Source organism: Peromyscus leucopus, chromosome 4 (genome assembly GCF_004664715.2).
Source record: "Peromyscus leucopus breed LL Stock chromosome 4, UCI_PerLeu_2.1, whole genome shotgun sequence".
In the NCBI taxonomy this organism is placed as follows: Eukaryota; Metazoa; Chordata; class Mammalia; order Rodentia; family Cricetidae; genus Peromyscus; species Peromyscus leucopus.
Window position 1 is genome coordinate 104,681,099 of NC_051066.1, and position 144,179 is coordinate 104,825,277.

Genomic DNA, 144,179 nt, shown 5'->3' on the forward strand with positions numbered 1-144,179 from the left:
CACCTGCAGTGACATCTCAGTTGGCACATGGTCCCTAAAAAGCCACATTCTCATTCCAAAGGTCCTTCGTCTATGTGCCAATAGTCTTCTCTATCAATGTTCCTTCCTCTGGCCATGTGCCAATGGTCCATCTGCCATGTGCCAATGGTCCTTCCTCCATGTGCCAATGGTCCATCTGCCATGTGCAATGGTCCATCCACCATGTGCCAATAGTCCTCAGTGTTCACAACCACTCATCCCTGTGTAATGAATGAGGCCTCTGTGCGACACACCCCACACACACACACACACATACACACAAACAATGAATCTGGATGTGACTATGCTTTCCCTTTTCCATCCACTTACTTGTAACTCAGTCTGCAAAGTTTGTATAACCTTATAAAGAATGAACACTTGGATCTGGCTTTTCTTTCCAGTCTGGAGACCCTTGCCTGAATTTATATCGTAATGCTTACTGCCTACTGGGAGTAGTTAGTACCCTACCCGTGCCTCTTGCAATGCTGAGGTTGAACACCTCTGATTGGTTTCTATTCTAGGGCAGCATATCAGATTCACCATCAGGCTAACCTGCAAGACTCCAGAGCCCACACACTACAGGGATGTGTGAGGCTATTGGAGTCTCGCTGCCTCTTACTTCTTCTCCATACCAGGCAGCCAGCACCATTCTAGAAGAGTTGTGGGGCACAAGCTAGGATTTAGCATTTGGTCTAGGCCAGGCTGTAGCTTCTGGAGATCCAGGTCCTGTCCGGTGGTGGCCAGACAGTTGTTCACCTCAGAAACAGGACTAGGACAAAGGGGTAAGAGCAAAGAGAGCTTTGCCAATAATTACGCTGGAGCAAGAGCAATTCTACAGTGCAAACCTAAATCAACTCACACATCTCTCACGTCTTCACAAACCACTGACAGTACACTAACTTGTACTGGGATGTGGACTTAGTGGTAGTCTTCAAAACTTTTGAAAACACACATATACCTCCACCGAACTAAATACATTTCATGAAAATGAACAACTTTGGCTCTGTGAAAGACCTTATCTGGAATACACAGACGCTCTGGGCCAAGGGAAAGGCTGACAAATCAGACATCTAAGGAAGGAGTGTGCCTAGGTCGTAGAAACTGTGCAAAGGGGGCTGGAGATGACTCTGTGGATAGGGTACGTGCTGCATGAGCACAAAGTCGAGAGTCTGGCTCTCCAGCACTCATGTAAAAAGTCGGCTTGGTGGCCAGCTCAAAGAGGGGAGACAGGCAGATCCCAGGGGCTCCCGGGCTTACCTGCCCAGCCAACACAGAGAGCTCCAGGATCATTGAGAGGGCCTGTCCCCCCAAAATAAGGTGAAGATGCAATTATGGAAGATGATGATATCTACCTCTAGCCTACACACACACACACACACACACACACACACACACACGCATGCACGCATGCACACACACACACATGCAGTCATAAAACTCTACATTAAAAAGGAAACAACTAAAAAAAAAATTAAAAAAATTAAAAAAAGCCGGGCTTTGGTGGCGCACGCCTTTAATCCCAGCACTCGGGAGGCAGAGCCAGGCTGATCTCTGTGATTTGGAGGCCAGCCTGGGCTACCAAGTGAGCTCCAGGAAAGGCACAAAGCTACACAGAGAAACCCTGTCTTGAAAAACAAACAAACAAAAAAAAAAAAAAAAAAAAAAAAGGAAACAACTAAATTAGAAAAAAAATGGTCAGATATTTTCTCCCAAAAGGACACAAGTAAGTATATGGTAAGTATATGAAAAAATATCATTTACTATTAGAAAATGTCAATTAAAATAACAACGTAATACATGTAAAGTATAAAGTAATAGTACCATGAGGCCCTGCCCATGCAGTGAACCACATTGCTCATCCACTTCTGATGTGAGAGCAAAATGGCAGCTGTCTAGAGCAGAGAACAGTGAGGTTTGCAAAAGAAATCTGCACTGCTGTGGCCTGAACTAGGATCCCAGAATACCACGTAGTAGAGCCTTTCTCCAGCACTCTGGGTGTGGTGGGACATTGAAGAACTGAGGGCTACTTGAAGGTATTAGGTCTCTGAAGTAGCTGATTCTGGGGAATCTTTGAAGGGGGCTGTGGGTTCTTCTTCTCTTACTTTCCAGCTATTATGAGGCAAGCATCGTGGTTTACCTCACAGTCCCTGCGGTGATGGATTGCATCACCATGACAACACAGCCAATCAACCATGGACTGAAGTCTCCAAAACTGATAGGAAATTCACTTTTTGCATTTTTTCATTTTGCAGTGTAGGGGATTGAACTCAAGGCTTCCTGTATGCTAGGCAAGCACTCTACCACTAAGCTACACCTTCAGAGGCGTGTGCGTGTGCGTGTGTGTGTGTGTGTTTGTGTGTGCTTGCCTGCATGTGTGTGATGTAACATGGAGGTCCAAGATGGAGGACCATCTTGGAGATGCTGGTTCCCTGCTTCCACCGAGTGGTTTTCAAGGACTTAACTAAGTCATCAAGCTTGTTGACAAGGGAAAAGTCATCGGGGTGCTTGGCAGCAAGCACCTTTGCCAGCTGAGCCATTCTGCCGACCACCTACCCTCTTTTTCACCAGACTGCCTCAAAGATTTTGTTTCATTGCCAGAAGGGTGACTAACCCCTGCGTGTACCCATATGACCTTGGTGTACTAAAGAGGAATTAACTATTGATTCTTCCAATTACTTAGATGGATCATGAATGTTGCTGAGGAAAAATGCCATTCCTGGACTATAAATTCCTCCAGTTACATAATATTCTGATGAGGAAGGGGACACAAAATTTAGAGTTTCAGACTGTCAGGTCCAAAAGAAACTCAGGACAAATGACTACCTGAGGCACCTGTTAGCACACCAAAGCCCACGCTGGCCTCCAGGTGCACTCAGTACCTGTGGCTCTTCTCACCCCACCCCTACCCTAAACTCCTCCAGCTCATGGACTTCCCATCCCCGCTTCCTACATAACCTTGTCATTTCAGCCATTCACTCTCTTGGTCCTCTTTAGTCTTTCTCCTCTCCTCTCCTCTCCTCTCCTCTCCTCTCCTCTCTCTCTCTCCTCTCCTCTCCTCTTCTCCCCTCCCCTCCCCTCTTCTCCTCTCCTCCCCCTTTCCCCTCCCTTCTTCTCACCTTCTACCCTCCCCCCAACCCCATCCCCTCCCCTCCTCTCCTCCCCTCCCCTCCTCTCCTCCTATCCCCTCCTCTCCCCTTCCTCTTCTCCTCTCCTCCCCATTTCTCCTCCCTTCTTCTCCTCTTTTACCCTTCCCTGTCCTCTCCTCTCTTCCCCTCTCCTTTCCTCCCTCTCCCCTCCCCTCCCCTCCCCTCTTCTTCCCTCCTCTCCTCTCCTCTCTATTGCTCTCCTCTCTCTCTCTCACTCCCTACCTCTCCCTCTACTCTCACAGCCTGGTCCAATCTGCTGGCCACGTTTAGTCTACTTCTTTCTCTCCCTGCTCTGAACTCTTCCAGATGCCTCTGGCTGTACACTCCTTCATATCTACAATAAATACCTTCCCCTCAACCATACACTGGAGCAGTCATGTCCTCACTTTACACACAGATGAAATTAATGGTTGCCAGGGTTATCAGGGAAATAGAATCCTTTAAGAGAGAACCATGATGGCTCCTTGTCATAGATGTGTACATCATGATAGAGATCACAAATGCACATATGGTACATATAAATTCACAGAACTAGATAAAGACACATAAGTACATGCATGTGAATATGGAAAAGCCATGGAAGGTTGGGGACCAATCTCCATCTCCCTGATATTGAACTGATCCTGAAAGTCATTAATATGAGGGAGAATTTGGAGAGGGCATGGACAATCTCTAGGTATGAGTTCTGACGGCTGCATACCAATCTTGGTATCAACATAAAATTGTAAAGATGATTTGATTGTAGCATGATAGTAGTTAAAGACAAGTAAGACAACAAAATGCACAGGATGACTAGCTTTGTACTACAGATGAGGGGTCAATGCTTAACCGTGTGTCTTCTGAATTGACTGTCAGGAACATACTTTCTGTTGCAATCTTGAAGGACTTGGTCAGGCACAAGGTGAAGTTTAAATGGATCAAGAGAACATCACTTGGGTCAAGAGAACATCACTTGGGTATGCAGGAGACAACAGCCCCTTTCCCGGATGCACATGGCCTGTTCCTTGGCTGTGTTTCTTTAATAGACCAGAGAGTAAGTTCTGGTGGAATGGTGTGATGTCATCAGTGCCTTCAGAATGTTGGCGTTCACTTAGCTACCGCCAGTGCTCTCCTCAGAGCTGTGAGGCTGAGTCCTGGGTAAGCTCGGAGAAAGCCTTGAGGGCCTAGATCTTGGAAGAGTGGAGCAGCTGCTCACACGGGTGAGTGTCACCCAATGCCATGCTAGACTGAATGTCAGGGCTCGACTACGTTCCTTCAGAGAGTCTTGGAGGTCTCCGAGATTCCCTGGGAGTCCCCAGAAGGACAGTTGGTGATATGATGGGGATGGAAACAGGTTTTCGAGAAGGGAAACAGAGCCCAGGAAGTAGTGGGAATGAAGGGAAGAAAAGTGAAGACAGGGAGGCTGTTGTAGAGGACTCTTGTCACCCAACGACTGTCCTCGAGAGGGAGCCATGAGGAAGACGATGTGGGCCACATGGCTGCGTGTTTAGGGGGAGTTAACCACCTGTGAATTTACAGAGGTTCATAGAGATACGGAAAGAGGTGACGACAGAGAACATAGGTGTGTGAAGTCATCCAGCTGACCCTACGGGAAGCATGACTGATGCCCAGGAGGAGCTAGTCTTCCCAGTGGCACACCCACGGTAGCCTACCCACAGCCAAAGGACACACCCTAGGCAAGTCCAGAAATCACCTTCTCAAGTGTAAAGCAGATGAATTATAGTCCTCACTCGCAGATTACAAGACTACGTGGAGTCTCCTTTATGCACTGATTAAATTCTAATTTCATAACAAATCAAGAATGACAGGGTATAGCTCCATGGTAGAGCACTTCCCCAGAATGCCTGAAGCCCCAAGTTTAGTCCCATCACCACAAAAGAAAAATCTTCCAGCTACCATTAACTATGGAAGCACTGTTGCAACTTTTATGACTATTTTGTTTTAGGAAAAGAAGGTTACAGGGCAACAGCCTGGGACTGGAATCAGTCTGAGTCCTTCCTTGGTTTGCAAACCAAGAAGACGACAGGATTCCTTAATGTCTGCACCGGTTCCCTCAGACACAAGACCAAGGCTTCAGAACCCAACGAAAGGTCAAAAGAAAAAAGTACTGGTGACAGCCAAGGCAGGTGTGTATGACCCTTGGTGCTTTCCCCTTGGTCCCCAGACAAGTGAAGGGTGACAGCAAGGCCACTGCCCCAGTCCCACCTTGCCCAACCACTCTGAGCCAACTTCTACAGGGGCATGGCAGGGGTGTCCTGGTGAGTCACACCTCTTTATATTTATACCCACCACAGAAAGAAGACCAGAGATGTCAACTGTCTCCCCAAAGGTGCTCTGCAAGCAGAATGATTCAGGGAACAAAGTGCCAGATGATAGTGTTTGCTTGGCAAAAAAAGGTACATGGGAGGTCAATTCTAAGCCACCTTTGTGGATACGTGCATGTGGGGATTAGGGGCATTCCTTGGATATCTTCAGACGTTACATGCAGACCCCTCAATATGTGTGAGAAGGGAAGAGCCAGCACTGGCCAAGCATGTCCCTCTTGTGCTCATGTCGGGGTCTCTCCTCCTGCAGCAACACAGGCCAGCAGTGTTTGGGCTCCAGTGATGCTTCTGCAGGGGATGTCCCTGAGCAGAGATCCAAGAGGAAGAGGCCACTGAGAAAAAGGAAACCGGAGAATGTCATCACTGGTATGTGTGTGTGCACACCCCTTGACATTCATGTCCCAGTGTGAGCAAAACAGCATGGCCACTATGCCTAGTCCCTCCCTCTTCCCAAACTGTCCTAAACCAGCATCTACAGGACCATGGAAAGGGGTGTTCTGGTGAGCCAGGAAATCCCTTCCTTGTTCACTTTTGTAGCTCTATCAGATAGAAGATCTACAAGTTCATTTGTCTCCATGCTGGTGTCCTGTAGGCAGAATGATCAAGGGTAAAGGCACCAGAGATGAGCTGGTGCTTGGCCAAGAACAGTACAGAGTACCTCAGTTTCTAGTCTCCTTTGTGGATGAGTGAAGCTCATTCCTCCCAGATGTCTTCAGATGTCACACAGAATCATCAGAAGGGAAGAACACAGCCATGTCCAGGTTGTCCCTGTGAGGTGGTCATGTAGGGTCTTCTCTTCCTGCAGATCCAGGGGCCTGCACCATTCTTGCCTCCAGCAATGCCTCTGCTGGGGATGTCCCCGAGCAGCCAGCCAAAAGGAAGAGAGGCCAGAAGACAAAGACACTGGCAGATGTCAAAGCAGGTATGGGTCCCATCATCCCTGGACATTGTCGTCTCTGTATGAAGAGCCAATTGCACCCAAGTGACTACTTGTTCCTCTGTCTACATGAAGTGATAAATTCCTGAGTAATGGTCAGGAAGTTGCCAGAGTCCCCTTGTGGCCACATCCATGATGACTGAGAAGCTTTTGTTCCCACAGCTACCCAGGAGAGCAGCCTGCGGGCCTCAGGCCCAGCCACCTCTGAAGCTACCCCTGAAGCTGCCCCAGAGCTGAAGATCTCCAGGAGGAGGACGAAGAGGAGCATATGGACTGTGGACCGGATCGAGGGGACAAAACTCATAATAAACAAGAAGAGAAGACTCAGTTACCGAACCGAGGACCTTGAAGCCTTCTACCGACTTCTGGGTGGGTTCTCTGAACTGAGGACTGGACGCTTAGGGCCAATTTTCAAAATGGAGAATTAGGTACAGGGAGCAGTGGTTCCAATTTCCCCACAGTGATCCTGGCCACCTGGTTATGTGGAAGTGTCTCCTCTCTTGACAAGTCCTTGGAGAGAAGGAATCAGGCTCACACATGTATATGGTGCTTCTCTACTCACAGACCGACCCCACCACTAAGATGGTAGATAGAGGAGGGGGATCGGCAAATGCCACTGGCCCCTGCTTTGGGGATGCACTAGCAGGAAGACCCAAAAACAAAAAGAACCAAACATTTACAAAATGGAGATGCTATCAGCTCTCCATAGCTTCACAGGAGAGGTTCAGAAGGCCATGGCACCTAGGGGTAGGACAGGAAGAGACAGTAGAGCTCTATGAAACCAGTGAGGCACCAAAGGTCTCTCTGAGGTGATATCGGGCCATAGATCTGGGACCAAATGCGGCAGGTTGGGAACAACACCCAGGCAAACCACCCAATACAACATGCACCAGTCACAGACAATGATTTACTCTGTTTTCAATGAATTAAACAGACCATATACATTCAGTTCCTCGGTCTCCTCAGCCCTGATTCCAGCGTTCAGTGGATGACAGGAACAAACTATGTCCTTCTTCATCTCAGCTCAGGGGGAGAAGTCTGGAGGCCACACACTGCTTACAAAGCTTCACCCACAATCACACACTTGACCCACCAGATGGGAACTCCAAGTTCATCTCATGCTTGCTCTCTTTGCAGAGGATCCTGTGATCCAGAACTTCTTGGCAGCTGACATTTTCTTCAGGGTGACCGACAAGGTACCTATAACCTAAATAGTCTACAGTCACAGCCCTCGGGGGATGGCAGAAAAAAGATGGTCTGGGAGCCCAGGATAGCCCAGGGCTGCTCTCAAGAACAGAAGCAGGAGAGATGTGCTGCCCATCCCTAGTATATCCCCCAAATTCCTTTCAGGTTTTATAATCAGCTCACATCCACCAGAGCAAATGTATTCCAGCCCCCATTCTGTGTATCATTGGAGTATAATGATCCGATGCAGAAGGTCCAGGCCCCACTGAGATTGCTTGCCCTCTTGTCTACTGCCTGCCTTCCCTCACCAGCCCTCTGTCCACACAGTACCTGCTGTCCATGGTGGTGGAGTACTTTGGCCGACTTGGGCTGCCTGGACATCTCTACAACAGGATCCACTTCTTCCTGGCCCTGTGAGCATCTCCTGGGGACCAGTCTGTCCAAATCCCATTCCTAAAGCTTCCATCACTCCATTGGGACTGAGTGGTGACCCTCAGCCACAGAATAGTTAACACTTTCAAAGGACCAGGAGGGGAGAGAAGAGGGTCCTGACATCATGACAGTAGTTAAGAAGAAAGGGAAGTTTCCTTTTCCTGGGAAGTGAATGGGTCCTGCGGGCTTTGTATCAAGGACGCCCTGGGGATGATCTAGACCAAGGTCACCCTACACAGCCTGCTTCCCCACTTTATCTCTAGAGCTACATGCTCCCACCTGCATCTGGCTGTCACAGTTAGGGACGTGCACTTCTCCCTCCCTATGGCAGGTACATTGCCTGTGACATGGAAGAGGATGACCCCATATCCAAGAGGAGCATCTTTCAATTCTTGCTGGGCAGAGACACATGGCAAGACTTGTACAAGGACTTCCAAAGGCTACAGAAGGAGTTCCTCCAAGTCATAGATTATCATGCCTGGGTCACACGACAGGAGTGTGAAGAGGTCAGCCAGGGTTCAGCCAGGGGAGTGGGTGGACAGGGTTCAAGCAGGGGAGTGGGGAGATGGGGTTCAGGCAGGAGAGTGGGTGGACAAGGTTCAGGCAGGGGGGTGGGGAGACGGGGTTCAGGCAGGGGGGTGGGGAGACGGGGTTTAGGCAGGGGAGTGGATAGACGGGGTTCAGCCAGGGGAGTGGGTGGACAGGGTCCTACCCAGAGAAGAACAAGGGTGGGACCATTTCCTGGACTCACCTCTCCTCTCCCTTCCAGATCCAGAACCAGAACCCACACCACTGGGTCTGGAGCCGGGTGCGCCACAGCGCCCCTTAGCTCCCCAGGCCATGGAGCATGGGGCTGGCTGCACATGAGCCAGGTGAGTGGAGGGCCTGGTCAGGGGCTCCACATGCATGGGCTAGCTCTGTCCTCTGAGTCCCTGAAGCTGTATTCTGGGCTGTGCAGACATGGAAGGGAGCTCTGCTGTCTCCTATCTTGGAGTTTCCTCTTAGATGGGAGCATGTGGGCATATGAGCACTGTTGAGGCACAGTAAGTGTTTAAATTCCAATTCTCCAACTGGATTGCATCACAGGACCATACAATCCATGACACAAGGTTTCAATTTGCATGTCCTTTTTGTTGGGTTTGTTTTGTAAACTCTCAAAAAAAAATTTAAACTCACATTGTCTAGGCAACAACTCCTGTGTGAGCTCAGGTGGCATTTTAAAATCTACCTAGATGAAAAAAAACACTGGAGTAGTCTACTCTGACGAAGAGACTCTCCCTGTGTGGTTCTTGGGAGAGAAGAGACATTCCATTCTCTGCTCCTAGGTCTTATGTTTAGCTCCCACATGAAGTGAGGTTCACTGAGCTGGGCCAGTAAAGGACATCATCAGGTCACATTTCCACAGACAACAGAAGTCATGGAGTCACTAGTCTCTGAAAACTGTGAGATTTCTGGGAATCTGGGATTTTCTGGGAAAGAAAAAGGAACCAGTGGGCAAGGACTTCTGTGAGGAAGTCACAATCATGAATGACATAGCCCAGAAACAACCCTGTCTAGTATCATACCCCGAGGGGCACTTTGTTTGGTTAAAATTTCCTTTTCTATTTGGATTTACTCTAAGTGAGGAGAGAACTCTAGTGAAATGCTTAAGTGTCTCTTCTTCCTGGCATACGGTTGTGCTAAAATGACCTACTAAATACCCTGCCACACTGCAGGGTGGGACAGAGCCCCATCTGTTCCATCGGGTAAAGAGTTAAGGGAGAATGATGAAGTCAGGATCCTGGGTTATAAGATAAACCCAGTTTGGCAGAAAGTTTACATCATCCCATGGACATTTCTAGAATAGCAAAACTCACCACATGCATACACACAAGGGATCTTGAGATTCCAAAAGCAGCAGCAGTCATCACAGCTACTTCGGATTTGTCACTTGGAGCAGTGAGACGTGACCATGACCTTCCATCGTTTTTTCCACTATGAACTTTGTGTGTGATGGGCAGGAGTTTGTCTTTTGTCCTAACAACACTTTCTTTCCCTCCTTGTAACAGCTCCTGCCCACCCCTGCCGTCTCCTCGCCTCACCCAGAGACCAGAGCTTTTCCCCATTATACCAGCACCCGCAGAATCCAACATCCAGTCCTGGCCTCTCCATATAGATTCAGGATGAAGGATCCAGGTTGAGCAAGTGCCTCAGCAATGTGAACCCAGAAGCCACTGTAGCCAGTGAACCTCGGGCTTCAGGGATGGCAGCCTCCAAAGGTCGACAAACCTTCATTGGATCCCGCAGCAGCTTGGAGGGGTCCAAGCAAACCATCATCTCCAGCAACTGAGGGCAGATAGCTGCAATGTCACACAAAGTTCAGGAGTCCTGGACCAGAGGAGGAAGAAGAAGCCAGTGCAGACTCTGGAGTGTAGCAGCAGAGAGGAAGAGTAACTCGAGTCAGAGGATGAGGTCAGCCCTGCCTACTGGGCAACCAATGTCTTCGGACTCTGTTGTCAGAGACACTCTCAAATAGTCTACTGGCTTCTCCAGCGATGTCTCATTCCAGATGATGGAGAAATCTCCCCAGGGGCTGATGGGAAGCTCTGAGACACTGAGTATAATAGTGTGGACACCTGAGGCCATTATCAAAGTTGGATAGGAGAAAATGGGTCCCATGAAATGCAGGCTGTTACCACAGGGAAACAACCCAGCTTGCAAAGGAGAGAGCCAAGGAGCAGAAATGGGTGGGGAAGAGGAGGTGAGGGGATGACGGTCTATGGGTAACCCCAACACTGGGAACAACATGGTGAAAGCTGAGGACCAGGAAAGATGGACGCACAGAGGACAAATAGGGCAGGTCCCAGGGGTCACAGTGATGCTTACAGACTTGACAACTGCAAGGCAGACAGGATTTAAACCAAGAGAGAGGAAGAGCATATAAATTCAGCACACAGCTGACAATATTCATATTATTTTGTTATATTGTTTTGTTACACTGTTTCCACTCTGATTTTTGTTATAATTGGATATAACATTTTTATTATATTTTGTTATAATATTTTGGCTATATTTGTTTCATTACAAAATTTTGGTTAAATTTGGTTATATTGTTTTGGTTTTATTTGGTGTTATATTATGGTAACATTATTTTGATTCATCAGCTTGCTTGTATTTCTAGTACATTCATTCCTATGAAGTTGTTATTGCTACATTATTTGAGTCATAATATTTTGTTATATTATTTTTATTATAGTATTTAGGATACGTTATTTTGTTAATATTATTTTTATGCCTTTTGGTTGTAATAATTGCTTGTATTATTTTGCTAATTATTTTGTTTGTATTACTTGATTGTAATGGTTTGGTTATATTATTTTGTTAGGTTATTTTGATTGTAAGATTTTGGTTATATTATTTAAATTACATTATTTCATGACACATTAAATTACATTGCATACTGAAGTTATACTATTTTCTTTATAAAATTTTATTATCACATTTCAGCAATACTGTCTTGGTTATATTATTTTGGTTGAATCATTTGGTTCTAACATTATATGGCTCATATTACCTGTGTGATACATTATTTGTATTAATAAAAATGAATTATTTGTTAGCACTCTGTCTCATAAAGCAAAATTCAGCTCATTGCTATTTGAGATACTAAAGTGATTCTGAAATGTTAAAGGCAAGGTTTGAGGAAGAGGGGCTGGCAGGTGGGCACCCCAAGATGAGTAGAATGCACATCTGGATTGCAAAGGAAAGAAGGCCAGGTCAGAGCTCCCCCAGAGACGGTAAGGACACACTGACAGAAGAGTCTCTGCTCTGAGCTCCTGCGAACCAGGAGGCTAGGCATTAAAACACATTCATCCACACAAATTCATCTAAAACTCATCTTATTGAAAATAAGGATGTGAGAGGTGATTACTATGCCTGATTTCAACACGCAGGGCCATGAAATAGATGGCCCAGGTGTAAGTCCACACTGACGTTTTTCTGTCAGCTTAGTGGCTGCACATGAGTCTACTGATATTTTAATTATCATCTGCGGCCACACAGCCCTGCATTCAATGCCCAGCCAGCTACTCAACCTCAGCCTGACAGGTGTACTGGTCCGACAGCCTGACTCTGCCGAGGACACAATATATAGGTTTAAATTAAATGTCTATCATTCTGTTTACCAACAAAGACTCAGAAGTCAGATGTAGGGGTGAAAACCTGCTAGTTCAGAGAAGCCAAGAAACAACCAGATGACCTTTTTTTTGGCCAAGACTCTGCAAGAGCTGTGTCTCTTTCTTCATTTCAGAACCAAAAGGAAGCTCAAACCATAGGTTTCTCTCCCCGCCCCCCTTTCCTTCCTGTGTGTCTTCTCTACCAAATTGTTGGCTTCTCTGTGACTAATTCTGGTTGGCTGGTCACTGGCTCTGTCTCCTGATTCAAGGTAAACTTTATTGACAGTCTGGAATGACACAGTGAGATCAAAATATTTCCCCTTTTTGTCTAAATAAAAAAGAAAGGTTTTAACTCTAACCTAGTAAAACTATATTCAATAATTACAATTATTGGGGAAGAATTATATTTACAATATCCAGTCCCTCAGTATTTGGCAAATTTGGAGAAATTATTCCATTATCTATCTTTTGAGTCCAAATTTTCACCTATTTTCTATCATAACTTGTATTACCATCCAAAAGCTAACTTTTTAGACCTAAAAACATCTTCTTAGATAAATAACTTAAGTTTCTATGTTCCTCAACCTTATAAACGTTATGTCCCTTATGTAAGTTTCTTTTCTGAATTTGGTAACAAGGAAAACTATAACCATCTAGTCTTCAACCCCATCAGAAACATGATATACTATTACCTGAGTAGACAGGAAGTACAGAGCAAACAACTTCCAAAACTATAGAAATGAAAAGCTGGTTAACTACAGTCACCCAAGGTTCCTCTGCAATACTGGGGCATCCATCTTCAGCCTACAGTCCTAGAATGTTTGACAGACTTTTCTATAAAGCAGGAATTTTGAAAGACTTTCCTACCTTGTCTTGGCCAAGTTCATCAGTTTTCTTTTGTACCCTGCTTGTCCAATTTGGACAGAATACTGTCAGCAGTCAAGGCAAAGGCAGTTTCTTTGCCCAGTAGCTAACTTTGCCACAATTTACTTAAAGTCCATATAGAGATTCTTTGATGTATCACCCTTTTGGAAGTAATTGGTTATTAAATCATCTTAAATGCTATATTCTGTAGGTCTCTGAAAGTGTTTGAATATATCTCTGTTTGACCTTGAAAACATACCTACATGACTAAGTTTGATTGTTAAAGATGACTACTAACTACTAATTTCTTAATTATCCTAAACAGCTTGTAATAATAGCCTTTAAGGCTAGAACTTTACATTACATTGTGTGATAGGAAAGTATACAGCTTATCTGTTGTCCTGTCTAGAATAGTCTGTGAGGCTAGACCATCTTAGCTAGCAGCTTTGAAGTTCTTCTGCATGTAGAATTTTGAGGAAAATGCAACAAAGGCATTCTGAGAGGTTGGATCACGTGGGCTGCCTGTCTTCATTGGTGTCTTGTCCCTCCCTTTTTATTTTGAAAACACACAAACCTTTAAAGGTTACACATACATCTGCATTAACACAAGTATGGAATGTACAGTGTGCACAAGTCAGCTAAAGATAACTCTCAGCTCTGTGTGTGAGCAGGTAAAAGACATCTGTCAATGTTGTAAGTTTGTTTGGACCACATACCCAAACAGTAATATAAATCTCTATCCATGCCGAATGGAAGGGTGGCATGTAATAATGTGTCATGAGGATTCTGTGGCTAACAAGATGTGTCATGTCTCATCTAGTCTCAGAGCTGTTCCCCTGCAGAGAGATCAGCACACATATCACCCATCTTGTAGTCTTTCCTGGCTTCCTCCCTCATGTCTGCAGCCAAAATCCTCAGGAGGTCTCTCCAATCAAACCCAATACTGATTAATTTTGAAGGAATCCATAGCTTTTTGTTTCCTGTTGGCAACAAAGGCACAACCTTCCCTTGATGCCCATGGATTCTTCCTTCGGTGTGCATCCACTCACTCATAATTTAACTAATTTTAAAACTAAAAATTTTAGAAGCCGTACTATGGTAGTTTGAATGGCCCCCATAATCTCACATGGAGTAGCACTATTAGGTGGTATGGCTTTGCTGGAATGGGCATGTCCTTGTTGGAAGAAGTGTATCACCATAGAGGCAGTCTTTGAGGTTTCCTTTGCTCAGGATACCATCCAGTGTCTCAGTTGATTTCCTGTTGTCTGCAAGATGTAGGACTCTCAGCTCCTCTTCCAGCACCATGTCTGCCTGCACGCCATCATACTCCCTGCCATAATGATAATGCACTGAACCTCTGAAATTGTAAACAAGCCACCCAAATTAGATGTTTCCCTTTATAGGAGCTGCCATGGGGTATCACCACCCCTGACTTCAAGCTCTGCTACAGAGCTATAGTAATATAAACAGCATAGTATTGGCATAAACACAGACAGGTGGATCAATGGAATCAAACTGAAGACCCTGACGCAAATCCACACATCTATGAACGATTGGTTTTTTACAAAAAAAAAAAAAAAAAAAAAAAAAAAAAATTATACAATGGAAAAAAGAAGCATTTTCAACAAATGGTGCTGACATAACTGGATGTCAGCATGTAGAAGATTGCAAATAGATCCATGTCTATCACCATGCACAAAACTCAAGTCCAAGTGGATCAAAGACCACAACATAAATCCAGTCACACTGAACCTGACAGAAAAGAAAGTGGGAAGTATCCATGAACACATTGGCACAGGGGGGATGAGGGGGTGGAGGGGGAAAGGGGGTTGGGGGTGTCAAGGTAATGACAAGGGAACCCACAGAGACAGCTGACCAGAGCTCGTGGGAACTCATGGAGTCTGGACCCCATGCTAGGGAGCCTGCATGGGATCTATCTAGGCCCTCGCCTATGTGTGGTAGTTGTGTAGAATGATCTGTTTGCAGGGCTCCTAACAGTGGCATCAGGACCTGGCCCTTGAGCTGGCTTTTGGGAGCCTATACTCCATGCTGGGTTGCTTTGCCCAGCCTTGATGCAGGGGGGAGGGACTTGGCCCTGCCTTAACTTGATGTGCCATGCTTTGCTGACGCCCTCCAGAGGCCTGCCCCTTTCTAAAGGTGGTGGTTTTTTAATCCTTTGGGGGCACTAAAGAGATCCCCAAGAGACTAGAAGCCCACTTTCCAAAGACAAGCCACAGGACTAGTGCTTCCATTAGACCTGTCTGGCTCCCTAGCACACGAGGGGCAGGATCATCCTGAATCAGGAACCCAGCAACCTTGTGCAGGTGCATCTTGAATCTCGCCCAGCTCGAGCTGAGACAGAGGAGGAGGAGGAGAAGTGGTTCTTTTTTTTGGGGGGGGGTGTATAGATTGGAGGTGGAGGAAGGAAACAGGAGAAGAGGAAGGAGAAACTATGGTCACCATGTAAAATAAATGAAAAAATAATAATAAAAAGTTGCTGTGGTCATGGTGTCTCTTCATAGCAATAGAAACCCTAAGACACACACATCAAAATTTTTGGAACCTAGGGCTACAGGTTCCTATAGACCTGTAGACACAATATCAAAAATACATTAAGAATGCAAAATTATGCTGGGTAGTGGTGGTGCACACCTTTAATCCCAGCACTCAGGAGGCAGAGGCAGGTAGATCTCTGTGTCTTTGAGGTCAGCCTGGTCTAGAGAGGGAGTTTCAGGACAGCCAGGGCAACATGGAGAAACCTTGTCTCAAAAAAAAAATGCAAAATTGTAATTATAAAGCAAATTTCCATTTCATGAAAATGTACAGCTTTGGCCTTGAGGAGGTTCTTAGGAAGGTGTAGAGATAAGCTACATATAGGCTGAGAGGAAAGACTTGCCTATCACTTCTCTGACATACCTGGAAGACAGAAAGAGCTCATAAAATTCAAGATTAAAGAATTCAATTAGAAAAAGAATCAACTGCTGATCCATGTAAAAATTTGGGTAGATCTCAAAATCATGCTGAGGGGAAATGTAATCTCAGGGTACATATGTCCTGGTTAGTATGAAAAACAAAATAGTACAGTCAGAAAAGACATTGTTCCCAGGGCTTTGAAGGGAGGACATACTAGGGAGGAGAAGCATGAGGGTTTCTTGTCATAGGGTTGAGCCTGTCTTGATGGTGAGCTTACAAATGTACACACAAGACACATCTGTGCTGGACTAAACACGGATACATAAGCACATGCAGACACAGCTGTGCAATCTTCATCTCTTTGGGGATAGTGCGCTACAGTTATAAGTTTCCAAAAGGAAAAATTCAGTGAAGGGACCAAGGAGCTTGCCAAATAACTTCTTACAAATGCATGTGAATCTTTATAGCAAAATATAAAAGGTTAGAAATTTTACATTTTAATATGATTGTAGCTGAACATAAATATGACAGCAAAATAAACTGCATTAGTAACTTTGTATTACAGATACTTAATTGTTCATTTTCTCAACTTTTTAATGCATAGATATATTTTTATTTAGATTTACTAACAGGTTTGATTACTCACAAGAATGGGATAAGAGAACATCATTTGAGTGTTCAGAGGAGACGCCAGCCCTTTATCCCGAATGCCTATGGCCTGTTCCTTGGATGTGTTTCTTTAATAGACCAGAGAGTAAGTTCTGGTGGAATGGTGTGATGTCATCAATACCTTAAGAATGTTGGGCTTCACTTAGCTACCAACAGTGCTCTCCTCACAGTTGTGAAACTGAGCTCTGGACAAGCTCTGGGAAAGCCTTGAGGGCATAGCTCTTGAGAGAGGGGAGCAGCTGCTCACACAGGGTGACTGTCATCCAGTGCTATGCTAGACAGAATGTCAGATGCAGAGTCTTGGAGGTGTGTCAGGGATCCTTGGGGGTCTCCAGATGTACAACTGGTGATACTGTGGGGACAGAAACAGGTTTGGGGTTGGGGAAAACAGAGAGCAGGATGTGAACAAGAGAGAGAATAAAGTGAAAGAGGAAAATGAAGAGAAACTTGTCTACTCATGACTGCCCTTGGGAGGGAGTCACGTGGAAGGTGGTTGTGTCATCATGGTCATACTTTGGAAGGAGACTTAATAACATGTGGATTTGCACTAGTTCATAGAGATACGTAAAAAGAGATGCTGATAAAGAGAATAAGTACATGAGGACAGGTGGCCTGACCCCATTTGGAAGCATAAGTGACACTCAGCAGCCATCCTTCTTATTGTCACTCAGCACACAGGAATTATGGCCCTAAATCTGACAGAATAATCCAGAAAAGAGGCACCAGAGAGCAGCCTATGCCTGGCAAAGAATGGTATATGGTAAGGCAACCCCTGGCCTGGCCAAAGTCAAGGGATATACCCTAGCAAGTTTTATATGATGGTGTGTAATCATTTTTCTTACCTGACAGATTATAAAGTGTAAGTGAGGCCTTCTTACTGCATAAAGTAACATCTAAAGTTTAACAAGGGATGGAGAACTGCTATGTATAGCTCAGTGGTAGAGCACTTCCCTAGCATGCATGGGTCACTCGATTAGATTCCCAACACTTCAAACAGGAAAGAAGGAAGGGAGAAGGGAAGGAGGGAAGGCGAGAGGGAGGAAAATTATGATTATTATTGCAGCTTGAATTATTTCTCCATGAAGCAGATTAAGCAGAAAGAAATAGCCTGGTTAGTGAAGAGGCCTAACATAGCATTAATGCATCTATGATAGGCTGCAGACTAACAGTACTGGGACTAGGCCTCACCATTATAATAACCAGGAAAAGCCTCAAACTATACCCAGAGGGACCAATCAGAATTGAGACAAACAAGTGCTAGATGCTCCAGAACATTAAGGACAGATTACATAATCTGTATACAAATTGCCAAGTTCCTTGTAGCAACACCAGCACCAATCTGTTTGACGAGACTTTGTTGCCTCATTCCTGCCCAATCAGGAGTTCAACCCCCATCTGAATCTGGAATTCCCCTACTCCCCATCCTTTACTCCTTAAAAACCCTGCCTCAACTGAGCTCAGTGTTCTCCCTGATCCAGCCGCTGTGTTAGAACGGACAGAGAGCCCAAGCTCAAGCTTGCAATAAAGACTCTTTGCTTTTACATATGATGATCTCTGGGGGGCTCATGACACAGGCATAACATTTGGGTGTTCATTTGGGATCCCCCAAACCCACCAGAACCTCAACCTGTGGAGCCTTTGACTGGCCAATGAATGTCTTTCTATTTGTCTCGCTTGGTTTTACTTTGTCTCTGTCTTGCATTATACTTTGACCGGGCCCATTTCTGAAGTCCTTGCAAAGGTCTAAATGGACACACAGGAGGATCACAGGCTGGGGAACCGGGAGACATCCCAGGACCCTTCTGACAGGGCAACTGGGGGACTTCCCTGAACCCTTCTGTACAAGACTGGATCCCTCTGGTTTCTCTGAATCTACCGGGTGGGTCACACCCACCAATCGACAACAAGCCATCCTCTCGGTTTCAGTTTTTCCTCCAGTGACCAGGAGGAATCTGCACTGCTTCATGTTTTGTTTGCTTTTGGACTGTTTGTTCTATGTGACACTCAAGACTGACATTATAGGACAAAAGCCAAGTACTCCCACTCCCTTGATTCTGATTCTTGACCATTTTCAGGAGTTTAAGACTAGAGCACAAAAAGACGGGTTTGAAACTAAAAAAGAAAAATTAACCATATCCTGTCCGTTAGAATGGCCTTCCTTTGATATAGGCTGGCCAGGAGAAGGAAGTTTCAACCCCTACCTGATGGTTCATGCTAAAGATGTCATCTCTGGGACTCCCAGCCTTCTGGACCAGATTCCTTACTTTGTCACATGTCAGCATCTAGTCCTATACCCCTCTTCTTCGCTAACACCCTTTATTTCCACAGGACCACCAAGAAAAACTATCTTGGCCCTCAAAGAGGAAACTGAAAAGTCACACCCCAAACCATCAGCACCAGTCCTCAAGGGGGAACTGAGGAAGAACCAGCTTTTCCTCCAGTGGCCAGGAGGAACCTGCAACCAGCCCAGGTCAGAAACTGAGCAGGTCAATGCCTCATCTGCCTCTCCAGCCAGGTTGGCAGAGCAGTGGGATGTCTGGGTCCCACTGACAGGATATTTGGTTCTCTTCCCATTTCCTCTCCCACTCTATTGGTTGTCCTTGGAGCAGCAGTCTGTCCATGTCTGTCAGTTTGTCTGTAGTTTTATTTAATTGCTTAATTGTTGCTCTATGTTTCATACTCAAAAAAGGGCGGCTCTTTCACAAAAAACTGACAAGCTGTCTCTGCTATGGGAGCGCTGCACCCGCAGCTCCACTAAACTGTATCACAGCTGCCCAGAGCCACACCCTGAAATAATTCAATAACAGCATATGGTTGCAGAATGTAGTACTTGGGCTTATGCGCAGCTTTCTCTGGTACCCAAAGAATTGGATCCAACAGATATTGAGACAATCCTCCTTGAAATTATAGCTAGAGAAAATAAAAAATTTGTCTGTTTGTTTTAATATTTGAATGCATGAATATGGCCACTGCACATCTGTGTCTGACTGGTCTTGAATGTACAAGTTTACTATGTTCTGTGTGTCTTGGTTACAGCTCAGTTGTTACTATTACAGCCAGCCTCCTGGGCTCAGAATTTCTCTCTCCAGCATTCTGGCCATTTTAACTAATATAATAAGGATTCAAATGTCAATTAGATATGAATAAAATTAAAATTATTTTATACAGTTCTACTTTATTAAGGGCTGGCTCTGAAATTTTGGTTATGGCCCACCCTTTTTCAGATCCAGACTTGCTTTTAAAAATCTCTATGTCTGAGGTCAAAAATTGGCAGACAGAAAGAACAAGAACAGAGCAGCTAAGAAATTATTGATTTATAAATTTATTGAACATAATTAAAAATCTATAATATTTATAACAAAAAGGTTAACTCAAAACTTTAACACAGGGTTAATAATCAGAAGCCTACATAGGTAACTTTAAAACAAAGATCTACTCCATCAATGTCTATAGTTCTGGGCAAATATTCAAATATGCTAACCTTGCTTTTTAACCCCTTTAGTTCTGCTTCTGACTGTTTTTGTCAACTGAAATATGTCAATCCCCAAACATGGTTTTTATGTTTAAAAGCTCACCCTGAGGAAGGCTCAATACTACACTAGAATCCCAAACACCCAGTGTAGTCACTGGCCAACTAAAGTTAGGACCACAACTGCTAGGCACCAAAACTGGGATATTTCTGTCTTATAATGCAATAAGACAGTGACCTTAAATAATCTGGCAAAGAACTTGGTGTGGGAGCCCACAAAGATTCCAACTTGTGGTTTGACTCAAGGTCAGAGCGTCAGAGTTTATGTTGCTCTCCAAGGCTGCATAATAGGGTGCAAAGGCATGGTTACCAGGTGTCTCATACTTCAAGGCCTAATCACAAGATGCTTTGCCTGGGGCGTGGTTACCAGGTGTTTTGAAGGGTCTACACTTGGTTGTACATTGTGCTTTAATCTTGAAAGGGGGAGGTCTTTTGCCTCTCCCCTTGCTAGTGTATAAAAAGCCCATTAGCAATAAACTCAAAGTGACTGGGTATTGACCCAGGGCCCTCCCAAAGCTATCCTGTGTCTCTTTTTCTTAGTCTAAATCTATATTTCTTCCTATTATTTCTCAATTCCTTACTCTTCCATTGAAGAACCCTTCGACAGGTTGGGGCTGGTTCCCTAACAACAACAGTTTTCAACCTCAAGACTCTGGGGAGGTCAAAAGACCTTTTATAGAAATAGCCTAGGGCCACCTGCATGTCAAACATTTGCATAACAATGGCCCACAAAAAGTTAAAAACCACTGGCTTAAAGAATGTCTCTCTTAAGATTTATCGAACTTTACAAAAACTGGTTTAAAGATATATATCTAACCTCTTTATTTTTGCTAACATTATTAAGCTATGGCTATTTTGGCAAACTGAATCATACAAGAAACTATTATATTTCTATAATGGTACTGAAGGAGAAAAATCAGTAGCCCTCTTGAGAGTCGGCCCCCATCTGAAGGTATCTGCTGATCTATAAATGAACCCAGAAGCTGACCTGGAAATTTAGAGCTGACCAGAGATTGAACTCATGTGAAAATAGGGTTGGAACAATAAACCTAAATGTATATATCCTGGACTCAGCAAAACAGGATATAGAGATTAAAAAATTTATGTCTCTGTAGATACCTTGCATCCTGTCAGCCATTAGTAATTTCATGCTTATAGTTCAGCCAGTAACTTCAAAGAACTACTTTACCCCCAATTCCCTCATCCAATGATATGTAACCCACTGCATGTTAACTTTTCCTATACAAACCCCTTGTAATGAGTGCTCAGGGCTTCCTCCTTCACTCACTTTAACGGGGAGTGTCAGACAAAGCCCCTACCCAGGCTTGGCTTGAATAAAGAAACCTTTTGTTTTTGCATTGGAAGTCAGCTCCTTGGTGGTTTTGTTGGGGGACTTGCGACCCACGCATAACAGTATACTATAGAATCAGGAAAATTCCAAATCTGTTTATAGACTATGTTTATAAATTAAAAGTCTTATCTTAATACTAAAAAGAGCTTCAATTCAAATATTGTTATTTTTATTATAAACTGTTAAAGATGATTAAACATTAAGATGTTCAGAACTATACTTATAAGTCATGTTAAGGACTAGTATACACAACTACAGGAAAAATATTTCTAGCCTCTTATATGTTTTCAAGATAAAGCCTAAACCAAATAACTAAAAACAAACAGGAGTTGTTTGGCTCAAGTCCTCAAACTGTCAGAGATTTGCTGAAGATGGTATTTAAGATATTTAAAGTTATATGACAGACAGAGACTCTCAGATGCTAGCAATGACTCCCAAGGTCTCCAAGAAGACAATGGGTACAGCAACGGACAACTCCACCTGGACCATGGCAATGCTAATCAACTGACCACTGGGTAAGACTGCCTCAATGCATCGCCTTCTGCCAAATTGTGGACAAGCAGGACACTGCAGAATTGATGCCCCACTTTGCCCAGACAAGAATCTCCCTGTATTCCTCCTCCCCAGGAAAGCATCTCATCCTCTGGGCCTGGCAGCCAAGACTGATATCCTGATACCTCTACCCTCATTGTCACCATAGAGTCCACAGGAGCCTCAGATAGCTGTCTAGGTAAGGACTATAAACCAGCCTCTGTCATTTTGATTAATCCTTCTCAGATCTCACTAATGGCTAAGCTAACTGTAGCTTTGTCAGCTAGACAACAGCAGGCAATCAGCTCCTTCCCTCAAGGCTGCAGCTATCTTGTTTGTTCATTAATTAATTAATTAGTCAGTTCATTAATTAATTAAAGCTACTAGGTCTCTTATTTTAAAAAGGCAAATAGGTTTGCCTTGCTCACAAGCTTCATATTAAAGAATATACATGTTTCAGATGTAACTTTTCACTAAAAGAGCATACCTTACTTACAATGGCTCTTCTCAGTAATAACTATTTCTGTCTCTGGTAAAACATATTTTCGGGCGGTGGTGGCGCACGCCTTTAATCACAGCACTCGGGAGGCAGAGCCAGGTGGATCTCTGTGAGTTCGAGCCAGCTGGGCTACAAGTGAGCTCAGGAAGGCGCAAAGCTACACAGAGAAACCCTGTCTCGAAAAACCAAAAAAAAAAAAAAAACATATTTTCTAATGGTGTTAAAAATATAATGCAAAAAAATTACAAAAACCCATAAAATTTGGCTTGGTCTAGCTACGTTGAGAGACATGTATCATAGGTTCTTCTGGTTATGTTTCTCTATTCCCTTAGTAATCAAAAAAACATAAAATCCTGACAGGACAATTGGTCTTGAACATTAATCGTATACACCCTGTATGACTTGCAAGCTTGACTAGAAATATATCATTACACTGAGATTTCAGAGGTTTAGAGTTTTAACATTAATAAAAGGAGTTCAGATAAACTGATAGAGCACTGAATACTCACTATTCAGTCATAAGCTCAAGATTTTAAATTTTCTTTATAGACTTAAAGATGTTTTTCATCAGGCTAACCCAAAGCCATAACTTTTGCTATGTCTCCAAGATGTAAATCTGTCTGAGCTGTTTTATAGACACTTGTTGCAAAAAGTCAAAAGGTCATAAGGCTTAAATCTACCTGTCACAGGTCAAATGGACTCCAGATAAATAAAAGTTCCAAATACAAGGTTTTTTTTTTTTTTTTAGCTCCTAAATTTTAACTTTTGTTCATAGTCTATATTTACCTCAGCAGATTTAACAAGACACCATCTTGGGAGCACCTATGGACTGCAAACTGCTGAGCTCTGGACTTGCTGAAAGCTGATGCAAATCAGTCTAGTCAATATGATTGCTCCCTGTCCCTTCTCCTGGAACAGCTAATCAGATGTACCTGATAAGTGCACCATTGCCCAGCCTTTGATGAGCCTTTCAGCCTTCCTGGACCCTGAAAACCAACACCCCAATTTCAGCTAGAAGCAGCTACAGAAGAGAGTACATAATCCCCATCCCCTTAACAGGCTGAAAATTCTAAGTCAAAGGCAAATTCCCTTTGGGGAAAATCTGTTGCTTACATGTCAATCACTCTGAGAGAGTCCAGCAAAAATAAAACCTTGACTGTGCAGAATGAAACTCATTACGCTGCCCATTCTGGATGATGGGCCTGCAACACTGGGTTGACCCCATGCATTCATGTTACGGTCCTAAGGCAGGAAAGGGGTACTGTATGATGATCCAGCTCTTCTCCAACATAAAATACTATAAAGAGACTTAAATGGAACTAGCTCTGTCCCCCTCCTCCAAATCTAAGAGGGCCATAGGGGCAGCCGTAGTTCGGTCAGACTTGAGTTAACAAGAGCAACAGGTATAAGGACCTTAACGTTGATATTACAAGACAAAAACTACAAGGGTTTACAATCAGCCATAAATTCAGACTTGGCTCACATTGAGGACTCGATTGACAAACTAGAAAGTTCTCTAAACTCCCTAGCTGAAATAGCCTTACAGAACAGATGGGGCCTGGATCTCCTTTTTATGCAGCAAGGGGGGCTCTATGCTACACTTGGGGAGAAAAATGTTGTTTTTCTGTCAGTCACTCAGGGATCATTCATGACTCAATGGCTATACTAAGAAAACAAATTAAAGACAGAGAACGGGAGATCCAGAAACAGTCTAGATGATATAAAGATATTTTCAATCAGCCCCCTTGGCTAACCACCCTACTCTCAGCACTAGCCAGAAACTTCTAATCCTTATCCTCTTACTGACCTTGGGACCCTGCTTGACTAACAGGCTGACAGCCTTTGTGCAGGGAAAGAGTCAACACAGTCCAACTCATGGTCCTCCAGTCTCAACATCATCCCCTAACCCTGGACACACAGGATCCATGATTATGTCCTCTCTAGTTACTTATTGAGGTGGGGGAGTGAAGAGGCCTAATTTAACATTAATGCATCCATGATAGGCTGCAGACTAACAATACTGGACTAGGCCTCACCATTACAATAACCAGGAAAAGCCACAAACTATACCCTGGAGGGGGCCAATCAGAATTGAGATAAGCAAGTGCTAGATGCTCCAGAACATTAAGGATAGCTTACATAATCTGTATATAAATTGCCAAGTTCCTTGCAGCAACACCAGCACCAATCCCTGCTTGACAAGACTTCTGTTGCCTCACTCCTGCCCAATCAGGAGCTCAACTCCCATCTGAATCCAGAATTCCCCTACCCCCATCCTTTACTCCTTAAAAACCCTGCCTCAGCTGAGCTTGGGGCTCTCCCTGACCCAACCACTGTGTTAGAATGGAGGGAGACCCAAGCTCAAGCTTGCAATAAAGGCTCTTTTTGCATATGAACTAAAGGTCTCTGGGGGGCTCATGACGTGCATAACAGTTAATCAGGCTGAGTCCCTTACTTGTTTTGAGACAACCAAGAGAAGACAGGATTCTTTTATGTTCACATCGGTTGCCTCAGAAATGGCCCCAAGGCATCAGAACCCAGTGAAGAAGGGTCACCAGTGAAGAAGGGTCTGAAGAAAGTGCCCGTGGAAGGTGTGTCCCTAGTCCTCTTCATCCTTGGTTTGCAGGTCCCCTCTTCCCACCATATCTGCTCTTCCTCAACTCTTCATGTCAAGTTCTAGCGAGGCACTGCAAGGGATGTCCTGATGAGCCAGGAGGGCAATCCCTGTCCACTTTTGTAACTATGACACAGAGAAACCCAACGAATTCATCTGTCTCCATAGGACATTCTGTGGGCAGAATAATACAGAGAAAGCAGCACCAGAGAGCAGCCTATGCATGGCAAAAAATGGTATACAGTAAGGCAATCCCTGGCCTCCTCTGTAGGTAAGTGCAGGTGTGTGTATGGGTGGGGGTAGGGAATGGGAGGAACCACCGACCATTCCTTTCCTATCCTCAGAAGTCACATGCAAATTCCTCAGAAAGTAGGAGCCCACATTGCCTGGTATGGTATGTCTCTCCCAAGGTCATGTGGGGTCTTCTCTCCCTGCAGCTTCTCAGCCTAGCTCTAATGATGCTTCTGTAGAGGCTGTCCCCAAGGAGAGAACCAGGAGGAAGAGGAGCCAGAGGCAAAGTAAGTTAGGGAATGTCCAAGAAAAGTATGCATACTCTATCACCCCAAACTTCCTTGTCTCTGAAGGAAGGCCCAGTTATAGCTGAGTGACTTCTTGTCACCTTGTCCTCATGAGGCGATGTCCAAATTTCAGAGTGGCAGCCAAGAAGCACTTACTTACAGTTTTGTTTCTGCAGAGTTCTAGAACAGCCCGCAGGCTCCAGCATAGCTACCTCCAAAGCTGCCATTAAGGCGGCTTCTGAGCTAAAGCTCCCCAGGAGGGAGCAGAAGAGGAGCATGTGGACTGTGGACCATATTGAGGGGACAAAACTCTGGATAAACAAGAAGACAAGACCCAGTTACCACCCTGAGGGGTCAGAGCCTTCTACTGACTTATGGGTGTGTTCTGTGAGCTGGGGAAATGCCTAGGGCCAATTCTCAAAATGGAGAAATCTTCTCCCAGGCTTCAGAATAAACCTAGGTGGCATGGATTCAGGGCTCACTAGCTCTGTAAGGTGTAAGGAGTTTCCCTTCATGTATCAATGAAGTTCTCAGAACAAAACAGGCTGACAAATTACAGACAGTTACCTCTTCACAGGCAGACCCATTTACTGCTCCCACTAGTCATGGTATTGAGGACAGCTGGTAAAGGATAAAAAGATCCCTACTTCTCATAAAATCTACTTCTTCTTCTTCACATAAAATCTGTGTCTCCAGAAAACAATTCTAAAGCAAAGAGCTTCTAGGTGGAGGAAAAGTCTCAACACTTCAGGCAATGAGAAGATACAAGAAAGCAGGGAGGAAGGATGCTGTGGGCAGTGGGCTATGACCTCTCCATCCCTGCCAGGATGTCAGTATCAGTCTTCACGGAATGCAAGGGGAGCCAGGCACAGTCACGACATGGCAAATTGACAGATTGTGGTATCTCAGACACAGAAGGACAAAAACCAGGTTCTTGAGTTGAGGAAATTTTGCTAAGCATTGAGAACCATGGAGAAACAGATCAAATCCCACTATTTATCATGTTGAAGAGTCAACAGCAACAACATTCAACAGGCTACTATACTATCCAACATGCATGTGTCAATGATATGAAAAGCAAGCAGTGTTTGGGATATCAGGGCTGAGGGCCTCCTGGAGGAAGGCAGCTGCCTCCTCCAAGAAACAGCTGATAAAGGGGTCTAGACGCACAGTGGGAATGATTATAAATTCCGAATGCTGTTAATCTTTAAATTCCAAATTCAGGGCCTCTAGAGCCTTGTCTTTCATAGACAGCTGAGTGACCACTAATATCCCCAGCTGTTTTCTTCCATGCAGGCTCTATGCAGTGTTTAGGAGTTTGTCTTGCACTTCCCCTTTGTATAGTTGGCCCTTCCCATGTCATCCCTTTCCTGGACCATCGTCTTATCCCTGGGATTCAGGTATCTGTACAATGGCAGCCACCCACCCACCTCCATCCTGCCTCAGGATGTAAGATGGAAAGCCCAGCAAGAGCAAGCAGTCTTCAGCCAAGGAATCACTGTCCTCAACCTCCAAATGAGTACCAACCTACAAAGGTCCCTGACCCCTTGGTGTCCCAGGGAAAGGTCCCTTAAAAGAGGCAATAGCCTCAGAGACCAATGATAGGAAGGTTATAATAGAAATCTTGGGAGTTTTCCTACTGAGGAAGAACATGGAGGTGGAAGTCAATTCCACCACTAAGAAATGACAAGGAGGACACTAGAGAGCTACCTGAGATGGGGAGGGGAACAGCTCAGGCTGGGAGATGGAGACTTACGTCAGGGGATGAAAAGACACTTTCTAAGTTTCCTGGGGAAGCTGTCTTCAAAGCCTTTCTGCAGTCTACCAGATTATCCAATGAAGGCTTGCTTACACCACATGGAGGCTGTGGGAAAATCTGAGATAAAGCCCTGAGGTACTGGACCTTATACTGTAGAGATGTGAGGCTGAAATCAAAGTCAACAGGAGGGGTGAGTGTATATGCAATTACATGCCCTAATGAATTAACATGCAGCCATTAGGGCCCAGGAGGAGGAAGAGGGGAAGCCCAGAAGGTAAGGGTGTGGGCACCACCAACACTAGAAACAAAAAAGTTGGAAGACAAGGAATAGGAAAGAGGGATTGGAGAAGTGGAGCCATCCTAAGCACAAAGCATCCGATAGGTTTGAAAAGAGCAAAGAAAACAGATCAAGTAAAAATTTTAAATGAGAAATTAAATACCACACAGCATTACATTATACCGGTTATATCATTTGAATTATATTGTTTTGGTTCTGTTGTTTTAGTTAGTAGTAGTTTGGTTATATTTGGTTACATTATTTGTTGTTTTTTTTTTTTTTTTTTTTTTACTAAAAAGAACTGATTGACTCACAAAGCAAATTCTAGCTCTACACTCTTTGAAAGATCATTCCAAAGCACTAAAAAACAATGGTTGGGAAAGGGAAGGGCTAGCAGTTAGCACCCCCAAGACAAGAGTGCCATCTGCATGACCGAGGAAGGAAGCCAAGGTTCAGAGCATCTAAGGCCTTGGGAACCAGGAGGAAAGCCAGGCACTAAGGGTGATTCAGTAGAGCTAGCAGATTAAAAAAAAGCACTTGCCCTGCAAGCTTGATAGGAGTTTGATCCCTCCAGCATGCCACAGAGCAGGCACTAGAGAGACCATCCCTCAGCAAGGTAGGTGAAGACACACACTCAAAAGTTTTCCTCTTGGAGTTAAAGAGATGGCTCAGCCATTACGAGCACTGCCTGTTCTTGCAAGGGACCTGGGTTCAATTCCTGACACTTACACAGAAGCTCCCAATGGTCTGTAAATCCATTCCCAGAGGATCTGATGCCCTCTTCTGGCTTCTGGGGACACTACAAGCATGTAGTGAATGGACATACATCGAAACAAGCACTCAAATCCATAAACTTAAATCTCAAAGAGTGAGTAATCCCCACCGTGGGGATTCTGTGGCACACATGCGCCTTCACACATACACAACTGCTTAATTTAAACATGATTCAAGAATTAAGTTGGTTGTCTGATGCTTGGTTTGTCTACAAGCTCACATGCAGACCATGAACTGGGTGGACAGATGACTTAAAGAACTAGTACAGCAGAATTTAGAGTGAGGTGACTGGAGAGAGAACCCATGGCCTGCTCTCGGGGTTGGAACAAATGTGTACAGGATGTGGAAAGAGGGTTTGACCTAGCTCGTGTCGTCTGGAGGGTCGGGAAGGCTGCAGCTTAGCAGGCTACTTACAATGGGTCTGTTCAGGATTCCTCAGCTTCAGATCTGTGCTCATCTGACCATAACTTTTCCTGTTTAGTGAAACCACCTGTTTAATTGCTGACAGAAAAGGTAATACTGAAAATATTTCTGTGTGGTTAGAGGATAGAACCCCGGGCCTAGTATGTGCTTACACTCTATTACTGAGTCACTGACTCAAACTCCAAACATTCTTGAGAAGTCAAATGTACACACAAACAGCCAAGTACGAACGATAGCTGAGCGGTACTAACTAGCTTTGTGTGACTTTTCCTGGGAAAGACTTTTCCCCAGCCCCCAGCCTGATCCATACATCATCAGTTAGGGAAATCAATGACAGACCAAAGAAATGACATTGCCAAAGTCCAATTTTGCAAATTAATGAGTTTATTGGGGGCCGCTTACAAGAGTAGGGGTGTTGCGTTCTAAGAGCAGGACAACTCAAAAGCAGCTGTATCACCAAAGCCCAGCTCAACATGGGCAACAACGCTTCACAACTTGCAGGTTGCTTGACTAGTCAGAACCTCCTCTCCCAGGCAGCTAAGCCTCCTTTAGGCAGCTCTGGTGGTCACAGTCAACCTGTCCCTTTCAGTCCTGTTCCCATCCTTCCCCTTCCCCCCAGCACACACACATACAGAGTTCCATTTCTACAACCTTGGGGGAGCACTTTGTGATCCTTAAGCGTCAACTTTCCAAGACATGTGATGTCTCTTTAGTCTCTTTAGTCTCCTCTACCCCTTCTTCCTGGAGGGATGTTTCAATCAGAAGGACAATTCCACCTAACACTAGCTTCCCACCTCTGTCCTTGTTTTAGGGACCCATCCTACATCCACCCATGAGGTGACTGTGACATCAGGATCCAGCATGTCTTGAGTTCTTAAAGCATACATTCTCACAAGGCAGAGACTTGAAACATCCATTAGCTATAGAGAAAAGCTACCAGTTCAGCTAAGCACTGGAGTATAAAAGAACAGAAATTAAGATCTGGCAGGTACTTATAAATCTTACTGAATTTATTATGAAGTTCCTGTTTTAAAATTCTAATATGAATGTTTCAAAGAAAAAAGTCTGAAAAGTACTTTCCAAATTATTCTAAAGGAAAAAAGTATTAAAAGTTTACCAAAGAAGCATTTTTAGCTAAAAGACAACAGCTTAAACAAGATGCTCTATGTATGACGATAGTAATAGACTAAGTCAATGAGTACAACTCAAGAAAACAGACACAAAGGCCCATGTGATTCCAAAGATGCTCGCCTGTTTTTCAACATATTTATTCATAAGCTCTGCCAACGCAAAGTCCTTTCAGTTCACATTGAGTAGCTGTTTCTGGACTAGAATCCGTGCAGGCGGCAGCAGATTGAAGTGGGACTGGACTGGGGCGCAGTGGGATGAATAGAACCCAGCATGTTGAGGGCTCTGACAAAGCAGTGCAGCTGAAGCCTGGCATCTGACCTCAATTTGCCTTTGCTCCCTCACCAGACCTTGAGGGAGGAGCAAATGTCAGCATCCCTTAGGGGAAGGATCTGAGTGCACTGTTCAACTGTGTCTGTCTGTAGCAGACAATACTTGTACTCACAGCAGCTATGCCTTGTCTCCACTCCATGTGCACAGGAGGTGAAGCAATATAACAAGTTCTGGCTAATCAGCCTTCACTTGAAGTCACAAGTGCCGCTTTGAGACTAGACACTTCACTGTCAGGTTTCTCTAGCTCTTCCCTTATTGTAGCTCCCGGGAGGCTGGCTGCTGTGGATGGTGAGACTGCTTCCTACGATTTGTTTTGGAGACTAGTAAAGATAATGATTTATCTGATGACCCTAGCATGCTGACTCAAGAGCACTAGAATTTCTTCTTGGTGCCCATCCAGCTGACCAATAGGCCCACCAATGCTGTTTCCACTGTATTCAGTCCTCTCTTTAAAGCTCACTATTCACTCTTGTTGACATCTTCATGACTATTTTCCCTCCTGAATGAGTTAATGTGTGTCCAAACACTACTTACATGCCTCTAAAATCTTCCTATGGCAACCATTAACAATTGAGAGCGAAAGTAACAATTGCCTGGACAGTGGTTTCAATCTTGATGAAACCGATGTTCATCACCTACCATTTCATAGCAATCTTTAAGTGGGAAGGAAAGCACATCTTGCCCTCAAAGTCAGCCACAAATTACCTTGATACAGGCAGGCAGACGGACATCACCAAATCCCAATGGAGCCACTTCTATTTGCTTTTTCAGAAACAAACAGGAAATCAGTAAATAGACATTTTGCAGTTCCTACCCATTCATGGTCCCACTCATCTGAAAGCAAGCTGTGAGTACAGGCTGGAGTGAAGCAGGAGCTTTTTTCCTGCCCCATGGAGCTGAAGCTTCAGGTGCCCTGAGAGGACTACCTTGCATCATGGGCTGTCCGGGAACTCAGAATACAAAAGCACTCTCCAAATCTTCACTTCAGATGGACTTTCTTAACACTCCTCTACAGGGGTAATTTTATATTTCAGGTATCTGAGGCAGCTATCGTGCACTAGCCTGCACAGGCTGCTAAAACCAAATACCACAGACAAGATGGCTGAAGCATCACAAATTTCTTATACTTCTAGATGCTGAGGTCCAAGACACTATCTGACTGCTTCCCCAGGAGGGAATCTTCTTGGCTTTTAAGAGCTGTGTTGCAAATTCTCACATGATACAGAGAGAAAAGCATCCCTCTTCTTCTTCTGGGTAGGTAATTGCTTCTATCATATTAGGACTCCTCCTTATGGTATCCTTTAATCTCAGTTACCTCCGAAGAACTGCAGGTCCACATGCAGTCACAGTGAGGTCAGGGCTCCAACATAATTTTCAGAGGCCTAGTCCAGCACTCCATGCTGGGCAATTCTTCCCTAGAAACCTTCTTGTAGTAGAGAAGACAACTGAGACACACAGACAAACAGGAACTCTCCTGCAGTGGCAGAAGTCCACTTTTGTGATGTGGCTTTTAAATCTTGCACTTCTGAGTACAGACCTTTCACCTGAACCACTGAAGTTCAAAGGCTTCAAAAATCCATCTGTCACCTGATTTCTGAAGTCCAAAGCAATCATCAATAGTTGTGAAAACAAAGCAAAAATCTTTATTTACAAAAGAGACTTTTAACTGACTTTTATACATTGGATAATGACACGTGAACAGCAACAGTGTCTCTGGACTATTTTCAACATAGACTTTAAACACAGTGAGGCGTCTGAGTTCCACTGGTCACAAAACGCTGGCTGCCTTAGCTCTGCTGCCATCATGATTCTGTGCTGCAGGCAGTTTTGAGTCGGTGTCCTACCAGATGTGGTCACATAACCATGGGCTGGGGGTTTCCAAGCAGCAAAGGAGCCAGTCTTAGCAAAGCTCGGACTGGAATCTTCAGCTGTTTAAACCTGAAGAGGAGTTCAGCAAAGCTTGTGCTCCCTGAAGAGACAGAGATGCAGAAGGTTACGTCGCTGCACAGCCTCAGTCACACAGCCCTCCCAAGGAGCTCAACACACCATGTTTGAGCCAGGCAGTCTTCCTTCTAGACAGAAGCCCCCAGTGGCAATCCCTGAATTTTTAATTTCCTGAAACACTAAGAATTAAAACTTGTACCATTCCTGGGTTGGTGGTCCTGGGTTCTATAAGTAAGCAGACTGAGCAAGCTGTGATAAACAGACTAGTAAGCAGCACTCCTCTATGGCATCAGCTCCTGCCTCCAGGTACCTGCCCTTACTGCTTTGATGATGAACTCTTTAAACCCTTTTATATGGAACTGTAAGTGAAATAAACCCTTTTATATGGAACTGTAAATGAAATAAACCCTTTTCTTCGCCCCCCCCTAAAAAAAGAATTAAAACTTACCCATTCTGTACTTTAGAAATTAACCACTGTGGGAACTTACTGGTGTATATTAAATTTAATTAGCCCCAATTACTATAAGAGATTTTGAAAAGTGATTCTAATATTTAATTTCTGATCTGTGAGTTCAATCTTTTACCAAAAACAACAAAAACCCACCACAGACTGAAGACTGAGAGTTGACCTAATGTCTACTACTCTTGGTCCCACAGATTACACATAACTCACTGGGAGTGAGGCCTGGGCATCCAAGGTTTTGAAAGCTACCCAGATGATTCTATTATACTACCAAGATCTCAACCCATCGCACCTGAGGGAAGTTTGGAGCATCACCATAGAAGTCTTTCGAGCTTCATCACACACACACACACACACACACACACACACACACACACACACACACACACACACCATAGTCCCAACAGTCCAGGTTATATACACTTTCCTGTTTCTCTGCATCTTGGGATTATTTTTTCCCCCTCATTCTGTAGTGTTTACTTTCTTATCTGAATAAGAAGAGGGTGGGGAGCAAAGGAAGAAAGCACAGGGGGAAAGGGAGGGAAGAATCTGGCACAGCCATAAGCCAGGGAAAGCCAGCATTTGACTTGTGGCAACAAAGAGGAGTGCAGAAGCGGCTTGAGGCAGCACACATCTAACCAAGCCCAAGCCTGGGGCTGCATGAGCATGGCAGCTTGTGGGCCTGTCAATGGAGCTGTTATTACTGTTGCTATTTTTCCTGAGACAGGGCCATGGCCAGCCCTGAACTCACTCTACAGCCAAGGATGACTTTGAACTCTTCCCCTCCAGGGAATTCCTGCCTTCCAAGTGCTTAGATTACAGGTATGGGCCACCATATGCTCAGTTTGGGGACTGTTTTTTACTATATCCCAAATACTGAATTTCACCCACTTGAGTGCTGTGTATTTCTGTGTTCTTGAGCTATTAAACTTTGATCTGGATACAGTTAAATTACAAAAAAACATACATGCAGTTATGATCACAGATCACAACTTGTGTTGATCCTTTGGTATTTTTGTGACCACAACTCTTATTTAGTCCAGAGGCAATTTACTTCCCATGACTAAGGCCATACCCTCCTAAATTCTATTAAGAAGCTGTGAGACAGGTGCTAGTCTTGGGCTGATATAAACGACTGGCAAGTTATCTTGTCCATTTGTAAGCTCTTCCCTTCAGGGAGCTCCTTTACATGCAACTTTTTGGCCAGTAACTCTTGTGAAAGCAGAGGCACACTCTGGCATTTTCTGAATGGCTCTCTCCTCTCTGAGAGCCACCTTGCCAACTCCAGCCCCCTTGGCCTCTGTCCTCACCCCCCTCCCACAACTCGAGGTCTTCTGGCTGTACCACCACAGCCAAGAAACTCTCAAACAGTCCAGCCAGCAAGGGGAACACCAAGCTGCTACTTTATGCATTTGTCTTTCTGCATTTGTTTCCATGAGAGAAGCCACAAAACACAAGCAGTTCCTCATGGCCATAATTAGAAGTCTGTTTATAGTACATTTTTCTGAGGTTTCCTAAATCACATAAATGAGTAATGGCATTAAACTAAAAGTGATTAAACATTAACCAAACAACCTTCCCCTTCTCAAAAATATTTTGAGCAATTTAAATGTGACATGAATAAAACAAACTCAGTGCCTGTTTCCATATTCCAAATAGCACTCACTCACTTCTTATACTTCTTCATGTAAAAATTGTAAATATATACAAAAGTAAGTACCTGCAGCTTTAACGTTTTAGGGTAACAGAAATTGCGACTACATACAACTCTTAAAAACTAGGAAACAGGCCAGGCAGTGGTGGCGCATGCCTTTAATACCAGCATTCGGGAGGCAGAGGCAGGTGGATCTCTGTGAGTTCGAGGCCAGCCTGGTCTACAGAGCGAGATCCAGGAAAGGCACAAAGCTACACAGAGAAACCCTGTCTCGAAAAAAACCAAAAACCAAAACCAAAAACAAAACCAAAAAACTAGGAAACCTTAGAAAGTTATAAGAAAAGTCAAGTAAGTTCTATAAATATAGCTCAGTGGTAGAGTGTTTGACTGCCATGCCCAAAACCCTGCGTTCAACCCATATAACTTAAATACACATACAGATGCCATTCATTATAACAGAAAAATATTCACATTTAGTTTATAGTCCTGAAAAACATCTTTTCTTTTCTTTCTTTTTTTTAATAGAAGTAAAAGTATAAGGTTTGCTCTATTTTCAGAAAGCATTCTCAACAAACACAAAGCATGAGCACAGATGAGCACTGCATTTGCGAGGGTAACTCACCAGAATTTCTCCCTAACTAGAAACTAGTGGAACAAGTACTGAAAAGAGGGCTGAGATAGGATTACCTTCCAGTCCCAGAGGCGGTAAGTGTCGTGGTGCTGGCACAGAGTGGTAGACAAGGAAGCAGGCCAACATGGTTAGCTGAGATTTCTCAACAGGCTGCCCACTGAGGTAGGCATGCACACACACATCACCTCCAGCTGTGAGAGGACACAAAAGGAGTTGAACAGACCAAGAAGAGAGAAATGGGAATGATTATTTGTATTATTTTTTCAAAAGTGCATACTTAGCCCTTGGCACAAACCAGGCAGTGTTGCACAGGTACAGATGCCAGGGTGGTCTAATATTGGCCTGTTTAGAGTGCTGACAAGGTGAGAAAATATACACAGATACATGTGATTCCGGGATAACAAACACCCACTGGCACATCTTTTCCTGCAGTGTAATATTCAGGGAGAATGCCTTCAGCCCAGGACCAGACTCTGTTTACTCTTGGCAGGAGATGATCGAATTCCAATGCCTATCACAGTGCTTCTGAAACAGTTTGACTCAGCCTGGAGTTTCTGGAGTGCAAGCACGAAAGCACATTTGTAACAAGATGCGGGCACTGCTGCTGCTCGGGGCCATGCCTTGAGAATCACTGGTTTAAGGCAACCACAGCAAGTCTGTCCTCAGGCAGTGACCACTGAGGACAAGTGACCTAAGCCATTCAGTAAAGGCATTCTCTGCAACAGGGAGGGGTGGATTGAGGAATGGGATGAGATGCAGCTTGGGTCAGCTTGGGAGATGGTCAATGCCACGTTTGCTTCTGGGACAGGAATGACCCTATTTTCATACCAAGGTTCCTAAAAGCAACTCCCTTCTCTGAGCATCATGAAAATCTGAAGGAAAGGAATTGCTGGTTGTTTAGTACAAAGAGATAATGTGACCACACACAGCATAGCAAACAGAACTTCAGGTAAAAGGTTAAGCCCCAACAATTAAAGAGTCTCTTAAAGCTGTCTTAACTGTGTGCTTCTAGTAATACAAGCTTACTGCTAGCTTCATTATTTAAACCAAATTCAGTTCAGTCTTCTGCTACAGACATAAAACATTTGAAGCAAAAAGAAAATTTGAGAAAACAAATAAGAGACATAAAGGTGTCTGGAAAACTGAATTCACCAACTGCCCTAAAGAGCAACAAGACCAACCAGGTACTAAGCTAAGAATGGGCTGTCACTGCCCAAGTTTTCCACTCTAAGACGTTTGCCATCAGAGAATTTGCCAAGACTTCATGACATACTTCCCAATAACAAAGGTCATCTACAGGTGTTGTAATAACAAACTCAATGGAAAGAAAACATTGACACCTATTATATAGCATTTTCACAAGAAAATGGTGATTAAAATGCCTGTCACAAACATTTCAGAGCTACACAGAAGCATCTGGTAAATATATGGGCAGTGCTGGCACAGCTGCTTCCTTCAGTCACTCCCCATAAGTTGCTTCACAGTCTGAGTATTTGTCAGAAACTTATTTCCCAGTGTCCAGCAGGACAGCTTAAATAAGGAAGCACAGTTATTACTAGGACTAGGGTTGGCATGTACTCAAAGCAGGTCACTGTCAGCTATTTGCTGCGAAGATTTGAGTGAAACGAAAGGAATATAAAAACCCAAGAACTGACTGCAGAAAGTCAACTTCAGGTACAAGTACATTGTCAACTGTATTCCTACAGTCATGATACTCAGGTGAGTCAACATCACTTCTGGAGTTAAGAGTAACTTGACAGTTTCCTTCTTTCTGAAGTCAGTACTTCTGGCAGAGCCATGACCACAGTATCTCACTGACTCATTCAATAAGCCCATTCCTAAAGCAGGTGTATTTTTTAAAGACATAACCAGACTTTAACTCATCAAACTAGAAACAATCAAGCCACAGATTGTGCCAGGTTTACCTTGTTTGCCAATGGGAACTGTTAGAATGGAAGAGTCTCAGCTAAGTGTATCCTAAAAGCACAAGTGCATGGTGCCACCATACCTTGCAGCCACTGGTCCAGGGTGGCATCGATAGTGCACTTCACCACAGGCAGGAACTCAGAGTTCATGAAGAGCCCTCGCTTAGGTTGGTTCTGCTGCCTTTCCTGGTGGCTTCGTGAACTGAAAAACTCTAATATCAACTTTATCTGCCAAAGATCAGATGTGTCTGACATGTCTCTCTTTTTAAGACTTCTTATAGCCTGTGTGAGGAACAGAGAGAACGGTCTGTTTACCAAACGGTAAGATGTTCCAATCATGTCATTTCCAGGGTTGCATTCTACGGCATGCTTCAAATATGGCTGACAGGATCAGCACGAGGCTATGGAGATCCGTGGGTGCTGAGATCCACTTGACCACACTAAGGAGCCCTCCCTGGTGTGGCTCACTTTCTTCATAGGAGGGCAACTTCCAAGTAAAAGGAACAAAGGTCAAGTTCATTCTTGACTCAGCGACTCTGAATAATGGAGATGCACTGGTGTATTAATCTCTGGGGAAGAGGCTGCATACAATGGCACAGCAGGGAGGAGACGGGAATCCCAGTGGGCCAGGGCTAACTACTGATCTTAAGAGTTCCCTCTAAAGGTACCAAGGCTACAGCACCCAGAGGAGACATTCCTCCGTGGAGACTGTTCCAGACGGTGGAGGGGTGAGGGTTCCCAGAGTTTTTAAAAGGAAGAGAGCATTTAACTAGCAACAAGAAGCACCGCCTAGCTACTGTGCCAAGAGAGGCAGCCAGCAGAGCACCAGCACAGTGCCAGTCATTCTCTGCAACCGACAGCAGACGGACCCCATACGGGAGCAGTGTTCTGGGCCCCAGGCTTCTGCTAGAATGTGGAACTCTACTTCACACACGGCGATTTTCATGTTAGGGAGCTCTCTCCTGCCTATATGCTTTTCAGCTATCCAGAAGATTATTTTGACTATCAAAGATTAGGTCTCTGGCATGAGACAGAGTCCCAACTGCTAACCTATAAACTCTCCATATTTACTGAGCACTTTTAAAACTACAGGTTCTGGATGCTGCCCCTCCCCCATCCCCACTCCAACTAAGCAGGTGTGGAGCAGGATTGGAAGATCTGTATTTGAAGATTCCCCACGTAAATTTTAGCAGTTTAGAAACTACTGGCTTAGCTTACCTGCAAATTAAGGTCTGAAAAACTCTGAGACTATGAGAAAGCTGTATTAACAACAACCCTGATGAGGTCAATGCTTTAGGAAATCTCTCAGGCATTATGTTCTACAGGTCCCTGTTAGGCACTTACAAAATAGCAAGAGAATCAAAATGAATACCATATACCTAAATCACCAATTTCTGGTGCTGAAACTTCCTGCAGACTTGGTCAAGGAGTGGGATTTCACATCCCAGCAATCACTGGGGCACATATGGCTCAGCTACTGCTCATTTGTGGCCTTCCTATGAAGCAGACTTCCAGAAAGGAGGCAAGAGATGACCCAAGAATGCTAGAGCAAGAGAGGGAATGATCTCTTCCTCCCCAAGCCTGAAGAAGACGGACAGGGGCATGGACTCCTAAGAGAAAGAAAGGCAGCCTTCCAGACAGCACTTCTCCTAGCACCAGGGAAACAGCATAGAGCTGTCAACTGGGAGTGGTTCCCTGATAAGATGTCTAAAAACAAACAGGAAACTAAAAACTAAACACATAGGAACGTCCCACACTGTGAAGTAGGTCATTTGAAACACAGGATCAATCGCACTAGAACACAGTCAACTTTGAACCATACCTGATCCATTGCTATGTAGGCAGGCAACATCTCTGGGGTCTCCTGAGTAACACACTCATAGAGTATTGAAGAAAAGAGGTCCAGAATCTCCTGTTTCTGTGGAAAAAACAAGCACCTTATAGCACATCAAAGCATGTTCCAAAATCAACTCTAGAAACACCTGTGTAACAGCTACAATGCCTATTCTGAAGCTCCATGGCAAAGAGTGAAAAACGGTTCATCTCCATAAAAAGCCACAGTCCATGCAGTGTTACAACTGCAATCAAAACCCAAAACAGGATGGTGAGGTAGCAGCACATGATCTGACCATGATCAATCTAGGGTTAGGGAACAAACAAAACAGGCTGCGAGAACACCAGAGACGCCTTCAGTCTGCTGGCAAGAGTGGGATACAGAAAGGCAGCACGGACCGACGAAGATGCAGGGATAACAGCACCAGGTGAGGAAAGGGTTCTCAGACCCACTTCAGCAGCGGGGGCTGGGAGAGAGGAAGGCACAGCTTTATCAGAGCTGTCTCTCCGGCCTTGAATGCGTGCACACCCTCGTCCTTCTAGCTGTGTGGACTGGGTGTGTGACGGCCGAGTGGCAGTCTCCTCATCTGTAACCCAATGGTGACACACCTGTGCCCTGGGTTAGAACTCTGAGACATGTGTGGAAAGTTCTCAGCACAGTGTGCACTGTGTAGGGAGGATGCAGCAAGTGAGAGGGAAAGTTACTGCATCTAAACATCCTACTTTAGAAGGAAGAAGCCACATCTGAGAGCGGCTGGGAGTTTCCCCTTGACCACAAACACTTTTAGACAACAGGCTTCCACCCCGAATCATCCCATTGCTTCCTACACACTCTTTCTTCCCTTTCTAAATAATTTGCTGAACAAAGGTCACTAGACGTGTGAAATTCTGAAGAGAACAGTTGTGTGACAAAGAGCAAGAAAAGTTAATATACAAAGGAGACAAAACCACTGAACGTTTACAAAACCAAGAAAGGTGCTACACACTGAGAACAAATTTTCAAGAATGGACACAAGAAACGTCACCCATCAAAGCTGGTACCTTAGCTTTGTAACCTTTTTCTCCTATTAGGGTAGAAAGCTACTAAATGTTTTTGTGACAATCTCTATTTTCCAAGCAAAAACATCTAACAATGTGAAGGATGTCATCAGTCTCAAAGGTAGATGGTAATATTGCAGGTGACTTTGGTTGTCTATTGATGGAACTAATAAAGTCTTATCCTGAGGCCCAGCAAACCATATAATACTTACTTGACCCATGTTCATAGACGGTTTGCAGAAATATTCAGCAAAGGACAGAAGAGCTGGGTCAGAAGTGAAAGATGAAATTGTTTCTGGCTAAAAAAGAAAAACAAACCACACTTGAAGTGAGATAACCAACTTTTACCTCTCTTTCTGCTCATACTGTAAGGCCTAATATCTCTAGCCCCTCTTTTCACTGTCCCAAAAGACAAAACAAGCTAGAGCTCTGTTACCCTCTTCTGTTAGGAAATTGCAAGAAGCTTTTGCATAAGTTAATATGAAGTGTTGATCTACCTGTGGGGGGCCGACCCCACCTATTCCCCCAGGGTACTCTGAGGAGTGAGGAATAAGAGATTTAGAGGGGAGAGAGACAGACAGAAAACACAGGATAGCCTCAGGAGGGCCTAAATCCTAATCCACCAGCCCCTTCTGTCTCTCCTAAAGGGCTTTTTAAAGGAATGCCAAGGGGTGGAGCAAAGGACCTCCCCCAGCACAGCCAAGTGCAGACCCTTCCAAACACCTAGTAACCTTGCATGCAATCCATCCCCTTATGCAGCCCTGCTGGGTAAAGCAAGCTCAGATCTCACTAGGAAACCTCTTTGGGCTCCCACACCTTTCTTATACGCTTTTAAAAGGCTTTCTTCCCTATGTCTAACTAAAAAGCCTGCTTATAAGTACAAGTACTTAGGGGCTCACAGAGACTGAACCAAGAACCAGGGAGCCTGCATGGGTCTGACCTAGGCCCTCTGCATAGTTACAGTTGTGTGGCTTGGTCCTCTTGTGGGACTCCTAACAGTGGGAGCAGGGGCTGTCTCTGACTTTTTTGCTGGCTTTTGGGAACTCATTCCTCATACTTGGTTGCCTTGTCCAGACTTAATATGAGGAGAGGTTTTTAGTCTTACTGCAACTTGATATGCCATATTTTGTTGATATCCATGGGAGGCCTGCCCTTTTCTGAACAGAAAAGGAAGAGTGGATTGGGGGATGAGGACAGAGGGGTGATGGGGGAAGGGACTAGGAGGAGAGGAGAGGAGGGAGGGGAAACTGTGTCTAGGATGTAAAATAAATTAATTTTTTTTAAGAAGTACAAGTACTATGGAAGAGTAAGAAAAGAGGAGTCTCAGTCAAGTAGGCCACCTCAAAAGGACAATCACTATGATCCTTCACATATGAGGTCCTTAGAGGAACTAGAATCACACAGACAAAAAGGGCTAGCCGAGGAGTTAGTGTTAATAGGGAAAGCTTAGGTCTGCAAATTGTAATTATTCTAGTGATGGCTACATGTCAACATTGTATCTATTATCGTTCAAAAGCATTTCACATCTAAAAACAGCTCAGGCACTAATTTCATGTTTTGTGTATTTTACTACAATTTAAAAAATTAGTAGGAAAAATCCTCAGTATACAATTTAATGTTCAAGACTGAAAATGGAGTATTTCCAATTTAGATTCCTATTATATTTCTAAACTCCTAGCAGGCAGGACACTGAGCTAACTTTTAATTTTTATATACTTTCAATAGTCAAAACTAAGTTATAATTTATCTATTTTTCCTATAAATTGGATTAACTTTTCATATAGGCTCTAATTTAAAAAAGAAAGAAAGAAAAGAAATAGTGCTGGGGCAAGAGGAGGGAGGACGGGGCATCTGTGGTTGGTGAGTAAAATGAACAGAAATTTCTTAATAATAAAAAAAGAAATAGTGCCAACTTAAGCTTAAGAACAAAAACAAACAGAAAACCTTCAAAATATTCCAGAGATAATCTTTTGCTTGCTGCCAAGAACAGCACACTGACATCAAAGCTGGAAATTTCAGAGCTTTACAACCTGGTAACTATGAGAAAGGCTCAAGGTCAACTGACTGATCTCAGATCAAATGTAAGCTGAATTATAATAATCTGTTAGCTCCTTCCTCGGGGATACAGAGCCAAGTTCTGTGCCTGCCCCTTGGCTGCTGAGGGGACACATCCTTGCTATGTGGGTCCCAAGTACTCTGAGGATCCTCAGCAAACATCCGCCCACAAAACTCTTAAAAACTAAGATTAGGGGTTGAGGATTTAGCTCAGTGGTACAGCGCTTGCCTAGCAAGTGCAAGGCCCTGGGTTCAGTCCTCAGCTCTGGAAAAAACAAAACAAAAAAGCTAAGATTAATTTCCCAAGTTTAATGTGAGACTACAGAACACATTTCTAATGATGGAAATGAATTCTAAAACACAGAATATATACTGACCCCTCCACAGTAATGAATTTTAACTCATACTTTTATTAACTATTTCTTCATTTTAAACACTACTGTACTAGTAGCTGACTACTATGAAATAAATTAAAAAATCAAGACTCAAACTGTATCATTTCATTTTCATCAAGATTAAAGAAACAAATGATGGTTTAAAAATGGAAATTTCCCCCAATGGAATATAGCCAAGTATGGTGGTATATGCCCATAACCTCAACACTCAGGAGACTAGGGCAAGGGAATCAAATGTGAGGTCACGGCTGCCTTACAGCTAATGGGAGAACATTTAATCGCATGTATAAAGCCCTGGTTCAGTCTCTAGATAAAGGGTAAAGGTGAGCCAGGGAAAGGAGGTGCCAGCCTGATCAACACACTGAAACACTGCCAAAAGAAAGGGGGGTAGGGTGGGTGAGAAAAAAGTGCTAACTTGCAAAATTCTTCCTCTATTTGAGGAAGTAGTAAGTAAAATAATTAAACCAAATACTGCTTGTAGTATGGAGGTTCATCATAGGTGGCATTAAATACAAGTCTTACACAGAATATTAGCAGGATGTCCCATTTTATTATGGGTGTCACAAAAGAAAGCAGTGGAAACAAACCATGGCCGATCGATTAGGTTTTTGTTTTGGTTTTTCGAGACAGGGTTTCTCTGTGTGGCTTTGCACCTTTCCTGGAACTCACTCTGTAGCCCAGGCTGGCCTCAAACTCACAGAGATCCATCTCCCTCTGCCTCCGGAGTGCTGGGATTAAAGGCATGTGCCACCATCGCCCAGCCAATTAGGTTTTACAATCTGTAGCAATAAAAGAACATGGTTACACTACCTTGAACGACCGAGCTTCTGAGTTCCTGTTAGAAACAGTCTGCGCCAACAAACTCTGCCACCCCATTGGATCTTCTTTGTAGGACAGCTGGCCTGCCCTGAGCTTTACATATAAAACTCCATCCTTAGAAAGAATGGACCTGAAAGAAAAACAAAACAAAACAAAAAACAGAAAGATGACTTTACAGGAGGTTTGACTGGTAGGTCTCTGCTGAAGTCAGTGCTTTCCAGAGCCACTTTTAGAGGAGAGGAAGTCTGCTCCACTCTCTGGTAGGATCATTTACTACACACAAAATGAACTCGTGCACATAAGTGAGGATGCACTTCCACTCTGCTGTGGTCCTGAGATTCTGGGATTGTACCTGCTCAACACTGAGCTTCTCAGGGATCTCACCTCAAACTGCTGGTTCCTACGTCCCTAGAAATATGCCTGAGACACTGCAAATACTAAAGATCTAGTAATTGGTTTGCAGTAGAAAATACTAATTAACCTAAGAGAATAAATAGAAATTAGTTACTAGAGAATAAGATGATATAACTGCAACTATGAAACTTTTTATGAATTTAAATAAATTACACACTTCCCAAGGTATAAATTAAAATGCTAAAATAATTACTTGCACATAACTTATTCTACCTGAAAGCAGTCTACCACAACCTTATGTTAGTTGTAACAAGACAACAGTAAAAGAGAGCAACAGAAGATGTCTGACAAGCGTCAGCAGTTATAAAAAGTCCCCTTTAAACCAAATCCTACTGCACCCGCAGAAAACCCTGTCACTGTCTAAAGCTAAGTCGGTTCTAGTTTCTCAATGAACACATGTGAACATTACAGTTTGACTTTCAAATTAAAACTTTTACATTTTAAAACAAATCCTGCTTCAAAGACATAGACCACACTGTTCAACATACTTTATATGTGCTTGGATGAGATCAAAGAATGGCAAACAAGTCGCAGACACTACTCCAGAATCTCCCCTCCCTGTAGACGTCTATGCACTGCTGGAAAGGCATGAGTAAGAATTCAGCATACTTACTTCAAGTGCTGCTCTCCCTTGCTTAAATCTATGAGCAGTTCCCAGTATCTTGGCCCTTTAACTTTCATCTGCAGGGAAAATGTAAACACAGTCACTCAAAGCTGGCAAACTGAACATGCTTCTTAGAGGAAATAGTGACTTGGCTCCAATGAGCCACCGATAGGATATTAAGATCCAATTGCTTGCAGGTGAATCGTGTTCTGAAAGGACATAGACTATTAGTAAAGACCACTAAGACAACACCTCTATCCTTCCTAAATATTCCTCCAGCTGTTGCTGCTTTCCTGTTTTCTTAAATGGGGAAGGGAGGGGACTTTATTGCTATGCAATTCTGTTTCAATTTACCCCCTAGATAGACCACCTAAGTCACGCCAACTTACCTGCTTTAAGAGATGAAGTTCTGGAAGAAGGGTTGGAGCCATCAGTTCTTCTTTGGTCTGTTCATACCACTGAGTGCCCTTTACAAAAGTAAAACACAGCCAGCGTGGGTCAAATGTCCCTCTGTGCCTTCCCCTTGCTCATGGTCTGCACATTACTATGGAACAGCACCACCTCTCTGGGGTGGTTTGAACGAAAATGGACTCCAGAGGGAGTGGCACCATTAGGAGGTGTGGCCTTGTTGGAGAAAGTGTGTCACTGTGGGGGTGGGCTTTGAAAGTCTCCTTTGCTCAAGCCACACTAGTGTGGTAAATAGTTCACTTCCTGTTGCCTACAGATCAAGATATAGAACTCTCAGCTCCTTCTCCAGCACCATGTCTGCCTCACTGCTGCCATGTCCTGCCATGATAATGGACTAAACCTCTGAAACTGCAAGGCATCCAATGAAATGTTTTCCTTGGTAACAACTGCGGTGGCCATGGTGTTACTTCACAGCAATAGGAACCCTAAGACTCCCTCTGATAGTCTTTTTCCTTGGCAGTGCTAAACTAAGCCCACAGTCTGGTGCACACCAAGCAAGCATTCTGGGGCTGATCTACAGCTACAGCCTTAATACTCAAATCTCAAAAGACTCAAGCCTAAATCCTATTACAGAGCATTTATCACCATCACCATCTTGGAGGACTGCCCTTCACTGGGCAGCTTCCACAGCATGGGTTTATACACATGTTGAGAAGAAGCTCCATTTCTCAGACCAAACTCTTCAGCAGGATAAGAGCACTCTATCATACCACATACCCCTTCAATTATCACACTGTTATCACTGCACCCACACCTAGCCATTCATTTCCTTCAGGAATATGACATCATCGCCTCACTTTCACATCTCCTAAATGGAGCACATTTTGACAAACAGTATTTACTGATTTGGTACTGACTACATGATTTGTAATCTATGTATGCATGTCAATGAAAGATCACTCAAATACACAATTTAGGGATTTCAAATGTTCAGCAAAACCACACTTTAAGAATCATTCTAGGGGCTGGAGAGATGGCTCAGAGGTTAAGAGCACAGACTATTCTTCCAGAGGTCCTGAGTTCAATTCCCAGCAACCACATGGTGGCTTACAACCATCTGCAATGAGATCTGGTGCCCTCTTCTGGCCTGCAGTCATACATGCTGCATACATAATAAATAAATCTAAAAAAAAAAAAAAAATCATTCTAACCCAACTGACTTTGCAGAACAATTTAACAATGTTACTGGGAACATTTCCCAGTGATCAGCTGTAAAGACAAAGGGACAGCTGGAGATGCCAAAAATGACCCCAATATAAGAGCGAGCCTGAATGGCCCGGCAGTGAGCAGCAACTTGGGAGGGAGGCTTCATTTTTATGACTGTTCAACCTAGCATCATCACCTTCTGCTACAATGCTTTGAAAATACTCTAGCCTATAAAGATGACCGGAAGAGTTACCTTGTAAGTAACTTCTATAAGGGCATAGCAGGGTGTGTTGGTATCCACATCCACAGGTACCAGGAGCCGTGGTTCTGCAGCTAACACATAGAGATGCCGAAGGGCCTGGAGATGATACCTGTGCACAGAAAACAGGGAAGTGACAAGATCAGGAGACTGACAATCACTGTTGCTGACAGGCTACAAGAAGCTGGGGCGATAAATACCTTCCTATAAAGAATCTGAAATATTCAACTAAAAGTACAGAGAAATTCTAGTTAAAAATTTTTATTACACTTAGTGTAAGTATGCACATAGGATTACATGTATGCAGAGGTCAGAGAACAACTGAGAGTCAGTTCTCTCCTCCCACCATTTGGGTACAGGCGATTGAACTCAGGCCATCGTCAGGCTTGGTGGCAAGCACCTTTACCTATTGAGCCATCTTGCAGCCCCAAAGGAGACAGAGAAATTCCAAGAAACTACTTATGTAATATTTGGTCCAAGAATTCTTTGTCTGAGTTCACAGGTAAAAAGTTTAATAAAAGAAAGTAAAACATGTCTTAACAGGAAAATATTTATTAACGATGGCCTGAACACTGATTTAAAACAACAGTTCCATTCAACCATTCTTGGCTGCTCCACACAAGACATCTCTTGTCACCTTTCTCAGGGATATGCTGCAGTTGTTTTCTTCGGGGTGGATAGGGAAGAAAGGACACCAGTCAGTTCTCCTCAGGGAGGGAGCAAAGCTCTCTATGTCTACATCCTTGCATACAAACAATCACACACACCACTGAAATACACAGCAAGACAGTGATGGGTGAGAGTAGCCATGTGTTTGTAGGTCTGCTTTTGAATCCTCACTTTAAAAATTTTAACTTTACAATTTGTATTTTAAATGTAAACACAAATGCTTAATTTTTAGAAACCATTAAAGAATAACGAAATGAGATTACAATAAAGAAAAAAGATAGACCAGGGCTGAAGAGATGACTCAGTGGGGTGGATCCCAGAACTAACATAATCCTGGTGCAGAGGCATACAGCTGTAACTTCCCGGTGCTAGGAAACTGAAGACAAGTGGATCCTGGGACTCCAGGGGCTCGGTGGCCAGCCAGTTAAGCTCTATATTCAGTAGGAACCCTATCTCAAAAAGTAAAATGGAGAGTGACAGATGAAAATAATACCCAATGTCAATCTCTAGCCCCCACATACACATATAGGACACACACAAAAACTAGAAATTAAAAAAAAAAAAAAAACAGCCTCCCCTCGTCTCACTCAAATCTATTCACTACTATAAGTGTATCAAACATAAAACTAAAAAGGAGAAAAAATCCTAGCTATTAGTTATATTTAAAAAGGGAGGGCAGTATTAGATATTGAATCCTGGGCCTTCCACATGCTAAGCAAGCACCCTGCCACTATGTTACACCCCCAGACTTACATAAAGTTTCTTGATTTTTATCATCAAATTGCCTTAAGATAGGTGTGATGGTACATGCCTATAATCCCAAAATGCAGGAAGCTGAAGTAGAAGATCACAAGTTCAAAGTCAGCCAGGGTCATATAGCTAGTTCCATGCAAACTCTGAATATACAATAAGACCTTGTCTCAAAGAAAGGGATGGAGGGAGAAAATTCAACTAATCACATGACTGGCATTCCACTGTAATCACCTAGTAACTGAATTTAACAAGTCACCAAACCATTTTAAATGACAGGATGGAGGCCACATGTCAGAGCTGTATGTAGAAAGTTAACAATGTTCTTATGCTCCACCTAGCAGTTTGGATTTCAGATCAGGCTACTTTTGCAATGCAGCCTTTTTCTGTTATTGGTTATACACAACACTGTAGATGGCAGTGACGGCTGAAGTGATTTCAAGGGCTCCTGACCCCTCACTACCAGACAAAGAATGCTGTTGACTCTTCTTTGGGCAGACAACAGAGGGTGCCATCAATTAAGTACAGTGCCAACTGCCTACAATGTCATTTATTTATTCATCCATTCAAGATCTATTCGTTTATTTAAGGTTTATTTATTTATTATGTACAGTGTTCTGCCTGCATATATGCCTGCACACCAGAACTCATCATAGATGGTTGTGAGCCACCATGTGGTTGCTAGGAACTGAATTCAGAGCCTCTGGAAGAGCTACTGGTGCTCTTAAGCTCTGAGCCATCTCTCCAGCCCTACAATATCATTTATAAGGAACTGTTTTCTTTCCCAATGCACGTTCTAGGAGAAGAATGATTAGTAATTCTTTGTGCTTTACAAGCTCTCTAAATGCTCTGTACTGCTTACTTTATGACTTCTGGGGCTACTGCTTCCTGTCACTTCTAAATTGTCTGTTTCATTTTTTTATAGGTCTCTATTTTTGTCTCTTTGATGTCACTTACACAAAACTGCTCAGCTACTGTGTTAAAGAAGGAATTCACATTGCCACTAAATCAGATTAAGTTTTTTCTTGGAATTAAATAATCTTAAATACATATATAAGTAAAGACATATATTATATATTTATGTTATATATGTATGTATGTATGTGTGTGTGTGTGTGTGTGTGTGTATATATATATATATATATATATATATTATATATTATATATATATATTTTACTTCCCTTGGCTACTAAAGTTTGTATGGGAAATTTGTACCAAGAGAAAACTCTATCTGGCCTACATACAGGTTCACAATTTCACAGATGTGAGAATGATCAGGTATCAGATGTCCAGAATTTTCTTCTAGTTTAATACTTTGAAAGAGATGCTTAAAAGATTTAGTCAAGAAGGTAAGTTCAAAAACAAAGCAACAGTCCATGAAAGCAAAGCAAACTGATTACCCTTAGAGAACTCAGGAAACAGTGCTAAGCAATGCAGAGGACTCACCGGTTGTCAGTGCTGTGGGCTGGGAAATGTGGGTAAAGAGCACAGAGAAGAGCAGCAATGGACGAGTTGGATGTGCTCAAAGAGTACCTGCAGAGCAAATTCAGTGTGGACAGACATTAATTTCCCTGCTCTCTTCTACAAGGCATTCTTGAATCAGAAAAGTGGGGTTCTGTAACAAGGTATACTGGTGAGGTGCCATGATAAACAAAGTGTATCATCTTTGGTGTGGACACATCTCTTTACAGTTAATCCCTGCATCATTTCCAGAATGAACATTATTCAAAACAAAAGCAACATTCTACAAATGTTAAAATTCAACCCAGGGATTAATAAGCAAGGTTTATCCTATAACAGCAGAGTAAAGACAATGAAGTACTTTATCATTTTGGTAAATCAAAATTCAAAGATGAATATTCAGATATTAACACTAGAAACTTGGGGATTAAACATAACAGTGCAGGCTGTTATAAGTATAAATCTTCCAGAAAACATGATGGTTTAAAAACAGAATAACAGTTAACATTCCTTTACTCATTCTTGTTGGCTCTTTAATGTTTATTGTTGTTGCAAAAATTCAAAGGTCGGCCGGGCGGTGGTGGCGCACGCCTTTAATCCCAGCACTTGGGAGGCAGAGGCAGGCGGATCTCTGTGAGTTTGAGGCCAGCCTGGGCTACCAAGTGAGTTCCAGGAAAGGCGCAAAGCTACATAGAGAAACCCTGTCTCGAAAAACCAAAAAAAAAAAAAAAAAATTCAAAGGTCGGGCCCTGTACAAGACAGGGAAGTACTTTATGCCTGAGCTATAGCCCTAGCCTTTAAGGATTCATAATTCCTAATTACTAAAAAGAAGCAATTGTCACAAAACATATAAAGAAAATGCACATCTTCCCCATAATCTCTAACTTTTAAATCTTTATTTTTTTTATACTTCTAGAGAGGTGAAAATAAGCCTACATAACTCAGAAATTAGAACAGCTGGCTAAGGTCACAGACATCAGATAAATAAGTGAAGTCACAGATAAAAGAAAGGATGGCAAACTCTCTGCAACTGGAGTAGAGTCAATGCAGTTCTAATTAATGTTTTATCAGGTTATTTACTACGGAAAATGACAAATTCCAACATTTATATGAAAAAGGCCAACAACAGAAAAATGTTCTATTAAAACTAAAAAAAAAAACCAGATCACTTTTACAGATCTCTCTCATGAGCTCTTTTTATTAAGGAACAGACAAAATAAAACATATTCATTACCTTCCTCCTCCCAAAAAGAGAAGGCCCAGGGCCATGTGGTGGGCCAAGTGGAAACCATAGTTCATCTCTCCACCCGTCTTCATGTGCAGGAAGCGACAGAGTTGCAACACCTTCAGGTTCCCAGAGCCAGCCATCACCATGGCAAGAGACAGGAGCACCACACTCAGGCAGGTTTCGAGGTTGTAGGGCCCCGTCTGGTGACACAAAAACATGACTCTATGTTAGCTGTAATTATGTTTCTTAATTACCAAAATATCTGACATTGGAAGATTACAGATGTTTATAACTTTAAAACTGAATCTATAAAAATGAATACTCTGATTATGAAATACAAATTCAATGTAGAGAGTTTAAAAATAGAGCATCATCAAGTAAATAACAATGCTCCAACCACCTAGAACTGACATTATCCCTGTAGACATCATTCTCTCAGAAAGTCTTCCCATACATACATATATACTTATAGACGAAAATCAGACAGCACTACACGTTAACTCTCCTAGTAGCTTATAAGCAATTTTTACACACACACACACACACACACACATATACACACAAAAAAAAAAACCCTATACATCATGATGTTGCTACTTCCAATGTGTAAGAGCATGTGGATATGCCATAACTTAGTGAAATACTTCAGGAATTTCTGGTATTCCTAACTTTTTCACATTATAAAAATGACTGCATAGGTCTGTGTTGTTAACCAGGAAATAAAATCTTGTAGTCTCCTTGTTATCAGAAAAATAATGTCTTAAGAGCAACTGTATCCTCCCTAGTTTTTTTTATAAAGGAAACTTTTGGTATTCAGTGACATGACAAAATATGAAGTATGACGATCTACAAATATTATACCTCTCCTATTTACTCTCTTGTCACAGAATTAGAAATACACGCATCCTCCCAGGCTAATCATAGTCTGAAGGGTAGCCATATTCTCACCTAATTTATTATCTTAAAACCAAACACAAAGATGAGCAGTGCTTCAAATCTTTTCAATTAAATAGCAAAAGTATTTGATAACCTATGAGTTTCTGGCTTACCTATGAATTTTCTTTGTTTACTTTATTCCCAAATAGGGGAAAGAAAAAAAAATAGACTTACTACAGAAGCATTGGGTGCAGATAAATAATTCATAAAATCTTTTGCAAATTTATGCTGGAAAAAAAAAAGAAAAATCCAAAGTTAAAAGTGGCATCTTAAGGCTTTACTGGTAAACCAGAAGGAACACTCAGAGCACAGCAGCACGAGCCAAGCTAGTTCTCACCAAACAGTTAAATGCCGATAAGTTTTCTGAGCCAGCAAATCGAAAACCCAGAGACAAGCAGGCTCCTGCAATGATGTAGACGTGTGCTTGCCTGAAAACAGATTACAGAAAACATAATGTTGTTACTGTCCTGTAAAATCCATTATCACCTATCCTCTTGGGATAAAAATAAAAAACTCATCTTCTCCAAACCAATTTTTAGTCTTCTGAGAATGCTGAAGAAAGCCCCCTAACCAATCATCAGATTTCTGTGGATTTTTGCAGATTATGTGACCATTACTGACATAACATTCTTTCATATACTACAAAGGACAATTTTAAAAAGCTCCCCCCGACCCCTTCATGGAAAGAATGAAAAAGGAGAAAATACAACTAAATTTCCATTTTTTTTTCTTTTTTTGGAGACAGGTTCTCATATGTCCAAGGGTAGCCTTGAACTCACTTATATAGTTAAGGATGCCTGATGTCCTGTCTCTACCTCCTGAGCTTTATTTACACACACACACACACACACACACACACACACACACACACACACACACACACAATCTGTGGATATCATATAAATAATGATTACAAACATGAGGGATTCAGAATTACTCAAATCAGGCGATGGATAGTTCTCCTATGTAAGTAAACTGATCTGTCAGGTCCTAACATAGTGAATAATGTATTACATTACTTACGACAAGGTTTCCAAATTCAAGTCCTCTGAACAAGGCAATTCAATTTCACTCAGAGAGATACTATTTTCTCTTATAATCTGTCAAGACAGAAAATAAAATCCAAAGTGAGTGATTTATATATATAGGGACAACTGTATATATACAGTTCATATATATTAGAACTCATCTATAACTTCATATAGGAACAGGTTGTTTCATTTTGACAGTAGGCATGTCTAAGTTCCTTTGAATTACTTTTTAAAATTATTTGTGTATGTATTTATTTTATTTATTGTGTGTGGGCACATACAAACATGCCATGGTACATGTATAAAGGTCAGAGAACTTCTTGTAACCACAATTCTCCTACCATGCAGAGGTTCCTAGAATCAAACTCAGGTCACCAGGTTGGGCAGCAAGAGCCTTTACCGAGCCATGTCTCTGGGCCTCCTTTGGCTCTTTAACAGAACATGTGCACTGGAGCTTGGGCATGGCTCCAAAGCCAACTCTAAGGCCACACCCAAGTTGCCTGACAGCTCTGTGATTCATCTACACATGAACATGATGGAAGGTAATCCACTGACAACTCTTAGAATTGGCACGCTGTAAACAGAAGTCTTTTGTGTTAGCTACAGCCATGGTCACAACACCACACTTGATCATCAACTAAAAAAGCATCACTAAGAATATGAGTTGTAAATAACTGCAATGAAAAGCCCTCTAGAATCTGGGCTTTTGTCATCATCCTATGGTCTCTAAGTTATAAAAAATAAAAATAAAAAATCAAAACAGGAGAGATCAAAGAGAAGGAGAGAGATAATCACTTGCAAGCAAGTAAAGGTGTACAGGAAATACAAAAACATTACCAAACCTCAGGTGGAGTATGGAGTGTGCCTGTGAGCCCAGCCAGGTCCTAACAACCCTTCCTTCGGGGTGATTCTGCCCAATGCCCACAGAACACTAAATTTCAGCAACTGTGCATTACTTATTGCAAATCTTTACAGGAGCCTGATCCATGATAGCCGGAAGCTGAAGCTGCCCAGGTGCCCAACAAGCAACAGAAAAGAAACTGGCATGATCACGTGCAGAAAAACCTAAAGGATGGACTATTAACACACCCAGTAGTATCACACACCATGTTCGGTGGAAGGCTCACACAAAAGATATGTACTGTAGGTGACTTCATTAAAGGAAATTCATCAGTAAGATTAGCGCACTGGGGAAAAAAATAGAATGTTTGAGTATGGAAGGATACTGTTCAGAGCAGCAGCGTACTCGACACAGTTTTGTGTCCATAGGTACACCATTAGTCACATCTTATTAAACAGTACATTTAATTGTGTTCTATGATTCAGAAATTTTCACTCAGTAGAAAAAAATGAAAACTGATATCTAGTTAATGATACATATACTGATATATTAGGGACAAGTCCCATTACTGTTTACAACTTGAAAATGTATTCAAAAATTATGCATAAAATAATGGGATGGGTAAGCCAACAGACATGCAATTAAACTAGCTTATACAGTAAAATGTTACCTACAGAATGTATCAGTAATATGCGAGTTCATATAAAGTCCATTCACATTTTAGTTTTAGAAGTGTTCTACTCAGGGTATAGATTGGAAACAATGCAGGACCCACACTGGCAACAGCTAGTTATAGTAATGCTTCTGAAGTCTTGTTACAAAGGAGACTGCTTGCTTTTAACTAATATACCCAGCTTTTTAGTATGTGTGCAATAAAAATGCAAATTTTATAACCAGAATCTTAAGATAAATGTATAATTAGAATAAAATATCAAGAGTGTTCCAGTTTAATTTTAAACAATACAATTTCAAAGCCTCTGAGGACAAAAGGCTGAGAGAGGTCGGTGGTCAATATACAATTTTTTTCCCTTTTTTTTTTTTTTTAACAACTTTTCATGTGCATGTGCATCTGGTGTGCAGCATGTATACATTTAAGCTCGTTTGTGTATGTATGTGAGCCTGCGCCTGTGTGTACATGGGTACAGAGACCTGAGGTTGATGCCAGGAATCTCCCTTGACCCTCTTCTGCCATATCCATCGAGGAAAGATCTCTTAATCAAACCCAGAGGTCACCAATATGTCTAGTCCCATCTCTACCTTCTCCCACCAGGATTTACATGGGATCTGGGGACACTAACATCACATCCACCCTAGCACTTCAGAAAGCACCACCACATGAGCAGAGTACTCACAGTAAGCTTAATGGGAAGTCTCCATCACTACCCATCCCACCATGCCAGTCTATAACCTCTATCGGATAGCCTGAAGAGGTTCAGAGATAGCCTCAAGGTTCCAATAGATCTGGGAACTAAGGGCTCATGTGAAGAAATGTGACCACTAGCAGGACCAGGACACCACCCCTGCAAAGTGGGACCTGCCTGAAGGGCAAGAGCTGGACGTTCTAACTCTGGTCCTCTTGCTTCCAATGCAAGCACTTCAAATGCTGTGCCATCTCCATGGCCCTCAGAATACACTTTTAAAATGAAAGCTCCTCTGTCTTCAAAAGATACCCCCTAAAGATGAGCTGAAGAGACAGCTCAGCAGTTACAAGAATGCACTATTCTTCCAGAGGAACTGAGTTCAATTCACAGAACCACTATAAGCAGCTCAAAACTGCATGTAACTCTAGCTCCAGGAGGATCTGATGCTTCTTCAAGCATCACACTATGTGTGCGCATGCACGCACTTAAAAACAGTAAAACAAATCTTTAAAAAGAAGAAACCGTAAGGATAAATAATTGCCTTCCTAAGAAAAAAATATTCTATAGCACTTTGGAAAATCTTCCAAGAAATCACAATTTATGTTATTAAAGTTACAGTATTGGTTATTTGTACCTACCTGAGGAACATTGCTGTCAACCCACTTGGAATTTGGTAAAATATCATCCCACAAAATCAGGCACCGAGCAAGTGTCTTAAAAATGAATTACAGACAAAATTAATTAGACAAAGCTCACATAATTCTTAACAATTATAGCAGTAAATAGCTAAGGATTAGTTCCCAACTAAGGATTACTTTAAAAAACATAGACTATCAACTAAATATATAAAGATCTAGATCTTAAAAATAATTAAAATTCATTTCATTATCATCATCAAAGTTTCAAGGGTTTGGAAAAGGCTTTAAGTTGTTGTGAAAGAAAACTCCAAAGGGAAAAGCCATAGCTTGGCTTATATATCGATTTAAAAGCTTCCATGTACTGGATCAAACATTAAAGAAATGCAGAACAATTTTAGACAGTACTAAACTGTTACTCTCATTACAACCTTAACAGTACTATTGCATCCTTAAAATACTAAAAAAATAATACAAGGTCCTGGTCATGTGCTGCCTTTTAGTAAGTTTTTTAATACAAATATAAGAAACATCATTTCAAGTATTATCGATCAGGTTGGTCATCTTTCTTATCCTTCCTAAGTTCTATTTGGGAAACTTCAAAAGAACATTGCCAATCAGAAAAATGTGGCAAGTTAAAAGTAAAATCCTTTCGTGGAAAGGCATTTAGGGTTGTAAGCTAAACTTGAGGATCACAAAACATCCCCTTCATGTCAAGAAAGATGAAAATGACAAAGCACCGCACCCTAAGCAAGAGAAATTCTGGCTTCACAAAGTCCAACAAATACATGGTATCAGGAGCTCGCAGCCAGTCGGCAATGGATCTGTTGGCAGAGGACATCAATGAAGATTACTGCTCAAGAAAGCCAGGTAATCAAAACCCAAAAGACATCAAATCATTTCTCCCCTCCAGCAAAGGTCTAGCTTTTCCATTAATGCTTCACACATGTTGGCATAACATTTATTTTTTTAGGACTCACTATTAAAATATAAGTTCCATGACAGTATTTTTAATTTTGTCTTGTTCAATGAAATATCTCCAGTATCAAGAAGACACTGACATAACATTTATCCCAACAGAAGGTTAATGATATCTGTTACCACTTCGTTAATTCTGCATAGAATTTTCCTAATTGCAGGAACTTCGAATGTTATAGGGTTTCATGAATCTCAGAATATTTTTCAAATGAAAAGAAGGTGAGCTGGGGACATAACTCAGGACAGACTGGGAAAGCAGAAGGTTTAGTCATTAGAAAAGCTTCTAAACAAAGCAGAAACCATTTTTATAAATGCTAACAAAGTACCGAATATTGCTAAGTATTTCTGGCTTAAAAAGTACTCACAAAGATAAGCCAAATTACTGAAAGGAACTGCGCAGCTTTTTTTTTTTTTTCAAGATTCTACTTGAAAGTATCAGGAGGAAAAAAAAAATCTAGCTTAAACAGATGGTCTTTATGGTCTTTTGATTTTTTTAATCATTATTTCTCTAAACAATACAGTATTAACAACCATTTATACGGTATGAATAAGTGTATCTCATATTGTAAGCTCAGATGATTTTAAGTACCAAGATGAAGTGCATATATTACACACAAATCCCATGCTTTTGTGAGTTCTCGTGTCTTTAGGGGTCCTGGGACCAATACCCTGAACACAATGAGTCGAGCATTCTGATAAACAGTATTACCAAAGCAAACACTACATAAAGTCTACTCAGTTCCTGATATCTGAGAGAGCAGACATCAGGCTGCTCTTGCACAGGGGAGATATACAAGGGAAGACTGTACTGCTGAGGACAAAAAGGACACCACATGTCATGCAAGGGGCAAGTGGGTGCTCATACCTGTTATTGGTTTTTAAGTAGATCATAGCCAAAGCCAGAGTAGCACCTGGACAAGTCACATCCACATTTATGGTATCTCCTTCCTGGTGAGAGAAGTTTCTCGTGTAAGAACTCTGAATTCACCAGGCTGACACACCAACAGCACACTTAAAACTGTTGGCAGGAACCACTACTTTGAAGCTAGCCTCTTAGCCCTCTCAGCTTGTGGCATTCTGATCTCTAAGTCTGATTTGACTTACTTTGATTTGGTAACTTGGAGATTTATGTTTCTCCCTGTGCATTCCAGTCTGAAAACGTCTATGACCTCCAACCATGTACTGATACAGCTGCTCGGGCACATTGAGATCAGACATACCGATCAAATTGCTGCCATGCTGGAAAAATCAAGTAACTGAGATGAAAAGAAGTCTTACAGCAGTAAATTAGTAACACACACCCATAGTAAACAAAGGGACACACTTCAGAAGAGGGTATTTTAATCTTTATGTTCCTTCCAATTACAATAAAGATTTTACACATTAACTAATATCAAGCTATTAATTCTCAAAAATTATAATTTACACTCGGATCTACATACTTTCATTTCATAAAACACAGAGTCAAAGACAAGTTACATTCCGAGTAAAGGAAAAGACCGAGTACATATTAAAAATCTGACCTGTGAACACCTGAGTATAATCACTGCACCATGGCTCTCTTCAGGCAACCACAATAACTTACTGGATATTTACTCAATATCGTGTTCAATTCTGCTGTAGTCAGCAACCCCATTTGTCCTAGTTAGCTTTACTTCTTAACCTGACACAGCCTAGAGTCACCTGAGAGAAAGGCCTCAGGTGAGGAACTGTCTACATGAGATTGGCCTGTAGACATGCCTGTAGGGACTGCCTCGATGATCAACTGACAAGGAGGCTCCAGCCCACAGTGGCAGGCACCATCCCACAGTTTCTTTGTAAACAAGCTCGCTAAGAATAGCTGAAGCAACCAAAAGTACCACAAGCAGTACTCCTCCATGTTTCTGCTTCAGGTTCCTGACTTGAGCTCCTGCCCAGCAAGGAAGGGTGAGCAGAAATAAACCTGTCCTCCTCTAAGGTTTCTGGTCAGTGTTTGACCAACAGAACAAAAGTAGGATACTACTGAATAGCTATCAGTAAAAATCTCATTTATAATGAGAAAAAGGAGGTGCAATTTAACCAGCCCAAGGTTACCTACCTAGCTACTAAACGGCAGGACTGTATGTCAAACAGTTCTGCTCAACAGTCATATGGTTGCTTAACCAACAGACACTAATGTAGTCAAATAATCAGATTCACCACTAGTCTAGACCAAAATTCCAATCCCAATTCACAGTATGATGCTTTTTACACAGTACCACCTGCCTCTTTAGCTCACATGTCAACATTTTGAATATCATGTAGCTTGACTAGAACACTACATTGGTGGATTTTCAAGGCAATCACATTCCAAGTAAAAAACAGTAATTACATGAAATGTTTTTGGTAGTTTTGTAGACATCTCTTGGATGGAATTAAAGATGAGTTAACCTGACACTGCATTCTGTTACAAAGCAAGAGCTGCTATAGCAACTCTTGGAAACAGTGTTAAACAGAGCAGCAAAGGAAGATTAGGGCTATTTCTAGCAATTACTACAGATTTTTAAGGCTTCTAATCATATATATTTTCACTATTTTTCTATTCATGTATGTGTAGAGAGAAAGAGAAGTGTGATCATTATATGTGTGTGAATAAGCACATGTGTCTGGGTGGGGTGTATGTAATGTACACATACACACATGTATGCAAAGGCCACACGAGGATGCTGGGTATCCTGCGCTATCATTCTTGGTGTGTACTGAGCTCCAAACTCAAGTTCTCACACATACACAGCAAACATTCTCACCCACTGAGCGATCTCTCCAGCCCTCCTTTCTCCAGAGTGATTTACCACTCTTCATCTTATCTCTTGAACTTTTTTCAAGAAATGTCAGAACTGGAGAGATGGTTCAGTGGTAAAGAGCACTAGTTGCTCTTCCAGAGGACCTGGGTTCAATACCTAACACCCATATGGTGGCTATGTGTAACTCTAGTTCCAGCGGATCCAATGCTATCTTCTGGGCTCTGCAGGCATTGCACATACATGGTAAACAGACATACATGAAAGCAAAATATTCATACACATAAAATAAAAATAAAAGAGAAATATCATAGTTTAACTATAAAAAACATGTAAGCTAGGGAAAAGAAATCTTAAAGTCTCACTTCACTGTAATTTTTCTCCACTGTAAACTTTGAAAAAAGAATCCAGAAAGAAGAAAAGGTTGGGCACTGGGTTAAGTGGCAGGAGAGCAGAGTGGCCTTCAGGGCTAAGTGTGAAGGCTGTTCCTTTCAATATGCAGACGTCCTGGCTAAAAGCAGAAGACTGACTACTCACCCCCAAGCACACCATACCCAGGGCCAGGCCAGCAGCTAAAGAGTAGGACTCTCTGTCAGTGCAATATTCCATCTCCGGACCAGGGGGCCGCCCTGTGGAGGACAGAGGAACACAGGTCAAGTCAGCCTATAAAAACCCCAACTTGTAAACGTTTTAGAGACTTCACTTCCCAATTGCTTAAGATAAAGACACTGTCCAAAGGGTGTCCACATTATCAGCTTATCTAAAGCTCCCAAAGGTTCTTAAATATACCTATCAAAGCTTCTATCAGCAAAGACTTTCAAACAGTATGAAAACCTGGATTTTACCAGAAAGTTGCCAAGAAGTTACAGTTTTTAAAGAGAAAACTACTTTGGGCTGGCCCAATTTGCTGCCACGCTTGCAATCTGAGTGCAATTTCCAGGACACCATGGTGGGAGAGCAACTCCAGCAAACTATCTTCTGACCTCTACACTGGAGCTCACCCCAACACTTAAAAAGGAGACAATTGCTCTTAAAGAACTTTTCACTAATGTATTCATTAGATGTGATTAAAAATGTTCAAGTACTGTTAATAAATAAAACGTGTACTTATTTATGCTCTCAAGTGAAAAGCTGTGTTTTCAGATTTTCATTTGATTCTATATAATATATAATTCTATATAACACATATCATGTGTGCTTATGGTGAAATTTCATACTTTTAAAAGCACTCCGTTCTAACTCTATGCTTCAGTTCTCAACTAGTGCATATCTCCTACACATCGAATATTTACATTATGATTCATTAGAGCAGCAAAATGACAGTTATGAAGTAGCAATGAAATAATTTTATCGTTGAGGGTCACCACAACATGAGAGACTGTATTAAAGGGTCATAGCATTAGGAAAGATGGAAACCACTGCTTTAGGGAAACAAAATGTGTTATGTATAAAGAGCTCTCCCTCTAGAAAGAAGTTCATACTTCTGGAATTTTATTCTTCATAGGGGAGAAAATGACATTCAAAAGAAAAAAATTACATGAAGGTAATCAGTATAATACTTATGCATAGTAGCAAAGAGACAGAAACAGCTCCTGAAAGTAGCTGGACAAGATGGTACCTACTGCTGGGCGGTGGTGGTGCACGCCTTTAATCCCAGCACTCGGGAGGCAGAGGCAGGCGGATCTCTGTGAGTTCAAGGCCAGCCTGGTCTCCAAAGCGAGTTCTAGGAAAGGCGCAAAGCTATGCAGAGAAACCCTGTCTCGAAAAACAAAAAAAAAAAAAAAAAAAAAAAAAAAAAGGTGGCACCTACTATAATGCCAGCATTTGGGAGGTGGAGGAGGAAGCAGTTCTAGGCCAGCCTGGGCTGAGACCCCACCTTAAAAAGAAAAGGGAGGGGCACTCAGTGGTTAAGAACACTTGTTGCTCTTCCAGAGGACCCAGGTTTGATTCCCAGCACCCACATGGCAACAGCTAACAACTGTCTATAACTCTAGTTCCAAGAGATTGAACACCCTCTTCTGGCCTTCATGGGTACTACACATGGTGCACAGACATACATGCAGGCAAAACACTCATACATATAAGATAAAATAAAAAAATTTTTAAAGTGAAAGAAAAAGTCCTAACAATTAGGTATTTTAGAAAACTTAACTATATAAAATTCATAACTTCATTTATGATATTAAATTAATTTAAAGATACTTATGACAATGAAGCATTTTCAAAGGCAGAATATAAATATCATGTGCATATGGATCAAAGATGAAATCTTGTATTCAGAACATGAAAGAGGTGTGCTGTGACTGTGAGACAGTGGTTACATCACTAGACAGCACTGTGGTACAGCAGCATTTACTTACCCTGTGGCTCTGTGGTTCTCAACCTTCCTAATGCTGCGACCCTTTAATACAGTCCTCATGTTGTGGCAACCCCCAACCATAGAATTATTTTCGTTGCTACTTCATAACTGTCATTTTGCTACAGTTATAAAGGTATCCGTGTTTTCCCATGGTCTTAGGTAACTCCTGTGAAAGTTGAGAACCACTGCTCTGGAGGAACAAGCTCTAAACAGCAGTGCTGGGGACCTTCTGAGTACTTTTTTCAGACCCATAATTTATGCGACACTGTATTTCGGTATAGGAATGCTTCCACTTTGTGAATAACGTCTACTATCACCATGGCACTCAAAGTCTCAGCCCAATCTTCACTGTCCTATGGTACACCCACTCCATCCAACAGCTTTTCAGTGGACCTGCCAGATGCGCCCTGGTCCTTCGCTGGCACAAGAGCAAAGAACTGAAACTTTGGTTACTGAGTCTCCTACATGCACATCACAAAGAAGATACACCCTCTAGCCTGGGTCCTAGAACAGGTGAAACAGAACCGGAGCAACCAAACCACACACAGATCTGCAGCCTAAAGCAGAGCCAGCAGGCCAATTTAATGGCAGTTCATTATGTAGAAGTGTGGTAGCAACAGCTGTGATGCAATCATGCTAAAGGATAATGCATCCTCACTAACACACTCTGGGTCAGAAATCTCCAAAGTTTACTTCAAGCCATGGTTTCCCTACTGGTAGTCAACACTGTTCTGAAAACATTAAATGTCTAGATTCTAGACATTTAATTCTAGAAATAAAAATGCTCAACTTCACTAGAGCATTATAATCATCCTACTCTCTAACGTCAGTTACCATTGTTAATTTGTTACTTTAATTTATAAGTTAAAGTTTGTCACTTGTATATACAGTGGCCTCATTATCTGTAGGTTCTGCACCCATGGACTCAACCAATCACACACCAAAATACTTTTTAAATTGTATCTCCACTGAACATACAGACTCCCATCATTATTCCCTAAACAATACAAGTGTAAAAACTACAACATTTACAGTAAGATGTGAATCCTTTACATTTTACCAGTGATTAAAAGATAATTGAAAGGCATGTGATGTGTATAAGGTACAGGAGACAATCATTTCATTATTTTTCAAGTGTTCTTGTCCAACAGAAGAAAACAACGTGACATTAGGAACCTAAACAATCTAGTTTTAAGTGCAGGTCACTGCTAGACACTGCCTTGTGTGAGATGAATGGCACACTCACTTGTGTCCACTCAAGCTCAACAGTGACCTGCCAGTCCAGGCTTACCACCTACACAGCCACAGAAGCCCGGGCTACATTACTTGTTGAGTTTTGCTTTTTTTTTTTTTTCCTTTTAAATAATTATCTGATCATTCTGTATTCATAAAAGCTACTCTTTGTTTTCCTTAATTTTCTCATCATTTTCTATGGGTGTAGGTTTGAGTGGAAAATGTACACCTGTAAAGATTAAGCACTATTAACTGCATACCTATTTCAGCCAACAGGACTTCGGCAGTATGTCTGTGAGCTGTGCCCTGATAAACAAGGCCAATGCCAACCACCGCAGCCACTTGGACATTGTGAGGCACATCAAGCTCCGTGGACGTCGGGGGTAAGAGAGCAGGAACGTGAATGCTAAGAAGCCGGGTAACGGACATGTCCATGGTGCCAAGTTTTGCAGCAGAAACACCAAGTAGCAATCCAATGCTTGTCATCTCATGGCCCTACAAAGGCAAACAAAATAAAACTCAGACACTACCAGAACAAATATGGTTTTCTTGAAATAGTGGGAGTGCGTATGTCTGTGTCTGTGTCTGTGTGTGCATGCAAGTATATTTTCAGAAGCCAGAGATTAACCTTGGATGTTGTTCTTGAAAGCTGTCCATCTTAGTTTCTGAAGCATAGTCTCTCACTGGAACCGGAGACTCACGTTCAGGTAGGATGGCTGCCAGCAAGACCCCAGGTCCTTTTTCCTTCACCTCCCCAGCACCAGAATTACAAGCAGGCTCCACCACAGCTGGCTTTTTTTAGGTGAGTGCTGGGAACCAAACTCAAGTCTTCATGTCTGCACTCAAGCACGTTATGAACTGAGCTATCTCTCCAGCCCCATGGGTAGTTTTAGATAAAATAAGGCCTGCCTCTTTCAATAAGAATCTTCACATGACAGGCACTGAGAGTATAGTAGCAAATTAAACACATGTGGTCCCAGCTCTTAGTGTTCTAATGGGGGAAAACATGCTAAATTAAAACACAAAAACCCACAATTAAAAGTTGTTTACAAATACAGAGTATATGAGACTATTTAAAGGAGACTAATATTAGGAAGGGCTGGAGAATTATTAGGAAGTTCTAAAGAATCTAACACATCAGCCAGAAAAGGGGCAGGAAGGGGACACTCAAAGGAAGAGCAATGGCATGGGTGCAGAAGCTGGAACGTACGGCCCTGAAGCAGACAGCAGTGGAGGGTGAGTGAGTGGTTCCGAGCAAGGGTCACACACCATTAACACTTTAGGAAGACTCTGTTTCCTGCTATGAGATGAACATAGTTGGAGGTGCAGCAATGAATCAGTGCAAGCAGACAAGTAGAAGGTGGTGCAGTAAGTGTGTGTGGCACCATGCCAGGCATATGGATGACAGGTTCTCACCTTAGTTAAGTAGTCATGGATATTGAGAGTAGCCAGCTTGGTGAGGTGCCCGTTCAGACCCAGGGCCATGAGAAAGCCAGCGTACTCATTGGCTAACTCGGCATGCTTCGGCTTGTTGTAAACAATCCAAGCTGAGTCTATCTGGGAGGCAGGGGCTATCTTCAGGCCAGCAGCCACACCATTATGGAAGCTGGCCCAGCTTGTCATATTGGGAGGCACATCGATGTTCCCACTATTGAGATCTACAGTTGTGTTTCTTGGAGGGGCTCGCCCTAGGCAGACAAAGAAGTGAATTAAGAGAATTTACAAAATTAAAACCCAGGCCTTTGAAGTAAGGTTGCCTTTACTGCATTCAAAACCCCTACTGGGGGCTGGAGAGATGGCTCAACAGTTAAGAGCACTTCTGCTTCTCTTGCAGAGGACCTAGGTTAAGCTCCCAGCACCCATGTGGCAGCTCAAAACCCTCTGTAATTCTGTTCCCTGGAATCCAATGCCTCTTCTGACCTCTTTGGACCCCTTCCCACACATGGTACACATACACTCAGGTGTGTCTGTGTGTGTGTGTGTGTGTGTGTGTGTGTGTGTGTGTGTGTCTGTGTCTGTGTCTGTGTGTGTGTGTCTGTGTGTGTATGCATAAAATAATATTTTACACACACACACACCGCCTGGGCATGGTGGCACAAGCCTGTAAACCCAGAACCCCAGAGGCAAAGGCAGGTGGATCTCTGTGAACTGGAACCCAATCTGGTCTATATAGAGTTCCAGGCCATTCAGGGTTTAGAGTTACATAGCTGTCTTAAAAACAACAAACAAACTGTATAGTTTAAAATACCTCAGGGTCCATTTTACTAACACACTATAAAATAACTGACACCAATTTAACTTCTAACCACCTGGTCAGGGCTCTCGCTGCTCTGCTTATTTACAACTGCAGGAAGGCAGTGTCACAGTTTAACTGCATGAATAACAAATTCCAACAGGTGACTGAGGACACTGGTATTCATTTCAAACATTCACTCCTATACTGCTGTCTAGATATTAAAGCAAAGCAAATTTTAAGAGGCAAAGACCTTCAAAAATCTGTCCTATCTCTAATTCATATGTCTATGCCTCAGCACATAGATATCTATAAGTAGCTAACATATGTTAGATACTAAAAATGCCAAATGTGGAGCTGGAGAGATGGTTGCACTATTAGGACCACTTCCTGTGCTCTAAGACCCAGAGTTTGGTTCCCAGCATCCACATCAGGTGACACAACTACCTGCAACTACAGATCCAGGGGATCCACCACTGTTCTTTCACCCCATAGGCAACCACGTGTGCACACACACACACACACATGCACGCACATATAAAACAGTTTCTTTTAAAATGCTAAATTCAACTGAGTATGGTGGCACATGCTTCTAATCCTGGCATTGAAGGGGTCAAAGCAGGAGAATAGAAATTCTGAGGTCAGTCTGGGCTACATAGCAAGACACTGTGTCAAAAAAGAAAATGTCTGTGTACAGAGAAGTTACCTAGCAAACTAGAAAGGAACTTTCTCTACTGTAATGGCCCATAAGTGATATAAATTAAATGTTGATAAGTTCCGTTTGAATTTTTCTAATTCCTTTGGGTTTTGGTACATATTGTATACACAGACATGACCAAATCATCTTTATATTATGAATGGCTTATGTTAGCTCAATTCATCAATAGACATTTATAAGACTGATGTGATGTCCATTGTGCCAAGATGGCAATGTGATGAATAAATTTAAAATAAATACTGATTATTGTACAAAGCTACTAAAATCTTAGACTTTGAAAATACCATTTAAAGATATCTAAAACATCACTGAAAACAAATTCTGAGTAGATGAATAATGATGTGTAGCATGTATACACACAGAAGAATGAGTGTCTGAAGAGAATCTAAATATTGTACATATTAGACTTTAAGATTATTTAAAGCTGGGCAGTGGTGGCACACGCCTTTAATCCCAGCACTCGGGAGGCAGAGGCAGGCAGATCTCTGTGAGTTCGAGGCCCGCCTGGGCTACAGGGTGAGTTCCAGGAAAGGAGCAAAGCTACACACAGACACCTTGTCTCGAAAAACAACAACAACAACAAAAAAGATTATTTAAAATTCAAGTCTCACATTAAAACAAAACAAAACAAAACAGGATCTTACTATGTAACCCCAGATGGTCTGGAACTCTACCTCCCAAGTGCTGGGATTAAAGGCTTGTGCCACCTCACCCAGTCCTAAATTGTTTTACCTTTATCAACAATAATTCTCTGAACATTTTCTATCTTAAAATAATCACAATAAAATGCAAAATTAGAAATAAGCTATATTTTATCTACTTTTCGGTTCCCAGCTGGTGGCGCCGTTCTAGAAGACTGTGGTATCTGGGGTGTGTGACTACTACTGAAGGAACTGAGCCCCTGAAGGCTGCTCTTGAGGTTTATAGCCCCCTCCTGAGTGTTTCTTGATTGTTCCTGCCCTCATGCTTCCTCGGCAACAATGGACTGGATCCCCATAAACATGAGCCAAAGGACCCTTCTCCTAAGTGGCTTGACACACGTGTTTGTGAACTCCAACAGCCACTACAGTGCTATTAGTGCATAAAATCAATGAGAGCACAGAAGCACTGCTTCAGTTTTAACCAAAATAATTCAAAAGAGCGCCACTGCCAGCCTTCCCCGGCACTCACACTGGCCACAACAGCTGGTGGAACTGGCCAGCACCGAGAAACCACCAGTGGACATTCCCACACAGCTGTACTGCTCTCAATGTACTGCAGGGAGCAGCTGGGAGAGGCCTCTTTGTATCGTGGCCAGTGAGAGACCACGGGAGTGTCAGCCTTGTTGCCACTCAAGCCCGCTGTGTTAGCATCTCTGTACCACAGCCCGTAATGAGCAACATGAACTAGGAAGCTGCTCTTGGTAAAGCTCTCAGGTTTGAGGTGGGAATTCTTGCCCCACGTTAGGCACCAATTGTAGACTGAAGTTTCTCTGTCCTGCCTGGTCCTAACCATGCAGCAGCCATTTTCATAAAATAATCACTCAGAGGCTTCTATTAATTACAAACTGTTTGACCTATGGCTCAGGCTTCTTACTAGCTAGCTCTTTCATCTTAAATCAACCCATCTATTAATCTATGTATTGCCACGTGACTGTGGCGTCACAGGCATGCTGTCTGCTGGCATGCTGCTCCTTGGGCATCAGGCTGGAGGCTGCTCTGACTCCACCCTTCTTTATCTCCATCTTCAGTTTAAATGTACCGCCTAACCTTATTCTGCCTCACCATTGGCCAAACAGCTTGATTGATCAACCAATGAGAGCAACACATATTTACAGCGTACAGAAAGACATCCCACAGCAGAATTTAGTCCTTTGTCAACGAGCCTAGAGTTTTAACATACCCGTCAGATTCAATTTAGGAATAGGCAAGGGCTCTGTTGGAACCGGATGATATGAAAACAAGGTGAACATTCCTCGTCCCACTGGAAGGGCCATAGTTCGCTGACACAACTGGAGCAGTCTATAATAAAAACACAAAACAACACACAGACTGCAACAGAGTTCACAGCTGGAATCTAACAGGAGGTAATTACTCCAGAGGAACTAATACACACAATTAAGTCCTCACAAAGCAACCTCCCCGACTCCCCCGAGATGGGCAGATCACCAATTCCTCTCACAACTCTCAGCCTCATCAGGATGCTGAAGCAGACACACACTGCCTTTGCTCTGAAAGCGACCCAGTTCTCCTGGGTACACTGACTGGTGCTAACCTGGTCTAAAGATGGTTCCTCTTGGTGTTACTCTCAGGTGAGCTGTACCAGTACACACAGATCCTACTCTCACTCCTGCTGTGTGATAGTTTGTCTGTGTTCTGACAAATAAAGCTTGCCTGGAGATCAAAGGGCGGAGCTAGCCACTAGTTAACCATAGAGGCCAGGCAATGATGGCACACACCTTTAATCCCAGTACTTGGGAGGAGGAAGCAGGAAGATCAGGCGTTCAAGGCCACCCTGGGCTACTCGAGATTGAACCAGTCTAAGAGAGAAACGGCAGTGGTGCACACCTTTGATCCCAGCACATGGGAGGCTCACACCTTTAATCTCAGCACTAGGAAGGTGGAGACAGGAATATAAGGCGTGTGGAGACAGGATCCTCTCCCCATCCCTACTCAGTCTGAGGATTTGTAGACAGGATCGCTCCCCATTCAGTCTGAGGATTCGTAGAGACAGGATGCCCTATTGGGTCTGAGATTTCCTAGAAGAAAGAAGTCTCTAGAGGCTAGCTCCTCTGCTTCTCTGATCTTTCAGCTTTCACCCTGGATATCTGACCCTGGGTTTTTAATTGTTAAGACCTATTAGGATTGCACATCACACTCCTTATACCAATACTGCCTCGAAAATGCCACTACCTCCATGTTTTATACACAAAGAAAGGAAGTAAATAGTCACCAGATCAATACACGAGGTATGTTCAAAGTTAAAATGGCTTCTCTTGGTCACACTGAAAAACTAACACCCCCACTCTTGTTTCTGCACTGAATTTCCTCTAGATAGGCCCCTAGGACAAAAATTAACAGAAAATTTTGAAAACAGGAATTTCTATTTAAGAGAAGCTTTTAAACATTGCATTTGAGACTAAAGAAAGGACCTGCAGAGACTAACACAGCATTGACACTCTGCAGACAAAAACATTCATCAAGGTGATTTCTCCCTAATTACATAAATGCACTGTTCCTCTAGCTCATTAAAGAGGGTTCTAACATTCTAATGTTCTGACAGTCCTTGGGACTATAGCAGTACTATAACTGGGGATGCAGGAAATTCAAGTCCATGAAGCTGGATCCTACAGAATATTTTAGTGAAAGCTTTATACATAGTCAATTCCATTTGCAAAAGTCATAAAATTAAAGCAATAGCACTAATGCTGTAGCCCCTGGATGCATGAGGCCACTAACCAGATGCTTCATGATCCCATTAAGCACTAAGAAAAGGTCTCCAATTAGACTAACATCAACTGACCAAAAGATACATTCTGATTTCAGATATATTAAAACAAGTGGTTCTCAACCTGTGGGTTATAACCTCTTTCACAGAATTCACCTCAGACTATCTGCCTATCAAATGCTTACATTACAATTCATAACAGTAGCAAAATTAGTTATGAAATAACAACGAAAATAACTTTATGGCTGGGAGTCACCACAACATGAAGAACTATATTAAAGGGTCACAGCATTAGGAAAGTTGAGAACCATTACACTAAAAGATTAAAGAGAAAAAAGGCACTGTTAACAATGGCTGACAACAGTAAGCTTTACTATGCACTATGAAATATTTTAAATGTTATGTAAAAGAATTGACCGTAAAAGAACAACTGATGAGGTGTAACTGTTACAATCATGTCTAACAGCTGAAGCAATTCATAAACTAACAGGTTAAGTAACTTAGCCAAGTCCATCCAGGAATGATGTCAGGCCTTACTACACGAGCCCTGTTCCTAGCTATGCGCTCGACTCTCAGTTCAGGTGATGACCTATTACAGGCTGGGGACCAGCTTCTGGGCTGCTGACAGGCTCAAAGAGAAAGCCACAGTGTAGCAAAACTTAGGACTTTTATCTGAGAGCTTTTTTAGGAAGTGAATGAGTTCACACGCATTCTGATGGTTACTTTCTTTATTCTCTCATGTTGGCTCTCTCTATCTCTTTGTCCTTACAGCTATCCATACCCAACAGAATACTAGAGGCAACATAGAAGTTACATTTGAGAGTCAAATTTCATTTGATAAGAAACAGTCAACCCAACAACTCACTTGTAATAAATCTCAACTTGCTAAATGGTGGGGCTGTTATTTGCAGCTGCAAAGAACCAATCATTTCGTTATCTAACTAAAGAGATAATCATATAAAGGATTTTAAAGGAGTTATGAAACTAAACTACTGAGGAGTCTAAGAAAAATAAAGAAATCATGGATTATATCCTACATATTTTAAACTAGTATTTTGTGATTAATAATCGTAAAAATGTTGGGCTCTCTCAGACTTGACTTGGATTGTTTACAGGGAGAGCTGTGTCATCAGGGAGAGTGCAGGCTGCTGCAGCTGGGAGGCATATCATCCCATAACACACACACACACACACACACACACACACACACACACACACACACACACACACACACACACACAGTGCATCCAAGCTGCAGGGCAAGGGGCAGGGGCACAGCTAAGCTTACTCCTCTGCACTCTCCAAGGCATAGTAACACTAAAAGCATTTTAAATCTTAAAATGTATTTTTCTGTCCTGCATTTAACTTTAGACCATAAAAAAGGAAACTTGTAACTTGGGACTATGAAGTACTGAAGTTAGGAATTTGTGCATTAAGTTAAGTTACTGTCCTATGTTATCAGCCAGACCTAGCAAAAGAAACTGGCATAGCAATTAGGTTGCTGCGTTTTTAACCTTAGTTCAACAAATCAGACAACTGACTATATGTCCTTGTGAGCTAGACTGCTTTTCCTGGAAATAGTTTATCTTAAAAACCATTAGCAAGGCACCTGGTCTAATCTAAAGTTACTTTGAAGCTTTAAATCAGCTAATGGTATACAGTTCTCCTGACGGCTAGGAAATATAACTATTTTCCTATGTCAACCTGAGCTGTGATTAAATAACAGATCTAAGTATCTCACAGTCCTCATGGAACAACAGGCCTAGTTATCAAACATATCATAGTATTATTTCTATTCATCAAAATTATACAACTTAAGGAGAGACCATCTTCCTGACAATCCACAGATATAAATGTGCCCAAGAAATGGAATATATTCATGAGATAAACACACTACAATACAGGCAATGAGGGATTTCCCATAACCACTTAGGGAAAAATTGCAATAGCACATGTGAAAATTACAGACAGAAACAAACAGTATTCCAGAGTCTATAGCCCCTTGGCCATGCCTAATGAGGTTTCCCATGAGAGAATTATTCTTCTAGTGAGCTGACACCTTGAATATTAATTGCCATCTGCTGTTCTATGCCATGGCTCTTGCAATAACCTGAGTATATGTGGTGAGGAAACAGTGAGAGAGAAATCAGGGTTTTCAGTGGACTGTAGCTAAGCATGAGTGGTGACTGTTCTTGAAACAGTGTAAGAAAAAGAATCTGAAAAAAGAAAAGAAAAAGAAAAGGAATCTGGGCTGGTTCACACACCTATTTTCCAGCTACTCAAATCAGGAGCCACAGAAAGCCCAACCTGCACTAGAGAAATCAAGGCCAGCTAAGTAACTGAGTAAGTTTGATGTCAGGAGAGGGCAGGAATAAAGGAAGGGGGAAGGAGGGTAGAGAGAGAATAAGCCGCCTCACACTCCTGTCCCCATAGACAAAGCCACTCCACCACCCTGACTCATAGTTTCTCAAACTAAATTCCTAAGTTGTTTCTGTCAGATATTTTTTTATAGCAACAAAAAGGTTTCTAATACAACTGGTGTGAATTTAAACCACACTAAAAATTAGCAAACAAGTACCTCAAAATCCCCTCCTGAATTAAGACACAGAAGAATGAGTTCAATGTATATTTCACTTACAAATTCTATTATTGTCTTAGATTTGCCTTTTCTGAAGTACACTGTTCTATTTCAAGAAGAGGAAGAGTATAATTATATCTTCAAAAGCCAAAAATATTTTTAAAACATGTATGGTTTACTGAAGTTGGATGTAAAATTAAAATAAAAGGTAGATTTTTAACTTTAAGTAAGTTGCTTTGTTTTAGCTTTAGCTTTTAAGTATCTTAAATGCAAAAACAAACAAGGACAATAAAAGCGTTAGGTAAGTATTGTAGTTTCCTTTCTATGGCTGTGATAAACTACCCTGACCAAAAGCAGTCTTTGACAGGAAAGAATTTATTTGACTTACAAGCTCAGGTTACAGTTCATTATAGAAGGGAAGTCACAGTGCAGGATTCTAAAACAGCTGTCCACATCATAGCCACAGGCAAGAGCAGAAGAGAGAATGCACCCATGCTGCTTAGTGGTCTGCCTCTTGCTCAGCTAGCTTTCTTCATTCTTAGACAGTTGAGGGCCCAGCCCATGAAATGGTGCTGCCCAGTCAGGGTTGGTCTTCCTAGTTCAGTCAACAAGCAAGACTGTCTCCACATTATCAACCTGATCTAAGTAATTCCTCAACTTAAATTCTCTTCCCAGGTAATGCTAGATTATAACAAGCTAACATTTAAAACTAAACACCAAGCTGGCAAGATGGTTTAGTGAGAAAAGGCACTTGCCACTGAGCCAGTCTGAGCTGGATTCCCCTGAAGCCTCGTAGAAAAAAAAGAACCAATTCCTCTGACCTACACACACACACACACACACACACACACACACACACACACAAACACAATCAATGTTTAAAAAGAAGAAAAGTTATAATATTAAAGGAAAACAAACAAACTAGTCTCAAATGTAACGAACTGGACAGGAGATGAACCTTTTTACCTGTTTTCTTTTTCTTCAATGAATTCATGGTCACTGAGTTCTGGGTACTGCACCACATTGACACGGACAGGCTGTGCACTTTGAAGCAGCCTTCGAACATCCTGCACCCGTAAATCTTCACTCCATATTAATGACATAACCTCATGATTCAAGTCATTCATGCCATCATCTTCCTCCTCAGCCTCGGTTCCTGAAGACACATCTGAGGAGAGTACCTGTGTGACAGACTTTATTGTAGTGACTTCAAAGGCAGCTGCGTGCCTAGACCGAGAGGACAAACAGGCTAAAAGAACACAACTCTATGCTAGAGGTAAGCATAACTGGTAGGCTTCCTGAAGTCACTCAACACTGTCATACAAGCTGAGCTCATCTGCACTGGGAGATCATTATGTCAACCAAACTGGCCCCACCCTACTAGTCTCATTATCACTCTGGGCCTACGTAAGTGTCTAGTTCCTACAAATCTTTTTAAAGTACTGCAATGCCTACTTGGGAGTCATTCTTTACTAAACTGAAGAAAGGAGTTTATATTTAGAGTTGTTCATAATCAGGGAGTAGAACCTACTAAAACAATCCATTTGCTATTTTTTTTAAGGGAAGTGAATTATTTCAAATAGAAGATGAGGCAACTCACTATTACTGCAGGACTAATGCCTACTTCAGCATTAACAGAAGCAGAGGAATAAAACCTGGAAGGACACACACATCAAAGGCTGACTGAGGGTGCACAATACTTGGACTGTGATGGTTTTCACTTTCCACGTTCTACACACATTTTACAAAGGAAGCAGACTAACCCCTCGACTGCCAGCCAACCCTGACAACCTCACCTGTGCTCACTCTCATACAGGGCTTCCCAGCCCCAGTGCTTCAGACTGACTACAACATCATGTGCACTGCATGGACTCGCCATTTCCTCTCAAGTAAAGTTCTACACTCCAGTAAAAGATTAAATCCAAATTAAAATGCTAAAATTTTCTTATCCTGACATTTAGTGTGGAAGCAACAGTGTTAGCCTGGAAAAAATGGTATATATGACCAGATAAAAACTTACATTGGTTCCTATGGAATAACTAATCAAAAACGATAACCATGCACCACATAGCACTTCCACCAAGAGCCCACACACGATGGTGCTAGTGACCCAGCTACACACACTATCATGCTTGCGCATCAGAATTGCCTACAGACACATTTCTCAGAATGTATGCCATCATTAGGCAATATATGACTGTATATTCTAATGGATAACTTTAACCTAGAGAACACAAACGCAAACAGCAGAACCAAGTTGAAATTTAGCCTCAAGTAACTGAAGAAACTAAATTTAGAAAAACTTGCCTAGGCTGCCATTTAAATAATTTATAGATTAATATTTATAGTGTTTATGTGCTGAATTGCTCCCAGGGGCAAAAGAAATCTAAATGCCAAAGATCTTTGTGTGTGTGTGTGTGTGTGTGTGTGTGTGTGTGTGTGTGTGTGTGTGTGTGTGTTGTGTTGTGTTGTGTTGTGTTATGTTGTGTTGTCTTTTGGGGCAGGGTCTCACTATGTAGTTGAAGCTACCTTTGAACTCCTGGTGATTCTCCTGGCACAATCTTTCAAGTTCTGGTTACAAGCATATACTACTACACCTGGATTTTCTTGGTCAAGAAAATAAAAATGGTTTTGTATTTAAAATAGAACAAACACCAAGTCAATAAGAGTTGCTATTTAGATACAACTTGAGATTAGACACCTATGGAAACTGATTCTAGCTCAAGTCCAAGGCAGGCAACTGTTGGGTTAAGAGACCTACTATAACTCTCTCACAATTAAACCATACTGATTATGATGTGATGATTCAAAGGCTAATGGAACAAGCCTGATTCCCACTGTTTGCTCAAGCATGTCACAGGTCTCTATGAGTCCTATGCCCATCGACCTGACCTACAGACTGTAGTGGGTAGCTATTCCAGCTTGGTTCTGGAAGTTCCAACCCCCATTGAGACTCTGGCAACTGTCACGCCTACGAGGCGGGGCCAAGGTAGGCGTCTGGAGACCCGAGGCCTGGATGGGCGAGCGCTCTCTCTGTTCCTGGACCCAGGACAGTGGAGGTTGACTGAGCAGAGCTCCAGAGAACACCGCTGGATTGCAATACACCTTCCCCAGACCCCCGCAACCTATCTATTCCTTCATTTGTAAGTCATCAACTAAATAAATCTTCCTTTTAACTACGTGGAGTGGCCTTTATAATTTTCCCCAATATCTGGCGCCCAACGTGGAGCACGAACCCACGACCCTGGGATTAAGAGCCCGGCTAGCTCAGTCAGTAGAGCATGGGACTCTTTATTTAATTATTAACATACAATCAAAATCACATTTCAGTACAATTAGAATACCACCACATTTCCCCTTTTCTATTTTAATAAAAAGAAAAAAAAGCAAAAGGTTATAACTAACAAAAGAAAAACTATATACAAAAGTACAATAACTATATACAATATATACAAGTAATAAATACCTAAACAGGTATTTGACAAATCAGAGAAAATAATTCCATTATCTATCCTATTTTGGTAAATCCAAGATGTATCTAATGCACTTTCTATCCTAATTAATTTTCAACTATAACTAACTAATCTTCAACCATAACTAACTAATCTTCAACAGTCCATAGTGCCCATGCTCAATTATAAACTTTATCTGACTTATAACATAAAAGACAAACTGATATGCAGTTACCAAAGTGTAAAGGTGCAAAGGGAAATGAAGACAGTTTCCACTTGGACTTTCTCTGAGGCTAAAGCTGAATTTCCTATGTTGATACTCACAGATTTGCCTCTGGGTAGATTTCCTTCACAAGCCTGCTTGGAAAGATCCTGGCGTCCAATCAAGAGGCAGACAGCTTCTGACCAGTCTGAATCAGGCTGCTCCCGACAGTGATATATTGCATCCCTGATGGGAAGAGCAATTCCAAAGGGAAGAGTCTCCAAATCTCTTAAAGTGAATCCTTGGAGTAAAACAAGGGGAGAGACGCTTTTCAGTTAGATCTGCCACTTCCCTAGTCATCCATCTAATTAGTCAACAAACACTGAAGTCAACCAATACTAAGAGCTGCCAAGTCCAGGAGGCAGCAGTAATTCTCACCATAACTAACAGTGCTGTAAACTGGTACCCTAACTTTGGGAGTTGGCATAAAAAGATACATCCATTCCTCTGGTACATCACAGCCATAAAGAACACTGTGCACATGTGCACCAAGATATAAGAATAGAAATATAAAGGAGGAAATTTGTTTCATTATGGGGGTTCGAAAGGGAGTGGGGGGCTGTGGTGGCGCACGTCTTTAATACCAGCACCCGAGAGGCAGAACCAGGTGAATCTCTGTGAGTTCAAGGCCAGCCTGGTCTACAGAACGAGATCCAGGCACCAAAATGACATCGAGAAATCCTGTCACAGGAAAAAAAAGGGGGGCGGGGAGGGCAAGTCCCACTGTCTGTCTTCAATAAATGACTTACAGCTATATCAATCAGCTCAGGTGAATGTGGTACTTGTATGTACATACACAAAACAACCAAACATACATTCCCTAAGCAAAATATAAAGATGACTAATAAAGGAAAGCAAGGCAAAGGTCACACACAGGTAGGTAAGTGACAGCAGACAGGTAAGCACTCCCTGCACTGGTCACATTCTGTTTGAAAGGTGGGTGACCTGAGCAGGAGCCAAATTCACTTTAGCACTATTGTAAGGATTTAGTCCTTAATTACGTCATCAGCCTGTGACTGCGTCCCAGTCTAAAAAGCAGGTGGGCCCTCTGTGCGCCCCTCTCTTTTCTTTCCGCTCCTTCCTTCCATCTGTCCCCTCTCTCCCTCTCCTCTCCCTCTCTCTTCCTCTCTCTCTCCCAATAAAGCTCTAAAAAGGTAACCATGGCTGTGATTCTTCCGATCAGTACTCTTCTCCACCGGCATGGCCGCCGCGGGCAGCAGCCAGCCACAAGCAGCGAGGACCTGTTGTGACGGCTGCCGCCTGCCGCCTCCTCCCCTATCTGGCCAGACCACAAGTGCAGGGTGCATCCCTCGCCTCCACTGGACCCCCACACCACTACCACTACTGCTACCGCCATGATTCTTCACCATACTGAGTCCGCTGTTCTCAGGGCTGTAGTCTGAGCTATATTCTTTGCGACGGACACCCCAGGGGTTGTCCTCAGGCTGTACAGGAAAACGGCAGGCACATTTTCTCTCCTGACGAGAAAGTAAATGGTGTCTAGGGTTCAACTGGGGACCAAATGCAGTGCAGCCGAGCCCTCACCTTCCCTTGACAAAGAGGAACGGTGACTTGAGCTAATTCACAGATCTCTCCACTCTTTGGGGACGCCCAAGACTATAGTCTGATCCCGGTTTATTATTTTAATTTTTATTTTTCTCTCAGCTACAGCCATGAGACAAAGGGGCGGATACATTTGCCACCTACATTGGCGGATAGGGGCGGGCACAGCTGTAAAACTGGCCACATAACAGAGTCGTGGAAACTTCTGCCAGCGAACGGACAAATGAGAGTTACTTTATCCCCAAGCTTTCTGCTAAAACTCTAAACCCTTCTCCTTCCCCACTTCTGCATCTGCCACATGCAACCTTTTCTATCTGACTTCCGCCAGCAGTGGGCGGGCTCAAATGGGTGGGCTTGGGCGGTTTTTACAACTCTCACCTAACTCACCTTAACTCCACCCACTCATTCTCAAACTGCCTTGAGAAACACAGAGGGGTCTGGAATCGGCTAAGATCCATACAAATAAGTTTACAGGAGTCAGGATGGCTCTTAAGCCAAAAATCAGCTTATAGCCTCAGACAAGTCTTCCAAAAGGATCAGTTTATAGTCTGCCTATGGGCAGATCTTCCAAAAGCTGTCCTTAAGCCACCAATCATCAGGGAAAAAAAAATTCAGGGCATGGAGTAAAATCCATCTCTTGTTCCCCACACCTCCCCGACTAAAACTTAAGCATCTGGAGAGCAAAGCTCCTGACCCCACAGGCAAAAGAGTCATCTGTGGCATTTAAGGTGTGCCAGGGAAGAGATAAAAGCCTGAAAACAAAATTGCCAAGTGCTGGCATTCACTGACTCCTAAAAGCTGTTGAGTCCCTGGTTTAAGTGAGGAAGAGGCCACTGGCTAGGCCATCAACAGCCTTGTTAAAAGTGCCGCCTAGATCGACCTGGTGGAATCTGTGGCTGTTATGTAGATCTGAATAGTATTGTAAAATAAAATAAAATAATAAAAAAAAGAAAAAAAAACTTTCCAGACAACTTACATTACATTAAAAAAAAAAAAAAAAAAGTGCCGCCTAGAAAGACGAGTCAGCTGACTGCCCCCAGGCACGAAGATGCATGGGTACATCAAGCTAAGACCTCCGACAGACCTAGGCTTGGCTACAGACATGGCAGGGAACCCAGAACGCAGCAGGGAAACGATCCATTTCTTTCCTTCTGGACACCAGAGCCACTGACTCAGTCCTGGGAGTTTTGGGATGCCGCCTCTCCTTTATTGTCGGGTTCAGAGGACAGCCTTACCACCTCACCAGATATAAATGCACTTTCAGAGTTACTTAATGAAAAAAGATTTCCACCTAAAATAAGAGCTCATTGCTTCACTCCAGATCCACTGCCTATGTTTCTCACGTGCATACAGACAGGGCCCTATCTTTGCCTTGTCCCTAATTCCAAAAAAATAAATTCTCATGCACCACAAGCTTTTCTCTTCCCAGTTCCCTGTTCTAACCCACTGTTCAGCCAATGATACAGGACCACCACAGAACTGGAGTCCAGAGATGATCAAGTAAGAAACTGTAACAGCTAAAGGTATTTACACCCCCAGACCCAAAAGTGTCTGGGCGCTATAAAAAGACTAATGTAAACATCTATTACTATGAAATGCTTTTAACAATTGATCACCTGTCTCCTAGATGCTGAACTAGTCAAGGAAACAGGTGCTTTAAAATAACCTGTCTCTGATAAAGCTTAACATGTTTCAAAATCCATAGGACAGGCCAGATCTACCTCAGATAAATGTCAACATAAAATAATGGTTCTTTTATCTCTCTAAGTTTTTTTTCCTGTGTCACTGGCATCTTGTCAAACAAAAAGTTCCCAGCCACAACCAAGAGGGATACATGTCTCCAGAGCAAACAGATGACAGACAGCATCCCACAACTCCTATCTACCTCAGAAGACTCCCCTAAGAGCCAACCGACATTCAATTGTCAGATGGAAGCAGTTTTTGAGAGGAACGACGCCCCTATTCCCATCTACCTGCTTTTTTATAATAAGCGAAAGTCTGGGATATAAGGATTTGGTCCTTAATTACGTCATCAGCCTGTGACGGTGTCCCAGGATAAAAAGCAGGTGGGCCCTCTGTGCATCCCTCTCTTTCCTTTCTGTTCCTTCCTTCTGTCTGCCCCCCCTCTCCCCCCTCTCACCCAATAAAGCTCTAAAAAGGTAAGCCATGGCTGTGATTCTTCCATGCGGCGCCCAGCCACAAGCAGTGCACCGTTTAACCAACTACCCTCTATATACATTTCACACACTCTTTTGTATGTTCAATACATTTTATATTTAAAGTACTTGTAATGCTCAGACCAATTCACATTTCTATTTCTTTTGTAGAAATGTTCTACACTTCACAGTATTTAGGCTATAAAAGTTTTGATTAAAGCAAAAGTATTCCTTATGCAGGAATAACACTTTTATTAAATATGAAGTGATATATAATAGACAGAATTTATCTAATTTTTTTCATTTACTCATCCTATATGTACACTGTGAGGCAACTATTGTTATTTTTCAACAAGTCACACAAAAAGAACTGTGAAGACATTCACTGAGAACATACTCTGGGTAACAATCAAGAAACACCTGTGACATCACTGAAGTATTTTTTAAAGTACTAAATTTGTAGAACAGTATCAATTTTGTCATAGACTCATTTCAGTAACTTTACAGCCCCCCCCCCCCCAAGCAGGGAACAGTCTTACTATGCAGCCCTAGATAGCCTGGAATTCACTATGTAGATCAGGCTGGCCTCAAGCTCAGGGTCACCTGCTTGTCTCTGCCTCCTGAGCACTGGAATTAAATGAATGCACCACCACTTCTGGCAGGGGAAAGTTTTTGCTTTTTGTTCTTGTTGTTGCTTTTGCCCAGCTATTTTTTTAAAAAAACAAATAATTTTACTACACTTTTAAACCTAGGAACAAGGGCATTTGAACCAAGAAACAAAGAAAGAATTTTCCTCCCTTCTTGTTAGCAGAGTATTCACTCATCACAGTGCCTAAACTCTCTGGCCTTTAGCATCTGAGAACACTCTCTGAAGTGCTTACACAATTACCTTAAATGATGCCAGAGTGGGCATTTCTGGTATAGAAGTCTCAGAATGGCTTCACATTTAAAGGTACATGAACTAAAGTTTGCCATTCTGAGATCTATTTACAGAGTAACAGCCTCAATTGATCTACAGGGAATGAAAATAAAGATAAAGATTTCTAATGCCCTAAGATATAAAAGGCTGCTGTCCCATCTACTCTGCTACAGAAAACTAGAGTCTCTCTCCTCACATCTCCCAAGTCCATTGAGAGCCGGGAAGAAGAACCTAGTTCAGCAAAGACAACACAGTCCCAAGATGACAAAGCAGCTCTTACCTACACTGGTCATCCAGACAACCAATCTTTCTGCTAGACTTGAAACTGAAGCAGAATGCCGGAAAGTAAACCTACCGAGAATAAAACAAAAGAACATTAAACACAAACACTTAACATTGCTTCCAATTTTAAATATAAAAGCACAAACTGAGGGCTGGAGAGATGGCTCTGAGGTTAAGAGCACTGCTTGCTCTTCCAAAGGTCCAGCAACCACATGGTGGCTCACAACCATCTGTAATGAGATCTGGCGCCCTCTTCTGGCTTGCAGGGATATGTGCAGACAGAACACTATACATAATAAATAAATAAATCTTTTTTTAAAAAAAGCACAAACTGAAACAAATTACCTGTTTTCTTCTTGTTCTGCTTGTGGCTTTTGGGGACCTGAAAGGCAACAAATGGAAACCTAATTTTGATACACATCCTGGTAAACAACATGCAGAAGGTATTTGTAAGAAAAAATTTATTAACCAAAAACTCCTTAAAAATAATAAAGCAATAATACTGTGACAAGCTGCAATGGACAGTCATTTCCTTTAGACTAACATAGTCCTATACAGTCACACTGAGAAAAGAAGCCAGGTCTGTCAGACTTTATGTAACCTAGCATCTGAAATTCAGTAGTGGTTGCAGACTGAATAGTAATATAAAGAGGTGAGATGTGTCTCTAAGACAAACACTTGTGAACATTTCAACATTCTGTTTGGAGGAGCCAAACATTGTAACAACTTACTTAAGGTTACTTTGGATAAATACTGGGAGGCTTCATCAGAAACACAACTCTCATCACCAAGGATGTAGAGTGCAACACTCTGCAGAGTAAAAAAAGGAATGTTACTTGTTAGTTTGTTTTTTACTTTTAATTTTCAGTTGTTTTGGTTACTTTTGTTTATGAAACAGGGTCTCATGTATCCCAGAGTGGCCTCTAACTCCCCATGGATCTGAGGCTGGCCTTGAACTAAGGAGCCTCCTGCCAACAACTCCCTAGCCCTAGGATTATAAGGAATGTGCCTCCACACCAAGATGAACCTGTTCTTATTAAACCACTGAAGTAAAGGAAGAAAGGAAAGCATGAAGGAAAGAAAGACTCTGCACTTAGGTGTACACTGTGAGTCTGGACAAAAGTTATAAAACCATATGACTACTATCACTCTCAATACAGAGAAGCTGCATCTACCTCCAACACCCCTTGTGTTCTGTAAGCAACCTTTCTAAACAAATGTTAGAAATAACTCATCTGCTCTCCTGCCCCCTAGCCCATCTGTCCTACATGAGGTATATGGGATCACACATCAGAGTCTTCCCAGTTCTACTTTTAAAACATAGCACAGGCATGAGATTCATCATCTTTATGCTACAGTCAGTAGTTGGTTCCTCTTTATGCCTGAGTATGCATTACAGATATGTACCAACTCAGTACATCTACTCAAGAATTGATGAACATGGGCTGAAGAGATGGCTCAGTGATTAAGAGCACTGGTTGCTCTTCCGGGGACCCAGGTTTAATTCCCAGCACCTACATGGTGCCTCTCAACTATCTGTAACTCCAGTTCTAGGGGAGCCAATGTCTTTTTCTGGCCTCCATGGACACTGCATTGCACATGGTGCATAGTATACTTGCAAGCAAAAGACCCACACAAACACAATAAAATTAATGATTTCAAAAAACCTTTTTAAATTAATGGACATACAGGTTATTCCCAATTTGTATCAGTTATAAGAAAACTGACTCATGCCTTCACATGTAGGTCTTTGTGTAGCCACATATTTCATGCCAGATAGTAAATTTGCTTTGAGTTATGATAATACAAGTTAAAATTTACAAAATGTTGGAGCCTTCTTATATTCCCATACTCAAAGTCAGAGTTTCAGCTGCTCCATACCCGCACCATGTTTTTAGTTATCCTTACAGGTACCTCGTCATATTCTAACAGTACCTAACAGTGGTAGCTATCCAGAACCTTTCATTTAACCTTTAACTTGTGTAGAAACATATTTACTCAAAAACAATACCAAGAAAATTGCAAACCAGTTCAAGTGACTTAAGCACACCCACAGAAAATTATTTCTGTATGGTGTGTGTTTGGTTTATATGCATGCATATTCCTGTTGAGTGCTCAAGTGTGAGTATGGGCATTTGCATGGCAAAGGACACATGCGAAGGCCAGAAGACAAACTCAGATGTGGGCTCTGTCAGCAACAGAAACCAGGATCTCATGGCATGAGTGACAACTTGGACAAATTTCAAAAGAGTAATTTTGGAGAGAGGTGCTACAAAAGCTCAATATTCTGATTAAAATGGTAATTTTATGAAATTATTTATCTGCTGAAATGTATAGAACTGTATGGGGGAGAGAAACACTGTAATTGTACTATAATTTGTGTGCATGCATCAGAGTGCTATGTGTTCTATATATGACAATTAAAGAAAAATAAAACAAAGTAAGACAGTCAATGCTCCGAATACATACCAAGACCACTAGCCTGCTCCTTTCACAGACCCCGGGGAGGTAAGGATAGGGTGGCATTCCTTCGCCCTTCAGAAAAGAACTCACCCACTGATAAATACTTGGCGGCTCAGAAGTAAAAAATGAGGGATGATGCATAAATCCCACTTGACCTTTAAAATTACATAAATGTTTAGAAAGACACACAAATACATAAGACAAAAAGAAAGATGATCATAGTACTTGTCCTTTCAAATTATAAGAATATTTTCTTTCTTTCTTTATTTTTTTTTTTTTTTTTTTTTGGTTTTTCGAGACAGGGTTTCTCTGCGTAGCTTTGTGCCTTTCCTGGAGCTCACTTGGTAGCCCAGGCTGGCCTCGAACTCAGAGATCCGCCTGGCTCTGCCTCCCGAGTGCTGGGATTAAAGGCGTGCGCCACCACCGCCCGGCTAAGAATATTTTCAATATTATCCAAAATGAATCATATTTTTGTCATGTTAGATAGGTGATTAGATTATTTTTAAATCTAAATTATTTCTATTTCACTCCATTCAAAATAGAAATTTAACAATGTCATTTACAAATCATATAAAGTACTAGCCAAGAGTTGACCAGATGGCACAGTAAAAAGCACCTGACAACAGCCTGACAACCTGAGTTCCATCCCTGGGTCCTACATGTAGAAGGAGAAAAGTGACTCCAGAAAGTTGGCCTCTGAATTCCACACATCTGTAAAGGCACATGCATAACCACATACACATGTATGTAACCCTACACACACAAAACACATATAAAAGTATTTTTTAATTGTTTTTAAAGAATCTAACTTTTTTTTTTGCCTAGCTCTACAAAGATGAAAAAACAAAGGGACATAAAAGATTGAGCTCTGCTTTGACCCCGACAATTCAAGTCTAGACTGGAGCAATGGTGTATAAGTGGTTTACGTTTGTGCTGCCCAACATGGCAACTACTAGCCCTTTGTGGTTACTGGGTACCTTAAATGTGGCTAGTGCACTGAGGAACTAAACTTTTACTATAATTGAAGTCAAGTAAATACATGACTATTGGCTACTAATGTACAGCACACACTAGAGGCTGTTTATGCTTTGGAATGGATAAAGTTTTAACTTACGTCAACTCAGAGGTCAAAGAGGTCAAATGCTACCAATTCAAAACCGCTTGGCTGAAAAGACATCTATCCTCTGCTCTTCCTTGAGAGACACAACAAAATGCCCAGCCACTATTCAGAAGACTCACCTTGATCAATTGTACACACTTGTCCAGTAGTTTTGACAAGAGTTGGGTAATCTCTGTAGTAATGATCCATGTAAGGCCCTAATTTTAAGTCCCTAGAACAGTAAGAGCATACACAAAGGTGTTATAGCAGCCCCCTTCAGTTAGCTTTTCAATCTAAAAAGCATGTTTATGAGAAAGCTTTCAAATCTAGACTACTTTCATGTGCATCTGTGTCAGACACCCAACCTTCTGTCTAGACAAGTTTCATGAAGGTCAAAGTAGAGAAAGAGCCCGACCTTGTTCCTCCCTGTGTTCACTGGCTGTATGAGCCTCAGCAAGTAATCTCTACAGACCACAGTGTTTTCTTCTAGCAAACGGAGACATACTACCTAAGTAACTCTGAGGCTTCTAATATTTTTTGTTTTACTTTTTTCCTCAGACAGAATGGTCTCCCCTCAGACACAGTATTTCCACCAGTCTGCAAAGCACTAAGTTTATAGTCATGTGCTACTACTCCTGTCTACTACAAGGTTTGAAGATTAAATAATATAAGTGTGGAAAATAAGGGGTATGGAGGCACACATCTGGAAATCCTAAAATTTGAAAGGATCAGGGAGGAGCATCAAAGTTTTAAGGCAGCCACAGCTATAGAGACAGGTGCTATGTATTTCAAAAAGCCATAAGCAGGGTTTGAAAATAAAATTACAAAATGGCATTTGTGGTGGTAATGATCTGTTATTAGGTAAATGTATCATCAAAAACACATGCCACATTTCAGAAAAGTATTTCAGAATCCTCAGAGTCACAGAAGTCAGAGGATGTGCTATCATCTCAGTCAAGAGGCTGAAACACCAACTTTAACTGAGATGGGTAGACTGGAGTTGTTCTAACGAGGTTCCTCTGACACAGCACAGAAAGCAAGTCCGCTGAGGACCTCTTACAGTGTCTAAGAACACCTACCTTGCTAACTGAACAAGCAGGTCAACAAGGGAACAAATCCCTTCTCCCATTAGAGTATTCAGCTTGAGCTCTTCATAGACCAAGTGAAGAACAAAGAAAATTGCAGGGATGTGAGGAAAGAGAAGAGTAGAAGAATCCAGACTGAGATTCTGAGAAAAATCATCTTCTTTCCCCTTCGCGGTTTCCAAAGAACTCAAACATAAAGATTTGTTCAGAAGATGAGACTCGACATTGTGATGATAGTCTGAATTCAGTAAGTATTCCCAGTCCTAAGGAAATAGAAAGGACAGTAATTATTTACATAATACTTCTTGGAAATGTCATTTAAAAGTAACTGCAAGGGCTGCAGAGGACCAGCAGCTAAGAGTACATACTACTTTTGCAAAGGACCTGACTGAGTTTGGTTCCCAGCACCCACAAAGGGTGCTTCACAACCACTTGTAACTACAGCTACTGGGATCTGATCTCTCTCCTTACGGTCTCCATGGGCATCTTCACTAAAAAAACAAAACAAAACATCTGGAAACACCTAATATACCCAACAGCAGAAGGAGGGCAAAGCAAACTACAGTATAGTCATACCACTCCGTAATAAAAAGAACACACAACTGATATTTATACCACCCTGGATGATCTTCAATACATTATGCTGAATGAAAGAAACCTTATGTGCACTAGAATACAGACTGTTCTATTTCGTTTATATCAAATTCTACAATAGACACAACTAGCATATGGTCAAAGAATTCAAGTCAGTGCTTGCTGAAGATAGGGAGAAAGGATCAATTACAAATGACACAAGGAGACAATCCAGAAATGTTCTGTGCTCTGAACCTCTTTAGAATACACCATGGAATCTGTGATATTTAAGTGTAAACCAGAGAAACGCTACATAAAAGGGTAAATACTGTTGCGCAAGTGGTGGCGCACACCTTTAATACCAGCACTCGGGAGACAAAGGCAGGAGGATCTCTGAGTTCAAGATTACCCTGGTCTTCAGAGTGAGTTCCAGGACAGCCAGGAATACAAAGAGAAACCCTGTCTTGAAAAAAACAAACAAACAACAAAAAAAACCAAAGCAAAAAAAAAGGGTAAATGCTGGCAAATAGGTGATCAATTACTAATAAATATCCACAAGCTTACGCTGAAATCATGTAGAAATAAATTTATACTAATTTTTGTATAATGATTAAAGACAAAAGTAAATAAATGACAGAAAATATAAGACCCTATCCTTTAAAATAATGTACTCAGAAGTAAAACAAAAAAAAAACAAAAGATATTGGAAAAACGGACAAATTCACAGGATTATCAGACATGGGACATCTGTACAAGTCTCTACAAATCAGTAACATTAGCAAGAATAACAATGCTTACATCATCAGATCCAGTATCGGAAGGCCTCGCTTTTTTGGGTGCAATGACTGGGGAAAGTGATCCTTCGAAGTCTAACTGGAAAACAACCACAGAGCAGAAGACAAAAATCATGACTTTATTACTGTTAACCCACCAGCTTAAGGATACAGGTGTCAGTTGTGCTAACTACAGGAACTCAACAAAGTCACTAACACTCTTTTTTTCACCAGGACATATGGTATAAATCTCTTCTTAGTCACCATGGAGCTAAATCAAGTGTGTAAAGCATTCAGTACAGTGCCTGGGCTTGTAGGTACAGCAATGGTGATCTCTTTTTCTCCCCTACTTCTCTGGTGATGCGAATTATATCCATACAAAAGAACACCAAGAATTACACAAAGAGTCAGAGCACTCTCTGCCATGTTATGAAAATGAAAAGAAAAAAAATAAGTAAATCTGGACAAAGCAAAGAGAAAATGAGCACCATGGAACCTGCTGGCCACTGAGGACCATTTCATTCTAAGCTTTGGTCTAAAAAAGATGACATAAGTTTAATGTGTCAAAGTAATATGGCCTTGAGAACAGACTTGCAAGCTAGGTGGTACTATAAACATAGTTTTAGTTACTAAAGAGGCTGTGGCAAGAGAATTGCTGAGAATAATTCAGGACCAGCTTGGGCATATACCAAGATTCATCTGGGTTTTTGTTTGTTTTAAAGAGATTTTCTTCTCAATTACAGGCTACCAGGCACATGGAAGTCAATGGACCATATCATTCTTTACAAAAGAGTGGGTGTTAATCCTTCCCGACACATGAAAATGTGGGGTGAGCCAGTTCACTAACTACTCTGTAAGAGAGGTACAAAACTCTTTGTCAACAAGCTCTACTGGTTAGTTGGAGATAAAACAAAACAAAACCCACAACAAGCCAAAGGGTACTTAGTCATAACTTTAAAATCCCCTCTCTCTTTCTCCATGTGATAAATTGCAGAAAGACAGCAGGAGGGAACAGCTGTACTACAAACACGTAGACTAAAAGTCGGCTCTGTTCTCACTGGAAGACTTTTCTCAAGTAAACTACAGAGGGCACTTCCTTCCTACACTAAACAGACATTAACTTAGTACTGAGGACCTTCACTCAGGAACTGTTCTCTGAGCAGCAGCCACTTAAGCCATGCGCCACAAGACAGAGTGGTGAACAAGATGAGGAGAACTCTCTCCCTCCCTCACGAGAATTCATATTCCAGTGAAGGAGGGGCGGACACACAGGAAGAGAAACCACATTGAACCACACAGGCAAACAACGAAGGAGCAACTGTCCACAGAGCACCAGGGAGGCTGTACTGTGGTGACAACGCAACAGACCCGCAGGCCTTTCAAAGAGAAGCATGATCGATCGGTAAAGGAAACAGCAAGTGCGAGGGCTGAGGACAGAGAGGTCAGGGTGGCTGGCACAGACGACAGAGAGCAGAGAGGTCCAAGAGGGTGGGTGACAGGGCACAGTGCAAGTCCATGGCTGATATCCTGAAGAAGACAGAAGCCTCTGGACTGACCAGTGAGAGCCTGAAAAAAGAAACTCATTCCCACTTGCACAGAAATTAGAAACAACTGCTCTAATCTAGCAGAGGGTCACGACATCACAAATCATCAATGTGGTAACAGGGGCAGTTTTAAACAACACTAGCAAGAATGTTGACTGGACACCACTTCTAAATGTTAGCTAGCCCCATCTCTTAGAAGATTTATTTCTTGTCGGGCAGTGGTGGCACACATCTTTAATCCCAGCACTCAGGAGGCAGAGCCAGGCAGATCTCTGTGAGTTCAAGGCCAGCCTGGTCTACAGATCGAGATCCAGGAAAGGCACCAAAACTACACAGAGAACCCATCTCAAAAGACAAAACAAAAACAAAAACAAAATTTATTTCTTGAGAAATAACTAGATATGTGATTAGTAATTTTTGTAAAAAACATTGGCAAATTACTCAAAATCAGAAAAGTTTTCTAGTGCATCACCTCAACCACTTAGCCATGACAAAATAAGAAAACTTTTCTAATAAAGCACAATATTAGTTATTTGTTTAAATATGATAAAAAGGAAGGGTTCTATGAAACACTTTTAAGGATTTACAAAATTTCTATCAGTATCATTTATGTAAAAGGCACCATTAAAAATGTCTACAACAGGAGCAGGGGACAATTGCTTGCTTCTTCCTCCATTTTCCAAATCTTCCTCAGTGAGAAAATACTTTCATAGTGAAGATCCCTTTTTTAAATGGAGTTACTAGCATGAGGCCAAATCACACAGGTGAGTACATTTGAGTTTTGGGGACGAAAGGCTAAGTTTACTCTATCGTGACTTTTTCAGAATCCTACACATGGCTGTCTGTAGAGTGATCTCCAAAGGAACGAACACACCATACTGCAGGCACTCTGCTGGTGGATGAGTCTGTCATCACCTATGAAGGTCCTGCAGAAAAAGACTCGGAGGCCTGAGTAAGGCACACAGCTTTACACCACTAACAGTGTGCTCAGACTAAAGAACTTTAAATGAGCGAAGCACAAGTCTATGACCTCTCTGATTCACCTACCGACAAGACCAAGAGTATTATTTGCAGTCACTTTACAAAGATGAATTGAGAAACAGTCAAAATCAGGCATTAGTAACACACTACTTCAATCCAAGCATTTAGGAGGCAAAGCCAGTAAAGTGAGTTCGAGCCTAGCCTTAGCTACATACAGCAAGATCTTAGTTTAAAAAAAGGAAAGAAAGTAAAATGTGCTTTAACATGTTATAAAGTCTCAAAACCTATTGAGTATTTGATTCATGACACATAAATACAATAAGCCACAGTTCTATTCCAACATCATAAATAAGGCATTCCTATTACTAAGCGTGTTAGGTTCTCTCATGTTATGTACTTATGCAAGCACTACAATTATAAAGGATAAATGAGGAGAACAACTATATTTACTTACACTTCGGGTCCATGCTAAGCGGTCTGTGTTATAACCCATCATGTTCAGGAGACAGATCACAAATAAATTCCATTCTGAGTGGTAACTGGGTCCTCCTGGAGCACTGTGGACATTGTACCACTTGACGAGCATCTGAACTGCTATTTCTTTTGGCAAGATGAACTTAATTGCTTGCAGACACGTTTGTACTATTAAAAGCAAACATCAATTTTAGTATGCTTCCTATGTATGTACTTCTTTCCTCCTTTCAAATGGAAAGGTTTAAATTGCTACTATGTCAAGGCCAGCCACTAGGAAAAGAGAACCGTCATTAAAGAGCCAACCCAGCACAAACATTTCCTCATTAATGTCAATCACTTTAAACCAACTATTAATTCAACAAGGGCTCACAGGAGATCTAAGGACAGTTGTCAGATCTCTAATTTTGGATTAGAAATAGGTGAGCATATAGCCCAGTTCACCTAAGATAATCCTGATGTAAACCACTGCTCCAATAAAGAACTATTCCCTTTTCACTCTCAAAACAGTCATAGTTTAAACAACAAAGTTTACTCTGGGAAAAATATCTAATTTCTACATCAATAAATTTACATGAAATACTGATTTAAATCCATACAGAAACAACACACAACACAGACGTCTAGCAACAGGAATGCTTAGGGGCTACAGCAAGATGCTCTAAATGAGTGAACATTCCTATCAACCAAAACTGCAACTTCTAGTTTCTAGAGGTCTTCCCTCACGCCATAAATGGGTTATGGCAAATGTTATGTTATAGATATTATTCTTAGTGATGCCAAGTCATTTGTGTGAATGTAGTTACAGTTGAGAGAGCCGAGGGTACTGCCTGCTGTAAATGGCATGGGTCTGCTATTGGGAATAAATGACTCCAGATAATAAGTTTCCATTCTCGTTCCCTCCCCTCCACCACTGTCACTGACTCCACCTTTTGCAGAAGTCTCTTCCTCACCAATCTGCTGTATGAGCACAAACACTGCAAAGACTAGAAGCAAATGGCAACAAATCTCAGAAAACTAAAGAGGCAAGTATATAGGGCTGAAAACAAATAAGAATTCTTAATAAATAAGAATAAGAAGAATCACTACGAACAGAAACTATGGGCTGGAAAGATGGTTTAGCAGTGAAGAGCACCAGCTTCTCCTGTAGAGAATCTGGGTTCAATTTCTAGCACTCATAAAGCAACTCAACCATCCATAACTCTAGTTGCAGATGATCCAACGTCCTCTTCTGGCCGCCATGGGCACTGCATCCACGTGATGCACAGACATACATACAGACACATACACACATAAAGTAAGTCTTTAAAAAAAAAGAACAGAAAACTGCTTCCATCAACTGTGTGACATCCAACTGAGAACACACGGAGTACAATATGACTCACTCGTACCTAATTCCGAGGTGGCCACTTCAGGGATAGTGATCCTCACCATGGAGCCATTACTCAGTTCCTAGTGCAAAAATGGAAACAAGAAAAACCAGCACTTTAAGAATTCTAAGTCTTTGAAAGCTTTTTAAAAAAATTTATATATTTATATATAGTAATTTATACCATCATCTGCCTGCTGAAGCAAAATCCAATAAAATGATTAACTACATATTTCAATCAGAAACAAATGCTTCTAACTAAATTTACATTTTTTGCAAAACACTTCCAAAAATTTTGTTTTAATAAAGTGTCCACTTCCTCCCGAGTGCTAGAACTAAAAACATGCACCACCACGTCCAACCAAGTGTCCACTTTTTATACAAACACTATAAGACACTATCATCAAAAGGTGACTTTCGCCGGGCAGTGGTGGTGCATGCCTTTAATCCCAGCACTTGGGAGGCAGAGGCAGGCGGATCTGTTCGAGGCCAGCCTGGTCTACAGAGTGAGTTCCAGAAAAGGCTCCAAAACTACACAACCCTGTCTCAAAAAAAAAAAGTGACTTTCACCAAAAAGACAAAAACATGGGAATATGAAATTAATGGATTAATCATGCTTGTTTTAAATAAAATTGTTAAACATTTTTATTAATTACTTGAGATTTCATACAATGTGTTTTTAACAGTCACTTCCCTATCCCAAAACTTCCTGCTTCCTGTCCTCTCTCCTTTTTCTTAACAACCCAACAAGTCCAATTTGTGCTATCCACAATTGTGGAGTTATCCACTGAAGGGGAGTCACCCCCCCAGGGACACTCCCTTCAAGAAAACTGACTCTCCTTACCCCAAAAACCATCAACTCCCCAGTCCCCCAGTGAGGGATGGAGTTCAGTAAATGTTTAATACAGAAATCTCAGAAAATAGAAACACAAAGTGAAACAGTATAAAATGATAATACATTTTAAAAATTATGAGATAAAGAATGGCAGAGTAGCTCATCAGGTAAAATAATTCTCTTGAAAGCCTGGCAACTTGCATTCAATTCTCACAACCCACATGAAGGTGAAGGAGAACCAACCCCACAAAGTTGTCCTCTGACCTCTACATATACACATCATAAACACAGTAATGAATACTTTAAAATCACAAAAAATGTTCATGTCCCTTTTCACACACGATGAACCTTGGCCAGCTACCTCACCCTTTGAAGGAGGACTTACCAGAGTGACTCTGTTATGAACAGGGTCTCGTACAGAATGAATGTAAGTTCCAAGTTGCTGGAAAGTGCAATCCTCATTGTAGAGAGAATCATTAAGCTTTGAAGAATCCCTCAGTTCTGGAACTGGAGACAACAGAACCACCTACAAAAAGTCACAACGCAAAACAGATGAAGGACTTTTTGAGAATTAAAGATAAGGGACTACATTTTTGCATATGCTTTGATGATTCCAATCACTCTGCTCCAGTAATGATAAACCTGCAGCAGACCAAGCTATTCACAGAAAACTATAAAAAGCAATTGACTGACAACATACATACATAGCCATACTATGACATCCTTCAAATGTAGACTACTTGTCTCCAGGTTTTCTAGCCTGGTGAGCACAGGTACCAGGCTAAGTTGCTCACAGAACTCAGCCTCATTCTCCAATGGCACTCTAAGAGAACACAAGCTTCTAGCCGACACACTATCATTTACACCTCTTCAGGACTGTCACGTCACCCTCTATCTCTCTTATACTGACACAGACATCACCTGGCCTTCCTATCTTCAACCCTGAGAAAAACACACCTAAAGACATGACATATGTCTTTTCATGTCACCCACCTTCCTTCAAGAACACACTGTAGGAGTGTCACTTCCAGTGTTATCACTGAATAGCTTTCTAACTTTGGACAACTAAGCTCCATGCACCTCAGTGTATCCAACTATAAAGTGAGGACCAAGTATCTTCCAATCAGTAAAGTTGCTATAAAGTCTTACATAGGAAAATACTGATAAAGCAAACAGTGCCTAACATGTAGAAATGTTGAAATAGGAATTATTATTAAGTATTATTCTATTATCCCACTATCTGCTCTGCCTTACCCAACACACTACTAACACATTTCACAGAACTATTTTGAGTCTTTAGGAGATGGAGATACATGGATTAAAAGATCTTCTAGCTGGCCAGGTGGTAGTGGGCCATGCCTTTAATCCCAGCACTTGGGAGGGAGAGGCAGGCGGATCTCTGTGAGTTCCAGGCCAGCCTGGTCTACAGAGTGAGTTCCAGGCCAGTCAGAGCTGTTACACAGAGAAACCCTGTCTCAGGGAGAAAAAAAAAGTCTTCAAGCTAGATATGGTCGTGCATATCTGTAGTGCCAGCACAGAGGTGAAAGCAGAGCATCAGGAGCTCAAGGTTATCTGAGTTTACACAACAAGTTTGAAGCCAGGTGAGCTACATGTGATGGCCTCGGGAAGTCTTTTGCACTCTCCTGCCCTGTGTTCATGCCCTTGCCCTGAACGGCCCTTTCTATTTACCCTTCTTAGCCTCAAGATTCAGGCCAGGAATGACAGGCCTCCCAGCAATGTGTACTCCCTTCAGTAAACGGAGCATTAACACCGTCTTATAACACTTATAACTCTTAACAGACTATCCTAAATTATGACTTCTTATGCAGACCACACATCTACCACATCCTGGTCAACTGTGGATCTCTAGATAGAAAAAAAATGTGCCATTTTCGCCTCCACATCTCAGAGAACACTTCCCACAACACAAAGGAGGTCAACATGTGGTAACCATCACTTGTACTTGAAAACATGCATCTGTACATATTACCTAGAATTAAGTTAACCATGGAAAGAATACCTGACCAAACTTTTTAAAAACACAATGAACAGTTGACAAGACTTCTTACCTCATCCATTGATTCAAGTAATTTACCCAGAGGCTTGGGAGTACTAACACCATCAAGGGGTGTACTAGGCCGAGGCATCATGTTGGACATCGTCAAGGAAGGAGCCGGAAGTCCAGGAATAAAAACTTTCCCCACCTTTGAGCAATAAAAAGATGGGGGGGGGGGGCAGTGAACAGATCATATATGAAGCTAATGTTTAGGCACATGAACTAAAAGTTGCAGTTCACACTCACTAAACACAACACATATTTAACAACTTTTCAAATTAGACCCGCCAACTGTGAATGCCTCAGTATAAATTCTTTTGATTCAGAAACCTTTTTTATAGAAAAACTGGAAAGGGATATTAATATAGTCAAGATAGTATATAAAATCTCATAAAGCACATCTCGAGTCATATTTATAACCCCCTTTATATAAAAATTCAAAAAAGAGGAAAAGTAAACAAACGTATGTTCTTTAGTGACACATAAGTACAAAAGCTAACAAAATCAAAGGGCGGTTCATTGGAAAAGTCAGGCTAGTGTGTTAGGGAGGCAGGTGGCAGCTGCATTCAGAGAACAGAAAGAATAAAGCTGCTGGCAGGCCAGGTATCCAGGAGATGAAGGCAGGAGGTCCCAAGACCTGTGCTACTTAGTGAGATCTGCTTCAAAAAAAAAAAAAAGAAAAAAGAAAAAGAAATTTAACAGAGGAAAAAAAAAAGAGATGCTGGCAATACATTTTCCTCATTATTCCTCAAACTAAGTATATATTATTATTAATTTATTTACTTTTGGGTTTTTCTGGAGTGGGGTCATTGGGGGGTTTTGTTTGTTTGTCTGTTTGAGGCAGGGTCTCACTATGTAGTTCTGTCCTGGAACTCACTATGTAGACCAGGCTGACCTCAAATTCAGAGATCCACCTGCCTCTGCCTCCCAAGTGCTGGGATTACAGGCATGCACTACCCTGCCCAGCTTATATATTTTTAAATTTGACAAAGGTTACAAAAGGAAGCTACAACCAACATATATAATGTTTAATATAATGAAATACTGCAACGTTGATGCTTCCCAAAGCTGCTCATCTTCCATTCCAAAACTGGTTGTTAATACTCTACCTACTCTCAATAAAGGTCTCCCATGCGATGGAGACAGGTGCACAGTATCGATGCATTTAACAGGGAGCCCTAGTCCAAATCAGGACTGGCCTCCACAATTAGCTTCATTTTCACCTAACAAGAATCTTCTGTCAAACTGCACAGCAGAAGCAGAGCCAACTGTAAATGACGGGGGTTCTACCAAAGGCACAAGCACCACTTTTGACATACCCGAACCACTCCTGTGTACAGCACCAGGTTCCCATTACCTTCCAGTACCAACATGGTGTCTATCTTCTGAAAACAAAAAACAAAATCTCTTGTATCATGAGTAAATTAATATAACTTTCCATAACAATCTGATAAAGCATAATGATTTTCAATATGCATTTACCTCCACTGGTGCTGCATCTTTTGCATGGACATTGGTGACAGAGCCAAAGATGAGCTGGGTCTTGTCATTACTCTCTTGAAACTTGACACAGCTAAATATGAAAGTAAAAACAGAAAGAAACAAGTCTTAAGAGTGTCATTTGAGCCGGGCATGGTGGCACATGCCTTTAATTTCAGCATTTGGAGACAGGGTAAGGTGGATCTCTGTGAGTTCAATGCCAGCCTGGTCTATAGAGCAAGTTCCAAGACAGCCAGGGCTACATAGAGAGACTCTGTCTCAAAAGAGAAAGAGAGCAAGAGAAACAAATCTGAGAGCAGGGGATGGATACAAAAGAGCAGCAAATGGAAAACCTTCAAGGTGACAAAGGTACTTTGTATCTTTAACTGTTATGACAGTCATACAAATCTGCAGATAGGAGAAAGCTGCATGAATTTATATAAATATACACAGGAATGAATACGTGTAAAACCAGAGAAAGGTGTGTGGGTCATACTGATACCAGTTTCCTGATTTTAAAAACATGCTGCAGTTACATGTTACCACTGACAGAAAACTACATGGGGCCAGAGAGCTACAAGGCTCGGCAGGTAAAGACAGACAGACTGGGTGTAATCCCTAGGACCATACAGTGAAGGAGAGAACAGATTCCCCCAACTTGCCCTCAGACCTCCACTCGAATGCCATAGGGCAGATGGACACAAAAACAAAACACACAATGCAGTAATAAAAATTTTAAATTAAAAAAGACTTCATGATATAGAAGGACCTCACTACAATTTTGCAACTTGCTGTAAGCTATAGTTGATATTAAATGAAAAGGAAAATGAGTAGAAAAAACATGTGAATAGGCATTTCTCCTATGAAGGCAAGTGTGTGACTAGTAGCCACATGAGAAAATGACCATTATCAAAACCATCAGGAAGGGGCTGGAGAGATGGCTCAGACGTTAGGAGTACTGACTGCTCTTCCAGTCAACCAGGTTTGGCTCCCAATACCCACATACCAGCTCACAACAATTTATAACTCTAGTTCCAGGGGATCCAATGTGCTCTTATGCCAAGAACCTTTGTGGGCACCAGATATGCACACACATAGTACATAGACATACATGCAGATAAAACATACATACACAGAAAATAATTATTTTTTTAAAAAAGCATCAGGTGTTGGAGCCCACTAGGTCTCCTAGTGGCTGTACCCAGCAGGACTGCATAAGAGGTTGGTTGGACCACTGGCCTGAGTACCAGGTGACTGTAACTAGCAAGGGGAAGGTCATTTGCTCCACCCCTTGGCATTGTTATAAATAGACCTTTGGAATAAAGTTCTGTGCCAGTGGATAAGATCCAGGTCCACCTGAGTCTATCCTGTGTTTCTGTTTCTCTCCTCTCTATTTCTAAGTCTCTTATCCCTTATTCCTCAAGAGTTCCTGGGGTAAATAAGTGTGGTGGCTGGTCCCCTACAATCAGGAAAATATAAATAGAAACCACTTGACCCTCCATTAGGGTGGCTATAATCAAAGATGCTGACAACATTCAACATAAAGAGACACAAACCGCCGGGCGGTGGTGGCGCACGCCTTTAATCCCAGCACTCGGGAGGCAGAGGCAGGCGGATCTCTGCGAGTTTGAGGCCAGCCTGGGCTACCAAGTGAGTTCCAGGAAAGGCGCAAAGCTACACAGAGAAACCCTGTCTCGAAAAAACCAAAAAAAAAAAAAAAAAGAGACACAAACCTTGACACACTGAAGGAAGAAGAAATGCAAAAGTTTACGGCCTATTTGGAAATCAACTGGCCAATTTCTTGAAATGTTCAACATGATTTACCAATCAGTCCAAAAATTCCACTGCTAGGTATCTACCCAAGAAAAGCAAAATTATATATGTCCAAACAAAGATATTTGTCCACAGGTTCCTAATTCTCAGTGGCCAAAACGTGAAAACAGCAGGCATGTTGGCACACGCCTTTAATCCCAGAGGGAGGTGGAGGCAGAGGCAGGCAGATCTCTATGTGTTCAAAGCCAGCTTGGTCTGCATAATTCCTGGATATCCAGAGCTACATAATGAGATAAACTATCCATCAATTGGTAAGCAGGCAAATGCAACCCATCTATACAATGAACACTGAGGAAGTTCTCATACATGTCCCAACAGGGTGGATCCTAAAAAATCACTACGAAAAGTGAAAGTTGATCAACAAAAAAAAAAAAAAACCCAAAAAACAAAAACCAAAAAAAAAACACTTTTATAGGACAGGGTGTTGTGGTGACAATGCTTTTAATTCCAGGACTTGGGAGGCAGAGGCAAGCAAATCTCTAAGTTCCAGGCCAGCTAGGGCTACAAAATAATAGTAATAAAAAATTTTTAAAAAAATATGGCTAATTATGCAGGGACACTTGGCTCAGTCTGGGAGGAAGGGACTGGACCTCCCTGGACTGAGTCTACCAGGTTGATCGCAGTCCTCAGGGGAGGACTTGTCCTGGAGGAGGTGGGAATGGAGGGTAGGCTGGGGGTAAGGGGGGGGGGGGGGGGGGGGGAGAATAGGGGAACCCATGGCTGATATGTAGAACTGAATGGTATTGTAAAATAAAATATATATATATATATATAAAAATATGGCTAATATACAAGGCAGAAAGCACCCTAGAATAAAGTCTGAGGCTGGGAGCAAATGGCAGAGGGTTCCTCCATGGTGATGGGAATGTTTAAACCTGGACTGTGGGAGCTGGTGGCTACACACCACTATAAATTTACCAAAACTCATGCAACTGGACACTTACTACAAGTTAATCTTCTGATATATAATCTACCTCCCAATAAGGCTACACAAGAAAAACGGAAAGGGAGAGAAGGAATCGGTCCTAAATTTCTTCCAAAATAATGGGAAATAGAAACTTACCGTAACTGAAGCTGGGCCTCCACTAAAAAGCATAAGAACTTCTGTCCACACAGGTCAGTTGTTATAAATACCTTGGAGGCGTGGGAATTTTTCTCTCTGAAGTAGACACATTAATAAACTATCAGTATTGGTCCAAAACTCGACTACCGTAACTTAATCTTTGGAAACATTCTGTGAGAAGGTGGAGCACTTCCTAACTCCACGTGTATTGCTCCACTATCACTTCTAGACCAATCTCTCCACTTCCAGATTCCCTCCTTTACCGCCCTTTCTTTTCTCTCTACTGAGTACCACCCTACTCAAGTGCTCTCACATTGTTACAGGTTAGACTAGGCCTAGAAGGGATGATATAAATCAGAGTTAAGAGGAGGGCTACGAAAGATAAGCAGACAACTAAAGAAAAAAAAAAAAAAAAAAAAAAAAAAAAAAAAAAAAAAAAAAAAAAAAAAGCTACGAAGGTGGCGCAACTAGAAGGCACTTGCCATGCAAACGTAAGGACTGGGGTTCGAATTCCCAGAACCCAACTAAGTGTCAGGTGAGTGTGGCAGTCCACATATAACCCAGCACTCGGAAAACAGAGACAGGGCTACCAGGAGCAGGATGGCTAGCTGGACTAGTCACATCAGTGAACTGTGGATTCAACTGAAAGACCATGCTTCAGTGAATAAGATACAGAAGGTACAAAAATCAAGGAAGACTCCTTATATCAAGCCCAGACCTCCACATGTTCATACCAGTGTAACTGTACATGCAAGCAAACACACACACACACACACACACACACACACACACACACACACACAACACACACACACACACACACACACACACGAGGGAAAAAGACAAGGGAGAGGAGTTATTTGGTCAAGAGTAAAAATGTTGTTTGGCTAAGTAAAAAACTCATTCTTCTCTTTTAGATATACAAAGCAACAAATTTGGATGAAATTCAGAGACTACTACTTTTCATTACATAGTTCATCAAACACAAAACACTCCCAGACACCTCCTTGAAACATGCAATAAAGGCCGGGCAGTGGTGATACACGCCTTTAATCGCAGCACTTGGGAGGCAGAGGCAGGCTGATCTCTGTGAGTTCGAGGCCAGCCTGGTCTATAAATCGAGTTACACAGAGAAACACTGTCTCGGAAACCGCTCCAAAAAAAACCATCCACTAAGCCTATGCTTGCTTCTCCCTCCCATTTGCCTCTGTACCATGCTTCCCTACCACCCTTCACCCTACGGTGAGTGACCAGACTTGTCACTGTACCTCTCTCTGAGGCAATAGTCAGGGCCAGACAGTACCAGTACCTGGAAATACCAACACTACTCTCTTCTTGAAATGTCTGTATGTTTGTGATGACCCTGCTGCTACTCCCACCTGACTTCGCTTGCGCGCTCGCGCTCGCTCTCTCTCGCTCTCTCTCTCTCTCTCTCTCTCTCTCTCTCTCTCTCTCTCTGTCTGTCTCTCTCTCTGCAGCAGCTCTCATCCATCACCCACCTCCAGAACCCCTGTAAATTTATCCACAGGCCCTCCAGGAACCCCCGAAACTCATTCTTTAAATCCTAGTCCACTCCTCTTGCCTCAGTCACACCTACATTGGTTCTGCTGTTTCTGTTTACTATGCACATGGAAGCAGGCCTAAAAAGCAACTGCTCTCTCAAGGCTCTTCATTCTTAGACTGTCCCCTCCCGTCACAAAGCAGAGTAGGAACATCTGTGATTCACACTTACACCCGGAACTGCTCCCATCTTCCCAAAGCCTTACCTGCAGGACGGTAAGAGCTCCAGTGTCACCCTCTTTAGCTATATGTTAGACAATCACTAAACTGCCATGCCAATTAGCACACACACTGGCACGTGGTTGAATTAATTAACAAATTATCAATGAGATCATAAGAGAATCAGGGTCATTTATTTCTCAAAAAGCAGAGCTGACATGTAGCACAAAGGCAAAATTTACCCAAAACTGCTATAAAATCTCAAATACCGAAGCTACATATGGTGGTTTAAATGAGATTGGCCCCCTTAGGCTCAAATTTAAATGTTTAGTCCCCAGTTGAAGAGCTGTCAGGGAAGGATTAGGAGGTGTGGCCTTGTGGGAGGAGGTGTGTCACTAGCAGTGAGCTGTGAGGTTTCAAAAGCCCACTCCAGGCCCAGGGTCTCACTCTTGCTCTGCCGGATACCTATGGATTAGGATGTAAGCTCTCAGCTACTATTCTAACTACATGCCTGTCTGCTTCCCACCATATGAAACTATAAGCAAGCCCCCCAATTAAATGGTTTCCCTTATAAGTGTTGCCTCAGTGTCTCTTCACAGCAAGAGAACCCTGACTATGGCATTACAGAATTAAGTGTTTTGCCCCAAAACTTCAAACACCTCAAATCTCAAAGGTTACTATATTAAAGAAATATTCAATGAAAAAATTTTCATGATCACTTAGCATCAATAATCTCTTCTAAAATTAAGGTATAAATATGTATCTCTATAGTGTTAATACCATAACTAATGTTGAAGGACATTTTAAAACCCTTCACACATACTTGGCAAGCACTCTATCACATAGTTAAACCACCAAGCATAACACCAAACATTTACAAAATGTTAGTAATACTTTTCTTTGACTATAAAATTATATCCACCAAACCTTATATTAGGAAGTGTTTCAGTCCACAAGTGGTCAATGCACAGCTCAGGAATAATAGGCTCTGTTTCTGGTGCCAAAAATGAGTCGTTGAAACTTCCACTTGGAGAATGAGAAACGCTGTGTCTCTTTGGTGACTGATTATGGCTTGAAAGGTTGAATCTTTGCACCCCTGAGAAAGAGTGCACACCTAAGGCGGGAGAATGAGCACGGCTGCAAAATAACCAGAGAGAGGCCGTGACCATGAGCAACCGGGCTCCTAACCCGTGCCAATACACATGGGAAGTACTCGGGGTACAATCCCAGTCACACAGACACTTTCAGAAATGAACAGCTATTTAAATGGTTTATCCTAATGCAATTTAGATAGCCTAAAGCTTTATTTAGAACTCATGTTAAAATGTACTCATGCCAGACAAAGAGGAGCATGTCTTTAATCCCAGCACTCAGGAAACAGACAGGCAGACCTCTGTGAGTTCCAGAGCAGCCTGATCTACATACTGAGTTCCAGAACAGCCAAGGCTAAACAGAGACTCTGTCTTCAAAAAATAAATAAATAAGATTTAAAAAAAAAATTTTTGCACTTAGAACTGAAAATGAGTCTATATTCTTCTTCAAAAAATAAATGGAGCCAGGTGGTGGTAGCACTCACCTTTAATCTCAGCACTCAAGAGGCAGAGCCAGGCGGATCTCTGTGAGTTTGAGGCCAGCCTGGTCTACAGGACAGGGACCAAAGCTACACAAGAAACCCTATCTCAAAAAGCCAAAATAATAATAATAATAATAATAATAATAGTAGTAGTAATAATAGTAATAATAATAATAATAATAATAATAATAATAAATGGTATACATTATTCAAAGTATGTTGCTGTACTTTCAGACATATGCAAACTGGCCAGGCAATGGTGGCGCACGCCTTTAATCCCAGCACATAAAAGACAGAGGCAGGTGGATCTCTTGGAGTTCAAGGCCAACCTGGTCTACAGAGTAAGTTTCAGGCACAAAGAAACCCTGTCTGAAATTTAAAAAAAAAATTAAGGTTAAAAAACTAACATTATTTGTAGAATTAAATGTTCACCCAAGTGCTGCCACATCACGGGAGAAACAACGCTACTTTACAGCATCATAAGCAGGTTCTAAATTCGACTCAAACACAAAATATTGGGGCATCATAGATTTAGAGGTCTTAAAGTGACCATAATTGGGTTTACATCTAGTCCCCCTAAAAACTACCCAAGAATTGTCAATAGAAACCTTCAATTTTTTCAAAGCATAAGAGAGCTAAAAAGGCAGGTATCCGTTACTTGGAATATCTTGTTTAAAACAAGGAAAGGCACCCACCTGAGAGCCGCCATGTTGGAGATGGAAGGCGAGCGAGAATGCAGACTGGGTGACGAGGCAGAGCGACTCTGGCTGTGAATGGAGGAGTAATTCTGGAAAGGTGAAGCCACAGGGGATTCGCCTTTGGAGAGGCTTCTGAGATGTGCCGTGAGGGAGCTGCTAGTGGCTACGTTCTGAAGGGTCCCTGCCTGCTCAGGGAACTTTAAAACCGCATTCTCTTCCTTAAGTCAAAATGAATGGGAAAAATAAACAGAATTTAGAATAAAGAATGAATGGAAACTCCATTGACTCAAAACTGTGCAAGTGTTCAGGATTCACTCTCTCTCACAGGAAGAAGCACTACCAGTCCCCCTCACCTCTGGCTTTACTCTCCGCAGAGTCCACACAGAATGCACATTCTGAACAGCATCATAGGTCATTACAATGGAGGGGTCGATATTGAGGAACACAATTTTCATTGCAGGATCTACAACATACTGCACCCGTGATGATCCAAAAAGACCTGAAAATCAAAATGGAAATGACCAGGTATAGAATAGTGGCTTTACTCTTTTAAAAGAATTATTTATGAAGAAAGTTTTCACTGTTCCTAAAAGGAAAGGGAACCAAGCCAATTAAAACCCATTCAATATTATGTAACTGACAATAAATTTTAAATTGACTAGGTGACTAGGTGTCAACTTCTTCTAAACGCATTGAACGTGACAGGACTAGCTGCACTTTGACACACATGTAACTCAAAAGTTGAAGCTTCGTCCTCATTCATCATTAAACTCATCAGCCAGAGGCAAAAGGTCCAAAACTATTTCAACAATCAACCTCCTCTTCTTTTTCTTATTTTTGGGGGAGAGGGGTTATTTGTTTGTTTGTTTGTTTGAGACAGTTTCACTATGTAGCTCTGGCTGTCCTGCCTGGAACACACTAGGTACACCAGGCTGGCCTCAAACTCAGAGATCCACCTGCCTCTGCCTCCCAAGTGCTGGGATTAAAGGCGTGCACCACCACATCCAGCCAACAATCAACTTCTTTCAAGATTATAATCATCTGTTGGAAAGGTCTGACTGACTGGCTCACTGGCTCTTTTCTGTACTCTAATAATTAACCCAGAAGTAGTGAACAATATGTGTTTTACTTATTACAAATGAAAAGTTTTTCCTGCTGAGTTCAGTTATTTTTTTTTATAGCACCACAGACCATTTTCCATATCCTTAACAATTTCCTTCTCAGTTAATATACTAGGGAATGAAAAAACATCATTATTCTGCAGAAATAAAAATTATCGTATAAAGAAAAGATAAAGGCATGGTGATACACACCTTTAATACCAGCACTTGGGAGGCAGTGGCTGGCAAATCTCTGTGAATCTGAGGCCGACCTGATCTACATAGAGTTCCAGCCCAGCCAGGCATACACAGTAGGATCCTGACTCCAAAAAATGAAAAACAAACAAAGAAAAAAAATAATAAAACTGTTTCACAATGCCATCATCCCACTAAAGTTAGCGGGTTTTTCTTTTTAGGAGAGGGAGGAATGGAGCTGGAGATGGCTTGGCCATAAGCGTGCTTGCTGCTCTTACAGAAGACCCAAGTTCAGTTTCTAACACCCAGGTCAGGCAGCTCACAACCACCTGTAACTCCAGCTCCAAGGATCCAATTCTATCTTCTGGCCTCTGTGGGCATCTGAACTCATGTGCACATACCCACACAAGGGTATACACACATAAACATAATTAAAATTAACAATAATATCCTTTAAGAGAGAGAGAAACAGAAGCTTCACTGTGTTGCCCAGGCTGCCCAAAAAGTGCTATTCTTAAGCAATCTTCCTGCTTACCAGCACACCCCATTTTTATCAAATCAGAATCTTACTGTGTTTACAGTTTTATATGTTATTCTTAACAGCCTACATGATCAACAATCTTTTTTGCCATTTGCTACAACCTTTAAAAAGAAAGCTGGTATGTTTTACAAAAATAGGACAGAGGTTTGATTTAGCCCGTGGCTATCCCACTTATGAGGCAGGAGATGAAACCTCAGTGGCATTTGGAATGCACCAGTAAAATGACCAAAGACTATAAATGGCCTTCCAGTCTTCAATCTTTATTATTTGTACGTGTCAATTCATGTTTGGTAAAGCCTAAACTTAAAGTCAAGTATACAGCAATACTTGAGATACATTCAAAGTGTGGATCGCCAGTAAACTTGAACAAAAAAGATGAAATACTAAAATGTACCCAGTTATTTGTGACTTGGGTTTTTCTCAAAACAAACAAACAACAAACAAAAAACACCTTCTGTTCATCCAAGGATCATTTATTTTCTTATTTTTAAAGGGCAGTCACCTACAGGCAAGTTTTCAAACGTCAGTGACCCTCACTGATTTGTATGTCTTAGTTTTACTGAGATGACTGTGTCCTTGCTTTCAGTGGGTTCCTTTCATGATAAAAGTTACTTTTATAATATGCTTAAATTATCTTCTGATAAAACAATAAACTTTTTTATTTTCCTCCCCCACCCCTTGATAATAAAACAGAGCTATGTAAAGGAGTATAAAAGCACACTTACTTCCAGATTTACAAACAAGCGGAGTTATTTCATCCAGTGGGTGTAGCATGCTGAACATAGTAGGCAAAGGTTCTCTAGCAATAAACAAATACACAAACAATCACCAACAAGATAACTATGTGCACTTTGGTAGTAAACAAGCAACCAGAAATCTACTGTTACCACTTGAACATAAGAAGCCCTCGTAGGCTCATGTTTGAACACTTGGTCCCCAACTTGCAGCACTGCTTTGGGAGGCTGTGGAGCCTCTGGGAAAATAGGGTCTGAGAGTTTCTGAGCCCAGCCCTGCTCCCAACCCTCACTTCACTTTCTGACCTGTCAAGATGCGCAGAGCCTCTGCCACACAGCCCTCCTAACACATGCTCTGCTCTGCCTTCCCTGAATGAAGGGCTGGAACTGTGAGCAAAATAAATCCTTCCTCCCTCAAGGGCTTGTCAAGCATCCTGTCACAGCTATCTCAAAAGGGAACCTTCTAAATTCTTCAAATACCACCTAACGTGGCATCCTCTGATTTAATTCTGAAAATATCTTCTTGTAATAATTCTATACATTCACACATAGAAAGAAAATGACTGTCCAGGGGAAAAATCTGCAAGACAACCATCACAAGACAGAACCTGGAGAACTGAGATTCAGGCCTAAGACAGTCATTCACTTATCTCTCTTAGTGGCAGTGTGACTATAGTAGCTAAGAAATTTAATCTCTTGTACTTGTTCATAAAGGGGTGCATTTTTAAAAAGAAGAGAAAAATACTTCAATCAAGTCTGCAATTTTCAGAAACTGAGAGGAGGAAAGCGCTGGTTTTCTATGAAAGCAGAGATGAAAAGCTGCACACAGCTCTAGCACAGTGGTCATCTGCTGCTGTACACCCCGTGTATGCTCTGTGCGCTCCTCCTCAGTAAGCTCAGTATACAGGGAGGTGAGGCAGGTGCACTCTCAACAGGTATCCACCACTGACTGAGCACTTAACAGACACTGGGCCCTCTCTGAGAGTCTGCTATACCCCAAGAGATAACCAATAACATTCCTGTAACAAATAAGGAAATGAAAACTAAGAGAGTGATGATATGTCCAAGGTAGCACAATGAAGACATGGCAGAGCTAATAACCGAATCCTGTCATTAAGCTATTGTTTAATGTTACTAAGGAGAGTACAGGGCAATGAAATGTTGATAAGTAGTCACAGCTGCACTCAAACTGGCATGAAAATGTTTTAATACTATGCTGTGAACATGGACATCATCAGCACCCCAACATTTAGGTTAACAAGTTTACTTCAGAATCAACACTAAAAAAGCCCAAGAAATAACATTATAAGCAGAATAAATTGAATACCTAGGTACACTTGGAGGCACCTCATGTGAAGAACTGCTTCGTTCGAACAGCAAACCATATTTAGTGGCCCAAACATTTGCCACCTATCAATAAGAGTGAGGGGAACAGAAGAGAACAACAATTTAAGAAAAGGTTTCAGGAAACATGACAGAACACTCAATTTTCTTTGAATTTACTGAGAGCTTTCAAAGTAACATGATCACAAACTACTATGATTCTTAACAAGCAATCTAAGACAAAAATCAAACCCACAGAAGAGGTGCTCAGTGTGAAGTTGCTGCCAGTGTGGGTACCAACACCAGAGTGTAATAAAACTTTAATAGCACTGAGCATTAAAAGATGATGCATTGCAAGAAAAAAGCCCCATATTATTCATATACCTACTATAATAAAGCCAAAATGATTTCTTAAATATTATTAAACTGACAAACATTTCATACTATAATTTAATTTACTTCACTAAAACACTATTTTTGTAGAAAGGATAGGCACACAGTGAATTAAAACTACTAAATACAAATAACACCCTTCACACATACCAAGATCTACATAAAAATCCGCTACCCATAAGCTCTACCAAAACACACGGAAAACTTCCGAGTTTACCTGAAATGGTAAGGATGCTATATAATCCTTCCCGTCTACGCTGTGCATGTTCATACACGAGCTCTGTAATATACATATGCATTTCTCTACCTCATGGCTCTCTGAAAGGAACAGGGACAGGATTTATGGGTTATTTTCCTGCTAAACAGTTCAATCCAAACAGCAAAAGCTCAATGTATAATGCAAAACTTTTAAGTTAAATCACTATGACTAAGAGTTGCTTATAAACATATCACACAGTGAGGATAAATATTTGGAATCATGGAAAATAAGATTTCACAAAGAAACTTACTGTGGATCTTTTCAGATTTATCCTGTGATGTAATGAAGTCACACCACAATGCCTAAAACCAAAACAAAATGCTTGTCTAAGAAAATTACATCTAAATAATCATCTGCCAGCTAATGACATCAGTAACAATGATATTACCATAATACATTTCCTCAGCTCAATATAGATGTATTTATATATATATACATATACATACCATGGAAATAAACAAGAGTAACAAAAAATGAGATTAGAACACTTAATGTCACATAGTCTAAGATGACTTATGTTTGTAATTAAATCTTAAGAGAAAGGAAAATAAAACGATAAAAGACTCAGTTGATACAAGTCTTACAATTAAAGCTCAAATATCAGCTCGGCCTGTGTAAATCCTGCATCCTATAAAAGCAAGGATTATGTTGAGAGTTTAAAAGTGACTTAGCAACTGATCTCAGACTCTTTATGCTCATATTTAAAAATGTTTAGAAAACATCTTCCTCTCTATTAATGCCACTAAACTGTACATTTGAAAATGGATTAAAGCATAAATTTTATATTGTGTATTTATAGTCTGCCATAATCCTAAAAAATAATAAAATGCCACTAAATAATTTTAATTTAAAAATTAAAGATGCTCTCTTTTTGTTTATTTGCTTTTGAGACAGGGTCTCACTGTAGATCTGCCTAGCCTGGAACTTACTATGTAAACCAGGCTGGCCTCTGCCTCCCAAGTACTAAGATTATAAATAATAAACTAATTAATCACCTAACAGTAAATCCTTCTTTTAACTTTTCCAACTCCTCAACCAAAAAAAAAAAAGAAAAGAAAAAAAGAAAAGAAATCTTTTACCTCATTTTTTAGAACCAGAATTCAAACAATGTTCATTTAAAAAGGTTCAAAAACATTGCATTTGGCCTGGCATTGGTAGCCCATCCCTGTAATCACAGTACTAGAAAGGCTAAGGCAGGGGAATGCCCATTTTAGGACAGTCTGAGGTCTACAGTTTCTGCTGAAGAAAAAAAGGAGTTTGATGATGTCGTTTAGTGCCTGCTGTCCAGAACAGTCCTTTCCCTCCCTGATTCACTTTTAAAGAGACCAGAATGTAAACATTTCCAAATTCTGGATTCATCTAACTACTAATTTCCCTATTCCTTTCTTTTAATCTTTTTATTATGGAAATTTTCAAATACATGCACAAAGAAACACAATGTATCCCCATCTACCAGCTTCCATAATTATCAGTCTTCAGCCATTCTTTTTTTATTTTATTTTTTGAAACAAGGTCTCTCTACAGAGCCCTGGCTGTCCTGGAACTTACTATGTAACCCAGGCTGTCCTCAAACTCACAGAGATCTGCCGGCCTCTGCCTTCTGAGTGCTGGGATTGGGGACATATACCACCACACTGAGTCTTCGTTCTTTTTTTTTATTATTATTACATTTATTATTTATTTTGTGTGAGCACACCTGCAGAACTCAAAGGACAACTTGCAGGAGTCAGTTCTCTTCCCACCATGTGGGTCCTGTGGATTCAACTCACATTGTCAGGCTTAGCAGAAAGTGCCTTTATCAGCCTAGCAATCTTTTTGGCCACAGCCACCGCTAAGTAACCTCCAACCCATTCCTCATCTCATGCTATTAGTAATTCTTCATCTCATGGCTACTTTGTAATTTCATCACCTCAGGCCTCAAGTTTACTACAAACTGGAAGCTAGATCTAAATATTCACATTAAATATTTCTCAAAAAGAAATAGAGTAAACATATTTTTTTTCTGTGTCACAGCTAGCTGAAGGCACAAAACATCCTCTCCCCTACTATAAGTTACACCAAACTCAACCACTTGGCTGAGCCAGAGACCAAAAACAACTTCAAAGAAAAGATACATTTGTTTACTAATATTCAGCAAGTAATACCTTACCGGCATAGTATCATCCTTTTCCGCAATGGTGTTAATAACCATTACAACCTTGCCTGAACTGATTAGCACACTAGAAGCTAACAAAACGATTTCTGCTTCTATCCTTTATTTTACATTTATGGGTTGGTATTCTTCAATTAGTTAAAAGTTTCCTTCATCAAATAGAAAAATCGTGTATCTTCCTAAAATAGTAAGTGCTTAATTTCTTCAATCAACTTTTGGAAACTGGTTCCAACAACCACTACAATAGTAGCAAATTAGACTGAATTTCCTTTCACTATGAATCCAGTAATTTTAATGTACTCAATATCTGGAAATGAATTATAATAATCATGTTTTTAAGGTCACGTAGCATTGTGTTGATAACAGATCTCAAGGTCCACTTCTAGTGTTAACATACTATTATATGAAGTGCAATATATGCATATGTAAAAGAGCTTGTCTAGCACACAGAAGGCCCTAAATTCAGTCCTCCAGACAAAAACAACAGCAATATAAATAAAAGATTGTGCCAGGTGTGGTGGTGCACACCTATCATTCCAGCATTCAGGACGCTGGGGCAGGAGGATCTCAAGTGCCAGGGCAGCCTGGGCTACAGAGACCTTCTCATGATGGATAAAGGGAGAATCTCACTTTCCTGCCACTCTCTTCACTACATGACATAATGTACGCTCCCAGGACTGCCACACTGCTTTGTCATCTGTTACAATTTAAACACAAGCTTCCTTCCAAACAGATCCACACTCCCATGAAACAGTTAATGGACTGTGTAAACTCGCTGAGCTCACCTGCTGGACAGTGCTGTCCACTGTGAACGCTTTGTACACGGCCAGTGCCTGGCTCTTACTCCCTTTGCTCCAGATAACCATGTTCCCAGCCACATAGAGCTCCTCATCGTAGTCGGCTGCATCTCCAATCTCACTCACACCTTTTCTTAACTGCCAGCTTTCCTGAAAAATTAACACACAGGACATGCTCAAGCACTTCCTTTGTTTTCAATAGACTGCAGTAAGATTTGCCTGTGGATTAAGACTCAATCCCACACTAACTCCTGAAAAAACTGTGGTACACCGATGGGCAAAGTGGGTGAATTAGCAAAGTGGATACACTCTATCAGGGGATTCCTGAGGTAACTTAAGAGAGGTAAGAGAAACGCTTCAGTGGTTAAGAGCACTGGCTGCTCTTCCAAAGGACCCAGGTTTGAGTCCCAGCACCTAACTAGGTCTCTCACAACTGTCTCTAACTCCAGTTCCAAGAGATCTGACACCCTCTTCTGACCTCTGTGGAAACTGCACACAGATAGTGCATAGACACACAAGAAGGTAAAACACCCAGTTTTTTAAAAACTGACTCAAAAATTCTCTGTATTGTTTTATTTTATACTTCTATGTCCCCTGTATTATTCTGCCAAAAACACAGGCAAGCAAAAAGTGTCTTACATACAGATCATAAAATAAAATACATGCTTGAGAAGAAATTAAAAGTGTGTATTGAATATAATGCAGAGTAGAAAAGAGCCAGTGAGGTCCATCTGTGACTCAATGGAGGACTTGATACAGTGTAGACATCCCTGCTTCACAGCTGCAAATACACTCACCATTTTCTCCTTGTCCACCCACAAGATGAATGCAAGACAGAAAGTTTCTAACTACAGAAGTTCCAAGAAATTTGATTTCAAAAATATATGAAGATTAAGTAAAGCAGGAGAGGAGAGGTACAGCTCAGTGCTTGCCTATTAAGACTATAACCTTGGCCTGACCTATCAAAAACAAAAAACAAAAAAAGGGGGACCGGCCGGGCGGTGGTGGCACACGCCTTTAAGCCCAGCACTCAGGAGGCAGAGCCAGGCGGATCTCTGTGAGTTCGAGGCCAGCCTGGGCTACCAAGTGAGTTCCAGGAAAGGCGCAAAGCTACACAGAGAAACCCTGTCTCGAAAAACGAAAGAAAAAAAAAAAAAAAAAAAGGGGGGGGACCAGAGTAGACACACAGAAACTAGTCTGTTCTGGCAGTCTGATACTGCTGTTTTCTGACATACTTTTGCATCTTATCTCCATAACTAAGAACCACTACTTTGCCAGGCATTGTGGTACATATCTCTAGTGTCAGTACTCAGAAGATTGAGACAGAAGGATCAAAAGTTCAGGGTCAGTCTGGGCTACTTAGTGAAGCCACATCAAAAAAAAAAAAAAGGTATTACTACTCTAATACTCTTATGTGACATCAGCCAGCCCTCTCTTCTGGAAAAACATGTTGCAGGTACCATTTCTATGTGACATCAGCCCCCTCTTTGAGAAAAACGGGTTGCAGTATCATTTCTAATCTCTAACATTTAGTCATACGAAGTGAAAATGAAGTTCAAAATGAGCCATGACTGCAGTACTTAACCCTCATCACAAGTTATGTAGTATGCCCAAGGCGGCGGCGCTGACTGAAATTACCAAACATGAGCCTTTAAAGCCCAAGTGCCAACATACACTTAGGTCTCACGCAAATCTAGGTAGCTTTAAATTACAAGTAGATCATTCACGCTAAATTTCAAAAATATGACGAGCATGTTTCTAAAACCTTCTGTTTCTCATGGATTGTAACCTCCTGAAGAGATCCCACCAAGCCAGCTGCACCATCAGAGGACCACAATTCAGAGGCTGGCTGCAGCTGACGAAGCTGAAGGTTCAAAGCATTAGGGTGGTTCTTGCAGTGGTCGCGACCGAAAGGAACGAATTCCTGCAAATCCCCGGCTGCAATCATCGTTGCCCTTTCTTCAGAGAAGTTCGACATGGGTTCCAAATATCACCATTATTTCTGTGTGAATCCAAACACATTCTCGTCAGGCTGCTAGTCAAAACCAGTTTATTACTACAAAGACCTGGGTGGAGCTATGGCAGAAACACGCCAGTCCACCTCACAAATAGTTCTATGCACAGTGAAGAAGAGATGGCTAACAACATCCTAACATTCTGTGGTGAGGTGGGTGTGGGTGCTGAATCTGACAAAAACTCTACAATAAAAATGGATGTTGTGGCTTTACATTTAAATCACAATACCCAAACATGGCTCAAAACCAGCAGTTGATATCAGCACTATCACCAACCGTTAGTGTCTGAAATGACACTCAAGATTAACGACGTCTTAACTAAATTTGACTTGAAGCTCTCAAGTCAAATTGAAGCTCATCTGAAGTCTTTTGGGTATCAGTCTTTTTGTTTATTTGCTTGCTTTTTACAAACACCTCAAAGTCTCTACAAAGCCCTCTACAGCCACAAAGCCTTTTTTTTTTTTTTTTTTTTTTTTTTTTGGCTGTGAATTAAATGCCATCCCTGAGATGATTATGTCCAAAAAACGGGAGCGAGCTTCTTTTCCACCTCCTAGAAACAAACCAGCATTGAGAACAGCTCAACCTGAAACAGAACCCAAAATGCCTTATAAAACGTGTAAAAAATTCCAAAATGTGGCAGGCTTTTTCAAACTCTACTCAACAAAGTAGCCGACATTAAAGAACTTGGCGACCTTATCCAACTTTTCCTTGTGCGATTATGTAATTTCACTCTCTTATACCTTAAAACAAACCTCCAGGGTTATTAATTACAGCATCATTGTCACAGTTAGATGTCTTTCAGCCTCCAAAGCATCCTACTTCATACTTTCACGGTTCTCCCAAAATTATTAAACGTGTTACTCGTGACGAGCCACATAAAAGTACCGAGCTAACATGCTACAAATATAAAACTGTCACTCCTGGTTACTAGGAACAGATGCAAACAGTGGAACCCAGAGTTGTATTTCTACAAAAAAAAAAAAAAAAAAAAAAAAAAAGGCTTCCCCGTGCTTTGAAGTAAACGGCGCTAGAGGTAGCGGCCCGCGAATCTGGCGCGGGGCGCGTCGGGCGCACCCCGGAAAGCCCAGTCTTGAGACTAGGGTCTCCCTCACCCTAGCTCGCCCCGGGGAGCTCGGCCCTGCGGTCACCGGGTGCAGCGACACCCCGACACCAAGTCGCAGCAGTGCGCTCCCCAGCCCGGCCCGCACCTGAGTGACTCGGGACGCGTCAGGCGCTTGAGAGCCCCGGCTGCTCCCCGGAGGCACAGGGGCCGCGGAGGCCCGAGGGCAGCGGCAGGTCGGTCACGATGGCTCCTCGGCCGCCACAGTGTCTCATCCCTTGTCCCTCACTAATTCAGGGGGGGAAGAAAAAATGGGCCGCAGCGGGGAACCGAAGGCGGAGAGGGTGAACTCAAGTAGAAATCTCCATCTTCGATTTCCCGGCCTGCCTCGCGCTGGGGCAGGGCCACGCAGGGACGCGCGGCAGCGGGGCGGGCCTAGCGCCTGCGCAGTTAAAGAAGGCGCCTGCGCGAGGGCCTACAATCCCATGACGTCACCTCTCTGCCAGACCTGGTCTCTAAGACCGCGAACTGCCTTCTCAATTGTGTTCTGTTAGGTCTTTTTTCTGGATGGTTGCGTTTCCTCCTCATCTCAAAAAGGGATGCGTGCCTCCCGACTGAAGAATGGGAGCGCAAGGGAGGCCGCTGGTTTTCTCAGGAATGCTAGCGAAGCACGGGAAATCACACCCCACACACCGAAAATGGGTTCTAATTGCTTGATATCTATGAGTTTAATTAAAAAAAAAAAAAAATGGTGGAGCCTCTCAGTGCCTAAAGAATAAAGTCCCAGTCCTCTTCTTTACCCAGAAACGCAGTTACCTGGAATTTGATGCCTTCGCTACAGGTGTCTATTGTGATACACATCTTGATATTTTCGTTCATTCTCATCCCTTTACTTGGTTGAGTGAGGCTGCACTCCAACACGAAGAAGGAGCTTCTCTTAGAACTTGGTGACTGGAATGCCTTTTTAGCTGAGTATTCAAAAATAGGCTCTTCCAGCACCACAAGTATTCCTTACAGGGTCCAGGCTCCTTTCACACTTTATATACAAACCACCACCGCCGCCGCCACCATCACCACCACCACCAGCAGCAGCAGCAGCAGCAGCAGCAGCCCCGCACCCTATCCTAAGCCTGAACTTCACTTTGATTCCCCTTGCCTGGGTATTCAAAAACAGTCAAATTAACAACTACATTCCACATGCGTTGCTCCAATCCTTTATTCCTTCCCACAAACCCTATCCTATGAAGTTCTTTCTATCCCCAACAGGGCTTTCTAGAAGAACCAAGAGAGGAGCACACTTAAATTGCCTCTTGGAGTCTTGTTGCTTCCCTTTTCCATCTCCTCTACCTCTTGTCCCACCACAGTATACCGGCCCTATCAACCCTACCAGCAGTCACTCAGGGTAGAAGGGTACCCCACTCTCCAGGATGCTCTGTGCAACCAGGCCAGTGTCATACCCCTTGAGACTATGGTTTCTTTTACCACTGCCATTGCCACTTGGACATGAGGGCATTTAACAGAAACGAAAAACAAGAGCCAGCTAAGGTAGCGCCCAGGTTTGGCAGTTTATAACCATCTCCATGGGCACCTGCAAGCCTGAAATCCCAGCACTCAGGAAGTGAGACAGAAGGTTCAGGAGTTCATGGTCATCCTCAGCTACATAGAAAGTTCTAGCCCAGCCTGGGCTATGTGAGACCCTGTCTCAAACACAATAACAACAACAAATCCATTGAAGGAAAAACAGTCCAAAAAGTGGAAACAAAAGATGTAAAGGAATGACGTCTTTGGGGAAATGAACTTGACAATATTCTTGAACTGCCTATCTTGATGAGAGAGTTAAATGCTGACGGACTGGAGCTTGACTTTGGAAGACGTCTGAGAAGACATGCAAATAAACCATAACAGAGATCATAACTATTAATAATTGGGGGGGGAGAGAAATGAACAGATTTGGAGAGCTCAGATCAACTGATTTCAGGAAGTACTTAATATTAAACCTCAGGGTAACTACATGAGTGACTTGCAGGGGGGAGGTAGACACAGACTCTGGAGCAGATAGAGTTGGAAACTTAATACGAATATAATAAATTGGCTGAGGTAGCGAGGAGAGGGGTAACAGAGTCTCCCTGTATAGCTCAGGCTGGCCTCAAACTCACACTCTTCATGCCTCAGCCTCCAAGTGCTGAGGCTTCAGGCTATGCCATCATGTCAAGTTTTCTCTCCCCAATTTCTTTCGATTTCTAGAAGGATTCAAGACTTAGATGCAATGATGCTTTGTTTTCCCAATGAGTTACTATCAAAGCCAAGCAAAATTTCTCCAAAACCAGTCTCCACAATACCAGTTAAAAATATCCTTCTTTTTTTAATACTCACTGAGTCTACTTAGTGCTGTTTGTATGTACATAGATGTGGGACTGTCACCAGGTGGTGGTGGTGGAGGTGGTGGTGGTGGGGGGGGGGGGGGGGGGGGGGGGGGGGGGGGGGGGGGGGGGGGGGGGGGGGGGTGGCGGGCGGGCGGCAGCACATACCTTTAATCCCAGCTCTCAAGAGGCACAGGCAGGGGACCTCCATGAGTTCGAGGCCAGTCTGGCCTACTAAGTGAGTTCCAGGACAGCCATGGTGGTTACACAGAGAAACCCTGTCTCAGAAAAAAAAAAAAAAAAAAATGGGACCATCTACTGGCTCATGGAGAACCTCTCAAGGGCTGCATCCCTGGAGAAAACTGACTTTGGAGGGAAAAGTGTTGGGAGGAATAGGGGAGAATGCGGGTGGAATTCATCAAAACACATATGCATGCATAAATATAAATAAATCTTTTTAAATAAATAAAAATGCTTCCTTCTGGACTGGGAAGATGACTCTGTCTTTTCTGTTTATTTAGTTATTATTATTTGTGTGTGTGTGTGTGTGTGTAAGTGTGTGCAAGAAGTGTGTGTGAATGTGGAGGTGGGGCACACAGGTAGTATGGCACACATGTGGAGCTCAAAGTTCTGTTATGGGCGCTGGGAACCTAACTCAGGTACTCTGAAAGAGCAGCAAGCTTGCTTAACTGCTGAACCATCTCTCCAACTCTTAGCAGCAGCTCCTTCACACAATGTGGAAGCTCATGTACGTGCACACAGACACACATACACACATACACACACACACACATACACACACACACACATACACACACACACACACACTTTCTTGTTGGGCTACTACTTTCAAACAAACAAGACAAAAACCATAGAAAATTTCAAGAGACAGAAAGTACCCACAACAAATGATCAAAAACTGTTGTTAATCAGGCTTTGTTGTATGCCACCTGGCAACTCACCAACTAGTCAACCAGTCCCAAGAAGCTATAACAGGCATGTGTCTTAACTACAACATACAATTCAGCAAGTGAAATCTCTTTTGACACCATCTCCATTCCTTCCAACAAACTGCAACAAGAAGTTGTGTTCCCTGAACTACAGGCAAAAAAAATTTTGACTGCTATTTTGTTCTGGAAGCTAAATGGAGTTGCCTACTGCCATCAAGTGCAGTTTTCTGATAAATTGCAGGGTTCAGTTTCCTGATAAACTACAAAGTCAGACTGCAGGGTTTCTGCATGTCCATCTATGTGGAGGATTGGGTCTCCCACGTCTGTCATCTCAGCTTCCCCCACTCCCCATTACCAGACACATGTACTTCCAGTAGAGTTTTCTGGGGATGTGAGAGTCTTCTAAGTACCACCTTGGTGCCCCATGAACTCTAATGTCTAGATATTTTCATATCCCTCATGCTGTTTATCATGGTAAAGAGAGTAGCTCACCTATGCCCTATCTCAGGTTTCCAAAGCTGCATGGACTAGACACTGGTCCTTCTCCCCATAAACCCTCTCACCTGCTTTGGTATTTGCTTCATCAGTTAACTGTGATGATCTGAGAAATGTTCGTGTAGTTCAGATATGTAGGTGACCAGAGGTCAGCTTGGCTGTCATTCTTCAGTGTTTTAAGACAGGCTCTCTCTAGGATCTGGAGGCTAGGCTGGCTGGCCAGTGAGCTCTGGGGATCCTCCTGTCCCTGTCTCCTCGGTGCTGGGGCAAAGATGAGCCACCACTTTTTAAGTGGGTGCTGAGACTCAAACTTGGGTCTTCATGCTTGTATAACGGCACTTCACCCTAAGCCATCTCCCCAGCCCCTGATCTGAGACTTTTAAAAAACACTATCTGGTATCACTTACACACTCACACACACACACAAAGCTAGATGCTAGTATTTCCAATCCTGTTTTCAGTACATGATATGATGTATACATACATGCTACAGTCATTACACACAACAGTTGCAGGAACTTGGCCTTCTATTGTACAAATGTGCTTAACAAAGTAACAATGAATCATATACCTTTCCTTTTTCCTTGAGGTGTTTTATTTTTAATTATGTGTATAGGGGTGGGGTATGTGTGAGTGGGAGCAGTTGCCTGTGGAGGACAGGTGAAGGTATCCTAGAGATGAAGTCACAGGAGGTTGTGAGGTGGGTGCTGGGAACCAAGCTGAAGCCCTTTTCAAGAGCAGCACATACCCTTAACCGCTGAGCCATCTCTCTGGTCCACCCTGCCACGCTCTTAATTGTATAATAAATTAACAAGTGCCGGATACTGGAATATCCACTTTGATTTCAGTTCCGATGAAAACACACAACCACCTCATTCTGCAACAACAAACGGTGATGCTTATCTAATTGGACTTCTCATACTTTTTCTAGGACACCAAAAGAATTCTCACATTGGGCATGGTGGTGCACCCCTGTAACCCCAGCATTTAGGGAGTGGAAGCTGGAAGACCAGAAGTTTAAGGTCATTGTCAGCACTGCCTAGGGAGTTAGAGGCTGGCCTGGGCTACATGAGACTCTGTTTTACAAAGACACACACAAATCAAAATAAATAATTAAGTAAATCTAAAATAAATAACAAAAAAATGATTCAGAACATCCCTTTTCCCAAGAAACCACACATGTTGACTGTTCTCTTCCATAGATTGTTCTGTACACTAAAGGCACAACTTTCTACGGTACTATATCATTTCTAATAGGATGGGACTGGCTGATATCTTTCCTTCTAGGAAGGTTTTTTCAGCCTATCGGGTGGATTGTCTTGCAGGGTGGGCATGAACAATCTACAAAACAAAACATCTTTATCCCACTATCACGTCCACTATTGTGCATGCAGTCTTTTGCGTGTGCCCCTTCACTTTGTAACAACTGCAGAAGCCACCGTGCTGGGAGGAGGATTCCTTCCAGAAGGCCTGCAACTAGCCTGAGCTGTTTGCTGGAGTCCCGGAATGGCACTGAGTCCCAGCCAAGGAAGGGCACAGCACATTCATTTACAATGTTGCTTTTTAATCATAGTTCTGAGGAGGATCAGGGAGCTACTTACCAACTTGTCAGCATTGTTAATTGAAAACAGTGAGAGAGATGATTTACACCTGGACTCTGCGGTTGAGGTTGCTATTGCCTTGGGATTATGCCTGTGCAGCCAGTAAACAGAAAAATCCCGGATGAGCCCCCATATTGAGATCCCTGGGTTCAAAGTATGCCTTGCATCCACCAGTGATCCAAGAAAAGATGTATCTGGTCATTTCTTTATAAAAGGCACCTCACCTTTCTGGGTCTTTTATCTTAGATAGCCTTTGATTATGGTGCACATTTTTTTTTTTTTGTTACTATTGCCCACAGACGGGCAGGAATGTGAGTGTGGGTGGTATGATTCACCAAAGGAAAACCTGGATGCAGTTACTGAAGGATGTAGGGAGCCGCTATTCAAAGATGGCGTGGTTTGGTAGCTAGCTGTAAACAATCCATATTTGGCTATGATGAGAGTATGGTAATTGCTTATGTCTCAGCTATCCGTGCTCCCGTGCTAGCATTCTGGCGGGACCCAATCACAGTACGCACGTTTGCTGATTCTTTATAAATGATTTAGTCCTTCCCTCACCTCCCTCTCCTTAACAAGAGCTCAATAAAGTGTGTTTGAGAAGGATCTCGCATGGTGGTCGTCGCTCGAAGCGCCGCAGAAGGACTATAGTATGAGTTCTGGTTAGATGATAGCAAGAATGGTCCAGGCCTTATCTGGCACTAGACTCCATAAGATAGAGGTCCCCCAGCTGGAGGAGCAATGCATTATCTCAGCAATCCTTCTTACACATTTGTTTATGACTGAAATTAAGCAGGTAATGAATGGTCCATAACTTCCTGTAGGAAGCTATAGATCTTGGAATTGAGATGTTGAAAACTGAGCCATTTTTAAGACCTACTTAACAGTTACACAACTGTTCAATTCAGCTCCTGTGTTGGCTAGTTTTACATCAACTTGATACAAGCTATAGTCATCTGTGAGGAAGAAACCTTGATGGAGAAAATGCCTCCAGATGATCAGACTGTAGGCAAGTCTGTAGAGAATTTCTTAATAGTGATTGATGAGAACAAGCCCAATGTGAGTGATTCCATCCCTGGGCTGGTGGTCCTGGGTTCTATAAGAAAGTAGGCTGTGGTCATGAGTGGGAACAATGAAGGGCGACAGTCGAGGGAAAGAGAGTGGGAGATCCTAGCTGGATCAAGAAAAGAGAGGGAGAACAAGGAATAGGAGACCATGGTAAATGAAGACCACATGAGAAGGTGAGAAGGGGAGGAAGCAGAGAGCTAGGGAGGCCCACGGAGATCCACAAAGATACCCCCGCAAAAGACTGCTGGCAATGGTCTCGAGACGGCAGGAACTGACCTACTCTGGTGATGGGATGGCCAGACACCCAGATAGTGGTGCCATAAACCCCATCCAAGGACTGAGGAATCTGAAGGCAGACATCCACGGCTGGGCCCCTGGTGGAGCACTGGGAGTCTAATTAGTGAGAAAGAAGAGGGTTTATATGAGCGAGAATTGTTGAAGCCAAGGTTGGATAAAGCACCGGGACAAATAACCAAATGAATGGAAGCACAGGATCTATGAACCAAAGGTTGAGGGGCCCCCAACTGGATCAGGCCCCCTGAATGGGTGAGACAGTCATTTGGCTTGATCTGTTTGGGAGGCAGCTGTGCATTGGTGCCAGGTCCTGGGCTCGTTGCATGAGTTGGCTGTTTGAATCCTGGGACTTATGCAGGGACACTTGGCTCGGTCTGGGAGGGGGGAATGGACCTGCCTGGACTGAGTCTACCAGGTCAACCCTGGTCCTCAGGGGAGACCTTGATCTGGAGGAGGTGGGAATGGGGGTGGGCTGGGGGGAGGGGTGGGTGAGAGGGGGAGAACAGGGGAATCTGTGGCTATTATGTTGAACTGAATGGTGTTGTAAAATAATAATAATAATAAAATCAAAAAAAAAAAAAAAAGAAAGAAAGAAAGTAGGCTGGGCGGTGGTGCACACCTTTAATCCCAGCACTTGGGAGGCAGAGCCAGGTGGATCTCTGTGAGTTCCAGGCCAGCCTGGTCTACAGAGCGAGATCCAGGACAGGCACTAAAACTACACAGAGAAACCCTGTCTTGAAAGGAGGAGGAGGAGGAGGAGGAGGAGGAGGAGGAGGAGGAGGAGGAGGAGGAGAAAGCAGGCTGAGTAAGCCAGTAAGCAGTACTCCTCCATGGCCTCTGCATCAGCTCCTGCGTCCAGGTTCCTGCCCTGTTTGAGTTCCAGTGCTGACTTTCTTTGAGGATGAACAGTGATGTGGAAGTGTAAGCTGATTAAGCCCCTCCCTCCCTAAATTGCTTTGGTCATGGTGTTTCATCACAGCAATAGTTACCCTAACTAAGACAGTTCCAAATGAATTACATTAGCTGAAACCTACTCCCCCAGGTAGCACGGTGTTGAGCACATTGAATAGTCTCTTCTAGGTACTATTTGGTCCTTCTAAGAAACTCCAAGATGTTATCCTTCCCTCGTGACTTTTGGCATTCCGAGTGGACTCTCTTATGGGCATCATCCTAGTTCCCCAGCAAACTTCAAGAACCTGTCATTTACATCTCCAGTGTGGTACTGAAACCACCAAGAGTTATTTATGGGTAGTGTGAAGGAAGTAGCTATAATGCATGAAACTTTCTAGGAATGAAGGGGAGACCCAGAGGTCTATAGATAAATGTAGCAATCAGGGCTGGTATAGTCTTGTTAATTAATTCATTTTCTAATGTGTTATTAGCATACATTAATTATATGCAATAAAGGGTTTATTATGAACCCATTACATATGCACATAATATATTTTTTTTTATCATATTCACCTTCTGTTACCCTTTTCTATCCCCCTTGGAATACTCTCTTGACATAAAATTTATGGTCAGAAACTCTGGAGAAGAGGGATGATCTTTGGATGATCTGAAGGTAGCAAGGAGAACCCCACCTCGCAGACTCAAGGACAGCAGGAATGTGAGTGTAAGTGGTATGATTTATCAAAGAAAAACCTGGAAGTTACTGAAGTGCTATAGTATGGGTTCTGGATGGGTGATAGCCAGAGTGGTCCAGGCCCTAACTGGCACTAGGTTCCATGAGATAAAGCCTCCCTGCTGAAGGAGCCATGCATTGTCTCAGCAACACTTCCTCAGCATCTGTTTATACCTGAGATGAAGCAGGTATTGGTCCATTTATGTAAGTGAACAAGTGGCTCTCTAGCACTGAAAGTAGATTACGGTCATTTCATGCCACACGGTGATGCGCAGAGTATCCTGGGGCCAATCTGATGTCTAGATCTCCATCAGTGCAGACAGTCAGCTTGTCACAGTGGATGCGGAGACTAGCTGAGGAGGGTGCAGCATTGGGGAGGGAACACATGGTGGAACAGAAGCAGAAGTAGGTTATAGGTCACCACTCGGAACCATGCTGACAAGATCGTAAGGCAGTGGTTAGGATAAAGAGCACACAAAGCCAGGTATAGTGGCATACATCTGTAATCCTAGCACTAGAGAGGTGAGGCAGAAGGATCTGAAGCTCAAGGTCATCCTTAACTATACAGCAAATTTGATGCAGGAGACCCTGTCTCAAAAGGGGGAGGGCTGTCATTCACTGAAGGATGCCTTAACTAACTCTCATGAATGGTCCGGCATAATCCCATTGGGGCCTTTGACTGAAAGTCTTCAGCGGGGCTGGAGAGATAGCTCAGAGATTAGGAACACTGATTGTTTTTCCAGAGGTCCTGAGTTCAATTCCCAGCAACCACATGATGGCTCACAACAATCTAAAATGAGATCTGGTGCCCTCTTCTGGCCTGCAGGCTGAACACTGAATACATAATAAATAAATAAATCTTAAAACAAAGAAAAGAAAGTCTTCGGCCATGTCACTGATGTGTTAACATACTTAATACACAGATCATGACCACATTTATATTGGTTATCACCTTCTACAATCAGTAGAAATTATTTTCTCTGGTCCTGGATAAACAATGCTACAAGCCCTGAATATTCTCTCCTTTGGCTAGTTAATTAACAGTAGATCTAAGGCTCTAAGCTACATAGGGTCATTGAAATGTGGGTTCCAGGTCATTGTTGCCCTGCTGAAATTCCTTAAATGTTGCCCACTGGGCATTCTACAAACACAGAAATAGGTATAAGAATATGGAGTCTGATTCTATTTTGTCTCACATTTCTCTTCACATATTTTGGTAACAAGTTGCATATTTGTTAAGTATGAAATTGATACTATAAGGATGGACATCTTGCCTTTTAGAGCTTGTCTTGCATGCTTACGAAGGTTTTTATTTTTTATTTTTATTTTTTAAAGATTTATTTATCTATTATGTACACAGTATTCTGCCTGCATGTGTCCTACAGGCCAGAAGAGGGCACCAGATCTCATTACAAGCGGTTGTGAGCCACCATGTGGTTGCTGGGAATTGAACTCAGGACCTCTGGAAGAGCAGTCAGTGCTCTTAACCACTGAGCCATCTCTCCAGCCCTATGGAGGTTTTTAAACATAGCTGCAAAGCTCTTTGACACATCTGTCATGAAGACTTTTGGGTCTGTGGCTGTTCTCCACGAAGGCCACTTAGCCTCTGTGGCTGGGTCACTCAGGGCCATGCAGCCTCTACCCTGCTCACCGGGTTGCTCATTCCTGGAGCTCTGAGCTCCCATACCAGACTTTCTCTAAGCTTGTCTAGATCCTTTGGTCCAAAGCCCTTGTCTCCAAAGCATGCCAGTGCAGGCAGCAGCTATGATGTGAACTAACCTTTAGACCAGGACTTGGCAGACATTGTAAAGAGCTGGATTATATGGCTTTGTGAAGCATATACTCTCTGTTACAGCTACTCAACTCTGCTGCTTCAGCACAAAATCACACAGTCGGTATCTACACGAACGGCTGTGTTCCAGTAATGCTGATGTGCAAAGCCAGGCCAGGTTCTGTGTCTCCGAGGTCATTCTAGGTGCTAGCCACTGGAAGGTTGAAGACAGAGACCACCCAGAAAAGATAATCCATTTCTGCCGTCCAAATCCATGAGCCTAATGAACTGACCAATGCTTCATTTCCACTATTTATGGGAACCTGTAAAACTTACTGTTCAAGGCAAGTCTCATTAACAAAGTCAGATTTGGAGCTGGGAAGTTGGCTCAGTGGTTTAAAGCATTTGTTGCTCTCACAGGGGAACATTTGGTGGCTCACAACTATCTGTTACTACATTCCAGGAGATCCAATACCCTCGTCTAACCTCCACGGGTACCAGGCATCCACAACATGCAGTCAAAACACCCACACACATAAAACAAAAGAAATAAACAGAAAAAAAGAAAGTCAGATTTGTGCTGAACACAGAGGCACACCCCTTTAATTCTAGCACCTGGAAGACAGAGCAGTTGGAACTCTCTGAAGTTTATATAGTGAGTCCCATGCCAACTAGGGCTACATAGTGAGACCTTGTCTTTAAAAGAAAATAAGGTGAGATTTAAGCAAGGCATAGCGGCATAGTCATGTAGTTCCAGCTACTCAGAAGGCTAGAGTGTTTGCTGGAGCCAGGAGTTCAAATCCAGCCTGGGTAACACAGCCAGACCCTGTCTGTCCTAGGTCAGTTTCCACTGCTGCGATAAACACTGTGACCAAAAGCAACCTGGGAAGAAAAGAGTTTATTTCAGCTTACAGTTGTAGTCCATCATGAAGGGAAGTCAGGGACGGGATTCAGTGCAGGAACCTAGAGGCAAAAACTGAAGCAGAGACCATGGAGGAACAGTTTCCTGGCTTGCTTGGTTTGCTTTCTTACACATCCCAGGACTATCTACCCAGAGATGGCAGTAAACTGGGCTCTTTTACATCAATCACCAATCAAGGGTCTGTTTAATCCTGTCTTTCTGGTTTGGTGTCTTCCTGCAGGGCTAGAGATACCAGGAGCTGATTGTATCACAGTGCATGTGTGCCTGCCCGTAGTTTCAGTAATAACTACTCTAAATTCATTAGGGTAGTTTAGGCTCTAAAGCAGCCCCTTCGCAAAAGAAAACAAGTCATTCCATTTCCTTTAAGAAAGCATTGTACAAACTGCAAGGTCTCACTCACTGTGGTCGCTAGAAAAAGTCCCTTCCGTTTCTTTGTGATTCACAACAGAATTCACAACCGGCTGCTGTAGTCTGGGACCTTCCACCCTTTCCCGCTGCCACGTTGTCCCTTTCCACCCCTGCTACGCACGCTTTAATCCCACTCATGCCCCAGCTTCTCTCTCTTAGACTTCTTACAGGATACCGCTTAGTTCTCCCCAGCGAGCCTCTCTGGTGCAGGCTGCAAGCTCCTGACGCCAGGGTCCGCTCTTGCTCCTCGGATTCAGTAGCCTAGAGGACGATCGGGCTCAGCAGGGTGTGCTGCCACTGTGGCCACAGCCTCTGGGGCGCTGCTGCTGGGGCCTCTCAAGCCAGTAAAGCCTGGACTGCAGGGTCGCTGCCATCCCAAGGCAGCTGGACCCACTACCCCTCAAAGTTCTGGGGGATGCATCCTATGCACGCCACTGAACTCTCCCGCTCCTGTTTCCAAGCTCTCCTACCTACTCTTACAAAGTGAGACTCCGAGGTTGCGGGTGGGGGGTGGCGGGGACCCTCTCTCCTCCCGATCATGCTCTTTCTTAGCACCCTCCACTTCCTCTCGGCCTCTCCGTCCTTCTAGCCCAAGATAGTGGCCCTCCTTTGCTCTTCACAAGCTCCCTTTCCCACACCCTCAGGCCGGGGTAACCTGTTGGCACTGACCCTAGCTCCATTCATGTCTGCCCCGCCCCTCCATCCTCCCTAGGGCTCGGCCCTGGGTCCGCCCCCTCCCCCAGTCCTCTCCTTCTCTTCTCTTTGCCCTGCCTCCTTCCCGCCCCCTGCCCACACCAACCTGCTGGCCCCGCCCGGGCCTGAGCCCCGGGCCCGCCTCCCTCTTCTAACCTACGACGCCTGCGATCCTCAGCTCGGCGCTGCCACTTCGGCGCCTGCCGCCGGGGCAGCAGGGACTGCGGCGCTACGCCAGCGCGCTCGGGCGGCCACCGGCGAGTTCAGGACGTTAGTGGGTCCGTGCATCTGTCCGGAGAGAACTTCCAGATCCGTGGCTCCGCGATGATTCTGGCCTCACTGCTGCTGGGGCTGCTGCTGCTGCTGCTACCCGCGCCCTGGAGAGGTGAGTGCCATCAGCGAAGTCTCGACGGTCTTGCTGCTAACTCCAGCTAGCCATCGGAGGTTCTGGGGGATCCGCAGCCGGATCGTGGGGTGCACGTCCCAGTGGAACCGGCACCGGTGGGCACCACAGAGGAGGACAGTAAACCCAGCGGAGCGTTTTGGGAGCACCTAAGTTAGAGCCTATGTGGAATGCAGCCCTCAGGTCTGGTATGGCATGCGCCAAGAACTTTCCCCTCAACACTGTCTAGTGGCCTGGCCGCGCTTTGGCGGGATTTCTGCGGGTCACAGACCAGGGCTTCTAAGGCAAATCCCACGCCGCGAACCAGTGAGCGGCTGCGAGAAGTTGGGTGTCGCGGTTCGCGTGTAGCGTTGGACCGAGGCTGGGTGTCCCGCCAGGGAAAGACTGGTTTTGGCTTCTCCCCTGGGCTCTGGTGAGCATTGTGTTGTGTTGGCCCTCCTTTGCAGGAACACCCTGTGAGTGTAGAGGCCTGGAAAAAAGCAGAGGGGGACGACACACTCCTTTCACCACTATTACTGTGGAGCAGAATCTGGTGTGTTAGGGTGGCTTCTGCGTTCATCTCGGACCTGCTTGAGTGTTCTCACACGCGCTTCAATATGACACAATGGATTGATAAGCACAAACAAGTACGGCAGGTTTCTCCAACAGATGATACTGAGGCACTTTGTGAAGTGGCTGGAAAAAAATAAAAATAAAGCAGGATTTACCGAAAGAAAGGGAAGTGAGAGGGTTGGATGTAGGACTGCTAAATCAGCACATTTCAGGTATTGCCCCTGCCCTAAAAGGTTCAGTTTCCATTCAGAATGTGGTTTTGTCTCTTTTGATCGTTAATCTGGTTGCCTAACATTTGTCTTTTAAGAATACCTGGAAAGTTCGGTTTACAAGTCTAGCTACAAACCTAAGTCCATTTGCTCAAATGAACATTCCTTGAACAATTCTCTTCTTGCATACTAAATTACATAAGCCATTTGTAGTTTGAGGCAACACGACAATCTGAAACAAACACCAAGAGCCAAAAACAAGCAAAGAACTGAGGCGGCTCTGTTTTCCATCACCAAATCCTTAAAAATTCCTCAGCCTTTCTGCCAGGTCTCTTCTTAATAATCTGCTGCAAGTCGTGTGGATTTTTGCTCCTTGTGCTGGCCTGCCGTGCGCGGTTCTGGAGGCTGTGAATGTGGTGAGCACAGAGAGAGTAATAGGAACAAAAGTTTTTGTTTAATGTTTTAAAAATCTATGCTTTATTTTCTCCATTTTGATAAAGGGTGATGAACTTGTGTAACTGATAAGTTTAGTTAGATAACCAGAGTCTTAAAATGCACAGTAAGGAAGAAGGGAAGTTTCTCAGTTTTCCTCCTCACAGAATTGGAGCTGCTGAGAAGGAGCGTTCCAGATACTCCGACCCTTCCTCTCTGCTCACTCCCAGATGGGGGTGGATTGGCAGGGAGCAGCATACGGTGCTTCCTACCTTTCGAGGGGAAGAGGAGGGAGAAGTTTGAAAGTGTGTAAAAGTGAAGCCCGTCTGATGCCTTAGTCTGGAACTGAGAAGTGTGAACCCTGAGAGCAGACTGAACTGGCTGAATTCTTAAACTGATCCTGAAAACAGATATTCCAACAAATTTTAAACAGTTTCCCAAAGAGAACTCTAAGTGGTTCTGTTGCTTTATAGACAACTTTTTTTCTTTCTTTCTTTCTTCTTTTTTTTTTTTCTTCGAGACAGGGTTTCTCTGTGTAGCTTTGCGCCTTTCCTGGAGCTCACTTGGTAGCCCAGGATGGCCTCGAACTCACAGAGATCCGCCTGCCTCTGCCTTCCGAGTGCTGGGATTAAAGGCATGCGCCACCACCACCCGGCCCTTTATAGCCAATTTTTAAAACAACCTCCATTTGCTTTTTGGAAATAAGTAGTGTTTAATAAATGAATGCATGGATTTTGTAAAGTTCTTTAAGGTGGTGAGCAAGACATAATTAATTTTAAATTAACAAAATCATGCTTTATTTTTTTAAAATTTTCATTTGAACTGTATGAGTGTTTTGCTTACATGTGTGTCTGTGCATTTTGTGCATGCCTGGTTTCCAAGGGGAGCAGAAGAGGGCATTGGATCCCCTAGAATAGGAGTTACAGGTGGTTGTGAGACATCATGTGGATGCTGGGAATTGAACCTGGGTCCTCTGGAAGAGCAGCCAGTTCTCTTAACCACTGAGCTGTCTCTCTAGCTCAAAATTATGTTTTTAAGGCTCACTTGAAAGAGTCTCTAGATAATTCTGGTAGGAGGGCTAGTGAGAGCCACAATAGATCGCCAGGCAGGGCAGATGAGTTGGGACATTGAACACCCATGTTCTCCGGCCACTTCCCACACAACAGCCAGAATGAGCTGTTTCATAACATCATGGTGTACTGTCCCCAAACGAAACACCCCTCAATGGTTGCCTCTTCCTCGTAACGCCTCGCAGAGCCCCACCTCCCTGTTGGACTCACTTGCAGTCAGTCCTCTCCCCCTCGTTGCTATTGACCTGGTCACCTCTATATCACCTTCCTAGCACTGAACAACTTTTAAAAAAAAAAAAATTGGTTTATTTTTATTTCATGTCTGTGAGTGTTTTGTCTGCATGTGCCTAGATGCACCAATGCATGCCTCGTGCCCACGGAGGCCAGAAGAGCGTGTCCGATGCCCTGCAATTGGAGTTTCAGGAAGTTGGAAGCCACCTGAGTGCTGGCAATGCAGCTGTAGGCCTCTGCAATGGCCGTGCATACCCTAACGGCTGAGCCATCTCTCTAGCCCCAAAGCTTATTTTTTTTTTTAAAAAAATTAAAGCCACAATTTTAACAGCTCCTTGACCCGGAGTGCGTTGCTCTGAGTACCTTGACTTTGAATGAAGATCCATAGTTTCATCATAACTCAAAACCCATGACGCTGGGTTGGACTACATCTACCTGGAAGAAACTCAGGGCTGAACTCTATGGACCTTGGGGAGGTGGTTAAGTCTCAGAACCTCCAGAGTATTTTTGGTACAGTGGGCCACTATGTCACAGAACTGTTGTGTTAGAGCTAGATTTTGTCAACCTGACACAAACCTAAACATACCGGGGATAAAGGAGGCTCAGCTGAGGAACTGCCTCCAGAAGCTTGGCCTGTGGGTATTTCTACTGGGGTGTTTTCTTAATTGCTAATTGATGACGAAGGGCCCAGTCTGCTGTGGGTGGAACCATCCCTGACTAGGTGAGCCTGGGCTATAGGAAGCTGAGCAAGCCATGGGGAGGGAACAAGCCAGTAAACAGTGTTCCTCGTGGTTTCTACTTCAGTTCCTGTCTTGGCCTCCCTTGATGATCTGATTGACTCACCTGCAAGTCAAATAAACCCTTTCCTTCCCAAAGTGAATTTGGCCAGCATTTTTTAAAAAAAGATTTATTATGTATACTGTCTGCATGTATGCCTGTAGGCCAGAAGAGGGCGCCAGATCTCATTACAGATGGTTGTGAACCACCATGTGGTTGTTGGAAATTGAACTCAGGACCTCTGGAAGAGCAGCCAGTGCTCTTAACCACTGAGCCATCTCTCCAGCCCCTTGGTCAGCTTTTTTTAAAAAAATGGTTTACTTATTATGTATACAGTATTCTGCCTGCATGTGTCCCTGCAGGCCAGAAGAGGGCACCAAATCTCATTACAGATGGTTGTGAGCCACCATGTGGTTGCTGGGAATTGAACTCAGGACCTCTGGAAGAGCAGCCAGTGATCTTAACCACTGAGCCATCTCTCGAGCCCCTTGGTCAGCCTTTTATCACAGCAACAGAAAAGCAAACTAGGACATGCTGGAAAAGGTGAAACGAGATAACAGCACACTATAAATCCCAAACCAATAGCAGTATAATGACCAATGGTTCCCTGTACTTCTTCTACCTTCAAATTTGGGGTCGGTTAATTGTTTTTCCTAGATAAAAAGTGCTGAGTGGAAAGTTGTTTGTTTGTTTTCCCTTACTGGATGACTTCCTAAATAAAAACTTGAACTATGAGGAAAGAAGGTTCAGAGGTAGCTCAGTTGTTAGAGCGCTCATCTCACATGAACAATGCCCTGGGTGCAATTCCAAGCATTGCATAAACCGGGTGTGGAGAGTGGCTTACCGAGCCTCACTCCTGCCTGAAGAGCTGTTGGCAGGTCACAGCTGCTTGGGGAGAGGAAGTCAATTTTCTTTAGGAGTGTGGCTCTTGGTTACCCACGCTCTAGTGGATAGTCCTATACCCATGTGATACCTGCAGCACTAATTAGACTCAGCAAGTTTTAAAAAATAAATAAAAAGAGGATATGAAGTTGGGAGGGAAGAGGATAAGAGTTAAGGAGGGAAGCAGAGTAGTAGATATCAGAATACATTATATACATGTATAAAATTCTAAAATAATAAGTTAAAAATTGCACGCTCACACACACACAGGGAGAGAGAGAGAGAGTGAGAGAGAGAGAGAGAGAGAGAGAGAGAGAGAGCTGGCATATACCTACAATCCCAGCAGTCTGAGGCGTAGGCAGGAGAGTCAGAAGTTCAAGGTCATCCTTAGCTATATATCAAGTTTGAGGCCAGCCTGGGCTATATTAGACCCCATCTTCAAAAAAAATGATATGAAGGCAGATTTGGGGCCACTCGCTTGCAGTGGCTGGGTAACCTCTGGGTAGTCACTCTGGGTGCCTAAGTCCTTTGCTACAGCTCTTCACAGTTTTGCCTCCCATTAGCTCTGCCAGCAAAACCCAACCAGGAGTAGGCTTCCTCAGGATAGACTGGCACTGCCAACCCCCCCTCCTGTCTTCCTTGTGGAGTACAGACTTGACTTGGCACAGGAACAGCTTCCTGTCATGTGCCTCGCAGGAAAGCATAAAAATGAGGTCCAATCCTGGCTCCACTTTTCCTATGTAGCTCTATGCCAAAGTGGGTGTGGGTTTGTTTTGGTGTTTTGTTATGTTTTGTTTTGGTTCCGGCTTTTTAAGTGACCGAATCCAGGTCTTTCCTTTCCTTTGGTGGCCTCCACAAGAAAAGGAGCATTGTTAATTCTGTGCAAATATGAGGGTCTGTGTGTAGCTTGGACTGTGGGAAGTGGGGAGAAGGTAGGTCCTGTGTGCCTGCCTTCCTGCTTCCCACTCCGTGGCAGGTACTATCGGGGACCTCTGCTAGCCAGGAGAGAGACCCAACCTCTCTTCCGGTCTCACTCTGAGTACCCATCAAGCCCCGTCCTTAGGTAAGTGGTTACCCTGTGGTTACCCCTTCATTGTGCTTGCTCACATGCCGGCTTCTGAAATGCTGAAGATGCAGCCTGGTAGGGTGGAACATTCCATTCCTTATCTGTGGGCTCCTTTTAGGGAACAATGAGACACTTGTCAACCAAGGGTGTTCTCAGTCACCAGCTCTTGGTTTTGCTGTTGTTTGCTTGGTTTTTTTGGTCTATACTTTGATACTTTGGCTTGTGATAGGTGGCAAGTTCTTTAACACAAGAACCCTGGTTTTTTTTGAGACCCCACACTCCACTCCATCTGCATTTTGGGCAGATGGAAGCCTGTTGCTCACCTTCCCCTGACCTCTGTCTGTTGGTGAGACCCAGTGGATGTGTGTGTACTTGAAGTCCCAGGCAGCCTTGTCCCAGTCACCTCCTCCAGATCCAGTGTTTTAGTGACGAAGGAAAGATGATTGTGCCTTGAACAGACTCATCGCGAAATCTACAGTTACCTCCAAAGTGTGTTTTTTCTTCCTTCTTGCCTATTCATCTGTCATCATTTGACTCAAAGGTCAAATGGATCTTCAGGAAGTCTTGAGATGTCAGAGGGATAGATGGGGCAGAGGTAAGAAAAGAGCAAAAAGAGAGATTCTGGCTTTTGTGTAGGTCAAGGTCATGCGCAAGAAGTTTTATATCTAAAACCAAGATGCTCCGTGGCTTTGCTTTGGAGAAAGCCCATTTAATTTTGTTAGCTCAGTGAGGGATTGTTCTGGTGATCCATTTGATGTGTCTGTGTTTCGCTTTGTACTCAGAGCCTTACAGATATCTCAGTTGGTCTCTTCAGAGATGCTGTCTAGCCCAGCGTGATGTGATCAATACCGAGTTGGTATCCCATTCAGTTCCCCTCTGGAGGGACAGCGCACGGCTCACAGGGCTCAGGTGTGTAGTTAGGCAAACACTCTGATAGAGATCCCTTTTCTGGCAGACACATCCAACACCTATGTGGTTCACTCACACTCAAAAAACATGCAATTGAGTTATCAAACATCTCTCTCTCTCTCTCTCTCTCTCTCTCTCTCTCTCTCTCTCCCCCCCTTCTCTCTCTCTCTCTCTCTCACACACACACACACACACACACACACCTCATAATGTCTGAAGTAAGTTTGCAGTTTTGTGTTGGGCTTCACTCATAGCTAACCTGAGCCACATTCAGCCAACTGGCCATGGCTTGGATACCCTGAAGCTGCTTGCTCTTGCAGGCTCTAATTACCTCAGCATCCAGGGACTCTAGACATGGTAGGATCTGCCTTAGCTACACTCTCTCCTCATTAGACACACAAAGGAAAGCCTTGTTTGTTTTGGAGAAAGTGTTGTTTTCCTATCTTAAGCCTTCAGGGCTTCTAGTCAAAGCTACCAACAGCAGTCTGGCCTCGTTATGGCTTTGATGCGGGTTTCACAAGTAAGAACAGGCTGTCTTTGTGGAGAGTATTAGAACAGGACTCAGATTAGCCGAAGTTGCTTTCTGTCCCCACACTGCCCAAGGAGCTCTCTGGGAGGTGATAAATATTCATGGATTCCCCCATTGCTACTTGTATCTGGTGGCTGGTGTTCCAGTTTTGCTGTGAATGGCCCTTGGCCTTTGGCACACAGGAAATGAAACCAGCTTGTAAGCACTTTGACAATTCTCCATGTGACTTGGAAATGGTAGATGAAATCAGTGTTCTTTGAAAGTTTTAGAGCAAAATTAAAAGGAAATTCATTGGATTTAGATTTAGTTAAAAACAACAACAATAACCAGTTTGGGAGACCAGCATGTGAGTTCGAGTCTCGGGTTAGATTCTGTCTTGCAGGGACACCTAGGTTATAGTGCAATCCCCATTTGTCAGTGGACAGAGCAGAGAGGTGAGTCTGGATGGAACACATTTCTGCCCGGAGGGGAAAGGAGATGGGACTCTTTCTTGAAACTGGACACAGTGCTCTGAACCCTGGCTGGGATTCTGGATGTGAGCAGCGGTCAGTTTCCATTATGCAATGGATGAAATGGGGACAGAGGGCGGAGTTTGGTTTAAAACACGAACCACTCAGTTGACTCTTGAGTGTTGGCAGCTGCCATCCTGGCTGCCTATCTGTCTACCTGTGCTCTCCAGTGAAATCCCACCCCACCCCCCAGCTCTATCTAGAGAAATAGAATAGTCCAGAAATGCAAAGTCATCTTTCTGAGAATACTAGACTTCCCTGAATAAACCGTGAGCGCTTGGGTTATGGGCGGCAAGAAGAACCCTAGATCTTCCTGGAAGAATAGGATGGGGCACGCCCTCTAGAGAGGGCAGTAGAATCCTCAGGGTCTGAGGGAGACTGACATCCATTTTAAAAGTCTCTTCATTTAGTGTTATGGTGTAATTTTATATTTGGAAAAAAAACACAGATGTGCTATATACAGTAAAATATAAGCCATCTAAGTATTTTGGCTGAAGGATAAGGGTAAGGCCACTGAGGCAGAGGTTATCAGCAGGAGGTGAGGTGAGGTGGGCTGTTGTTGCTCCGTTTTGTTTTTCGGGACAGGATTTCTCTGTGTAACAGCCCTGGCTGTCCTGGATCTCACTCTGTAGACCAGGCTGGCCTTGAACTCAGAGATCCGCCTGCCCCTGCCTCCCAGAGTGCTGGGATTAAAGGCATGCGCTACCACAGCCAGTTAGGAAGGTGAGCTTTAAACCCATCTAAAATGTCTTTTCAAGACCCAGCTGCCCAGGTCAGCCCAGGACCTACGGACTCTGTGACCCCGTCTGGCCATTCTAAGTCCCCTCTCTAATTGTACTCCACAGAGCCAGTGCATCTGAAGTCTGACCCTGGGGAAGGCTGGGGAGCCTTTTCCTACCTCCCAGGAGGAAGTGTTTCAGAACCTGGCCATGAATTTGGACTGAGATAGTTGTGCTTATCCAAGGAGAGGTGCAGGGCTTAGGCCCGAACGAGAACTGTGGGGTGGTCTTCAGGCCAGTTATTGTCATGGCTTTAGGACCTGCAGGAAGAGTCACAAGGGCAGAGCTTCATCTCTCAGCCAGGTCATACAGGGGTGCTGTGATTGTAATTAGGTGGGCCGACCAATAAATACGATGAACTTTTTCTTTTACCATCGCAGGTTTTTTTTTTCTTTTCTTTTCTAATCTATTCTTTAGTCTTTATACTAAAGACTTACCTGTGGTGGACCAGTCCCCACACTTATTTACCCCAGGAACTCTTGAGAAATGAGGGATAAGAGACTTAGTTAGAAATAGAGAGGAGAGGAACAGAGAGAAAACACAGACTCGGGTGGGCCTGGATCCTTATCCACCAGCCTAGAACTTTACTTCAAAGGTCTTTTATAACAATGCCAAGGGGTAGAGCAAAAGACCTCCACCTTGCTAGTTACAGTCACCTGGTACCCAGGCCCGTGGTCCAGTCAACCTCTTATGCAGTCCTGCTGGGTACAGCCACTAGGAAACCTAGTGGGCTCCAACACTTATCTAAGTGGGACACAGGAAGTAAGATTTACCCATGTCCTTACCATCCAGTGTAAGAGGTCAAATGTTAGCGATACAGGTCGTTAATTCACTTGTTTCAACCCCCTTAGTCTCACTCCATGTCAAGTTCATTAGTGGCAGATGGATTGAAATGCATGCCTGGTTTTATGTTTCGTGTTTTTAGGTGGGTTCTTATGCAGTTCACGTTGGCCTGGGACTTGTTACATAGCTGAGTATAACCTTGAACTTCTGATCCTCATTCCTCTGTGCTGGGATCACAAGGGTGTGCTACCATGTCTGGCTGATGCAGTGCTGGCTGGGGCTGGAACCCAGGGCCTCCTGCATACTAGGCTGGCACTCTACCAACTGAGCCCCATCTCAGCATGGTTCATGTCTTCACAGGGGCCTATGTGGATGTGCCATACATTTATTGATGTATTAATGCCAAACAATAATTTCTTTCTTTTAAAGATTCATTACAGTTACATGTATGTATCTGGATATGAGTATGTGCATGTGAGTACAGGTGCCTTGTGGGAACCAGAGGCATCAGCTCTCCCTGGAGTCACAGGTGACTATTAAGCCCCCAGGTGTGGCTGCTGGGAACCAAATTTGGGTCCTCTGCAAGAGCAGGATGCATTAACTGCTGAGCCATTTCTTTACCCCCAACCCAGTTATTTCTTAATAGGTGTTTAGGTTTTCCTAAATGTGTTCTATTATAACCAATGTGGACACGAACAATTCTTTTCATCTTTACTTGAGAGAGGTTTAATGTGCTGTAATAAAGCGCGCAGATTAAATTTTTTTATCACCTCATGTGTATGGATGTTTGCCTCTGTGTGTGTCTGTGCGCCACAGGAATGCTTGGTGCTCGAAGAGGCCGGCAGAGGGTGTCACATTACAGACAGTTGTGAGCTGCCGCGCGGAGGCTGGGAACCCACACGTGGATCCCCTGCAACAAAAGCCAGTCCTCTAACCACTGAGCCATTTCTTCAGTCCCCAAATCCACGGATTTTTAAGTGTGGAACTTGATAAGTTTGGGCAAATATTCATGACAAAACCACCACACAAGTTAAGACAGCCTCCGACGTTTTTATGTTTCCCAGTGAACACAGACACACAAACATTGAAATGCTGAACTGTGCGTGAAAAGCAGTCCACCCTCACGCAGTGCCAGTTCTGCACATCTGCTCCGCAGGTTGCTGTGATGGAACATCTGGACAGAACTGTTGCTTCCCAAGTCTGCCCCAGACAGGTCTGCCCTCTTCAGGGTAGGTGGGAGCTGGTTTGTCACTGTGGCTGAGGCCCCATTCACTGAGTTCCTTTCCCGTTGCCCTTGGTTCTCACATACAGGACCCCTCCTTCTGGTCAACCACCTGAAATGAGGGGCTCTCTAGCTAGGGCCTGTAGATGGACACCAAAAGAGCAAGGGAGGGCGAGGCCATAAGAAGCCCCTACCCATCCTGCCTTCCTGGCCGTGCAGACTCCGTCGTAAGGGCCCCACCATGTAAAAGGGACAATGTTTGAAAAACTATTATTTTTACTTTGGTTTAAAATGTTTTATGTTGTGGGCGTTTACTTGCATAGTTTACATGCAGGGAGGGCCAGCAGGCAAAGAGCAAAGGCTTTCTTCTTCCTCGTCCCTTTATATAGGCCACCTCCAGAAGGTGTGGCCCAGATGTGGAGTGGGTCTTCTCCCCTCGAGTGAGCCAGCAAAGAAAATCCTTCACAGGTTTGCCCAGCTGCTTGGGGTTTAGTTGATTCCAGATGTAGTCCAGTTGACAACCAAGATCAGCCATCATCAACTGTAAGGCCACACCATCCAGTGACCCACCCCCTCCTCGGCGGCCACCAGACAGCTTTCTGGTTCCTCTCATTTTGACTGCTTTGACTCTTTCATGGTGTTTGTTCTTGCTTTAAATGTTTGTTTTACACAGAATGGCCAGGGTTCTTAATTATGCTTACTACAGAAAGTAGGCAAAAGTTCATCAACTGTGTTTATTAAGTGTCACTTAGAAAGGGCTTTAACAAATTGTTCTTGCAAAGGTTTTAGTCTTCCAGAATTGTCACATTTTATAAGGAAATGCTTATTTTCCTTAAAAAGTTTTTTGTTTTGTTGTTGTTTTGTTTTGTTTTAAAGAGGAATTCAGGTTTCTGTAGTCTGGAGTATAGCACAGGGACTTGGGGGCTGAGAGTCTCTCCCAGGTCCCAGGTTTTGGGAACTCACCTCTGGGCTTTGGAGACAATCAACTCCAGACCTCCCTTGGTGAGAGAGAACCAGGCTTCATGCCTGTGGCCAGAAAGAATTGCTTCGAAGCCTTTCTGGGGCAGTTGGCAGGCCGCCAGAGGAGAAAGGACGGAAAACCCTTGGTTAAATAAACACTGTGTGTTCACATTTCATTGTGAGGAGCTGAAGCCGCCTAGTCAGCACAATTGCTTCCATATGTTTAGCGACTCGAGTCCAGGCATGACTAGTTGCAACTCCGAAACAAGGCAGATCAGATGTTGGCGTTGTGGAAAGCCCTGCCCTTCAGTGATTGTCTGTTCTCTCCAGATACTACAGTGTTTACCCCCCAGCACCCGCTCCTGCCACCTGGAGACGGACGGACTAGCTCCACTTCATGGCTGCTCCGAGGCAGTGAGTTCATCAGCAGAATCAGCAGAAGAGATTTGTTTCAAAATCTTGTCGCCCAAACTGTACCTTAGGCATAAAACTTTTAAAACCTCCCTTGGAAGACGCCAGCATTTTGCCAGTGTTGAAAACGTGGTGGGAAGGTTGGGGAGGGTGGTGAAAGGTTGCAGTAAGATTCTAGAATGTTCTTTCCAGTTGCATGGGTATATTCTTGCACAGAGAGAACCTAGGAGTTGGGGTCTGCTTGGGAAGCTGGTATTGCAAAGGACTTCTCCTGGGAAGGAGTCAAATACGCCTATCAAAAAGTAAGAGGCAGGCTGGAGACATCATGAGGGGTGACTTAACGACCTTTGGGTCAAAGGGTGAACACGTTTCTTTCTTTTCCCCGTCCTCTTTAGCCCAGAGGAATGTGTGGGATAAGGGCAGTGGGATGTCACCCCGTAAGTGGGATGTCACCCCGTAAGTTCTTTACACTTTAGGCAGAGCTTTGGGGCCCTTCAGACCCTCCAAGCCAGGACACAGAGGATAGGTAGCTTGTCTGGTGGACTGGGGTCCCTGTCTGTCCTGCCAGACCTACTCTTCATCCCACCATGACCCCAGAAGGCCGACTGTGGTTGCAATAAGTCACCTGTCAATGAATGCCATGGAGCTCTGGCTCCAAGTAATCTCATATGCCACACGGTGCTGTTTAAGTGTTAAGGTAGCGGCCCGTTTGTCATCTGACACGCTCCGCCGATTGGGTCCCTGTGAAGAATCTGGCCCCACCAACCATCGAGTCAGATTGGCTACTTTACACTCTTCCCACCCTGCGGGGACCTCTGGACTGTCTCTATCATAGGGGCTTTTTGCCTCCTGTTGTACCACAGCTGCAACCTCTTACAAGCACATCTGACCCCTGGCCACTTACTCCCCTCTCTTCATTTTTTGTTTGTTTGTTTGTTGTTTTTTCAAGACAGGGTTTCTCTGTGTAACTTTGGAGCCTGTCCTGGCACTCACGCTGTAGCCCAGGCTGGCCTCGAACTCACAGAGATCCACCTAGCTCTGCCTCCCGAGTGCTGGGATTAAAGGCGTGCGCCACCACCGCCCGGCTCTCTTCAAGCTCTTAAGCCTCATTCCCCTTCGCTCCAGCACTGACTCTGGGTCAGGGGCTGTACCCGTATATACAAACGCAGCACCAGAGTCTTTCATTTCTCAAATGGCCTCTTTTCGGGTCATCTGAGGTCAGTCTCTCTGTTGAAGTTAATGATTATTATATACAGTTTAGGACTGGTCAGGTCCAGTGATCTCTGATAGAAGGTTATATTTTTCCTACTCCCTCGTCTCATATATCTCAAGGCTGGCTTCAGACTCTCACTGTCTAGCCAAGGATGACCTTGAACTTCTGATCTCCAGCCTCCCCCTCCACTTGAGTGCTGGGATTACAGACGTGTGCTACCAGGCCCAGTTACATGCAGGGTTGCTAGCACTACGCCTCCTGAACTACATCAGCAGCCCCGTATTGTTATTCTTGTTTTTTAATCCAAAATCCTTTGCATTTGCATAAAGCCATACTACACAATGTGGAAAAATTTTGCCTTTGTTTTTTAACAAAAACCTCAGAATCCGCCCAGGTCCACAAGTTGGTGGTGCACACGGAATGAGCGCTTGGTGATCTAGTTTCTGGCCCTTTCTCCCGAGGAAGACAGGAGTTCTGGATATGCAGGCCTTTCTACTAAGCACAGGTGTGCTCCAGGAGGAGGCTTTCCTGGGAAGAGCAGGACAGCAGATCATACCACAGGGAGGCCACGGGGCTGGAAGGGAAGCAGAGCTTGCTGAGGTAAAGCATCCTATGGCCCAGTCATGCTACATCTGACCTTGCACATCTATGGAGTGGAAAGCCAAGAACACCTAGGGGCTTGAGGATGAGTCACCATTCCCAAAACGGCTTTGGGCCTCCTGACAGTGGGACTAAATTACTGAGCATGCAGCTGAGAAAGAGCAGAAGGAGCAGCCTATACTTCAGGCCATTACTCCACTATCTGGACCAGGAATGCCTTTCCCAGACCCCAGGGTTGCCTGGGTCATGAACCAGACTGATGGTCTATAACACCCCAGGGTGACTCACCAGAACCCTCTACCCTACTGGGCTGTTGTCCTGCTCAGCCCACAACCTGGAGGGACTTCAGATCCAGGAAGTGTGCTGGCTGCCCCCCTACCCACTGTCCTGGGGCCTTCAGTATCAGCTTCCTTTTTCCACCTTAGACTGTGGTCACCACGCTTCAAGACAATCAAAATGACGTTCCTGTTAGGAACGTCTTATAGAGGCCAACCCTGGAGAGATGAAGATCTCTGAGAGCCAAGAGCCCAAAGCATGCTTTCCCTGTGATTCATGGCTGTCAGGTACTTGGCCATGGTGATCCCCTGTGCACTGTCCCTAGTGGATCTCAATGACTATTCTTAGAGCTTGTTTCCCAAGACATCAGAAATTGCTACTTCAGAGGGCCACCAGGACAGAATTCAGAAGAAAATCAGTGACCACCATCTCGGGCAGTAGATGGAGAGTGCTTCCCAACTCTTGCCTCCATGGTCCTCTTTTCCTCTGGGTTTCAGAGCGGTCAGAGTCCATCCTGAATGTGAAGGCAGTGGCAGACTAGGTGAGCTTCAGCTCTCTGAGTGCAGAACTGCCGACTAACCATTGAGCATCACTGCCCACCAGGCCTCGCATGTTGTTCTCACCAAATGTTCTTGGTCTTCATTGTGAGTTGCATTAGTTTATCATACAGAATGTAGACTGTTGTATCACAACTCCAGGTCAATCTTGAGTCTTCACAAGGTCTGAGTGTCTGAGCCATTGTAGCTGTGCGGGTGTCAGAAGCCTGTTCCAGAGGACAGTCCATTGCTGTCCCACAGCCAAGGCAGTGTCGATGCCTGGCCTGCCTGTCTTCCCTGTCCATTCTTTAGAATGTTGTGCAATCTCACGCCCATGTTCCCTAGATGTTCACAGTGTATCAGCACTAGGTCACACATCATGCAGGACTCTGAGGATGCCACCTATGGCCTCTGAAGAAGCCACAGCAAATGTGTTCAGAAAAACAAAGCAAACCCACATGGAAAGTGGATGTCATACCTAACCAGTTTAGCAACGGGACCATTAACTATGGCTCATCCTATCCCACAGGTCTGCCCCTGAACCGAGCACTCGGGAAAGATGATGGTTGACAAAATCTCTGACTTTAGGAAGCCATCATTTGGATTCTAATGAAGGGCTAAGTGGTGACTAGAAACACAAAGGCACTGGCAGAGGGGCTTCCCTAGCTAATGCTGGGACTAGGTGGGACTGTTCAGCCACTGTGACTGCTGGAGGGGAGGGGCTGGGCAGCCAGTCTTGGAACTGAGCTAGCCAGAGGCCATGTACCCAAGGCTGCTTAGTAGCATGTACTGCAGATGAAAAGTCCCATTTCCCATGGCCTGCTTATCCAGTCCACGCAACAGAACACCTTTGGAAGAAGCGGGTAGGGTGTGATTGCATATGCATTCACCCAAGTCATAGCCAGAGGCAGATCCCTTTCCACATGTGCTGTGTAGGGAGGACTAAATTCACGTGAAGTCGCTGAGGTGAGTTATTACTATAGCTCTCAAGTTGTCTCCAAAACGGAAGTCATCCAACAGGCCCACTTTGCCTCTGTTTTCTTGAGGTGGACAGGGACATGTTAATGACAGTTTTAAAGGTTGGTTATGGAACCCTTTCTTTTTGTCTGATCTCATCCTCCCACCCTCAGGCCACCAGAAATAATTCTGACAGGATTCTACTTCTGTAGTAAATTAAAGAGGGCAACAAAGGGGCATTCTATAGGATGCCAAAATAGCCGGGGGAGTGGGAAACTGGCAGCTAGTGACGCATTTTGAAGGCTGGGCATTGGACTTGGTTGGTTGAGTGCTTGCCTAGCGTCCCAGATTCTACAGCACCACATAAACTGGGTGTGGTGCCCACACCTGTAATCCTAGCGCTCCGGAGGGTCAGAAGTTCAGGATCATCCTCAGCAACAAGTCAAACTTGAGGCCAGCCCGAGTTACACGAGACCCTGTCCAAAAAGCAAACAAAAAATGTGTTGTACTATGATCTTGACCCTTGGGTCCAGAATCTCAGACTGTTTCTGTTTTGCATGCCCTCTCCCTTTATCCATACCGAGGGCTAGGCATTGACCACGATAGGGCACCGTTTACGCACGTGGACGGCACCACTGCTGCACCCCGAAGTAGTACAGTCCACGTCTCACCAGCCACAAAGAGAGACCTGGCCCGCAGTACCGACCCTTGAGAGTCAGCACTTCTCCAGTGTTAGACCACAGCGGGGTTTTAATAGCTCATCCTAACAGGAGAAAGTAATAGAAATAATAGCCAACATTCACTGCTTCCTGTGAGCCACACATGGTCATATGTGACTCCTTTGTTCCTAATGGCCGCCCTGGGGACACCAGTGTTGCCATCCCCATTTTCCCGGGGAGGAAGCAGAGCACAGCAGCTCCGCTAAGGCTGCAGTGTGTGTGTGTGTGTGTGTGTGTGTGTGTGTGTGTGTGTTTGTGTGTTGTGGTGTTGTGTGTGTGTGTGTGTGTGTGTGTGTGTGTGTGTGTGTGTGTGTGTGTGTGTGTGTGCGCGCATGTGTGTCCCGCTGCTCTGCTTTGTGGGCAAGTGCCTTACTCTCTCCGACTGGACTCTCGGAGGAAGTCTTGATACCAAGAGGTTATCTAAGTAGGTGCTGGCAGTCAGCTCATTCAGGCCACTTCTGGGCAGTCACACATGGAGATCCGTTGTCTCCTCGGCCATCTGGAGAATGGAGAAAGTACAGGTGGAGTGCAACGATAGCCTGACTTAGGAGAGGTCCCAGAGGTGGGGGTCTTCCCCAACTCACCTAGCAGCTTGTTCCGTTACAACAGCCTGGCTCATCTAAACCTGAAAGCTAGAATGGCACCATATTGTAGTAAGAGGTTGTCTTGCAGGATTGGAATTGCTAAGTAGTGTCCGTTTTATGTGAGATTGCTTCAACATATGTGAAAAATTTTATAGCAAACTTGTGGCACCTTTAAACTAGAAGAGCTTGATGTTAAGGAATAAATTACATAAAAGAAAGTTAATACCTATTTCTTCCACTTTTGAGTTTTGCCTCCTGAGAAAGGGACATAAATACATCTAAAAGGAAGAAAGTAGTTCCTCAGACAAAACCCCTGGCCCCTCGGTCTCATGGTGCTCAATAAATAGAGCTTCAGAGTCTTTGCCCATTGTGAGGAAGTTCAGTCTTTCCCCTGAAGATCAGGTGACTGGGTCCACTCAAACAAACTGCCAACAGACATATTAGTGACCAAAAAAGTATATGAGTGGCTGGGGACATGGCTTATGAGAGGCCAGCTCCCACCTTTTCAAGGCTTCTTATGAGGAGGAGAGAGGGGTGAGAAAATATTAGAAAGAAAGATAGCGAAGAGGAGAAAGACAGAAACACAGGGTTGCTTCGGGAGGACCTGGGTCAATACTCAACAGCCTTTTCTGTTTATTCAAAGGGGCTTTTTATAATAATGCTAAGGGGCAGGGCAAAAGACCTCCCCCTTGTTAGATCAAAGCACACTGCACAGCCAAGTGTAGCCCCTTCCAAGCACCTGGTAACCACACCAGTGGTTAAATCATTCCCTTATGCAGCCCTGCTGGGTAAAGCAAGCTCAGATTCCTGGAGCCTAAGTAAGTTCTCACCAGGAAACCTCGGGGGGTCTTTACAGTGGCTCAGATGGTAAAGTGCTTGCCTAGGATGTATGAGGCCCCAGGTTCAATCCCAGGCACCACATAAAACCTGGCATAATTCCAGCACTCAAAAAAAAAATGGAAACAGGAGAATCAGAAGTTCAAGGTCATCCTAGGCTATGTAGAGAGTTTGAGGCCAGCCTGGGCTACATGAGACCCTGTCTCAAAAATATATATGTATATATCTATATTCATAAACACAGGACTGATGAATATGCATATGAGTGAGGTGTACATATCCTCTTGGAGAGAGGAAAGGAAGCAGGGTCTTCAGGTTTTTAGGGGAGAGAATGAATGAATGAATGAATGAATAAGTGAATGAGGAGAACAGACAATGAATGGCCTGGAACAAACTTCCCCTGGGCTTTAGTTAAGAGTTCTGATTCCATGCCCTTTCCCTGTGAAATGATTTCACTCTTCTTTGGTTAATGAAAGTCAATGAAAAGAATGGGGGAGGTGTATCCTCTGATTGTAGATCTCTTTAGTTAGATAAAGATGCCTTCTTGATAGTGTCTCCTCCTCAAGTACTCTCAGCTTCAAGCCCAAAGCTACATACTTTGGAATACTGTTTTCTGAGCCCCAGTACCACCAAAGAGGCAAAGATGAATACAGAGGCTTCAATGTGGAGCTCAAGGACACCACCCATTCAGAACAAAGAACACACAGGGCAGCTTCTGCTTCTGCAAAAGGGTACATCGCCTCATTTGATTAGTAATCACACCAAACCGGAAAGGTTACAGAATTTGTCCAAATAGACTGAGGGAGTCGGTGAGTCCCTGTCCACCTATGATAGTTCTTTCTACCTATCTGAGGATCTTCCCCGTCTAAGGCAACAAGATCGTCACTGTTCTTGGCTGGGGGGACAAGGCCCCCAATGTATCTTGTAGGTCTGCAACACTGAACCTGCCATGGTGATGTAGAATCTTGTGATGAGAATGTAGGGTTGAGTGCTACAGGTGTCTGCTCTGCACAGTTGGATTTACTGTCCTACAAGGTCTTGGACCAACCTAAAGGATCTGTGATGGTTTGAATGAGAAGGGCCCCATAGGCTTATTGGTTCCTAGTTGGTGGAACTGTTTGGGAAGGATTAAGAGGTGCAGCTTTGCTGGACTTTGAGTTGTCAAAAGACTCATGCCATTCCCAATGCACTTTCTTTGCCTAATGGCTGTGGATCAAGATGTGAGCTCTCAGCTATTTTTCTACTACACCGTCATGGACTCTAACCCCCTGAAACCCTAAGCCCAGTTAAATGCATTCTTTGATCATGGTATTCTGTTACAGCAATAGAAAAGTAACTAAGATAGGATCCATCCGTCTTTTAATCAGTGAGATTGGGGTGTTACAAGGGGACATACAGGGCTCAATGCTGCTTTTATCGGCCCTGAGTCCCTGTTCCTCTTTGAAAGCAGTAAAGAAAGTCTCTTTACAGCTCTTCTTCCTCTTTCCATTCAAGGAACCCCCTTTTGAAATGGCCTGCCATTCCGAACCTGTAGCTCTGTCACACACACACACACACACACACACACACACACACACACACACACACACACATCCGTTTATGGGCTTGTTTTCTCTTGTCCTTTCCTGGGTGGCCTGGTGGAGAGATCTTGGGCCTGTGGAACTGAGATTCATTCTTTCCCAGAACGTGTTATCCTACAGTTTCGAGCATAAATTTAGTCCTCTGCTTTTGTGTTTCTCCATCCTCTCTTACGTGGACCTCTTGGGCTTCCCCGAGTAACCATTCTAACCTTCTGTATTTCCAAATTTCTATCTTTTGTGATTTTTTTTTGGGAGGGGGGGTAATAGCTGGCCAGCTTCTGATCACAAAATGTACTTTAAGTATTATCTGGCCAAGGGGATAATATTAGCTTATTTTTCTGTTTCTGCAATAAAGTTACATGGCCAAGGCAAGTTATAGAAGAGTTAGGTTGGTTCATGGTTCCAGAGGTTTAGAGTTCATCGTGGCATGGTGAAGGGGGCAGACACAGGGGTGAAGGGGGCAGACACAGGGGTGAAGGGGGCAGACACAGGGGTGAAGGGGGCAGACAGACAGAGGGTGAAGGGGGCAGACAGACACAGGGGTGAAGGGGCAGGCACAGGGGTGAAGGGGGCAGAGCACAGGGGTGAAGGGGGCAGGCAGACAGGGGGTGAAGGGGGGCAGACAGACACAGGGGTGAAGGGGGCAGGCAGACACAGGGGTGAAGGGGCAGGCACAGGGGTGAAGGGGGCAGACACAGGGGTGAAGGGGGCAGACAGACACAGGGGTGAAGGGGGCAGACACAGGGGTGAAGGGGGCAGGCAGGCACAGGGGTGAAGGGGGCAGGCACAGGGGTGAAGGGGGCAGGCACAGGGGTGAAGGGGGCAGACAGACACAGGGGTGAAGGGGGCAGGCACAGGGGTGAAGGGGGACAGGCAGACACAGGGGTGAAGGGGGCAGGCAGGCACAGGCTGGAGCACGGTGCCAAGAGC

The 144,179-nt window shown here is 43.1% G+C and overlaps 3 protein-coding genes across 4 annotated transcripts in view; 2 read left to right on the forward strand and 1 right to left on the reverse strand.

Annotated features, from left to right (window-relative positions):
• The first annotated feature begins 4,206 nt into the window (after positions 1–4,206).
• Positions 4,207–10,991, forward strand: LOC114709511 (speedy protein E4-like). Its single transcript, XM_028893387.2, has 11 exons — positions 4,207–4,363; positions 5,110–5,290; positions 5,459–5,560; positions 5,747–5,854; positions 6,294–6,410; positions 6,588–6,794; positions 7,563–7,621; positions 7,938–8,023; positions 8,374–8,548; positions 8,812–8,914; positions 10,091–10,991. The coding sequence occupies exons 2-10, from the start codon at positions 5,200–5,202 to the stop codon at positions 8,869–8,871; spliced, it is 1,005 nt and encodes a 334-aa protein (XP_028749220.1). The 5' UTR covers positions 4,207–4,363; positions 5,110–5,199; the 3' UTR covers positions 8,872–8,914; positions 10,091–10,991.
• Positions 10,992–29,278: 18,287 nt separating this feature from the next.
• On the reverse strand, positions 29,279–112,441 carry Anapc1 (anaphase promoting complex subunit 1). 2 transcript variants are annotated; one of them, XM_037205209.1, is made up of 48 exons: positions 112,189–112,441; positions 110,773–110,967; positions 108,954–109,115; positions 106,267–106,318; positions 105,975–106,075; positions 105,369–105,451; positions 104,033–104,106; positions 101,825–101,970; positions 101,469–101,689; positions 100,128–100,337; positions 97,482–97,577; positions 94,589–94,679; positions 94,426–94,491; positions 93,120–93,254; positions 91,436–91,576; positions 90,238–90,298; positions 88,830–89,017; positions 85,876–85,950; positions 84,499–84,767; positions 83,560–83,651; positions 82,327–82,475; positions 80,589–80,667; positions 80,203–80,239; positions 79,856–79,926; positions 75,000–75,178; positions 72,190–72,404; positions 67,101–67,219; positions 63,685–63,956; positions 62,529–62,763; positions 59,214–59,305; positions 57,022–57,156; positions 56,783–56,865; positions 55,685–55,763; positions 54,943–55,017; positions 52,095–52,171; positions 51,409–51,499; positions 51,246–51,299; positions 50,142–50,335; positions 48,893–48,979; positions 46,021–46,138; positions 44,543–44,620; positions 44,163–44,230; positions 43,127–43,265; positions 40,079–40,165; positions 38,818–38,913; positions 37,079–37,277; positions 35,127–35,261; positions 29,279–32,347 (listed from the first exon to the last, which is right to left on the reverse strand). In XM_037205209.1, the coding sequence occupies exons 2-48, from the start codon at positions 110,941–110,943 to the stop codon at positions 32,232–32,234; spliced, it is 5,793 nt and encodes a 1,930-aa protein (XP_037061104.1). In that variant the 5' UTR covers positions 110,944–110,967; positions 112,189–112,441; the 3' UTR covers positions 29,279–32,231. The 2 variants fall into 2 exon arrangements, with proteins under 2 accessions (XP_037061104.1, XP_028749235.1); XM_028893402.2 differs by having other exon boundaries at positions 110,731–110,967.
• Positions 112,442–124,358: 11,917 nt separating this feature from the next.
• The window catches only part of Mertk (MER proto-oncogene, tyrosine kinase), a 108,686-nt gene continuing 88,865 nt past the window's right edge, over positions 124,359–144,179 (forward strand). The window contains exon 1 of the mRNA XM_028893379.2: positions 124,359–124,608. Within this exon, the coding sequence (XP_028749212.1) occupies positions 124,548–124,608 (61 nt within the window). The 5' untranslated portion in view covers positions 124,359–124,547. The remainder of the gene's footprint in view (positions 124,609–144,179) is intronic.

Bases quoted from the DNA above. Each gene is read 5' to 3' on its own strand.
- LOC114709511 (XM_028893387.2), top strand. From the start codon at position 5,200: ATGTCTGCACCGGTTCCCTCAGACACAAGACCAAGGCTTCAGAACCCA. The intron at 5,855-6,293 runs GTATGTGTGTGT...CTCTTCCTGCAG, and splicing joins ACCGGAGAATGTCATCACTG to ATCCAGGGGCCTGCACCATT. The intron at 8,024-8,373 runs GTGAGCATCTCC...TCCCTATGGCAG, and splicing joins ATCCACTTCTTCCTGGCCCT to GTACATTGCCTGTGACATGG.
- Anapc1 (XM_028893402.2), bottom strand. From the start codon at position 110,943: ATGTCGAACTTCTCTGAAGAAAGGGCAACGATGATTGCAGCCGGGGAT. The intron at 105,452-105,974 runs GTAAACTCGGAA...TCTTATTGATAG, and splicing joins TAGCATCCTTACCATTTCAG to GTGGCAAATGTTTGGGCCAC. The intron at 50,336-51,245 runs GTAAGTCTATTT...TTGTGTCACCAG, and splicing joins CTGCACCCAATGCTTCTGTA to ACGGGGCCCTACAACCTCGA.